Genomic DNA, 108,703 nt, shown 5'->3' on the forward strand with positions numbered 1-108,703 from the left:
CTGGGTTTTTAGGACTTCATCTCTTAGGGCGCTTCCAGACAGCACCAAATCATGGGTTATCTATGAGGGGCAAAAACAACAACAACAACAACAAACAGAACTCAAGAGCAGGTCTGCAGACAGACCTATTGGTCCTGGGATTTCTGCCTGTGACGTTCAGATTTGCTGCTTCGTTACGGGATTTTGAAGCCCGCAAGGAGTGACTTAAAGAGCTGACATATTGAGCCTGCAGAAGAGAAGTCTGAGAGGAGATGATGACCATATATAAATATGTAAAGGGAAGTCATAGGGAGGAGGGAGCAATCTTGTTTTTTGCTGCCCTGGAGACTAGGGCGCAGAATAATGGCTTCAAATTAAAGGAAAGGAGATTCTACCTGAACATTAGGAAGAACTTCCTGACTGTGAGAGCCGTTCAGCAGTGGAACTCTCTACCCCAGACTGTGGTGGAGGCTCCTTCTTTGGAAGCTTTTAAACAGAAGCTGGATGGCTATCTGTCAGGGGTACTCTGAATGCAATTTTCCTGCTTCTTGGCAGGGGGTTGGACTGGATGGCCCACAAGGTCTCTTCCAACTCTATGATTCGATGAGTCTAAGGTGGCTATTGTGGGATGTCTGCCAGAAAGTTCAGCTTTTTTTAAAAAAAAACTTTAAATGTGTAGCTGCGAATATACGCATTGTTTGTACAAGTTTTGTTCCTGGGTCATACATATCTGTTCCTCATTGCTTTTTTCCTGAAAAAATAGCAAAAGTTGTCTAGAGCACAAAAACTTTGTTTTGGCAAGGGAAACTTCGTCCTCCACACATTTAATGAAGTTTGCGGCATACAAACAAAGTTTGTAAAGTAGGACCACTACTTTCAAAGTCAATACTACACTATTAAATAGGAACTGATACTTTCAAACCAGGAACAGAACTTTATCATTATTATTATCATTCAGAAGCTGCATGGCCATCTGTCCAGACAGGTTTGGTCATGTACTTGTGCCCGGGAACAACAGGGTGAGGTTCCTGGGTTTTGTCTGTTCCTCATTGCTTTTATCATAAAACATGGGGAAAGTCGATTACATAGCAAACTTTGTTTGTGTGTCAAGAACTTCATTAAATGTGTGGAGGACGAAGCTTTTCTTGCCAGGACAAAGTTTTTGCCCTCTAGTCAACTGTTGCCATGTTCTTAGGATACAACCAATCAGGAACCAACATGTACAACCCAGGAGCAAACCAACATAAAAATCCCATATTTTCTGAGTGTAGGGACATACAGAGATTTGAATATTCGCACTGTCTGGCCAGAACTGGGATGTTCCTACAACTGAAAATTTCACATCTTTAGCATTTTGTAGCGATTTCTTCCATATTTTCAGGGGATGTTGTTTGGAACTGGGAGTTCCTGAGAGAAAGGTACTGTGTGGATGGGTCCTTAGATGTCCTAGACAGCCTGGTCCACTGTCAGAAATTCTAGGAATGGACATCCAAAACACCTGAATGACCAAAGGTTGGGATCTATTGTTCTACAGTTATGCATGTGGTGAATTTGCACACAACTCCACATAATCATTCTTGTTTGACTGGAACTACAGAATTTGCTTATGTTTTATTTCAAAGAAGAAGGAAAATAATGGTACGGTGCATAGTGAGAGCCATGGGATGGAGAGCAACAAAGTAGATGTGTTACATTTTCAAACTAAGAATAATAGCAGGAGAATAAAGCCATTCATACAAATGAACTTCCTCTTTTTTCTATCCTCTCCCTGCAGACACATACGAGGTATGTTCAAAAAGTAGCCAACCTTTATTCATGAAAAATATTTGTATTACGATACAACCATCTTACACGAATTTCCTTCAAAGTAGTCCCTTGGACTGTCACACAATTCTCCCAACAGTTCTGCCATGGTCAGAAGCAAAGTTGAAGCACCTATTTTGAGATGTGTGATGTCTTCTCTGGACTGAAATCTGATTCCTTTCAGGGGTATTTTCAGCTTGGAGAGAAGTCAGAAATCACACAGATCTATGTTGCGAGAGTAGGGAGCCTGACAAAGCACAGGTGTGTTGTGTTTGGCCAGGAAAGTGTGCATCAAATGTGAAGAATGGGCAGGTGCATTATTGTGATGGAGCTGCCCATCGACTGCTACCCACAGGCCCGGCCATTTGCATCTCACAGCATTACAAAGGTAACACAGAACCTCTTGGTAGTACTCCTTGGAGTTGAAGTTCAACGGTGACAAATGCAAGATACTCCACTTAGGCAGAAAAAATGAAATGCAAAGATACAGAATGAGGGACACCTGGCTCGAGAGCAGTACGTGTGGAAAAAGATCTTAAGAGTCCTCGTGGACAACAAGTCAAACATGAGCCAACAATGTGATGCAGTGGCAAAAAAAAAGCCAATGGGATTTTGGCCTGCATCAATAGGAGCATAGTGTCTAGATCCATGGAAGTCATGCTACCCATGCTCTATTCTGCCTTGGTTAGACCACACCTGGAATATTGTGTCCAATTCTGGGCACCACAATTGAATAGAGATGTTGACAAGCTGGAATGTGTCCCGAGGAGGGCAACTACCGCCATGAGTCGCCTTCAAGCTGAAATGGGCGGGATAGAAATAATGTAAATAAATGTAAATAATAAACTAAAACGATCAAGGGTCTGGAGAACAAGCCCTATGAGGAGCGGCTTAAAGAGCTCGGCATGTTTAGCCTGAAGAAGAGAAGGCTGGGAAGAGATGATAGCCATGAATAAGTATGTGAGACGAAGTCATAGGGAGGAGGGAGCAAGCTTGTTTTCTGCTGCCCTGGAGACTAGGACGCGGAACAATGGCTTCAAACTACAAGAAAGGAGATTCCATCTGAACATTAGGAAGAACTTCCTGACTATGAGAGCTGTTCAGCAGTGGAACTCTCTGCCCTGAGTGTGGTGGAGGCTCCTTCTTTGGAAGCTTTTAAACAGAAGCTGGATGGCTATCTGTCGGGGGTGCTTTGAATGCAATTTTTCTGCTTCTTGGCAGGGGGTTGGGCTGGATGGCCCATGAGGTCCCTTCCAACTCTATGATTCTATGCTTCCATGATTCTTTGAACATATAGAAACTGGAAAGCAACTTTGGTCAAGAAAATGTCAACTTTGGCAACCCCTGGAGCAATTACACATTCAGATACCAAGTTGAGTCACATAGTACAACTTTTGTGGGACTATAGCTTTCTAATTTTAAGATGATTTAATAGGCATTTGAAGCTTCCTTCAGTTAAAAACAAAACACACAGCAAAGCCTGAAATGAGTTCAGAAGCTACTGTGTGGAGGAAAATCGCTATACCACCTTCTACCACTAGGTGTCACTGCATGGTTGATAACATAGGCTCAATGACAGGAGGGAACACAATAACTTGAGTCTTACAGGTGTAAGGTAAAGTTCTGACAGATAGCACTGGCTTTCTTCCTGTTCATGCTAGCCCTCATTCACAGGAAAAGTTACTTTTTTTTCAAGTCTGGTGGACAGTCAGGAACCAGAGTAAATGACCAGGCACATTTTTATCCTAGAAAAAAGATGGGAGCTATTTTGAAATCTGTATTGCAAATACTCACATGGATAAACTGTAGAATCATAGAATCATAGAATCAAAGAGTTGGAAGAGACCTCATGGGCCATCCAGTCCAACCCCCTGCCAAGAAGCAGGAATATTGCATTCAAATCACCCCTGACAAATGGCCATCCAGCCTCTGCTTGAAAGCTTCCAAAGAAGGAGCCTCCACCACACTCCGGGGCAGAGAGTTCCACTGCTGAACGGCTCTCACAGTCAGGAAGTTCTTCCTAATGTTCAGATGGAATCTCCTCTCTTGTAGTTTGAAGCCATTGTTCCGCGTCCTAGTCTCCAAGGAAGCAGAAAACAAGCTTGCTCCCTCCTCCCTGTGGCTTCCTCTCACATATTTATACATGGCTATCATATCTCCTCTCAGCCTTCTCTTCTTCAGGCTAAACATGCCCAGTTCCCTAAGCCGCTCCTCATAGGGCTTGTTCTCCAGACCCTTGATCATTTTAGTCGCCCTCCTCTGGACACATTCCAGCTTGTCAATATCTCTATTCAATTGTGGTGCCCAGAATTGGACACAGTATTCCAGATGTGGTCTAACCAAGGCAGAATAGAGGGGTAGCATTACTTCCTTAGATCTAGACACTATGCTCCTATTGATGCATGCCAAAATCCCATTGGCTTTTTTTGCTGCCACATCACATTGTTGGCTCATGTTTAACTTGTTGTCCACGAGGACTCCAAGATCTTTTTCACACGTACTGCTCTCGAGCCAGGCGTCCCCCATTCTGTATCTTTGCATTTCATTTTTTCTGCCAAAGTGGAGTATCTTGCATTTGTCACTGTTGAACTTCATTTTGTTAGTTTTGGCCCATCTCTCTAATCTGTCAAGATCGTTTTGAATTCTGCTCCTGTCCTCTGGACTATTGGCTATCCCTCCCAATTTGGTGTCATCTGCAAACTTGATGATCATGCCTTCTAGCCCTTCATCTAAGTCATTAATAAAGATGTTGAACAGGACCGGGCCCAGGACGGAACCCTGTGGCACTCCGCTCGTCACTTCTTTCCAAGATGAAGAGGAAGCATTAGTGAGCACTCTCTGTGTTCGTCCACTTAACCAATTACAGATCCACCTCACTGTAGTTTTGCCTAGCCCACATTGGACTAGTTTCCTTGCCAGAAGGTCATGGGGGACCTTGTCGAAGGCCTTACTGAAATCCAGGTACGCTACATCCACGGCATTCCCCGCATCTACCCAGCTTGTAGCTCTATCGAAGAAAGAGATCAGATTAGTCTGGCATGACTTGTTTTTGATAAATCCATGTTGACTATTAGCGATGACTGCATTTGTTTCTAAGTGTTTGCAGACCGCTTCCTTAACAATCTTTTCCAGAATCTTGCCCGGTATCGACGTGAGGCTGACCGGACGGTAGTTGTTTGGGTCATCCTTTTTTCCCTTCTTGAAGATTGGGACCACATTGGCCCTCCTCCAATCTGCTGGAACTTCTCCCGTTCTCCAAGAACTCTCAAAGATGGTTGCCAATGGTTCCGAAATGACTTCCGCTAGTTCCTTCAGTACTCTTGGGTGTAGTTGATCTGGCCCTGGGGACTTGAACTCATTAAGAGCGGCCAGGTATTCCTGGACGACCTCTTTCCCAATTTGGGGTTGGATGTCCTCCAATCCCTCATCCACTCCATCTTGCTGAGGTTGAAGACTCTCTTTTTGTGAGAAGACCGAGGCAAAGAAGGCATTAAGTAGTTCTGCCTTTTCCCTGTCCCCTGTCAGCATTGCCCCATCTTCTCCTCGAAGAGGTCCTATCGCCTCCTTGTTTTTCCACATACACACACATACACTGTGTGTGTATGTGGCTTCAAGTTGACTGTTGACTTATGGCAGTTGTTCTCAGCCTGTGGGTCCACAAGTGTTTGGGCTTACAACTCCCAGAAATGCCAGAAATTTAATACTGGTAGCCAAGTTTTGTTCATTTTCATGGTCACATCCTTCCTGTTGAAATTGTCCACATGCTTGTGGATTTCAATGGCTACGCAGTGTAGCCTGAAATGGTGGTTGTTAGAGTGGCCCGGCATTTCTGTGTTTTTCAATAATATGTTGTGTCCATGTTGGTATGCTTTATGCCATAGGTTGTTACCATGCTTCTTCCATCCTCCAAGCTGCCTAGTCGAACCTGGAAGCAGCCATTAAGATCTTCTCATATGTCCTTTCCAGTTGTGCTTGTGATCATGTTCAAAGACCACCAGCATTGAAGCGATGGTCCTCCCACCATCAGCTCTGCTGGACCGGCCACGTTGTCTGGATGCCCGACCACCGTCTCCCAAAGCAGTTGCTGTACTCCGAACTCAAGAACGGAAAACTGAATATTGGAGAACAGGAAAAGAGATTTAAAGATGGGCTCAAAGCCAACCTTTAAAACTCTGGCATAGACACTGGGAACTGTGAAGCCCTTGAGCGCTCAAGTTGGTGGTCAGATGAGACCAGCAGTGCTGCAGAATTTGAAGAGGCACGAATGGAGGGCGAAAGAGAGAAACATGCCAAGAGGAAGGCGCATCAAGCCAATCGCGATCGAGACCGCCTTCCACCTGGAAACCAATGCCCTCACTGCGGGAGAAGATGTAGATCAAGATTAGGGCTCCACAGTCACCTACGGACCCACCAGAACACTGATCCTGGAAGACTATCCTACTCAGCCAATGAGGGATCACCTAAGTGAAGTAAGTGATCATGTTAGAAGAGAGTCTTAAATCTGTCCGCCAGTATTAAAAAACTCTAAAATCAGGACAGGGGATATATAAACTTCACTTGCCTAGTTTCCAACAGACCTCTCAACCTCTGAGGATGCCTGTCACAGATGTGGGTGAAACGTCAGGAGGGAATGCTTCTGGAACATAGCCATGCAGCCTGGAAAACTCACAGCAACCCAATGATTCCAGCCATGAAATCCTTCGACAACATACCTAATAACACAATCCATAATCTAAACAATAATTTACAACTTAAGACCATGCATAACTTACATATTAATATAATGCATTGCACATTTTCTCATGAGTTATAATTTATACTGAATTAGCATGTGGCCATTTGAAGAAAACTTTACCAAGTTAGGTTTTTTTTTGTCCTAATGCTCCAGGCTCTGGCTGTATGCAAAATAAGCAGCAGGGGGTTCATGGAAAGGGAAGTATCAGAATGAGCCAAGGCAGTTGCCCTGAAAACACAAATTAAACCAACAAGCCTTGTTTAGATTTTAGCTAATTTTTTGGGATCCTCCAGGCTCCCGTATTTCTCTTATTTCTTAGAGATAGCTGCATGCATATGCTCCAAATACCTTTTAGGGGAGGGGAAGTTGTTTTTAAATTGCAGTCCTTAAAAAGCCATTTGTAAACAGACAGCCATTCTGTGTTTAATAGTTTTGTATGACCTTTCCAGAAGTCAGTATATCCATATGGCGCTCCCACCTCCTTCGCAGGCGCGATTGGTGGGGATGAGGGAGAGGTCCTTCTCGGTGGTGGCCCCTCCGACTTTGGAACTCACTTCCCAAGGACATCAAACATACCCCAACGCTGGCAGTCTTTAGGAGGAGCTTGAAAACGTGGTTGTTCCAGTGTGCCTTCCCAGAATAAGGAAAACTCTTAGCAATATGTCCTCAAATGCACTTTAACATTGATTTAGGATTGCCTGCGCGCCCTCATCTTTCTTTGAAAACCCTATCCTAGTTATACCCTACCTTGTTCATGCTCAGGATTATTTTTAAAATGTTAAATTATTACATTTGGCCCGGCCATAGGTTTTAAAATGCTGTATGTTATTGTTATTGTTTATTTTTGTTTATGAGATTTTTTTTACTGTTTTGTATTGATTATTTTGTTATTGCCTTTGTTTATTGATTTACTGCGGGCTTGGCCTCATGTAAGCCGCACCAAGACCCTTAGGGAGATGGTAGCGGGGTATAAATGAATTATTTATTTATTTATTTGCTTTATTTGTATACCGCTCTTCTCAGCCCTTAGGCAACTCAGAGCAGTTTACAACAGTTTAAATATACACAATACAAAATCATTAGGCATTTAAAAACAATAGCATCACAAGTCATTAACATCATTAACATCAGCATCAATACATCAATACATCAATATAACAAATCCATCAGGTCTAGTCAATGAAATCAGAATCCAAACTCGTTATCCATTATTCCGTGTTCCAATAATCAGTCAATCAATCACACTGCTTAGTCAAATGCCTGTTCAAACAGCCAGGTCTTTACTTTCCTCTGGAATGCCAGCAAGGAGGGGGCCGATCTAATATCTGCAGGAAGGGCGTTCCACAGCCAAGGGGCCACCACTGAGAAGGCCCTGTCTCTCGTCCCAGCCAGACGTGCTTGTGAAGCCGGCGGGATCGAGAGCAGGGCCTCCCCAGACAATCTTAATGTATTATTATTATTATTATTATTATTATTATTATTATTATGGTTTTTCTGAAGCAAACTTACCTCAAAGTCCATTTTCTGACACACATTTCAGTATATCCCAAAAAAGAAGTCTCATGGAATCTGAAAGATTATGTTGTTGTTCAGTCATTTCCGACTCTTCGTGACCTCATGGACCAGCCCACGCCAGAGCTCCCTGTCGGCCGTCACCACCCCCAGCTCCTTCAAGGTCAAGCCAGTCACTTCAAGGATCCCATCCATCCATCTTGCTCTTGGTCAGCCCCTCTTCCTTTTTCCTTCCATTTTCCCCAGCATCATTGTCTTCTCTAAGCTTAGACACACATATTATGTCAGGAGCATCCATGGACTCAAGTCATTTCATCAGTTACCTAAAATGTTATTCTCTGATGGCAGGTGGGAAAGAAACCGTGGGTGTATTGATGGGGTGAAGCAAGGGATAAGAACAGATGACGCACATGACAATGAAATGCAAATCAAACACAACTGGTGATAATTCAATCACAAGTAAACTCAATGGAAAATAAGCACTATTGATCCCTATACTGGCTTGGAAATATTTTCCTTCTGTTATTTTAAAGTCAAAAATGATTGTTAACACAATCCAATGTCACTGAAGGGACTGAAAGGGAATGAGGCCATTTGTAGATGGGAATGCCTGGGCTCTCCAGAGACTGGAGAGCTTTTTCTCTTCGCGTAACACATGAGAGAGACAATGAATGCTGCCTGCTGCTTCTACCAAGTTTGCAGTGACGTGACAGGAATGGAAACTGAGCACAAGCAAAAGCCGTGTTCTTTCCTCAAAGAGTAAGCTGCTGAAAACTTTGCTGATCTGAAAGAAGCCAGTGCAAAGTTAGTAGAATCACGAAAAAAGAGAGATAAGAGTGTTGGCTCCACCTTTAATGAAATAAGGGTTAAATATAGATTCACTTAAAAAAATTTAAAACCCGTTTTAGTGAATTCAAAGGCAAAATAAATTGTTTTTATTTTAGAAAGAATGTCTGAAAGCTGGACAAAAGAGAAAGGTATGTTCCATAAGGAGACAAAGTTAAGTTCTTGAGCTCCTCCATGTATTATTACCATTTTCAGAAAATGGGCAGCTACAGAACCTGGAAAAGTTGCTCTTTTGAACTACAACTGCTGGCCAAAGGACTAGGGATGCTGGAGTCCAAAAAAATAACATTTAATGCTCTATTTATTTATTTTATTTACTTTACTTATATACCGAGGGGGCGACTCACAGCGGTGTACAACAAACAAGAACAGCAAGATTCAAAACTACAGAATAAAAACAATTCACAACCTAACACTATACACAGTTAACACCATTACTACGATAACCATTCAGCGTCGTCTCATCATCCAAAACATAATCCAAATTCGTCTTCTGTTGTTCCATTCCTATATTCATTACCAATCACTGCACTAATTATTCGAACACCTGCTTGAACAGCCAGGTCTTCAATTTCTTGCGGAATATCATTAGAGATGGTGCTAGTCTAATGTCCGTGGGAAGGATGTTCCACAGCCGAGGGACCACCACCGAGAAGGCTCTATCTCTTGTCCCCACCAGCCGTGCTTGTGAAGCAGGCAGGATCGAGAGCAGGGCCTCCCTGGAAGATCTCAAAGTCCTGGTGGGTTCATAGGTAGAGATGCGGTCGGATAGGTATTTTGGGCCGGAACCGTTTAAGGCTTTATAGGCCAACGCCAGCACCTTGAATTGAGCCCGATAGCAAATCGGCTGCCAGTGAAGCTGGCACAACAGGGGGGTTGTATGCTCCCTGCGTTCCACTCCTGTTAGTATCATGGCTGCCGCACGTTGGACTAATTGAAGCTTCCGGGCCGTCTTCAAAGGCAACCCCACGCAGAGAGCGTTGCAGTAGTCTAAACGGGATGTAACCAGAGCGTGCATTCTGCATGTCTGTACACAGAGTTGAGGTCCATATAACAGTGGTTCATTACCTGTGAGTCCCCAGATGTTTTGGCCTACAACTCCCATAAATCCCAGCCAGTTTACCAGCTGTTAGGATTTCTGGGAGTTGGAGGCCAAAACATCTGGGGACCCACAGGTTGAGAACCTCTGTTATATACCATGGGCCCTGAACTGTCACGAAAGACAATGTTGCTGGGATTAGAAAGCCAATCATATCTACCTATTCTGAAATAAATATGAGATCCAGCGCATAAAGGAGTGATTTTCCCACCAGCTCTCTCTGTTTCCCCAGTTGTTAATTCATTATCCTGTTTAATATTATAAAGTTTAAAAGAGTTTTAGAGAGTTCTAATTGCTTTCCACTTGTGCTTCCCTTGAGCCACCAGTGTGTCCATTTGACAGCCCCATCAGCTGTTTTGGGCTTTTAAAAAGGGCACATGCATTGGTGCAGTCTACACAGAGGGGAAGGAAAGAAACATGTCTTTTGCGTGTCTGCAGGGATATACAATCATGTGAAAGTGCATATTTTTCCACCGGAATTGGGCTATAAGTGCACCTTGACCATGTGTTTTTTTTCCATTGCTGCGCATCAGTAGGGATTTATTGTTGGCGTCATTTAGCCACCTCACCCCCCTTTTAACCCTGTAACATCTGCATTTCAGATGCTGTGCAGAAGGGCCTTAAAAGGCAGTGATAGGTCAGGAGGAAAAATGCTGACTGTGTTAAATCACTTGTTACCCTTTAGAATATTTTTCCCCTTTGTCAGCAGTCTATTAAGCAATTCCACAAATATCAGCAGAAGATACTTTCCAAAGTTTAGTTAAAGGTTTCTTTCTTTCAACCCCATGTATGATTTATAAGCTTGTCTGGGCCAGCACAAAGACATCTTGCTGCCATGTGAGAAAGATCAAATGTTGTTGTTTTATGCTCTCAAACTAGTTTCAGGTAATGGCGACCCTGTGAATGCGAGATCTCCAAGATCCATGGTTATTAATAACTCTATCCAGGTCTTGCAGATTTCTTCGAATGAAAGCTCTTTATTTGTAATGCTGCCTCCCATTTTGTCGACTGCCTTCCAAGTTTTCAAGCATTATTGTCTTTTCTAATGAGTTATGCCATCTCATGATATATTCAAAGTATGATAGACTTAGTTTAATCATTTTGGCATGGTTTGACCCTGTTTGTTACCATTTTTACCCTTTCACACATGTTTTGTTACCACCAATTTATAACACATTCAGTTTGCAATATGGTGTAATACTCACAAATCCTGGAAGTCAGTACTATTCCAGGACTTTAGCTTTCTCTCCCAAAGAGGGCTGGTTACTCACTAAACTACAAGTCCTAGAATTCTATAGCATTGAGCCATGGTGGTTAAAGTAGTGTGAGACTTCATTAATTCTACAGTGTGGGTGAAGTCGAGGAGGAATTTAAAAGGGTCTCGCCCTGAAGGAGAGACTCTGCGGACCCACCAAAGAGGGCTTGCTATTTTGGTGAGCAAAAGAAAGGAGAAGCTGCAATTGAAAGATTTCCCTAAGTTCCCAAAAGAATCTCACCAAAGCTGAAGGAAGCGCCACCGAGTTGATTTTATTGCGATCTAGCTGGAAAGGATGCAAAGCCGCGATAATTCATCAAGCAAAGCATACAGAGTACACAAAATAAAGCCTTTTTATACATATACAGAGCTGTCTACAGCTGGGAGGAGGCTTGGCCACCTCCTGAGCTCCTTAACCAATGGGTGAGCTCACACCACTTCAGCCTCCTGGCCAATCAGGAGAGAAGTAGGTGGGACAAGAGGGAAACAATGAGAACTTGAGTGGATTATGGAATATGTGGTCGGCGAGTCCTCAGGGGGCCTTCTAGCCGGCCATCCTATTGTCTTTGATTGGTGGCAATAAATGTTGAAATCTGGCAAACCTGACAAAATCTGGATTTTCTTGGTGCTGAGATATGAGAACAAAGAGGCAATCTTGGCTGAAGTTTCGGTGGAGGAAGGTTTGAATGGTAAACAGATCAGGACAAAGTGTGGCTTTCCGAAGGTTCCTTGTCCTGCTGAGATATGATCATTTATGCCAGGGGGCCGCCTTCCATTGGGGGGCCAACTCCAAGCCCCAGGGTCACGGCCCATTGTATTGTTCATGCAAAAATGTCTTTTGATAAGTTTATTTTCAACAGAGAATTTCCTTCTTTCCAGGGTCACAGAGAGTGGCTTCTTATATTTTTTATACATTTTTATAAAAGGGAATAGGACAGAAGGGTCAGGCAAAGGTCATTCATAGGGGGCTTGAAAAGGTAAAGTTTCCAAAAAGTTTCTAAGAGCCCTTCTGACACCCCCTCGTGACTCCCCCCAGAGGTCCCAATCCCCAGATTGAGAAATGCTACCTTCAGGCCATCCAGTCCAATTTCCTTCACCAGGGCAAGAAAATATAATCAAAGCCCTCTTGACAAAGAGCCATCCAATCATAGATTTACACACACACACACACACACACACATCCAGTCATAGATATATATGATTCACACACGCACACGCACACATGTATATGACAGATATTGTTTAGATTTGAAAGGGGCCCCAAAAGAAGGACAATTATATGTTGCATCTAGGCAAACCAGACAATCTCTACATTAACTCTGACAAAGAAGCAACAAGAAATATTGTTTACTCACAAGAATAAAGAAATTACATATATTAGAAATGAACACTTTCTCATTACTTTATTTTCCAGATTACCAGACTGGGCCACAGCAACGCATGGCAGGGGATGGCTAGTTATTCTTAAAGGTGAAATAATTAGATCCCATGAATTTTCCAATATTTCTATAGTTCTATATTCTGGGGAAATGCACGTTAGTGGAGATGAATTGCTTTTATTCACTTTCTTCTAGTTGCAAAATTTCCAGTCACTTTCCAAAACTCGGTGAGAAATTTGAATGACCATTGCTTAGTTACTATTTTGGATTATAACTGCTAAAATCTCACAGTCAGCAGGGCCACTGCACACAACATCATGCTAACATCATGATTACGACAGAGTGGTGCTGCCAAAGCTATGTGGCCACTAATGTGGCAATTCCTTCATTGCTCCTTATTTCAGTAGCTGGTCTTGTTTTGCCCTGAGTGCACAGAGTTGTTGTAACCAACATCTGCCAGAATTAACAGTGGCACAGAATCTGCGGCCATCATATCAGAGCCACGGGGTTGGGTTAGTTGTGTTAAAACTGTTATGTCAGCTTCAGTTCACACAGTTAGCAGAAACTGAGACCTGGATGTTTTTTACCCTGTTTTGTTCCATCTATATATATAAAAATGCTCTGTGCATAATGAGTACCTTAAAAATATAAGAACCAATGAATGAAATCACACCAAATTTGGCAAAACGTCTCACAACACAAGGAGTGACCATCACTCAAACAATTATGATTTTGTCATATGGGAGTTGTAGTTGCTGGGATTTATAGTTCACCTATAATCAAAGAGCATTCTGAACTCCACCAACGATGGAATTGAACCAAACTTGGCACACAGGACTCTCCTGACCAACAGAAAACACTAGAAGGATTTAGTTGGCATTGACCTTGAGTTTTGGAGTCGTAGTTCACCTACATCTAGAGAGCACTGTGGACTCAAACAATGATGGATCTGGACCAAACTTGGCACAAATACGCAATATGCCCAAATATAAACACAGATGGAGTTTGGGGAAAATAGACCTTGACATTTGGGAGTTCTAGTTACTGGGATTTATAGTTCACCTACAATCAAGGAGCATTCCGAACCCCACCAATGATGGAATTGGGACAAACGTCCCACACAGAACCCTCATGACCAACAGAAAATACTGTGTTTTCTGGTGGTCTTTGGTGACCCTTCTGACACCCCCCTGGTGACCCCCCCCCGGGTCTTGACTTCCCAGGTTGAGAAATGCTGCCTTAAGGCTATCCAGTCCAACTCCCTTCACCTGGGCAAGACAACATTATCAAAGCCCTCCTGACAAAGGGCCATCCAGCCATTCACACACACACACATATGTATATGACAGATGCAGTATCAAAGATTTGAAAGAAGGACAATGATATGTTGCATGTTGCAGAGTAGGCAAACCAGACAATCTCCACATCAACACTGACAAAGAAACAGCAAGAAATACTGTTTACCCACAAGCATAAAGAAATTACATATATTAGTAACCAACACTTTCTCATTACTTTATTTTCCAGATCACAAGACTGGGCCACAACAACGCGTGGCAGGGGACAGCTAAGTTAACTTATAATATCAGTTGTGCCTAGCTGGAGTATTAAAAGTGGGGTTCAGTGCTAGATTGGGTTTTCAAAAGTCATTTCTGCTTAACACCACGTTATTGACATCTTCTATTGAATGCAGTAATTGGATGTGTTGTGGAGGATTAGCTAACTTTTTGGGACTATTTCCCCTAGAAGACCCCAGTCAGTGGCAGGCATATAATCTAAAACAGCAAAGTCTCCAAGCTTTGAAAAATAGCCAGGGCCCTGGTTTTCTGCTTTAAACTGGATTATATGAGTCTGCACTGCCATATAATCTGGGATAAACAGAAAACCTGGGATCAGATCCTATGATATAGGGCTGTTTGGAAGGGCCCTCAGTCTGTCAATGACTTACCCAGATGCTGCAAATTGAATATGTCAAGCCTTAAAATTGCTGGTAATAAGGGTAAAAGTGCCCAGACACAGGCTATAACAGGTTTATATTTTGTTTATTTCATCCACTTTGGACAAAGTCCTAGAAGAGTTTTCTAGTTGAGATTAAACATTTAATGGTCAACTATCCAGATTTTATGGTAGAATGATTATTTGGAATGACAAACTCTAGCAATTTATCAGCTCTTTGCCCTTGATCTGAATGCAGTTGGAGTCAGTTTCCCCATGTTACCCTTTGGAAAAATGTTTCCAGATGTATGACGATTTCATTATTTCCTTCTTCTAGTTTCTGATAAGAAAGAAGATGGGGTAATTGTTAAGAAAACATGAGAGACATCCAACAGGAAATCCCTATATGATACCGGGTAATTCGAGGATGAGCTTCCAGAGCTTTAAAAGGTTTTTGTTTTTTGTTTTTTGGACTACACCTCTTAGAGCCCCTATAGTTAATAGCTTTCAGAGCTGAGGAGGTTAGAGGTTATAGACCAAAAATATTTTTATAATGTATGTAAAGGTTTTTTAAGAAAATGATGATAATAATAACAAAACCATTTGACCCTCACCTCCACAACAGAAGGTCTGGAGAAGTCCAAAGGCAAACCTATCACAGGGGTTTCTTGGTAAGATTTATTCAGAGGGTATTTGCCTTTGCCTCCCTCTGAAGCTGAGAGAATGTGACTTTCCATGGGGGATTTGAAACCTCGGTGTCAGAGGTCTAGTCCAGCTGTCAAGCCTCTTTCTTTCCTGCATTCACTTTATAAAATTCCACTTTCTTTTCATAACCTGGATCCATCCCTTTAATTTTAGGAAGTGGGGGGATGTTTGTTTTCTGTACGTTTATTTTAGTTCAATGTAGTTCTTTCATGAGCGGTTCCTCAGTTGTCAGCCCAGTCTCCCTTTGGCTATTTTCCCAAGCCATGAAAGCCTTCTCTGCCTTTGATGTCCTCTTTTGATACCAAATGTATTTTGTCTGGCTTTTGTTTTGTGTTTTCTAGTGAATAATATTGAAGATTATCACATTACATATTGACCGTCAGCCTGGGGAGAGTCACCAAGTTGGCTTTCAGGAATTTCAGAAGGAGGAGGAGAAAGAGAAAAAGGAGAAAAAGGAGAAAAAGGAGAAAAAGGAGAAAAAGGAGAAGGAGAGGAAGAAGAAGAAGAAGAAGAAGAAGAAGAAGAAGAAGAAGAAGAAGAGGAGGAGGAGGAGGAGGAGGAGGAGGAGGAGGAGGAGGAGGAGGAAGAGGAAGAGGAAGAAGAGGAAGAGGAAGAGGAAGAGGAAGAAGAGGAAGAAGAAGAAGAAGAAGAAGAAGAAGAAGAAGGGGAGGAGGAGGAGGAAGAGGAAGAGGAAGAGGAAGAGGAAGAGGAGGTCTATTTTCATCCCACTTCTTCATTCATTGATTTCCAGATCAAGTTTTCCCTTGGAACTAAGGTCTATCAAAGATTTTAATGCCAGCATAAAATGACACAGAGACTCGACCGTTTTCAGATTTGGGCAAGTCATAAAGCAACCCACTGCTGCCTGGTGAGAGTCCAAAGTTCTGAGATTCTACACTTTCAGATACATTCAAACTGCCACCGACTCTGTGTTGTTCTGTCCAGTCTTCATGCATTTACCATTTGGGAGATGCATCTTACGCAGCAGGTTGGAGCAGGCAGAGAACAATGCAAAGTTTTGGAGGACAGTTGCTTGTAGCACAAAACTGGCCCACTATCCTCCCAGTGGTCCTCAACCTGGGGTTCCCAGATGTTTTTGGCCTATAACTCCCAGAAATCCTAACAGCTGGTAAACTAGATGGGTTTTCTGGGAGTTGTAGGCCAAAACCATCTGGGGACCCCAGGATGAGAACCACTGTTAGCCTTAGGTTCAATACAAAGGGTGCTGCTGGTGACCAGAGCTGGAATAAGATTCGGTTCCAGTTCAGTGAACTTCTGCATGTGGATGTTGAGAGTACCATTTTTCTTTTGACCTCATGGTAGAAGTATGTCTTGAGACCACCTTGTTTTTGACATAAAGAATTTTCCAATGATATTTATATATTTAAAAGACTGGGCCAACTGCCTCTAAGGGCAAAGCCCCTTGCAAAGTAGCTTCCAAAATCAAACCCGAACAACAGTAAAAATATTTGTAACGAAATTGAAGTAATAAGAACAGCTAACAACAGGCACCCACTGCTAATAAGATGCAAGTAACCAATATATTAGCAATATCACAATCCAATGATATCTATTTATTTTTTAAAACATGACAAATGAATGAGATTTTAGGCTTTACTGAGTCTTTTAGTTTGTGAAGAATGGATCAGAAGTACTCCCATAGGAAGCAAATTTCACAGAACTTTTATTTAAGTATTATAGGTGTCCAGTTCTGGGCATCGCCATTCAAGAGGGACATTGACAAGCTCGAAGGTGTCCAGAGGGCGGCAACTAAAATGATCAAAAGCCTGGAGACCAAAAATCCCTATGAAGAGCACCTTAAAGAGCTGGGTTTGTTTAGCCTATAGAAGAGAAGGTTGATAGAAGACATGAGAGCCATGTATAAATATGTGAAAAGATGTCATAAGGAAGAAGGGAGCAGGTTTGTTTTCTGCCACCTTGGAGACTAGGACTCGAAGCAGTGGGTTCAAATTACTGGAAATTTCACCTGAACATCAGGAAGAACTTCCTGACTGTAAGAGCTGTTCAGCAGTTGAACTCTCTGCTTTGGAATCTGGTGGAAGCGCCTTTCTTGGAGGCTTTTAAACAGAGGCTGGATGCTGACTTTGATTGTGCTTTTCCTGCATAGCAGAGGGTTGGACTAGGGGCCCTTCCACACAGTCATATACTTCAGGATATCAAGGCAGAAAATCCTACAATTTCTGCTTTGAATTGGATTATCTGAATCCATACTGCCATATATTCCAGTTCAAAGCAGATAATTTGGGATTTTGTTCAGCTGCGTGGAAGGGGCCTATATGGCTCATGTGGACTCTTCCAACTATAATTCTGTGGCACAGTGGGCAAAACCACTGAGCTGCTAATCTTGTTGACCGAACGGTCACAGGTTCGAATCCGGAAAGTGGTGTGAGTTTCCCGGGCAGCCTGAGCTTCCGCCAACCTAGTAGTTCCAAAACATGCAAATGTGAGTAGATCAATAGGTACTGCTTCAGCGGGAAGGTAACGCCGTTCCATGCAGTCATGCTGGCCACATGACCTTGGAGGTGTCTTCGGCTTAGAAATGGAGATGAGCACCAACCCCCGGAGTCAGACACGACTGGACTTAATGTCAGGGGAAAACTTTTACCATTACCTAAGATTATTTATTTCAATTTTATGTTGCTTTTCTCCTGGAGTGGGACCCAAGGTGACTCCCAAAAATAATTTATTAAAAAACTAACCAAAGGTTAACAACAATTAAATGATCAAATCAAAACAATATAAAAGAGTTTAGAGGACATACAAAAGTTTATCAGTCAATAAATACAGCACATGCCCCAAAAAGAGGTCTCTATGCTGACGTATTTTATTTATTATGTATTTATTTACAGCATTTATATACCGCTTTTCTGACCCCGAGGGGGACTCAAAGCGGTTTACACATAGATATTTATTTAGTATTTTAAACCTACTTAAACAAATGTGTTTTTGACTGCTAGTGAAAGGAAATTGGGGTGGGAGGCAGCTTAGCTGCCCCTAAAAGGGCATCCCAGAGGATGGGAGCAGTCACCGAGAAGGCTCTCTCTTGTCTCCACACAAAGAGAGCCTGTTGTGGTGGTGAGACCAAGATAAAACCTTTCCCCTGAGAATCAAAGCTGTGACAGTTTAAAATAAGGAAATATAGTCTTTCCATTCTTTTTCACATCCAAAAATATTGAAATGACTTCTTTCCTTAAAATCTGTTTTCTTTCTTTACCATCTCATTGCTTTATTTTGCCTGTTTAATCTTGAAGCTTTATTCGCCAAACTCCAAGAAATCAGAACGGATCCCAAACGCCTTCTCTCTCCAAAGTTTCCTATTTAACATTCCATCAGGGAAGCTGGACTCGCTATGTGGCCAATATGACTACTGTGCCAAGGCCTTAACAACAGGCTAAAAACTTCTGGGTGCAATGGTTTGCCTTGTCTTAGTCCTTCTCCAAGCATCTTCAATGCAGGGCAGTGAAAGGCTTTTGTATGACTAAGAATGGGTTATTTCTCTTGGAGTTTTGTAGAAGCTCTCAAACTAGCGTGGCCCAGCCTGTTCTCTGCGATCCTCCTCTGTTATGCAACACAACTTTCTCTGGTGTGTAGAAATTTCCTCATACCAGAAAGGAGTCCAAAGTAGAGACAGTCTTTGTAGGAGGAACTCTTCCCTAAACAAACACACTCTCATCTCTTCGCACCTTTCTAACATGGAAACAGTTGTTCAAGGAACACATTTCCTTCTCATTCCACAAATTAATATTATTTTTCAGGTCAGGAATTTAGGCATGCATCACCTTCATGAAGATTTTCTGGAAAACACTCAAGTCCTTAAAAACATCACATGAATTTAATTACAATTAACAAAAAAAGATAACCCTCATTTATCATCTGCAATGCTGAAACAATTTCAAGGTAAAATGAGAGATTTTGACCTTGTATTGCAGCTATTCTCATATCACCAAAACTGGAAAGGTTAAATCCCCCAGATTCTGGGAGACGTAGCCTGAACCCAATGAAGGGGGAATGGTAGAGGTGGTAGTATTTAAAAGTAACTTTTCTGAGTTCTGCACCAACAATACTAAACTGAGGTCCTACGGCAACAACGATACATTGCTCAAACTTATTTGGCACCTGTTGTTATTTGCCCTACTGTAGCATGTCTTGGGCTGACTTCAAATTCAAGCACAAAGTTTTTCCTTTTTAAAGAACATTTTGAATCTTCTAGAAACTACTTAAACATTATATTGTTAAAGGCTTTCATGGCCAGAATCTCTGGGTTGTTGTGAGTTTTCTGGGCTTGTATGGCCATGCTCCAGAAGCATTCTCTCCTGACGTTTCACCTGCATCTATGTCAGGCATCCTCAGAGGCTGTGAGGTCTCTTGGAAACTATCTGTGGAATGTCCAGGGTGGGAGAAAGAACTCTTGTCTGTTTGAGGTAGGTGTGAATGTTTCAATTGGACACCTCGATTATTTATTTAATGGCCTAGCAGTTTCAAGGTCTGGCTTCTTTCTGCCTGGGGGAATCCTTTGTTGGGAGGTGATTAGCTGGCCCAGATTGTTTCTTGTCTGGAATTCCCCTGTTTTTGAATGTTGTTCTTTATTTACTGTTATCATTTTAGAGTTTTCTAATACTGGTAGCCAGATTTTGTTCATTTTCATAGTTTTTTCCTTTCTGTTGAAATTGTCCATGTACTTGTGGATTTCAATGGCTTCTCTGTGTAGTCTGACATGGTAGTTGTTACCGTGGTCCAGCAATTCTGTGTTCTCAAATAATATGCTGTGTCCAGGTTGGTTCATCAGGTGTTCCGCTATGGCTGTCTTCTCTGGTTGAATTAGTCCACAGTGCCTTTCATGTTCCTTGATTCGTGCTTGGCCAATGTTGCATTTGGTGGTCCCGATATAGACTTGTCCACAGCTGCATGGTATATGGTGGACTCCTGCAGAGGTGAGAGGGTCCCTCTTGTCCTTTGCTGAACATAGTATTTGTTGAATTTTCTTTGTGGGTCTGTAGATAGTTTGTAGGTTGTGTACTAAAACATCTCTTGAAAAAAAATTATACTGGGATAATTTTTATCTGTCATCAGCTTCCACTTTTTTTACAATGTCCATTTTTGTGGCTGAGCTTCTAGATCTATGCTTTTTCAAAATGCCAGCGCTGCTGGTGATGCAGGCTATGTCACGCTCTGTATTTGTCCCATGCAGAGTGCAGGGAAGTCTCTAAATTCTCTAAGTGCTCAGGAAGTACCTGAACAAACAGCAAACACAGTAGACAGCCAAGATGTGCTCCAAATCAGGAAGGCTCTGTATATTGAAGTTCGGCAACACAGACACAAACAGCTATATACAAATATACATGCTCTCTCTCTCCTCTCTCCACAGCAAGATTCTTTATGCAGATCTCTTCTCTCCAGCATGCAGCGACAAACACTATCCAGGAGGATTAACAATCAGTACATGATGTCTGTCCTGCTTTTATATCCATCCACTTGATGCAATCATACATTCATGATTGCATCAGTCATTACATGATGCAAGGACACATTTCTGGTTGCATCATTCACTACCTGATGCAAGTGCACATTTCTAGTTGCATCAGACATTTGCTTTGTCATCCTGGCTCAGCAGTTTTTCACTTGGATATGCCTTTATATTTTATCAAATCCTAACAGGCCAAGAGTCGGAAGCGACTGAACGAATAAACATCAAAACAGGCTATTCTGCTTTCCCGTTTTCTCTCTGTTTTGCTCTATCACTAATGCTCAGTAAGGGATTCTGGAGGCAACCGCTGTACGTAAGCCAGACCGCTACAGCGGAATCATTTAAAGCAGAATCTCATTCATTTCCTAGGTCAAGCTTTAATACATCATTTACTGCAGATTTGCTACTACAACGAAAGACTGAAAGGCTCTATTTCTCCAGCTCTCCTTCACTATATTATCAATGCTAATATATGTGTTGGGGGTGGGAGAACTAGATGAGAAAGAGGGGGAGACTCAGCTGGATTCCCATAAAAAGGCTATATATAAGGTATGGTCATACTGAAAAAAAATAACAAGAAAGGAAGTTCTTGTTTAATTTGTTCTACAAGAATTGGAGGAAACACAAGCACTTACAACTTTAGGGCATTGCTCTTTAAGCCAACTCCTATGAAGCTCTTCTCTACATGCCTGTGCACTACAGATAAAGGGCACACACCTCACTCAAAGATTAAGGTTGCAGGCCTTTACAAAACAGATGGTTGGAGAATACTTTTCAGCCCAACAGCAATATTCCCTGGTGCAGGCCCGTAGCCAGGATTTCGTTTCGGGGGGGGGGGGCTGAATTTTTTTCAGGGGGGAGTTTGGGGGGGCTGAGTTTTGGGGGGGAGGTGTGAGTCTGAGTGAAAGAGGGTTTAGCCTAGCAAACCTTTTGTATCATTACCCCAATACCCCCATGCATATGGGATATATTGAATATGGTGATCAGATCATGATATGAATAAACATAACAGTTTAAATAATGCACCAGTAAGGTCTTTTCGTGAACCACCATGAGAATTTGGGGGGGGGGGGGCTGAAGCCCCCCGAGGCCCCCCCCCCCCCCCGGCTACATGCCTACCCTGGTGGGTAACTTTTTAGGGCAGGGTTGGACAACTGTGGAAGTCTAGGGAGCACACAGCTCACTGCATCAATGGCTGCAAAACCAATGACTTCTGTATGAGCCCCAGTTGTTGCACAAAAAAGAAATTCCTGGGCTTAGCATCGGCACAGAGACAATACTTCTCTGCATTTCTCCTCCTTCCTGAGCCTGTTTCTCTCTTGGCTATGGCTGGTATATCTCAAAATTCTAGTAACAAACAAGCAAGGCAGATTCATCCGCATCTGCTGACCCTTGTTCTAAATTATTGGTGACAATTCTAAATATTGTGGCAAGGTGCATGACCCTGGCTTTTGCCATTTGCTTAAAAATGTCACTGAGGTTATTCTGACACCAGCCTGCCTTAATGTTAACTTGTCTGAATATCACTGGACTGTAGATATTTCATCATATATTTCTGTCACATAGCAAAAGAAATGATACTATTATTCGCTTTTTCATATGAAAGCTATTTATATATCAAACATTTATCACTTCCAGGGAAGAAAGAAACTCTAAATGTGCTCTACCCTAGTGCTATGAAAAAGTGGTGGGTCATGGCTTGGTGCTGCCAATCCTTGTTAAGCTTCCAGGAAAGGAAGAAGCAACAGTAGCCAATGAGCACAATTACTGTACTTTTCTCTGGCACACTTGGGATACAATGCTCATCCTGAACATTTGGAGAGCACTGCATTAGAACTGTGCTAGGCTTTCTAAATGTTGTTGCATTCACATTTTCAACAGTCCCCTGTAGACTGCCCAATGGTAAAGGACAATGGGAGTAACAGTCCATCTATATTCAGAGAGCCATGTCTTGCATTTGTGTTCTGGAAGAAACATTGTCAAAGATCTTGCACTGAAATGTCTGAATGTTAAACTACTCCAGGCATAACTCTGTCTCCTCCACTATACCTGAGCCATGATCCTAACTCTTCTGGTGCTGTGGCAACGTGTCCCTGCCATCACAGCAAGGAGACAATGGTAACCAGCAACTAATTGCAGAAAGATGACATGATGACCCTCAGGGTGCCCAGGAGGATCCCTCTGTTGTTCTGGGGCTGGCTGCTAAATCAAGTCTTTCATCATCTCCTTGTCACCAGAAGACCATGGCGGGTGCCCCAATGCCAGGAGATGCAATGTCATGGCTGAAGCAGTCAACACAGAGCTGAGTTCTGCCATCCACACTGACCATTAAAAGCATGTGCATATGAAAGTTGGATGTATCCCTGCATTTTGGCCTGAATGGGTCCTTTCCACAAAACCCACTCAATCTAATATGGGAAGGGTTTTATAGACAGTGCTTAAAGTTGCTTGGACCTGCCTGTTAGTTCAATGTCTGGAAAGAGTGCCTGTGAAATCAATGTGAAAAACTCACAGGTACACAATGTATTTGTCTAGCCATTCCAGTCAAACATAGTGCCAAATGCAGATCTTGGGAGGAGCATCCACAGGGAGGAGGCAGCACAGTCTCCCTGTGCCTTCCCTGTGCTGAAAGCAAGGCCATTCCTGATATTGGTAGAACAAAACAATCAACTGAGACTGCAGGATTTTGGAGGCAGTGTGTGTTCCCGTCTGTTGGAGAAGAGAATGGAGAATGCTATAAGGTGCGAAATTGTTACTCATAGAGGTAGGATGATTGAGGTGTCAGTCCTCGGACCTGGAAGTTTGCCCCAATGAACACAGTGCGTGTGGTTCACCTCTGGACAAATGTGCACATGCTGAACAATGTGACTTATCTGCTGGACAGTACATAGACTTTTCCCATCCCAATACGTTGTATGAGTTCAAGGCTCTATTTTGTCTCCCATGCTTTTTAACATCTACATTAAACCACTGGGAGAGGTCATCCGGAGTTTTGGAGTTAGGTGCCATCTCTATGCAGATGACACACAACTCTACTACTCATTTCCACCTAATTCCAAGGAGGCCCCTCGAGTGCTGGACGAGTGCCTGTCCGCTGTGGCTATCTGGACGAGGACGAACAAGCCGAAGATCAATCCTGACAAGACAGAGGTCCTCCGGGTCAATCGTAAACCGGATCGGGGTATAGGATGGCAATCTGTGCTGGACAGGGTTACACTCCCCCTGAAGTCACAGGTTTGCAGTTTGGGAGTTCTCCTGGATTCGATTCATCACTTACGCTTGAGGCTCAGGCGTCGGCGGTGTCCGGGAGGGCGTTTGCACAACTAAGACTTGTGCGCCAGCTGCGACCGTACCTCGCAAAGGTTGATTTGGCCGGGGTGGTCCATGCCTTGGTCACCTCTAGATTGGATTACTGTAATGCACTCTACGTGGGGCTGCCCTTGGAAACGGCTCGGAAATTCCAACTGGTCCAACGGGCGGCGGCCAGGATGTTAACTGGCGCTCCTTACAGAGAGAGGTCAACCCTCCTGTTTAAGGAGCTCCATTGGCTGCCGTTTACCTTCCAATCCCAATTCAAGGTGTAGGTGCTTACCTACAAAGCCCTAAACGGTTTGGGACCTGCCTACCTGCGTGACCGCATCTCCATTTATGAACCCACGCGCTCCCTTCGTTCATCCGGAGAGACCCTGCTCGCGATCCCACCTGCGTCGCAGGCGCATTTGGTGGGGACGAGGGACAGGGCCTTTTCTGTGGTTGCCGCCGACTTTGGAACACCCTCCCCAAAGACATTAGACTAGCACCCACGTTAGCAGTCTTTAGGAAGAGCTCGAAGACCTGGCTATTCCGATGTGCCTTTCCTGAATAGGAAAACCCCAGCACTATGTCCCAGAAGCACTTTATTAGAGTTTAAGACTCTCTGCACATTGCACTTGCCCAGAAATCCAACATACCATCTGTCACTTTTTAAATCTGTATCCATCACTGGCCCGGCCTTGGTTTTTACTGTGTAATGGTGTAATTTTTGTGATTGCTTTATGTTTTAATTTGCTTTGAATTGTATTGTTGTTGTTATGTTGTTGTTGTGTTGAGGCCTTGGCCTTTGTAAGCCACATCGGGAGATGCTAGCGGGGTACAAATAAAGTTTAATAATAATAATAATAATAATAATAATAATACATGTCTTCCTCTATTTTCAGCATAATGCAAAACATTGCAAACTTATTTTCATAGATGTCACTGATTTGGGAACCATTTCCAAGTGTTGTACGACTCCAAGAGAGATTGTCATTCTTAGCACTGGGCATCTTGGTAAAAAGGAATAGATTCTCCAAAAGAAATTCATACCTTATGACCTTTGCCATTATATAGTTCATCTGATTCCTACAACCACAATCACCTATGTATTTTGGGGACTGTGTGATTATGACATCAAGTGGTTTTGTGAATGAATTTCTCCCCAGAATAGTAAACACACCTTCAAAGCTAGTGAGAGACAGTGCTGGTGAAAGGCATTCTCCCGCACAGCTTACTTAATGTGGGATTTTATTCAGCTGTGTAGAAGGGGCCCCAGAATATCAAGGGAGAAAATCCCACAATATCTGCGTTGAACTGGGTTTTCTGAGTCCACATTGCCATATGTTCCAATTCAATGTGGATTTTATACAGCGGTGTGGAAGGGATCTGAGAAGCAAGGTACAATTTTCCAGGCGTAACTGGTAATGTTACAGTATGGTGGTGTAGTGTGTAGTGATATTGTACTAAGCTAATATATTGTATGTATTTACATACTAGCTGTCCCCTGCCACGTGTTGCTGTGGTCCAGTCTGTGGATCTAGAAAATAAAATAATGAGAAAGTGTTGGTTTCTAATATTTGTAATCTCTTTATGCTTGTGGGTAAACAGTATTTCTTGCTGTTTCTTTGTCAATGTTGATGTGGAGATTGTCTGGTTTGCCTATTCTGGAACATGCAACATAGAATTGCCCTTCTTCAGGGGTCCCTTTCAAATATAGTCCCTATGATACTATATCTCTCTGTGTGTGAATCATATCTATCTATCTATCTATCTATCTATCTATCTATCTATCTATCTATCCATCTATCTATATCTATGGCTGGATGGCTCTTTGTCAGGAGGGCTTTGTTTACGTTTTCTTGCCCTGATGAAGGGAGTTGGATTGGATGGCCTCAAGTATTTTCTGTTGGTCGTGGGGGTTCAGTGTGGGAAGTTTGCCCCGATTCTGTCATTCGTGGGGCTCAGAATGCTCTTTGATTGTAGGTGAACTGTGAATCCCAGTGAGTACAACTCCCAAATGTCAAGGTCTATTTCCCCCAAACTCCATCTGTGTTTATATTTGGGCATATGGAATATTCATGGCAAGTTGGTCCAGATCCATCATTGTTTGAGTCCACAGTGCTCTCTGGATGAAGGTGAACTACAACTCCCAAACTCAAGGTCAATGCCTACCAAACCCTGTTGATCATGGGAGTTCTGTGTGCCAAGTTTGGTTCAATTCCATTGTTGATGGAGCAGAATGCTCTTTGATTGTAGGTGAACTATAAATCCCAGCAACTCCAACATTCCCAAATGACAAAATCATATTTTTTTAATGATGGTCACTCCTTGTGTTGTGAGACGTTTCATTGCCAAATTTGGTGTGATTTCATTCATTGGTTCTTTTGTTTTTAAGGTACTCATTATGCACAGAGCATTTTTAGATAGATAGAAAGAGAGAGAGAAGATAGATAGATAGATAGATAGATGGATGGATAGATAGATATAGATATAGGTACAGATATAGATAGATTGTAAGCCACTCTGAGTCCCCTTCGGGGTGAGAAGAGCAGCATATAAATGTCATGAATAAATAAATTTACGACATTGCGCCACCGGGATTGTGGCGCAGCTGGCTGAGTGTCAGCTGCATTTTTACATACTTTTCTGTGAATTTTAAATACTGTAAAACTTTACTAGACAAATATTCTGTTATTCTCAGCAAATAGGTGTAAGATTGCACCATTAATGTATCTGACCCTTTCTTGGAATTTATTTAGATTTATCAGAGTGTGCTGCGCATGTGCTCAATGATGTATTATACATCAGCTGCATTAAGATCACTCTGACCAAAAGGTCATATTATTATTATTACTACTACTACTACTATTACACCGGGAATGTGGCGCAGTTGGCTGAGTGTCAGCTGCATTAAGATCACTCTGACCAAAAGATCATGAGTTCAAAGCCAGCCTGGGTTGGAGAGGGTTTCCAACCAATTGTGTGTAGCCTGTTGTCGACCTTTGCAACCCGAAAGACAGCTGCATCTGTCAAGTAGGAAAATAAGGTACCACCTTAAAGTGTGGGGAGGCTAAATTAACTGATTTATGAGGCCACAAAGAAGACTCCAGCAAAGCATTCCAGCGGGGAAGCATGCGAGGAATGCGGAAGTGCTTCAGATGGACGATGAAAGCGACAGCTCCCCTGGCGGCCAGAAAAAGTTAAATAGCCTCTGTGTATGTCTGTATATGTTTGTATGTCAAAAACTGGCATTGAATGTTTGCCATATATGTGTACACTGTAATCCGCCCTGAGTCCCCTGCGGGGTGAGAAGGGCGGAATATAAATAAATAAATAAATAAACAAATAAACAAACAAACATTTCTCTTTCCTGCAGGGCCGTAGCCAGAAAAATTTTTTGGGAGGGGTTGAAATTTTCGGGGGGGGGGGTTGAAAATTTCACGGGGGGGGGGGTGTTTGAAACCTGCCTCCTAGCTCACGCTGAAGCAAAGAGCACATCAGGGGGCAGAGCAGCCTTCAATAGCCTGCAGCTCCGCCCTTGTCAACCACCTCCACCAAGTCTGGCCTCCTTAATGAGAGCATTCAACACCCCCCCCCCCAACTTGGTTGCATCACTACTGTTCTGTCGCACGCTGGGCCTGTAAATAATTGTCTTTAGAACAGGATGTGCAACTTTTACCCAGCGGGAAGCCAGGGGGCCCAAAGAGAAGTTCTCAGAGGTTTCCACCACAAACAGTCTTTAGATGGCTTGAGAAGTACAACAAAGTCTTTTATTAATGAAAAATCAAACAGAAACTTCTCTTGTCTTCAGTAAAGTTAAGCAAATGATTCCAAGCTTTTAGGCAACTGGTGAATTCCTAATCTTGCCCACGAAGGACAGGCAACTGTCTTCAATAACTTCTTCTTTAAAGAAAATCCCCATTTTAACTTCTCCCAGGCTGACTGTAATCTAACCCTTACTGATGTGGGCTCCGCTACCGGGTCAAACTGCATCTCGAACGCCGAGTGGACCTACCAGCAAGGCAGTAGATGTTTTCCAGCTGGAGTTCTTTGGTCTTTAGGACTGTTTTCCTGGAAATTCTTTGGAGACTCTTAAGACCTTTCTCCCCCGGAAGGTCTTAAGGGTTGAAGCTTTTGTACAGGGGAAGCTTGCACACATCCTATATTATTTATTTATTTATTTATTTACGACATTTATATGCCGTCCTTCTCACCCCGAAGGGGACTCAGAGCGGCTTACAAGTCATAAGTACATACAACATACAACATACTACATAATACATAACTAGCATAGTACTATTACATCATTCATAACACTAGTACTACATAATATTACATTATTGCTAGGGGAGGGGCGCTGATGTCACAGGGGACAAGATGGCAATGTCTTCCTGGATCCCCTTCTTTATTCTGGCCCCAGAGTGGTTGTTGGTGTTGGGGGAGGGGCGCTGATGTCACAGGGGACAAGATAGCAATATATAAGTTTACCTTGCTGAGACTAACTAAAAATGGCTCCCTTCCCAATTGCCCTGAGCAAGGGGCAGGATCAAACTTAATGATGATGGACAGGTGACTTGCCCTATGACTGCAACCAAAGAAGCCACCTATCTGCAGAGTCCCTGAAACCTAGGACTGCAAGCAAACATTTAATACAAAGCAAATAAAGTTGGAGCTCCTGGTACAGCTGTACCAGAACAACTACATCGGCTATTGCTGCAAGTAAGGACAGTGTGAATAAATTGCCAATATTTGCTTGAAATAGTGCTTGCAGTTCTGGAGGGACTCTTGATTTTTTGCATCTCATAGACTTAGCATGGGAATTTGGTTAACCAGTTAAAATTCATGAGTAAACCAGGTTTTTTTTAAAAAAAAAATCTGAAACATTTCGGGGGGGGGGGGTTGAACCCCTAAACCCCCCCCCCCCCCCTCGCTACAGGCCTGCTTTCCTGAGTGGAAGGGGTCTTCCTCATTTGAGCGCGAGGCAGGCTGTTCCATCTCTCTCTCTCTCGCGCGCGCGCAGCACTCTTGACAGCAGGTGACGCACAGCCCAGCCCCTTCTTTTCCCCCCTTATCATCTGCCGCCCGGTCGCCCATTTATGGGCAATGAGGGAGGAGCCCGCCCAAAATAACCGACCAATGGGAATGGGAGCTCGCGCTTTCTCGCTCTTTCCAAAGCGTTACCAATAGAAAGCGAGAAGCCTCAGTGCAAGGGAATAGCGGCCCGCTCCTTTTCTCATCCCGCTTGACTCCGTCCACTTCGAAGCCGGCGCTTTAAATCCCCGACGGGGAGGGGGCGAAGGCGGGCTCTGATTGGCCGGTGGGAAGAGGAGGCTGAGCCCAGAGAGCCCTCGCCTTGCATCAGCCGGGTGGTCCGGCGCGTGCTGCTGCTTTCTCCTGCTCCTCTTCTCCTCAGCGCGAGCCAGGATGGAGAAGCCCGGCGAGAGCCGCAATGGCTACCTGTCCGGCGCGGAGGAGGAGGAGGCTGAGGCGGCGGGAGTGGGGCCGCCTAGTTTGCGGAGGCGCCTGCGGGGCTTGGGGCGCTTCGTGCGGCGGCACTGCCTGGTGCTGCTGACGGTGTCCGGGGTGGTGGTGGGCGTGGGGCTGGGGGCGCTGGTGCGGCGGCGGGGCGCGCCCCTCTCGGCGGCGCAGGTGGCCTACCTGGCCTTCCCCGGGGAGATGCTGCTGCGCATGCTCAAGATGGTCATCCTCCCGCTGGTGGTCTGCAGCCTGGTCTCCGGCGCCGCCAGCCTGGACACGCGCTCGCTGGGCAAGCTGGGCGGCATCGCGCTGGCCTACTTCCTCCTCACCACGCTCTTCGCCGCTGCCCTCGCCATCGCCCTGGCCTTCATCATCAACCCGGGGCTGGGCGCCACCGCCCTCAGCAGCCAGCAGCTCGGCCTGGACCAGGACCTGGCCGCCGGCAAGGAGACCGTCGACTCTTTCCTCGACCTGGCCAGGTGAGCCTCCAAGGGAACCGGAAGCCTCCCACCTGGAGTCCAGTTTCTGTCTCCTGCAGAATCCTGGGACTTGTCCATTGGAATGCTCAGGCAGAGCTCCTGGATCTCACTGAACTACAAATCCCAGAATTCTCCAGGAGGCAGCCCGCTGAGAAGATCCTAAGCACCCCTTGCGTACAGCCCCCAGAATTTGGAACAATGACATGTGGGTTGCTTTGAGTTTTCGGGCTGCCATGTTCCAGAAGCATTCCCTCCTGACGTTTGAGCCACATCTATGGCACACAAAGTATTGTGTTATTGTTGTTGAAACTTCAAATATGATGTCATATGACAGGCTTATTACTTATGTACAATATATATATATATGTATCTGGCCCAGCTAACTTATCCGAACACGTCTTTGAGGCACAGCTGGCTGAGTGTCAGCTGCATTAAGATCACTCTGACCCAAAAGGTCATGAGTTCGAAGCCAGCCCGGGTTGGAGTGGGTTTCCAACCAATTGTGTGTAGCCTGTTGTCAACCTTTGCAACCCGAAAGACAGTTGCATCTGTCAAGTAGGGAAATAAGGTACCACCTTAAAGTGTAGGGTGGCTAAATTAACTGATTTATGAGGCCATAAAAAAGACTCCAGCAAAAGCATGCGGGGAATGCGGAAGTGCTTCATCAGTGTCGCAGATGGACGATGAAAGCGACAGCTCCCCTGGCGACCAGAAAAAGTTAAATATCCTCTGTATGTGTCTGTATACGTTGTATGTCAAAATTGGCATTGAATGTTTGCCATATATGTGTACACTGTAATCCGCCCTGAGTCCCCTGCGGGATGAGAAGGGCGGAATATAAAAGCTTTAAATAAATAAATAAATAAATCTGCCTCTATGTCCCACCTCGTAACCTAAGATCATCCGGGGAGGCCGTGCTCTCGCTTCAGCCAACATCATAAATGTGTTTGGTGGGGATGAGAAACAGGGCCTTCTCAGCTGTGGCCCCCTGCCTATGGAATGCACTCCCAAATGAGATAAGATTGACTCCATCCCTCCTGGCTTTCAGGAAGAAATTAAAATTGTGGTTTTGGGACCAGGCTTTCGGACAACAGACATTATTAGCACTTTAGTTAGACATTGACTGGAATGGTGTTACGGCTGATGATACTGTGATACTGTTTTACTGTTTTAATTAACGTTGTATGTACTGTTTTTATCATCTTTGTGGGAGGGTTCTCTCATGTCCCCGCATGAGGAGCTGGAGCTGATAGAGGGAGCTCATCCGCCTCTCCCCGGATTCGAACCTGCGACCTGTCGGTCTTCAGTCCTGCCGGCACAGGGGTTTAACCCACTGCGCCACCGGGGGCTCCGATCTGTTTGATGATTTAAAGAGTCACTTGTAGATGTTTCGAAAGGGTGCTATAGCATATCTATTTTATGTATATTGTTGCTATTTTCATATATGTAATTGTAGTACCAGAAAGTTGTCTCCTGTTGAAATATTAAGAAAAATTCATTACCTGAAGAAGGTGTTTTCATCACCAACATTGAAACAAGGAACTACACCCGGGATACCTTGTTGTAACTGTGTAGAACTCTTCTCTGACACAACTTTGGATGCCACAAATAGTCCTTCGAAAACATCTACAAGTGACTCTTTAAATCATCAAACAGATTGGACTATTATGTTTATCTACATGAATATGGACATTTATCCGTGATAAAGAGAAGTTGTTCCTCTATATTGTGTATATAAGTAATAAACCTGTCATATGACATCATATTTGAAGTTTCAACAACAATAACATAATAATTTGCATATCTTAGTAATAGATATCTGTGTTCTATATATTGCTGCCCACATCTATGGCAAGCATCCTAAGAGGTTGTGAGGTCTGTTGGAAACTAGGCAAGTGAGGTTTATATATCTCTGGAATGTCCAGGGTGTGAGAAAGATCTCTTGTCTGCTTGAGGAAAGTGTGAATGTTGTAATTGACCACCTTGATTAGCATTGAATGGCCTTGCAGCTTCAAAGCCTGGTTGCTTCCTGCCAAGGGTATCCTTTGTTGGGAGGTGTTAGCTGGCTCTGATTGTTTCCTGTCTGGAATTTCCCTGTTTTCTGAGTGGACAATTTCAAGAGAAAGGAGAAAACCATGAAAATGAACAAAATCTATTAAAAGCTCTAAAATCAGGACAGTAAATAAAGAACATCACTCAAAAAATTGGAATTCCAGATAAACTCACAGCAGTCTAGTGATTCCGGCCATGAAAGCTTTCAACAACACAATGGTATTTATTTAATAACATATTTACTCAAGTCTAATGCTCACCTTTTTGAGCTAAATTACATTGCCAAAGTTGGGGTGAACATTAGATTCAATGGTGCATTAGAATTATGCACATAAATCCACCTGAGTGAAAAGGTCCAGAGGAACTTGGATTGCAAAGAGTCCAATCTAGTGGCAGCAATGGCAACCCCAGAGCTCAGTGGCACCTGAAGGAGGAGGAGCCAACAATGTGATGCAGCGGCAAAAAAAGCCAATGGGATTTTGGCCTGCATCAATAGGAGCATAGTGTCTAGATCCAGGGAAGTCATGCTACCCCTCTATTCTGCCTTGGTTAGACCACACCTGGAATATTGTGTCCAATTCTGGGCACCACAATTGAAGAGAGATATTGACATGCTGGAAAGTGTCCAGAGGAGGGCGACTAAAATGATCAAGGGTCTGGAGAACAAACCCTACGAGGAGCGGCTTAAGGAGCTGGGCATGTTTAGTCTGAAGAAGAGGAGGCTGAGAGGAGACATGATAGCCATGTATAAAGATGTGAGAGGAAGTCATAATGAGGAGGGAGCAAGCTTGTTTTCTGCTGCCCTGGAGACTAAGACGTGGAACAATGGCTTCAAACTTCAAGAAAGGAGATTCCACCTGAATATTAGGAGGAACTTCCTGACTGTGGGAGCTGTTAAGCAGTGGAACTCTCTGCCCCAGGATGTAGTGGAGGCTCCTTCTTTGGATGCTTTTAAATAGAGGCTGGATGGCCATCTGTCAGGGGTGCTTTGAATGCAATTTTCCTGCTTCTTGGCAGGTGGTTGGACTGGATGGCTCTTCCAACTCTATGATTCTATTAGGTGGATTCAGCCATTCCTGCTGCTTTGCCGCAGATCCTGCCTCCTGGACAGCCCTTAGGACCTCTTGCCCTCCCCTCCCCAGTTCAGTCCCTCATGAATGGGAAATATGCGAGGGTAGCGAGTTCACCAGCCTCGGTTTTACATAGGGACACCACTTCCCAAATTGCCTCATTCATACTGTCTGCCTCCCTGACGTGCTATACATGGGTGCATTACATTAAAGGACAAATCCATTTTGTGTAATTTGCACCTTCAGAATTACATCTGATGGCACATTATTCTTGAGTAAATATACGTAAATTCAGTAAGACCTTCGACAAAGTCTCCCATTATTTTCTTGCAAGCAAACTAGTCAAATGTGGGTGAGTCAATGCTACTATTAGGTGGATCTGTAATTGAATAAGCGACCAAATCCAACAGGTGCTCACCAAAGGTTCCTCTCCATTCGAGAAAGAAGTGACCAGGATGTCCTGCACAAACAAAGTTTTGACAGTTTAATAAACTTTTCCCATGTTTATATGATAGAACCAATTAGGAAATGACATTTATAACCCAGGAACAAACAGCATGTTACATAGTGTTATCAATGGCTTTATTTAGTATGCAATTATAGCAATTTTATTTTTCAAAAGCAGCTTTTCGAGCTTTTCTCTGCTCTAGTTGTGTCCTCCGTATTTCCAGGTCCTGACTTTTGTCATTTAGACTGATGAAAAAGAGCAGACCATACAACCTGTCACCAAACCTTGATACCTGCCCAATTTGTTAAAAGTTCAGAAGTACTGTGGTTTTTAATTCCGAATATGTTTTAATGGATTTTAACTGCGAATTTTTAGTGCTGTTTGTGTTTAATTCTATTTTAATGGTTGCATATTTGTATATTTTGAATTTATAGTAATGCTTTTATGTCGAGCTGCTCTGAGTCCCCTTTGGGGAGATAAAGCAGGGTATAAAGTCAGCATGTGAATTAATGAACAAAATAACTAAACTAAGATTTGTGGTGTTGATTGTGGAAAGATGGTTAAAACACAGTGTAAAGGCTAACGTCAGTGCCATGCTGGACCCTAGACTTCATGCTTTGCAAAAGCAAAAGTGCCTTGGTGAAAATCCATACAGAGTGATAGAAAAAGTGTTGATTTCAGTAAAAACAATTCTAGAAGAGGAACCATGTTACTCCATTGCAGCAGAAAAAAGAAATCCATGTGACACCTTAAGGACTGACAGATGTATAATGGCTTAAATGGTTAACGGTTTGGATTCTAGTGAGTGTAGCAAATCCTCTCTTGGCAGATATTTGTGTCCCCCTATTGTGCCCCCCCCCCCATGCAGACACACACTATACAAGGTAGATATAATAATAAGTCACATGTATATGATTGCAATTTCTACCTTGTAAGCATTTGAGCTTTTTGTAGAACTTCTGTATCTTTATTTTTCTCTCTGTATATAGATTATCTGCCAGCTAAAGGATTGATTGTTACAAAATCTAGTTGGCTTATGGAAGCACGCCTCCACAGATCTGTTAGTCTTTAAAATGCTCTTTGTTTGTTTTACGAAATAGTTTCCTTTTGCATGCTTATTTCACATTTGAATCTCCAGTAGTCACCAAGCTAGGTGCGTTGATCAGATCCCCATGTTGACTTGTGACACTGAAATTATTTCTGAGACTCTAGACTTCTCAGGGAATTGCCTACCAGCAGCAAAACATGTTAGCCACCAAGCCGAATTTGTACTAATAATGTTCATACAGTAGAGTCTCGCTTATCCAACCTTCGCTCATTCAACGCTCTGTATTATCCAACGCAGTCTGCCTCCCGCCCAGATCCACAGCTGTTTCAATACATTGCAATGTTTTGGTGCTAAATTTATAAATTCAGTAATTACTACACAATGTTACCATGTATTGAACTGCTTTTTCTGTCGATTTGTCATAAAACATTTGGTGCTTAATTTGTAAAATCATACTGTAATTTGACGTTTAATAGGCTTTCCTTAATTCCTCCTTATTATCCAACATTTTCGCTTATCCAACGTTCTGCCAGCCCGTTTATGTTGGATAAGTGAGGCTGTAATAATAATTATTTATTTATATCCCACCCCATCTCCCCAGAAGGACTCGGGCTGGATTATAACATACATAAATACAATGGACAATTTGTACTGTCAGTAAAATTGAGAAGAATATGATAAGTTTCTCACAAAGGCGAGAGGAAATCTTATCTAGTTCAACACATTTGAAAAAGGAAGGAAAAAATATTTATGACCTTTCATTTGCAGTAAAATAAGCTGGGATACAGTGGCTAAAACCTCATTTTTGTTGGCTGGTTTTAACCCCATTCTGACGACACAAGTTGCCCTTTATTTGTTTAAAACTGCTAAAAGGAGATCAGAGTACATAGATCAGTTTGGGGTGCAGTGTAGGGGAGACGAGGATAGTTGATGCATATATCTATGGATAAGCTACATTGGTTTTAAGTTGATAAATTCCTATATATTTGTATAATAGGACCAGATGTATGTTGTATGTTGTGTTTGCACTGTCTGTTTTTGATAAGGCCAACTGGCTAATCAATAAAATTGTTGTTGTAGTTCAACACATATTATTCTGATAGCTACATCTGTGTTTTGAGCAGTGCATGATTATTTTAAAAATCAATTAAAATGCCAGGATATCACAATGGCTAGCTTTAACTTATTCAAAGATATGTAGTCCAAGTCAGCAGAAAAGGGAAAGTGTGTTGTCTTAAGAGCAAAATATATTTTTAAAAGCTTCTTGATTTAGAAATAAAAGACACAGAGAGAAGGAGGAGTTAATGAAATTGTGGTAAATTAAGCAGAAGGCTTCATAACCTTTAACTATATAAACACAGATGTCCTGCTCCCATGCAGAAAAAACAAGATGGGTTGGGAGTACCAAAGTATTTGATCATCAGATATGAATGTTGCTGCACTGTTCATTGTTTGAGCCAATAATTATGTAATAATGTACACCACAATCCCAAGACCAGTTAATACCTCATTTTCTCAGGAACAAAACATTGTACTTTGAATTCTGGAAAGATGCAGTATGTCCTCCACAGAAGTGCTGCCATGAGAAAAGGTTCTGCATCCTCAGTGTCAACTTAATTTATTTGTAAAAGTTTTTTTCTTCACAGGACCCCTTAAGTTGTACCTAGTTGTGGAAGGAAACAGAACATTATTTTTCATCTTAGCACCTGAAGTTTAAATAGGGACTTAAAGACATATATTGTTTGCATACATTGAGCCCTTTCATCTCCCCTCAACCCCAAATAGCTTCATAAATGGCCTGGAGGAAGAATTAAAAAACCCAAGTCTAACTTAAAAACATACAAGCTTATAAATTCTTACAGGTTTCTGCATTTCTGATGTCCCAAGATATCTCTCAAGCAAGATTTATGTATATTTTAAAAGGCCTTTATTGATAGTTGTTGGAGGAACAGTATGATATTTTCAGTCATAATTATTTCACACCAGGATCAAGGCCTTGGAACATCACATATTTTTCAGGCCTTACAAATCCCATAGAGAGTTGTGGATAGTTAGCTTTTACAGCAGGGGTGGGTGACAGTGGCTTTCCACGTAGTATTGGACTGCATCCTCCATCATCCGTAGCCAAAATAGTAAGTGGTAGAGGATTGTGAAAGTTGTAGTTCTGTAAACTTTGCTCAGCTTGCTCAGAAATTTAATAGATTTGAGCTATTAATGGTTTAGTATTTTAGTGCCAAAGAACTAATGTATAAATATGTATAAATATGTGTAAAATAATGTATAAATATCAGGGACACTTTTATTTGATGTACAGTATGATTCATGTATTCACAAGGAATATGATTCAATTGGAATGGTGATAGTGAAGTCCCCACTTTATGTGACCTCCTTGGAGTGCTGTTAACTGCAGAGTATGAGAAAGGACAGCTGTACACTCTGCACTTGGCCTTCCTGCTCCCCTGTGGTTTACAGAAGGGCAAGGAAAGAAAATGAAGTCAAAAGAAATGGTAGAAAAAGTCTCAGAAAATGTCTGGATTGGAGCCACACCTAATGCTGTGACTCCAATCGAGACTCCACCAGAAAGAGACACAGCTCAATATGGTCACATATCTTCCAGAAAAATTATAACCAATGGTTGGAAATTAAGTTTTTGCCCCAGTTCTGGAAAGGGTTATAGCTTAGTTTTAAACCACATGCAAATAGTACTATCCCATGATTCATTTCCCAGCATTTCCAAATGGAGCTAGAGGCACTCTAGTCTGAAGTCCTTGAGATATTATGACAGACCTTCTCTAATGAGAAGAAGATTCCTATGAGGTTGGCTTGAAAGAGGCAAGACAAGAACAGGAATCTTGTAGTAGACAGCCTCCTTGGTGATGACTCGAAGCAATATGTATTGGAGGGGTGGAGTGTAGTTACGAGAAGCAGGGAACAAGTAATGAGATGTTGACACATGGACTTGTGTGTGCCAGAAGGACTGCTGAGAGAGTCCCTGCCAGTAAACTGCTTCTCTCAGGTGCAATCTTGGCAGTGTTTGAGTGCCAGTCCTATATAGGCTTCTCCACCCTTCAAGGAGTTAATTACTTGGGACCTCTAGCTTACCTGAAAGATTTACTTCTGGACAGGCCCGTAGCCAGGATTTTGATTTGGGGGGGGGGGGGGGCTGAGTGAAAGAGGGTCTAGCCTAGCAAACCTTTTGTATCATTACCCCAATACCCCCATGCATATGGGATATATTGAGTATGGTGATCAGATCATGATATGTATAAACATAACAGTTTAAATAATGCACCAGTAAGGCCTTCTCGTGGACCACCATGAGAATTTCAGGGGGGGTGAAGCCCCTCGAGCTCCCCCCCCCCCCCCCCCGGCCACATGAAGCTTCTGGACATTCCTGTCTGGATCTGTTTCTTTGTATATGTTTCCAAGGGTTAGGCACTGATGAACAGCGAGATAACAATAGAAACTGTAAGAAAGGATATTTACATTCAGATTGGCCCTGCAAATGGGTCCTTTGGTCTCACTTAATTTGTTTAACTTTTTGCTCTGACTTCTTTGAGAATTAATTGGTTTGAAAAGATGAGCTGGCTGTCATGCTGTCAGGTACTAGAAGGCAAACAACTCAATTGGATTTTAAATACATTATTGCAGATGCGCTTTTGCCTGAGATTTTCAAGTGCACTGAATTTTGTTGGGTTTATAAAGATAATTTGTTACCATTAGTGGTGCTGCATGAGCCACTCTACATTCTTAGGGATTAAGCATGTGGTTTTGAACTGAAAGCCACAAGGTAATCCTTTCTCCAGGATAGACCACATTTGAGAGGACTAATTCTGGCTTAATATGCATGAGTTATGTCATATAATCCAGCCCCTTCACTTCTACTTCCCTTGTTTCTTTACATGAGTGAACTGTACTGAGCCAAAACTTTTTGATACATCTGAGCCATGGGACTACATGAGCATCACAGACCTTTCATTCCTTCCCTGTGCTAAATAAGTTGGCAACACACTCAGACACACTGAATCAAGATAGCTGCTCTCACCGGTACTGTCAAGCAGACTTTTCTCGAGTCTGCAGCCAACTAGTTGGCAGCTATACTGTTGTGCATACATGAAGATATAGGCTGAGAGGGGCCAGCAGGTAGTCAAGCAGGGTATCTGACATGATGACACTGCTGGAGTCATATAGTCCGCAGACTCCCGCCTCCCCAGGATGAGTAGTGACCAGGCTGAACATGAGATTTTGGGAGCTGGTTTACTTTAAACATTTTACTCTTTTCAATGCCTGTATTGGAGAATGCCCTGAAGCCATGGTCACTAATCAGCTTTGTGTTTCAGGCAATATTTGTGCAGAGTTCTCAGCCTTAACAGAGACCAGGGACCTCATCACATTGATGAGATCCCCAAATCGATTTGCCACCTCACCAGCAGTGACACCCATGGGGAAACATCACCATGTGGCTTTCCTCCACACCGGCTCCATAATTCCTAATAGAACACAGGAGGCCAAGTGTCATAACACGCTTGCACCCTAGTTGAACCCTGTTGGAAGTGAGCCTGTCTTGTCTGATGGGCATTATGTCCTCTAAATGCACTTTACACTTAGGATTGCTTGTACGCTTTCACCAACACCCCATCTCTCCTCTCTTGTTTATGACTAGCATTATTTTTAAACTTTAATTGCATTTGGCCCAGCCATAGATTTTAAAATGTGTGTTGTATTACTGTTATTGTTATTGCTTTTTTTGTTTATGAGTTTTATTTTAATTGTTTATTGTTGTTGTTATTGCTTGTATTGATGTATTGTGGGCTCAGCCTCATGTAAGCCGCACCAAGTCCCTTGGGGAGATGATAGTGGGGTACAAATAAAGCTTTATTATTATTTATTAATGTGGGGCTCCATCATTACAATGCTGAAAATTACTCGTGTGATGAGGTCATAGGTCTTTTTTCTGTACTATGAGCAAACACAGATTTGGGGGTTTTAAAAACTCTGAGTAGAACAAAGGTATGTTAGAGAGGAGCCCCCAGTTCCGCAGTGGGTTAAACTCCTGTGCTGGCAGGACTGAAGACCGACAGGTCACAGATTCGAATCTGGGGATAGCGCGGATGAGCTCCCTCTATTAGCTCCAGCTCCTCATGTGGGGACATGAGAGAAGCCTCCCACAAGGATAAAAACATCAAAACATCCGGGCGTCCCCTGGGCAACGTCCTTGCAGACGGCCAATTCTCTCACACCAGAACCGACTTGCAGTTTCTCAGGTTGCTCCTGACATGACAAAAAAGAGAGAGAGAGAGAGAGAGAGGAGATGCATGGCTGTGGGTGAGTTTGCCTTTAATGTCAGTCTGTGAGAATTGCCTTTTTCTGTGTATTAATATTTTCAGCTCAAGGGGGATGCATCTAGCCCAGGCTTGGACAAACTTTAACTCTCCAGGTGTTTTGGACTTCAACTCCCAGAAATCCCAGCCAGCTTATCAGCTTTTAGGAATTGTGGGAGTTGAAGTCCAAAACTCTTGGAGAGCTGAAGGTTGCCTATGCCTGACTACTACAACCCCCTTACAGGCTGGAAGATACTGCTGAAGCACCCTCCAAAAAATGACAGTCAACAATAGCCTTTATACAAAGTGTCTGTGCGCTGCACTCACTGGTTAGCAAATAGCTTTTAATAGTAGTCATGCTTTGAAATGAACAAGGCTCAGATGTTGAAGATCCCTAATTCATTCCCTATAAACCAAGCCATGGACTCTTTCCCAGTGTGGGTTTAGACAGAATCCTTCATAGTGTCTTTATGCACTTTGGTATAACACTGTGAAGTTTGTTTGTGTATTGTTTATAGAAGGCAGAAGGAGCATTTGCCTGTCTTCTCCCATGGAAGAAAATGAGGCACAGAATGAGTAGGTGACATTTAAGCGTTTGTGTGACCTTGGTGTGGGAGTTGACAGATTCTGTGCTTCCAGATGCCCATCCTTAATGTTTTACTCCTCTCCTCTTTCATTGTATTACAAGATTCTTTGTGGCCACTTGTGATACCTGCCAACCATTCGGGCAAAAGAGGAATATAACAACAGTATATAGGCATAGACTTGAAATTACTTTCCCGTATATGTGTGTTGGTTGGGGTATTTTTATAGAGAAAACTGACTGATAAATGCCTTAAATAAAAGTATGGTCAGCCTTGGAGAGCACTTTGTTGAATTAAAAAAGGAAGATATCTTATCAGTTTACTATACTTGTGAACTGCATTCTCTATACAGGTTATATTCATGTATGTATGTATACAGCAGTTCTTGATATCGGTTTGAATTATTTCCTTTTCTAGTGCAATTAAGGTGAAACAGCAAGAGAGAAAGCTGGAACATACTGAATAGAAACAATCCCCTAGACAGTTGTGTACTTTAGCATAGTTCACTGTCTGTGGGAAAGTTCACACTATGTGAATTAAGCAGGGAACTGATGACCCAACGCTTTATCTGTTCTGAGGATAGTGGCTCTTCTTTTTTGTCAGACCAATCTTTCTGGGTCAGTTTCTCTTGAACACAAGAGGCCCAGTAAATTTATATTCTCACTGCCGTTTAAAGACTGTAATCTCAGATTTTATTTTTTCATGGGTTTGGTAACACACTTGAGCTATTTGCTCTACAGGTATAGAGCAAACAGCACGTTATTTCGCTTGTTCCTGTGTGCTGAACTAGATCGTGCAGTGGATGTGTCTGTTTATGCTGCTTATACTATTGGTTACTGTTGAAGTTCAGTTCTAGGGTTGAGAGAAAGACTGAGAAACAGCCTTTTCATTATTTCCTCTTTAACATTCTGTGCATCGCACCCTTCATCTCAAGGCAAACCAATACAGAGGCACATTTAAGATGACTGATGACTATTCAAATCTCTGAGTTGGATTCTGTTTTTCCTCTGCCTTGCTCCAATTCAATGTACTATAATACATTGTGATTCTCTATGAACTTTAAATATAGAGAAACTTCTTGTCATTTTTACAAGATTTAATGCGAGCACACAAATTCTTCACTGAAAAAAATGTGTAGCAGTTGGATGGTTTAGAGCAGTGGTTCCCAACCTTTATTTGACCAAAGGCCACTTTGACCAGGGCCCACTTTGAACAGGGTTCATTTTGACCAGGACCCACTTGACCAAGACCACTTTGACAAGGGCCAACTTTGATCAGTGCACTCTTTCACCAGGGACCACTTAACCAGGCCCACTTGACCAGGGCCCACTGTGACTAGTGCCTACTTCAACAGGGAGCATTTTGACTGGGGACCACTTTAACCAGGGACCACTCTCCAACATTAGTACCAAAAGGTGTGAGGCTTGTCAGCTCTGCAGAAAGGAGCAGAAATAAAATAAAATAAATAAAGAGGAAGAAGGTTTGCAGCCCAGATTTTCGTTCTCATGACCCACAGCTGGGCCCACAGGTTGGGAACCAGTTTTAGAGGGTTCTAGAAAATAGAAATAATGTGTAATTGTTACTGCCTGATGGTCATTTGGTACTAGTATAACATTGTTCCTTGTCTGGAGTAATTATAAAGTAGGCAGGGAAACTGTGAAGGACAAATCTCTCCTCCATCCTTTCCCGAGAGTATATTTGTACGTGTTATGCAGAATTCATTATTTAGTATTGTTTATAATATCCCACTATGTCCCACAATTTTTGTTCCTGGGTTATAAATGTCATTTGCTAATTGGTTCTATCATAGAAACATCGGAAAAGTTTATTAAACTGCAAAAACTTAGTTTTTGTGGGAAAGCCTTCAGCACATTTTGCTTTGGGTTTTCAACCAATATCTCAGAGTCTCAACCAATTTAACATAGTTTGTGGCAGCCACAAAAATGATGTTTCTGGATTATAATAACTACTTTCAAAGTAAGTATCACACAATTAAACAGGAAATAACACTTTCAAACCAGGAACAGAATTTTCTTCAAAATTTGTTACATAGTGTTATGGCTCTGGAGGCCAGGGTTCAAGTTCTCACTAAACCTTTGAAACCCTCTGGGTGACCTTGGGCAGTGTGTCTCACTCTCCCAGCAGCAGAAGGAAGTCATGGCAAAATCCCCCCTGAACAAATTTTGCCAGAAAAACCTGTGGATAGGTTTGCCTCAAAAGTTCCAGAAATCCAAAACGACTTGAAGGCAAACAGCAGTGTTGTATTACAAAATGTAGCAGTCAGAGGATCCGTTAAGATTTACATTGTGGGAAAGCTCTAGGCCAGGGGTCCTCAAACTTTTTAAACAGAGGGCCAGGTGAAAGTCCCTCAAACTATTGGAGGGCCGGATTATAATTTGAAAAAAACATGAATGAATTCCTATGCACACTGCACATACCTTATTTGTAGTGCAAAAAAAAAAACCCTTTAAAATAATACAATAATTAAAATGAAGAACAATTTTAACAATTATAAACTTGTTATTATTTCAATGGGAAGTGTGGCCCTGCTTTTAGCTGATGAGATAGGATTGTTTTTGTTGTTGTGTGCTTTCAAGTAATTTCAGACTTAAGTTGACCCTGAGCAAGGGTAGATTAAATGACCTTGGAGGGCCGTATCCAGGCCCCGGGCCTTAGTTTGAGGACCCGTGCACTAGAGGTGCAAAAATGCCATGCTTAGAGAGTTGAACTTATTTTAAAAAATAGATTTACTGTTTCTGGAAAATGGGGTATAGTAGTTTAAAACAATAACTGTTGATTCAGCTATAATGAATTTGTATGTTTTGCAATAGTATGTTCTCTGATGGAATTCAGGTCCACTCAAGCTTAATAAACTAAATCAAGAATTAATGTATATGGCATTTTGCCCTGTTAATGCAGAACTAATGCTTTAATCCTACTTTAGGCCTAATAGTGTTCTAATGTGAAAACAATTACGTTTTAGGTTGTAGTCAGTTCATAATCTTTGGGTTTTTTTGTTTGTGTTTGATTTTTGCAGGAACTTGTTTCCGTCAAATCTCATCGCTGCAGCCTTTCGATCGGTAATGCCTATTTTATTTTTATATTTTCATTTGGACCAAAATGTCTGGAATGTTTCACAAAAAGATCCTCATTTGTTCTAAAGAGATGTTATCTTATATAAATAAAAATGTAATGTTCATTTGTGGGATTAACAGAACTCAAAAACCATTGGATGAATTGACACCAAATTTGGACACAAGACACCTAAAAACCTAATGTATGTACTTCACTAAAAAAAAGATTTTGTCATTTGGGAGTTGTAGTTGCTGGGATTTATAGTTCACCTACAATCAAAGAACATTCTGAACCCCACCAACGATGGAATTGAACCAGACTTGGCACACAGAACTCCCATGACCAACAGAAAATATTGGAAGGGTTTGGTGGGCATTGACCTTTGGTTTCGGAGTTGTAGTTCACCTACATCCAGAGATCACTGTGGACTCAAACAATGATGGATCTGGACCAAACTTGTCACTGATACTCAATATGCCCAAATATGAACACTGGTGGAGTTTGGGGAAAATAGAATCTTGACATTTGAGAGTTGTAGTTGCTGGGATTTATAGTTCACCTACAATCAAAAAGCATTCTGAACCCCACCAACGATAGAATTGGGCCAAACCTCCCACACAGAACCCACATGTGGGCCACAGCAACTCATGGCAAGGGACAGCTAGTCTTTGCTATAATTTTAGAAAAACACATACACATTCATATGTATAATCAAGGCAACTCATCATGTACTTTCTATATGCCATAGTAAATAACCCTTCAGATTCTGCCCTGGTGACCCATGCTGTGATTGTAAGAAAAAAAGTGGGCAATATGCCCCAACCTGGAAAGTAACTTTTGGGCTACCAGTATCTTGCAACCAGTGTGGACACTCCAAAAAAGAAATATGTTGAATTTGAATGAACCATAGAAAATGCACTTGCAAACTAGTATTTTTTCAAGTGGAAGGTAAAGGTATAAGTGAATTCTGAGTGATTTTTCTGAAAAAGTCCAGTTCATATATATTTTCCATTAAGTTGGTATGCTTTCCATTCTTTGCATTGAAGCCCATACCATTATCAAGTGCTGTTTGATTATTTATCTTTTCCATTGGCACAAGTGTCATTTATTCCCTCCTCAAGCCCCTACAGTTGATTCTTCTGCCTTTTCACCAAATTCATAGTCCTTATGCAACTCTTTTGTGATCATTCACTGTCCCACACAATCTAGTTAGTGACTACAGCCAATTTTCTGGACTGTAGAAACACAAACCCAAAAGTTGACAGGCCATAATCTGACTAGCCAGGCATATTGCTGTGTCCTGAAAACCCTGGTCGGTTAAAAAAAATCCTGTCCTGCATTGGCCTCTTTTCTTTTAATTTTGTTTTTGTTATTCATGTAATAAGATCCAGGATTTCATTCAGAGGCTTCCCACTGTGTTCACACTGTCCTTATTAATTCAACACAGGTGCCTTAACAAAAATGTCAGTAAGTGATACCCTTTTTAAACAAAAGAGCCAGGCAAACGATTTAGTTAGCTGGCAACATCTACTGCACTTAAATAGGACTGAAATAGGAGCAAAATGTGGTACACACATGGGAACCAAGTCCACTGAGTTCAGATGGTTCTACTGCTCTCAAAGCTTTTTAAGGACAGCCTTCATTTTTATGTAGCTATGGCTTTGATCTTGCCCTTAGTCTACAATTTTAACTGGTGGGTAAGTCTTATGAGTACACCTGGTACATTCCCATTTTTTGATAATAGAACAACTTGAATATCTTTGTGATCTCTGATTGGCCATGCATGGCCCTGCTTCTAAAGTGCCAAAGGGTAGCCTTAAAAAGAAGCTAAAATGGGTTTGGGGAGAAATCTTTGTCCCAAAACTCGACCATTTGGACATGGCAATGTTTGACTGCCCCTTTCTCTTTCTGTGTACAATGGTAAAGATTAAATGGCTGGATGCCTTTATTCTCCCTTACGCAGACCAAAATGCCACTCTCCCCCCCCCCCCATAGATGTATTCTTACACACCGAATGTAAGCATCATTACTCATCATGCACAAGCAATTGGACCGCATTCAATAAGATGACACTAGTGTTAAGAGAACTTCATAGAGGTTTCAGGAAATAAGAGCCTTAAGTTGAGAAAGCATCTCTTTTTTCAGGAAAATGTATGCTTGAGCTCTTATTTTAACTGTATCATCTTACTAGAGTGTGTTGTAGTTTTCAAGATTACATCTAAGAAGCTTTGGGTGCCTCTTCCTAGATTGTATAACATTGATCTTGTATACAGCACATCAAATGTTAATTTTTTTTTGTTCTTCACTTCCAGTATGCTACTGACTATAAAGCAATAGTTAGAAATGCAACTACTGGAAATGGTACGATTGAAAAGGTAAGCAGTGCTTCTTTATTTGTCTTATTCATTGCCAACAAGTTTTAGATTAAATTTTTTAATGTATTTACAGTACATATAATAAATAAATAAATAAAATTATTTGTATCCACCTTCTCTCCCCAAAGGGATTCAGGGCAGCTTACAACAAGCAACAAATACAATAAATAATATCACAATAAATAATAAACAACAATAGCATTAAACAGTAGTTATTTGAGCAATCTTACAGCTTGTCCAGAAATTAGTCCCACATTGCTCAGTTCAGTAAGATGTACTCCCCGGAAAATGAGCACAGGAGTCCAGGCTCAGGGAATACTCAGATTTGTCATTGATACAAATGCGCACAGGAGAAAAGCATGTAGGCAATCTCTAGGCTTTAGATTTTAGAAACCATGGTTTCTCCAAACTAATAATACATTTTGGGAATAAAATCGGATTTCTTTATATCAGTGGTTCCCAACCTTTTTTTAGACCAGGGACCACTTTGACCAGGGTCCACTCTCCAACATTAGTACCAAAAGGGTTATGAATCAGTTTTTGGTCAATTTTAGATTCAGTTTGGGGTGCTGATTCAGAAATGTGCATTGGATCGACCATATCAGCTCTAGTTTCTGATACAGAATATATGCCGTGGTCAGTGATTAGGAAAGTGATTAGCATGAAAGGAGCAGAAATAAATAAAATAAAATACTGAAGAGGAAGGAGGCTTGTGGATCAGATTTTTGCCCTCGCAGCCCAGTGGTGCTCCATGGCCTACAGGTTAAGAACCTGTATCATCTATTCCAGCTTTATATCATCTATTCCACTGTCTGTTGGTTCCCATTACATATTGGAATTCTCAAAATGCATAAAATAACTTCTACATCTCTCAAATAGTATATAGAATACTTTATCAAAGTATTTCTTTTTTGTTCACAGTATATCATAGATTATAAAGCAGCAATAAATGCTAATCTTGGGAATGCCACCATTGAAAAGGTAAGCAATGCTTTGTTTCCACTTTAATTTTTTTGCAAATATGATTTACCTTACAATTAATCTTCAAAATGCTTAAAAATTAAAAAAAATATTGTCAGGGAATGTGATGAAGGACTGACAAAAACATGATGCAGGAAAAAAAGCACAAATGCCATCTTTTGCAGTAATCTGAAGCTTTTCTTACAATCAAATGTTTTTGGACAATACTCATTTTATAATTCTCCAGTTTTTGTTGCTCAGTGAAGCATTGACCTGTCAGGGTTTAAGGAAGAGAAAGTCCATTGCATCAGCTGTTGTGAATAAGTACTGCTTAGGCCTTGTTTATATAGCCAAAATGTAGACAAGTGGTAGAACAAAGTGAAAATAGTATTAAAAAATTCAGTTTCACTACCTCTGAGGATGCTTGCCATAGATGCAGGCGAAGCGTCAGGAGAGAATGCCTCTAGAACATGGCCATATAGCCCCAAAAAACCTACAACAACCCAATTTTCAGTTTGATTCTGCCTGTTAAAATATTGAGCTGCAAACCACAAGGACAAAGTGTCCAGAGCTGGACTTGTTTTTGAAATACAAATACTCATGTGTGCACACACTCATATACATTTTGAAACCACTTCCCTCCCTTTTGTTTTCTCTCATAAGATTTCAGTGTGCCTTTTGGACCTGAAACAATGTGGACTCTTCTCTTTCTTCAAATTCCACCCTAGGATTGGTGTGTCATGAGATTCTTTGTGTACCTTAGAAACCCAGCGTGAGATGTGGCTGGCTAACAGTGATGCTTTTGAACTGTTGTCCTTTCTAGTAGTTAAATATTTGGTTTGATTTCTAATTCCAACTAATTTTGGATTTTGGACAGTCTCTAAAAAGTTGAGCAAGATGTCTCTAAGTGTCTCCTCTTGGACATATTAATGTTGTGACTGGCACTATTTAGATCCATTTGGATAATTTTAAGGTTTTAAAAAATAAGAGCATTTACCTGGTCTCTTCTGAGGCATAGACCCATGTCAGTGCTTGAATTCGTGTTTCTTAGCAGAGCAGTCGTCCACCAATAGTCACTCATCTCCACAACATGGTATTTCACAATGTCTTGATTTCAGAACCTGTATGAGCCACTTATTTCACTGGGTGGACAAGATGCAACCTGCCAGATTGTTAAATCGTAATGCGATGAGCTCTAGCTAGCAAAGCAAATGGTAAAGCATGATGGGAGTTGCAGCTCAACATCATCTGGAATGCTGCACTTTCTCCCTTTGCATTAGGGCTTGCTATTACTCCAATTTATTTTAATTAGGCTTGATCAGGTGGGCTACCTCTAGTCAGTGTATAGCAAGGAGAAGTATACAGTCCTGAATTTCTGACTGAATTTCTGAATTTCTGTTTATTTATTTATTTATTTATTTACATTATTTCTATCCTGCCCATATCAGCCTGAAGGCGACTCAGGGCGACATACAAAGTTGGCACAATTCAATGCCATATATAAATACATACATTGATAAAAAGCAAAAAAGAAACATTACAATACATTTAGAAGGATCAAAACAATAATACCATTTTTAAAATTGTATTATTTATTAGTTTTATTGAGCATAAAACAGACAAATACAATTATTAGATAGCATTACACAGAATATGTGATGCTTCAGCCTGATTGTTGCCATTAGTCTTTTAATAGATCCTTCTCATCCAGTCATCTTTCACTGCCTTGAGATGAGATAATTAAAATGAAAAGGATGTGTCATCATTCAGTGGAGGCTGGGAGAAATGGCTTGTTGAAAATGGCTACATGTTTTGTAAAACATGTGAAAAGCCAGTCTCTTTTGCAAAGTTCCAAAAGTGTGGTCACCCAGTTGGTACTGACAACTGCCCTTAGCTGCTCTCCTTTGAGGTGGAGCATGAAGGGGGGGAAGCCTCTGCTACAATTTTCCTAGAATTGTAGAAAATTAGAAGTGCAAAAGGTTCTCTTGCTTTCTGTGAGGCAGTTGAGAGGGACCACTCTTTCAGGTTGTCTGAGGGCCAGACTGGAAGAGGGTAACTTTTCACTTGTAGACACTTCTTTGTGTCAAGCTCGGCTGGAGACATTCAGGGACAGCAGTGGTTCCTTTTAAAGGTTACCTTCAGAGCCCAATACAAAGTTTGTGGACATATAGGTCTTGCTCAACCACCCCTAATTTCCAGGAGAAGAGAGGTCAGCACCATCGGACATTTCATAAGTTCCTCTTTCTTCTGGAAAAATGATTAGAGCAAGAAAAGGTCCTGAAATGTGCCAAGAGATAAGTGAGACATTGATGAATTTGAGGTAATGGGAGTGACTTGGCCACAAATAAAGACGGGGTAGAAAATGTGTAGACCCCAATTATAAATTAATCTTTGGGGACATGTATAGCTCTTTGAGCTAGAGATGTCTTTTATTCTTCAGCTTATTATAGGAAAAAACTACCGCTTCTTTGATCCTTTGTTTTGACACCACTTGGTTTCATGATGCAGTATTTGAAACATGAAGAACTTCTTTGTTTCATATGATTTTATTCGAATGTGTTCATCAAGAATTACAGTGTTAGGGTTTTCTCTTCTCGGGGTACTGTAGGGCTTTTTATTTCCATTACTTTTATTTATTTGGAACCAACCAAAACATTTCCTGCACCTGATTCCACTGGTGCCTATTCAGACATCAGCTATAATAATTTCAGGGGGTGAGGAGGAGGCTTCTTCCTTATGCAGCTATTCAGTGAAGTCCAATAGAAGCAATCTCAAAATTCAGTTTAAGCATTGTGTGTGAAAAGAGCATTCATTAGTCTTGAAAAATGCTGTCTTGGCATTGATTTTTTAAATGGAAGAATCTGAGTACAGTCTTTTATCCTTGTCCTCTATAAAAACAAACTTCATAAATCTGCAAACTGATCGTAATCTGATACGTGGATCATGTATAAACAATTGGAATTATGTTGCATTTTATATGCTCTCACACATGAGAAAAATAACTTCAGCTACTCCACAGAAAGAGAGGAAATGTACAAAGTATACTAATGTGCTGGACACTACTCCAAATTTGGTCTAAATAAGGCTGATCAAGGCAGAATTATTCTTTATGCTGTGTTTACAGACTGAATGGTTAAGTGGACAAGCCTTATACAATGTGCTTGATTTTTTATTTATTATTTCTGTTGTTATATTGTGTTGTCCTGTTGTGTTTTTATGGTTTATATTTTAACTGATTTTAATTTTTTATGGTTTCATCACCTTTTTGTTGTTTTTTTTTAATGTCTGGCCAATTTTTTTAAAAATGTTAGTTATCTCGAGCTCAAAATTGGAAAGGGTTTTGGAAAGTGAGTGAGAGAATACATGTTGAAATGCTATATTTCTTCTCCACCTTGAACAAAATATGCAATGTAGAAGTAATTTTTCACCAGTCACCTCTATATGAAAGCAATTCAAGTTACATTTGTGTAGTTATATCTGCTACTACTTTGCATTAAAACAACCATTACGACTCATCCTTCTCTTTTTTTCAAATAATGTAGGTCATTTATAATGTTTCTGGCATAGCTGCATATGGCATCACAGAAGTTCTGCTTCTTATTTTTAAGATTTTGGCTAATAGAGGATTCACCATTTCATTCTTCTGAAAGTCATTGCTTCTGTTGAAGATTTGCTATTTCTAGTTTTAATAATTTTACAATATTTTGTATGCTATTTTCACCCATTCTGTAGCTTTCCACAATTAACACCATGATTAAAAGAGAAAAAGCAAAAGCATCTTGCGGATCTAGGTTCATTTAAGACACATGACCTTATGACTATTTCTTTATTTCAGTTTCCAGTTGGCACCGAGACTGAAGGGATGAATATCCTGGGACTTGTCCTTTTTGCTCTGGTTTTGGGGGTAGCCTTGAAAAAGCTCGGTCCTGAAGGGGAGGAACTCATTCGTTTCTTTAATTCATTCAATGAAGCCACCATGGTCTTGGTGTCCTGGATTATGTGGTAAGTGTTCTTTCAAACAATACACTCTGAAATACTTCTGCCCTACTCATTACTAACACTATCTGTCAAGTCAGCCTAAGGAGGACTCCAAAATATTTGGCATTTTACTTGAACATAAAATTATCTGCTCACTTTCTTTGTTTCAGCTATACTGACCATTTAAGTCAGTGTAGATTTAGATCAGCCGTGTGGTACTACACAATTGTTTGATTTGCTTTGTTTATTGCTGTGTTATGTTTTCTATTGTATTGTGTTTTGTGGCTTCGGCCCGTGTAAGCCGCATCGAGTCCTTCGGGAGATGCTAGCGGGGTACAAATAAAGTTAATAATAATAATAATAATAATACTACACACCTCACAGGGTCTGTCTGGGATAACGTAAGACAAGGCCATCTTGTCACACATTACCCAAAGTCAGGAGAAATTCCTAATTATGCCCCAGAATTCAGATTTTCCACTGACTTAGGGGCAATGAGGACAGTTAGACTGGTTCTCAACCAGAACCAAGTGCAGTTGTCCCAACTGCCATCACCCATCTCGAGTGGCCAGGGGACGGGGATTTCCATCCCTGTCATCCCTTCTCTTCTGTGTTGTGGTCTCCAACCATGAAAGAGCACCTGCCTTTTCCCCATCGCTTGCTCTGATGCCAGCCAGAGTGATGTGGAATGTTGTCATGAGCAAGGATTCCCATCACTCTGAATGATATCAAAGCTGAGGTTTACGTAAACAAAAGCAAAATAAGCCAAAAAACATATTTCATTCATAAAGAAAACTAAAGTCTCAAGTCTTTCAAAGTCCAGTCAGAGTGGCAGAACTGCAAAACACAAATTGATAACAAGGTGATGCCATGGTCAAGAGTACAATTAATGAAGACAAGCCGAGGAGTGCAAATTCAGGTCAGGAACAACAACAAACAATAGCCAAGGTCACAGACCAAAAGTCAAATGCCAGGAGTTCAATTATCAGGGTGCATCAGTCAAAGGCCTGCTATCCAGGAATACAAACCACAGTTAGATCAGAAGTCAAGGCAGAAATTCAGGAATGCAAACTGAAGTCAAAGTCCATAAAGCAGAGGCAGAAATTCAGGAATACAAACGGTCTGAAGCAAGACTACAAGGAAACCAAGGTCAGAATCCAGAAATCCCATCAATCTATACAATCTTAATGAGATGCTAGAATTTAGAGCCATTCAAGTTCAACTGGGAACAAAAAGGTAATAAATTGCATAGGGAACAAAATCCAGTTTTAGTCTTTAGATCTGAGGCAGGCAGGGACTGATGGGGAAAGAGAATTTTTCAATCAGAGGCTTGATAGTATGATAGTGCCGTAGAGGTAAGCTAATGCCGTATTTCATTGTATAATAGCCCCCCCCCCCCCTTTGTTGGGAAGGTATCAGAATTGTATTTTTGGTTTTCTCACATAATAGTCACACCCGTGACTCAGATATTCTTCTTGGGAAACATCTATACTCTAGCTTGACATACAGAGATAATGTGTTTTATATAAATATATATTATAAGGAGCAGTATATTACATCTTCTTTCCACTTTTTTTTTTTACAAAACAGACAAAAGCTTATCAGTATCTGCTTGAGTGCTCCCTTTCAGGAAAACTGACACCATGGCATGAATGTGTGCTTGAGTGCATTTTCAGTGTTTAGAAATGAAATCTGAGCCAGTGAATACAACCTCTCTCTCTCAATTTAGACTCACTTATATCTTTAGTACTCCTCAGATAAGAATTACTGGAGTGCACAGGGGATCGGTAGTTGCTATTATGTAGGCGCCATGTCAGCTGTTGTATATTTCTTATTTGGAAAAGAGAAGTGTTCCTTCAAAGTCCATCTTACCCAGTAACCAGAATGTGGCCTGACTTCTTCAATATGTATGCCTGTGGATAGGGAGATCACATTATTTCTGATGTAGTGTATATTGTCAGTTTAATGATAAAGCTGTATATGTTGTAGCCAGAAAAGGGTTGCAGCCTTGTGTTTCAAACTGGGGGTGGGAGTGGAAGGAATGCCAGGGACTGTAGGATACTGGAGAACTGGGTAGAGAGGGCTTTTTTTGTGGAGGTCTTACCTTGATCAGCAGTAAAGAGTTCCAAAGGATCTATGGTAGTGTGTTTGGATCTATTGGATCAAAAACTAGGCTCCTGTAGAGACTCTGCACTTGTGCCACTGATGGCTGTCTTTATCTATAATTGACTTGCATGTGGAAATGTCCTTATGTGAGCGGTCCCCTGTATCCATCTACAGTGCTTCTGGTTTTCACTGTCCAGCACCCTCCATCCTATCTGCCATTATGACGAGCAGCATCAACAGAGCCTGCCACTCTATTGGCTCTACAGGTCTCTGGTGAAAGCTCTACCCAAGCTTACCTCTGGAAACCAGCATACCTTATTTCCCATCACTTTGGAATCAATAGGAAAGAAATGATAAAGAGAGGAATGGCAGCAGAAGGCAGCTTAAGGGTCAACTGCTCTCACCACCTTCTAACCAGCATGAGCTTAGAAAATGATTGTTCCTCCCCATGCAGACTCTTCTCCCCATAAGATAGCAATGTAAACTAGCTGAATGTTTCCACTAAAGCCAATGAGCTTTTTTTTAGCCTTGACTTAATTTTTCCTGACTTACCCTGAACCAGATGTGTATGTATTGGGCCTTAATTTTTCTGCTTGGATTAATATATGATAATTATAAATTAACTTAAAATACCTTGGAGAAACTGCCATAGCACTGCTTTGCACAGCCAATGTCCTTCTAAGTGGTTTTGGTTACATCTGAAACCCGACGAATAGATTATATCCTGAATTGTCGAAGGCTTTCATGGCCGGAATCACTGGGTTGTTGTAGGTTTTTTCGGGCTATATGGCCATGTTCTAGAGGCATTTTCTCCTGATGTTTCGCCTGCATCTATGGCAAGCATCCTCACCTCACTACTTCTGAGGATGCTTGCCATAGATGCAGGCGAAACATCAGGAGAAAATGCCTCTAGAACATGGCCATATAGCCCGAAAAAACCAACAACAACCCAGATTATATCCTGCCTAAATGCAGAGAGCTCAAGACACACAAATGTTGTTTATAACATTGAACCCATTTACTTTTCTCCTGTTTGATTCTCCTGTCTGGTTTATTTGCCAAACTCCATCTTCCTTCTTGATAATAGTATTTAGGATTACAGTTAAGGTAACTTGGGGCAATGGTGAACCATCAGGGAATTGCCTTGCTCCTCTGGGCCACCAAGTGAGGATACACATTTCAGGACAAATAGCACTGAAAGGGGATTTTTGTGTGTGGGGAACCTTTAAAGCATCGGCTTACATTATTGCCCATTCTCAGCTAGCTCCAGGGCTTCCTGGTTTGGCATGAAGATTTTTGCACATAGGTTGTTCTTGTGCATTATCAGTGTACCCAAAAGCCAAGAGTGATGGGAGGAGAATAAAAAGAAAGACTGGGGAGGCACGTATTATGGGATTTGTAGCAAGGCAAGAAACCAAGTGCCAATATTGTAAGTCACGAGACTTCTTTCACACAAAGCACCATCTTATAGGACTAAGGAAAAAATCCCCAAGGTGTCATGGAGTCTTCTAGAAGCCTTTGGATATGACAAATTATTATTATTATTATTATTATTATTATTATTATTATTATTATTAACTGCGTTTCTATACCGCTTTTCTCACCCCTGGGGGAACTCAAAGTGGTTTACAACACAATAAATGGCAAATTCAAAGCCTCACATATATACAAAAGTATCACATATCCAAGTCAGTAACATATAACTATAGAAAATAACCATTAAAACTATAAAAACATCAAGCATAGACATAAGCGTGAAACATATTATTGTTGCATTAACAATGTAGACCCGTTCTCTCTCCCCCTCCCCAACTCTCTCTCCATAGAGTTTCAGCCTTTCTTTTTATACCCTCTCTGCTCCCCCCCCCCCCCCCCCCAATACCATCAGACAAAAATTATTTAGGTACAGATTGAATATAAAATGGGGAAGGTAAAAAAAAAAAAACATGTCCTGGGTCTTCTTGCGGGATGGTAAATGTCATATGGGGTCCTTGGGGCAGGTGAAGGGAGAGTCTTATCTAATGATGGTAGTAGGCTACTGATCATAAAAGTCCAGAGGAGCATAGATTTTATCAGTAGTGGTGTCATAAGTCAGGTGTGAGCTATCACTTGCCAGTAAACTGAGGATGGGGAGGGGCACTGAAGTGTAGCTGCTGCCGAGGAGAGTTGGTGTGTAGGCTTCACTTTCCACTCTGGAGGAACCAAAGTCTTCTGCTGTCCTTTTCACGTCCTCTTTGCTGGCAGCTGGTGGGAGGGGGCAGCGAGGTAAAACAAAGCCATGTAAAACTCATTGTGATACTCCATGGGGTGCAAGACCTAATGGTAACTGTAACTAAGGGTGTGTTTTGACAGCTGCCAGGCCATTGTAAAATGTCTTGTCCCCACACCTTGAGTTTGGGTTGCCATATATAATAAAGATCAAAGGATATCTGGGCAGGGTGGACGAACAATCACACCACTGCCACCAATATAGCGAAATTAAAGGCTGATCCTATGTTGAATATACAAGTGACTGAATGTTCTTGGTAGTATTAGCCGCCACCACCTCAGAATTAGTGGCCTGAGGAACCAAAAGTGTGAATGTGTTATAGGTAAGGGGTGTTTGAGTTCTTGATCTTTTATGGCTTTCTCACTAGCTGACTGGACTTTAAAATGGGTTTGACAGAATGAGTTCTGAGGAAATGGATAGATTGAGGCATACACCAGTTAAAAGTTAACTAGAAAGAGTTTATTGAACTTTATATTAACAACAACTCATAGAAATGAGAGGTACAGAAGCGTGATTCAGTTGCAGAAACTTGGTTACTTAAATAAATAGTTCCCCTGACAGAAAAGCTTTTAACAACCGTGAGACTCCTTAAACATACTGTTCTAACTTTAGACACAGTATCCTTGGAGAACAGATCCCTATCTGTCTCCACCACAGGGTAGTAAGCTCTGGAGACAAATCTTTCTTTTACTGGCTCTCACAGCACAGTAAAATCCCAGCCTTTTGTCTCAGCCTACTCCCTAAACTTAAGGCTCACTAAAAGCTCTTCTTTTTCTGTCAGATCCCTGCTGTAACTCCCTATCTTAAAAATCACAACCTTCTCTGTCTCAAGTCAAGACCCTTCTCTCCACTGTGTCAAAACTGGCAGCTTATTTTCCCTCTCTAAACCAACTCCTCCCCCAATTGCTATACCCAATCAGGAGTCAGCTTGACTCCTCCTCCTGCTCTGCCTACCCTCCAAGATGACAGCCACTGTCATATAGGCTTCGGCTTAGCCGTCTAAAAGGTAGTTTTCTTTACACCATATTATCTGGTTAGCTAGATGTTGTCCACTTGTTCTTTTCCATAATAGTTTCTGGGCCCATTTCTCTCACGGCCAGTTCTGATCCGCTTCTAAACCCTCATCTGCTCTTCTGTGACATCAAAAGTTCACAGTCCTGGTCGCATCACAAGGGTTCTGATTATTTCTGATTATTTATTGAAACCAAAACTGGTGACATGGAAATGCCAACTGAATATTTAGCACCATGCCTGCTCCTTCTGAAGAAGTTGTCTTCCACAATTACCCTAAGCAGTGTTTTTTTCAGAAACCTTTTAATCATCTGCTTTTCATCTTTTTGATTAAGATCACATTATTGAAACCAGTTAAAAGCTGTGACATTGGAATGACTTGCTCTGAGTCTGGCAGAGGTTGAAGTATTTGAAAGGGGGAAGAAAAGGAGAGATATTGGTCCCGAAGCATGAAACAAATCATTTGAAAAACATGACGTTTGAAACCAGGATTTTATATTAGCTGTAATTATGGATTTGTAACAGTGCAACTTAAGGCTTTTACTCTCGAATAATTCATGTATTGTGATAGGTGATGGGTTTTTCTCTCAGACCTTATACTAAGCCAACACTCTAAATGAATCAGTCACCACATAATCCTCCCCTTTGTAGATTATGGGCACACAACTTGGCTCCCTAATGAAGAGAAGTGCTTTGTATAAAAACTGCCCTGCACAAAGATTAAAGGATCAAACAATTAAACTCAAAATTTAGGATCAGAAACAACCAGACCGTTAAATTGTATTCTCACTGCCTTAAGTTCTATGTCAGGGAAAAGTTGGGATATAAATACAACACAAACTAATGTTTAATGCTGATGTTTGTACAGGTATGTTCCTTTTGGCATTATGTTTCTTGTTGGAAGCAAGATCGTGGAAATGGATGATATTGTCGTGCTGGTGACGAGTCTTGGAAAATATATTTTTGCTTCAATTCTGGGCCATGTTATCCACGGAGGGATCGTTTTACCACTTATTTACTTCGCAATCACACGCAGAAACCCTTTCAGATTCCTGTTAGGACTTATAACACCACTTACAACTGCCTTTGCTACTTGTTCCAGGTAGGTTGATTTTTGCTTTCATTTATGAAAGAGGAGTAAGTTACTATTCTGAATTATTACATTTTAGACTCATGCCTTCCTGATGTCTCTTCATAGTTTTTATGCATGAGAAAGGACTTTTTAGGGAGAATAGTACCCTGGTTCTCTAAGGATGCATCTGTACTGTAAAATTGATGAAGTTTATTTATTTATTATGTATTTATTTAAAACATTTATATTCCGCCCTTCTCACCCCGAAGGGGACTCAGAGCGGAGCACAACATATACACGGTAAACATTCAATGCCGGGACACAAATTCACATACAATACACAAACATTAAAAACATTTATCAAAATATTAAAATACACCATTTAAAATCATCCTAGTCATCTGCATCAAGTCTAATTGACCTGGTCATCTTTCCTATTGACACTTTATCACCCTGTCCCAAAAGCTTGGTCCCACAGCCAAGTTTTTACCATTCTTCTAAAGGACAGGAGGGAGGGGGCTGACCTGATCTCACCAGGAAGGGAGTTCCATAGCCGGGGAGCAATCACCGAAAAGGCCCTGTCTCTCGTCCCCACCAATCGTGCCTGTGACAATGGCAGGACGGAAAGCAGGGCCTCCTCGGAGAATCTTAATCTCCATGATGGTTCATAGAGGGAAATGCGTTTGGACAGGTAATTTGGGCCGGGGCCGTTTAGGGCTTTATAGGTCAAAGTCAACACTTTGAATTGTGCCCGGTAGCAAACTGGCAGCCAGTGGAGCTGGTGTAACATGGGAGTTGTATGCTCCCTGTATGCCACCCCAGTTATTAACCTGGCTGCCTCTCATTGGACTAGTTGAAGCTTCCGAGCAGTCTTCAAAGGCAATCCCACGTAGAGTGTGTTGCAGTAGTCTATCCTAGATGTAATGAGAGTGTGGACCACCGTGGCCAAGTCTGACTTCCCAAGGTACGGGCGCAGCTGGCACACAAGTTTCAATTGTGTGTACGCTCCCCTGGCCACCGCTGCAACCTGGGATTCCAGGCTCAGTGATGGATCCAGGAGAATTCCCAAGCTGCGAACCTGTGCCTTCAGGGGGAGTGTGACCCCATCCAGCACAGGTTGCGACCCTATATCCTGTTTGGCTTTGCAACTGACTAGGAGGACCTCTGTCTTGTCTGAATTCAACTTCAGTTTGCTTGCCCTCATCCAGACCATCTCTGCGGCCAGGCACCGGTTCAGGACTTGGACAGCATCTTTAGCATTGTGTTCCCTGTCTCAATTGAATCATGGGAGATGTAGTTTTCTAAGGTTTTAGCCTTCTCTGACAGAGTTCTGGTGCTTGACAAAACTCCATATCCCAGTATTGCATGGCATTGAGTCAATGCAGTGAAACTTGTGCCAAACTGCATTCATTCTACAGTATAGTTATAGTAAATCCACATACATATGTGTTTTAATACACTGAGGACAAGGTTTCATGACTAGGAGTTTAAATACCCTGAAAGAATAAGCATGTCTGTTGTCAGAGCAGAGATGTTTAACTATTAGGCAATGATATTATTTGTCTTGTGCCTCCAAAGCAAACATTGGAATTTTGTCCAATATTTTCCTAGAAAATTGTTCTTTAAATTAGTCATAATACCACTGAAGCAGAAATAATAATAAAGAATGTGCTATAGATCTCCCTTTTGTTTTGTTACAAGATTTGATTGTATCCTTTGGACATGAAAAATGTAAAGGTCTTTTCTAGTGACCTAAAACAGCACGTATCTGGAATGCTGCGTAATGTACTCAGACTGACCAAGAGATTTGGCTTCTAGGATAGTTTATGTTTTCAGGTTAGAAGACCCTTTCATGACCTGCTCTTGTGCTTCTCTTGAAACATTTAGCTCTGCAACTCTTCCGTCAATGATCAAATGCATTGAAGATAACAATGGAGTAGACAAACGAATTAGCAGGTTTATTTTGCCCATTGGTGCAACTGTTAACATGGATGGAGCTGCAATATTCCAGTGCATAGCTGCTGTCTTTATTGCTCAACTGAACAACTACAGTCTCAATATTGGACAGATCTTTACCATTCTGTAAGTTGTAGTTCAAGCCAGTGCTCCCCTATAGTCAAATGCTATGTTGTTTTTATTTATTGCATGTCGACAACAGAATTTTCCAGTTAATATGGATTTACTGATTAAATTCCTGTTCCCCTTATTTTGTCTGATTCTTATGCTCTTTGGTTAATCTACAGTTTAGAAAATTCATGGTGGGAAGGTGGCAAATGGAGTGAGGGGCTTGTGCTTTGGCAGGCCATGGAAAAACAGGCAGAGGGGCATCAGCAAGGAGGAGGAGACAGACCTAGATAAGCAGCAGCTACAAACTTGCAAATAATCAAATCCACAAAAGAGAAATCTTCAAATATGTGTAGCCAAATGTAATTCAAATATAAAAGAAAGCAGCAGCTAGATATGCAAATACAGGTATCCATTCTTGCCTGGAAGTAAGTTCCAGTGAACCAAATGGGCCTTTGTGGTGAAGTGTGAATTTTAACCTACAGTCATGTATAATTATAGGTAGGTGTTTAAAGGGGTAAGTATTTAAAATAGCATAACTAGGGGGATGGTAGCCAGCTCAGCTCACTCTGAGATGGGTTGCCATGGAAAAAGGGGATGAGCCAACTGCCACTTGGCAAGAGCAGGCATTTTATATAGGCAGTCTGTGGTCAGAGAACCTCAGGGAAAGCTGGTTCTACTATGTTGAGAGAATCAGGAAAGTTTAGGCTTTTAACCTGTGTGGTTTAGATAGGTCAAGTTGACTTATTTAGATTAGTAGTTAGGGTTTGAGTAAAAAGGGGAAGAGAACCCCAGTAAGAATCTTTACTGTAACAGAGATAACAGAGGGAAAGAATAGGCTAATACCTGGAGTGATCTGTTAAGGAAAGAAACACATTTCGAAGGAAATAAGTTTAAAACTTGTCTAGTGGAGGGAACAGTCCTCTTAAGAGTTGTTTTATGAAAGGTTATAAATGTAACCACTAAAGGAATGTACCTCTAGGAGTTAAGAAACATTGAAACCATTAAGCGTCTATACTTCAATAAACTTACTACAGTTTCTCTTAAATCCAAGCCTCTGTTTCGTATACTTTTGAGTCAAGCCGCACTACACATCAAAGGAAGATAAACAAACTATTACAGGCTAGTGGCTGTGTTACCAATTTTGAAGATTCGTTACAAATTGTAGGAGACCCTGACAAGTCAGTAACGGCTTTACAACTGGTGGCGTCGTTACAGCCTTATACCTTAGACATGTAGGATTGCATTCTAAGCTTACAATCCAACACACAAGTGTTTTGTTTTGTCTTGGTTTTTTTTAACGTTCATTGTACATTGCAGAGAGAGAGCTGTACTTTTGAACTGGGAACATGATAAACGTGTTTAAGCCTACTGCTGGTAATACACTTAGGATGTACAACAAGGATTAGAATTTGCATTACAAAACAGCATCGCTTCTTTAGTGGATAAGCTTCTCAGACCAGTGTGCAGGAAGGAGAAAATATGCATGATGGCAAAAGGACATATTTTGCATATCCCTGATCAATATGTCCAATTTCGGCACAATAGTAACTAATGCTAATTCTCATTGACAGTGTTACTGCAACGGCATCCAGCGTAGGAGCTGCTGGAATCCCGGCTGGAGGAGTCCTAACCATAGCTATTATCTTGGAGGCCATTGGACTTCCCACTAATGATATTTCTCTCATATTGGCAGTGGACTGGATTGTGTAAGTACCAAATAATCAGATGTAGTTAGAGAGCATATCACTTTGGTCATGCTACCAAAGACTGTTGATGTAATCTTCTGATGAAAGGGCCACATGAGAGAAAGATAAACAAGAAAATAATTAAAAGTTTGGGGCCTGAGTTACAAGATGGGACCATACGTATACCTAATGTTAATTTAAACAATTTTATTAAGGACCAAACTAAATGCTAAGGCACAGTTTCAGGTGTGGGATAATTTGGGTTTTCCATCCAATTTGAAGTGTGTTTTATACTGCAAACCTAAGACCCAGCAGTTGAAACCACATATGGAAAAGTGGATGGAGGCAGATGCAAAATGGTGGCTAAGGAGGCAGGGTCATTTGCCTACTGCACTCCATGATACCTCACCCAGCAAGGCAGGGAATCTTCTTCCATACTGGCCACTAAAGTTCATTGACATATGTGTACAAGCAGTATGGAGAAGGAAGTACCCAATTCAGGTTGTAGGGTTTGAGCATAGCTATTTCCCCTTATGAGTAACCCTGCTCCATTTCTCATTATGCCCCTTGTCTGGAGAGTGAACTGTCTCTTAAATATGTTTTTAATTAGAAGATGCAATTGATTTAAGTTTTATTGTTCTTGTTATGGTTTTTATATTATGTATTGATGTTTTTAAACGTTTTATGGTGTTGTTGGACATTGAATTTTTGCCTCTGTAAACCACCCTGAGTCGCCTGAGGGCTGAGAAAGGTGGTATACAAATATAGTAAATAATAACTACCGTATATACTTGAGTATAAGCCGACCCGAATATAAGCCGAGGCACCTAATTTTACCACAAAAAATGGCGAAATGGATTGACTCAAATATAACCCAATGGTGGGAAATGCAGCATTTACAGGTCAATTTCAAAATAAAAATAGATACCAATAAAATTACATTAATTGAGGCATCAGTTGGTTAAATGTTTTTGAATATTTACATAAAACTGTAATTCAACATAAGACTGTCCATCTCTGATTTAACCTTCTTCAATGTAAATATGCTTATATATCCTTCCAATAATAATTAATTGAGTAAAATAATAATAATAGTAATAATAATAATAGTAATAGAGTCAAATAATAAATGTAATAATAACAATAATAGAGTAAAATAAATGTAACAGTAACAGTAATAAATAGAGTAAAATAATAAATGTAATAACAACAATAATAAAGTAAAACAACAAGAACAACAATAATAATGATAACAACAACAACAAAGTAAAATAATAAATAATCTTGACTCAAGTGTAAGCCGGGGGAGACTGAAAAAGACTGAAAAACTAGGCTCATACTCGAGTATATACAGTAAATAAATATGGTGAGTGGTCAGTCTGAGAAGTGCTAATCTATAGCATGATCAAATTAAAACATATCCAGTGATATTTCCTTGACACTGGAGCTCTACTGTACAAAATGCCCATTTTGAGCCTGGTTGTATGTTTTCCCTATCACCAGGGACCGGACCACCACAGTTGTGAACGTAGAAGGGGATGCCTTTGGGGCTGGTATCCTTCACTACCTGAATGAAAAGGAAACCAAGGAGAAGCAGGCAGAACTGAGTGAAGTCCATGTGGAAGCTGTTCCAAACGTCAAGGCTGAGGGGGAAACATCACCTTTGGTCATGCACCAGAACCAGGATGTGTCATCTAGCAGTCTATCGGCAAGCACAAAAGATATTGAATCAAAAGAATCAGTCCTATGAATGTGATGGATGGGGGAAGGGGGACACCCTGCTGACCCTGTATTGTATTTTGTACTCTGAGCAGGTACTGTTTGGCCATTTGGAGTTCAGCAGATACATCCTTTTCCTTCTTGGGTGGTAGGGGACACAAATGGTAGCCAGCTGCAGACTACTGAGTGAGTATGTATAACAGTGTTATGTAAGTATGTGTGTGTGTGTATGGTGTGCCTCCTCCCCACTCAGAGGAAAAATAACCCTTCCTGCAATAGGATACTGATGTGTCACGTGCATGTGTGCTTGTGCAAATTATGGCACACACACACATACCAGTGCGAAAGAAAGCCATTTCAGCAAAGTTTTTTTTCTTTTGTTGACATAGAGAGGTAAGACAGATGGCTGAAGTTAAACCTTACCCAGCGAGGTCACCATGTTAGTCTCAGTTTCTCCTGTTATTGCATCACACTTCTTACGTTGTACTTTAGAAGATTTCTTGGAGAAATCAGAAAAAAACAAATGAATGGATGGATGGAAAACTCCTGAGGTCTCAGGGTGCAAGTGGATTTTCTGCCACTGGACTCACTGGCGGCCACATAGACAACCCCCCTCTAACACAAAAAAAAACCCCAAAGCAAAAGACAATAAAAACAGAAGGGCTGGAAGCTCCCTTCTCTTTTTGTAAAATGGGTTGTTATGGTGTTATGTCTAGGTTTTTAAAACTACCTTGACAGTTCATGGGAGGAGAATGCAACTTATTTAATAAGTGAATCGTCCCTTCTAGAAGTTTTATGGAGAGATTGTTTGCTCTTCGTTTTTTTTGGCCAGAAAAAATAATAGTCCAGGTTGAAAACTGCAAAAACAGTTTGGGGAGGGGGGCAAGCTACCTTCACTCCAAAGCCTGTATTGTGACAATATCTGCCTTTGAGAATCAGAATGGAAGAGATCCAACCTATGTGTCCTATAATTTTTTAATTTTTACGTCTGCTTTCCACATGACACGTCAAACAATCACCTGTATTGAGCAATTGATCATTTTAAAAGACTGTTTAGGTCAGACATGGGCAAACTTGGGCCTTCCAGGGGTTTTGGACTGTGTTTGCCTTGGTGTTGGGCAAACATTGGGCCCTCTGGGTGTTTTGGACTTCAACTCCCACAATTCCTAACAGCCTCAGGGCCCTTTCGCTTAAGCAGCTGAGCAGGTAAAGAAAGGGGCCTGAGGCTGTTAGGAATTGTGGGAGTTGAAGTCCAAAACACCTAGAGGACCCAAAGTTTGCCCATGCCTGGTTTAGATGGTCTGAATAAGAAATGGCAAGTGGCTGAATCTCAATTTGTTACTGTGTAAACATGTTCACAGTGACATTCCCTTGGCAACATTCACGCAAGAGGCTGAGCTTGCCTTTGAGCCTTTCCCAGCTCTTTTTGTTAACATCTGACAGTTTATGCAGGCAAGTTGCATTTGTAATGTGAGTGTGCATTCTGTGTTTGCCTTGGTGTTGTGTATTTAAGCTTCATGTGAGCATGCCTTGATTTTGCTTTTTATTCATTAGAATGGAGATTCGAGCAAGGCCTTGTGTAAATTTTCCACATTTTCACTGTCCTGAAAGGTCTCCTTTTTGTGTGGAATATAGTAAAATGTATTTATTATCTTCTATTACCATGAAAATAATGTTGCTTGAGAGATGCTCTCGAATAGCCAGTCAAGGCAGTCCAGTTTGCTCTGCCAGGTTCTCCTGCAGCAATCATGCAATCTGTAAATATAATCCCATTGCTTTTCTGTTGGCTAATCATTAAGTATAAAATTGCACCTCCCCCTTGCTTAATTTGCTGCTTTATTATACCAGTAGGACTGTATACTTACAGTCTTTGATCTTGTTGCAGTGCCTGACTTGCAATTTTTTCCTCTGTGAATGGCAGGCATATGAACTGAGGCTTCTGTATGGAACAGATAAACTTAGTTTATCCAGAGGATTACATTCCAGAGAAAGGCAATGCCCAGCATTCCTTATCTTGGTACCAGTTTGCATTCTGCACATGAGTTACATAGCCTGCAAACAGCTCCATCATTTAAGGTCCTATCTCCACTGCCATATAATGAAGTTTGAAAGTGCATTACATAATCAGTGTAGGTTCATATAATGTGGTTTAACTGCATTGAACCACATTATATGAATCTACAGTGACCATATAATGCATTATGTAGTGCTTTAAGTACATTGAACTGCGTTATATGAGTCTACAGTGATCATATAATGCATTATATGACAATGTAGATGGGGCCTAATTTAGGAAACTTGATATCCTCAGTTGCAGGTAAAGGTAAAGGTTTTCCCTGACATTAAGTCTAGTCGTGTCTGACTCTGGGGGGTGATGTTCTTCTCCATTTCTAAGCCGAAGTGACGGCGTTGTCTGTAGATACCTCCAAGGTTATGTGGCCAGCATGACTGCATGGAACACTGTTACCTTCCCAAATTTGATCTGCTCACACTTGCACGCCTTCAAACTGCTAGACTGGTAGAAGCTGGGGCTAACACTGGGAACTCACTTCGCTCCCTGGATTCGAACTGCCAACTTTTGGTCAACAGGTTCAGCAGCTCAGCAGTTTCACTCCCTGTGTTACCAGTGGGTTAAATCCTCAGTTGATTTTTCACAATTTCCAACAAGAAATGAAACAGTTGAAATAAACCCTTTCCTGACCACTGAATTAATCTGATCTGTAGAATTTGTAAATTCATTGTTCCTCTGGGAAACATCTGAGTTTTTCGAGTAACAAATTTGCAATAGTAAAATAGCGAGAAGAGATCCGCAGGCAGTAGAGGCCAAATCAGACAGAATGGCTTAATCCAGTTGCTGATCCCAATTAGTGTTAACCAATTAAATAAATGCTTAATGGTTAGTTAACACAATAGACTCGATAGACGTATTATGATTGGAACCCGTACACAGAATATAGACCTATATCCATTTTTGAAATGTAAAACTTTGGTTGGGAAAAGTATCTTTCCATTGTATCTACATTGCACATAATATTTTTGAGTCCCCTTTGTGGTGATAAAAAGTGGGGTATAAATAAACATAATAATAATAATAATAATGCTGCCTTTCCCCCCTAACCTCAAAGGACCCAAATATTACAGCCCACCTTCCTAGGGTAGTTGATACAAATACTAATAACTATGGCTTACCTTTCATGTACTTTATTTAGATCAGGGGTCCTCAAACTAAGGCCCGAGGGCCAGATACGGCCCTCCAAGGTCATTTACCAGCCCTCACTCAGGGTGAACCTAAGTCTGAAACAACTTGAAAGCACACAACAACAACAACAACAACAACAACACTCTCTCATCAGACAAAAGCAGGTCCACATTTCCCGTTGAAATAGTAATTAAGTTTATATTTGTTAAAATTGTTCTTCCTTTTAATTATTGTATTGTTTTTAAGGGTTTTTTTGCACTACAAATAAGATATGTGCAGTGTGCATAGGAATTCATTCATGTTTTTTTCATATTACAATCCGGCCCTCCAACAGTTTGAAGGACTGTGACCTGGCCCTCTGTTTAAAAAGTTTGAGGACCCCTGATTTAGATGTTTGGTAGGTGACCAGGACCATGCACATTATTCCGAGTGCAGTTAATGTCAAGGCACTAAAAATCAGAAAGTGACTAGACAAGTGTGTGTGTAAACAAATAGTGCAAAGAGAATATAGTAGGCATTTGTTTTCTGCAATGTCTTGTCTGGGCTCAACGTCTTGAGACTGCTAGTGAAGGTCAAGTGGAAGGGGAGAAATCCCTCCAGTTAGAAAATGAGTATTCCTGAAAGCTAACCACAGCCTCTTCTCTGGCATATCAGTGTTCTGTGTGGGGAGCTTTAGTGGTGGTAAGCATCCAATTGAGTCCCACGACAACTTAAATTCGCTTAGTCTGAATACCCCTACTTCTGGGTGACCACTACGCTAGTGAGAATTATGCTGTCTGGAAGCCATGGCAGACTGTCCCTCCTCCCCTCTACTTGTGCCATGACTGGCTGAAGCCACAACATGAACACCTACCTTAACCTCAGAGGTCCAGCAACCTCTTGTAGCTCTCATGACTCACGAAGAAGTCTGAGAGAAGGAAGTTATTGGGAAGTGGGGTGTCCCTGCTGCTCAGAGGTGGTTCAGGGAGCCCCTGTCATGTTACAAAGCAGATCCAGTATGGTGTCTCAAGTTGAATTGTGCCTGCTTTATTGATCAGTGTAGAAGAGCCCTAAACTACCCTGGTTTCCCACTTCTTATCTCTACCAAATGGCTGTAAGGGTGTTTCTCTATGTCTCTATCTCTCTTCATAATTCAAAGGAGGAATCAAGATGGCAAGCAGCTGACAACTGCACAGGATAAGTGCTGTTGGCAGCAAGCAATTTCTCTGTTTATGTACCGGGCAGCCCCTGGACCCAATCCAAGGTCATCCTATCCTTGCTCCCCCAGTGAGCTGAGTACATTTTGCAACACATGTCCTTTTGTACCTTGCCAACAAGCAAACGCAGCATTTGAATATGGGCAATGCAAAATTCCTCAGGTGCCTTGTGGAACTTTAAACTAGGAGATGGCTATTATGCATGCAGGAAACCACCTTGTGCTGGGTCATACAACGCTGTCCTCAGTAACCCAGTATTATTTATTTTGATTGGCAGCTGCTGGCAGTTGTTTTCCGGGTTATCTATACCTGTTCTCTATATATTACTTGCAAATGGGTCCCCTGTAACTGATGATGCTAGGAATTAAATGTGCTGTGCCATTGGGTCCTCCCCAGCTCGTTCCAATTTATTAGTACCATTTTCTTTCAGCTTATACTACAGTCTTGCAGGAAACATGACATTCCCCATTCTTCTTTTGCATGCTTTCTATACAGACTGTCCCCTGCTCTCATCTCTTTTTTTCCTTTTAGTTAGCCTTTCACATTCCATCAGAGGTTGAACCTAGAATTGCAATGATTCGTAAAAAAAAACTTGTATTAGGAGTGACTTCAGAAACTTTAAGTCGTTTCTGATGTGAGAGAACTGGCTGTCTGCAAGGACATTGCCCAGGAGACTCTGGATGTTTTACCATCCTGTGGGAGGCTTCTCTCATGTCCCTGCATAGAAACTGCAGCTGACGGACAGGAGCTCACCACACTCCCTGGATTCAAACCTCTCACCTTTTGGTCAGCAGTCCTGTGCCGTTCAGCAGTGGAACTCTCTGCCCCGGAGTGTGGTGGAGGCGCCTTCTTTGGAAGCTTTTAAACAGAGGCTGGATGGCCATCTGTCAGGGGTGATTTGAATGCAATATTCCTGCTTCTTGTCAGGGGGTTGGACTGGATGGCCCATCAGGTCTCTTCCAACTCTTTGATTCTATGATTCTATGCTGGCACAAGGGTTTCTGAACAGGGACGCAGACAGTAAAACAAACTTTATAGTAAGTTTATTCGATGCTTAGACCATAGGTTTTTCACATACAAGGCAAGTCAAATAAATAAATACACAAACACCTGATTATTAAATACAATATAAAATACACAATAAAATCCTACAAACTTTATAAGACTATGCTATCAAAAAAAAAAAAACCACCCAAATTTTGCTCGAGTTGCACTGCAAAAATGTACATTCTCTGACTTACATACAAATTCAACATAAGAACAAGCCTGTCAGAACCTATCTTGTTTGTAACCCAGGGACTGCCTGTACATGGTAGTTTACTACATAGTCTAGAAAGTTATAAAAAGAAATTTGTTCATGAGTAACTTTTCTAAACTTAATTCTTCCTGCAAACCTAATTTACAACTGAGTACATATTTAAATAAATAAGAAATTATTTAAATACATGCTAAATAGTGCTTAATAAATAAGTATAATTTTGTAATTATAGAAGTGCAATATGACACCAAACCAGGGTGTCTGCAACTTCTCCCTTTCTCCTCCCACTCTCAAAATAGCCTGTGTGTGTTTGTGTGTGTGTGGAAGGCAAGAAGTGCTTGAAAAAGAATACAAATTCACTTCGAAATGGTGGCACAGATCAGCAGTTTTGTAGGGGGCTGGACCTTGCCCGTGTTTCGTTTGCAAAATACAAGAAAACACTGTTGCTTTAGGCTGCATTAGGTATATATCTTTTTTTAAAAAAAGTTTTTGCGATTTGCTGGTCTCCTTTGTATGAACCAAGCCTACTGGGAGGTATCGTTTGCTGAAACAAGAAACCTTTTGCAGTGAAAACGAAGTGTCAACAAAAGAAAGAAAACTAGATTTGTGGATGCAGACATGTTTGTCAATGTAGCTATGACGTTTAAAAATAATGCAAGTGAGGGCATTTTATAAAAATAATGCAAGTGAGGGCATTTTATAAAAAATAATGCAATTGAGGGCATTTTAAGAGGATTGAAGTCCAAAAACATTTTCCTTTTCAGTGTGTGTTTTTGTCTGTCCCAAAAGGGGTTGCTCTGTTGCCAGACTCTGTGCTATGTGGCACTAACATTCCACTTATGACAAGACTGTCTCATACATCAAAACAACGATTTTAAGAGCCATACAAAGATGAAGGTTAACTACAAACAATAGCTACAATTGCTGGGATACCAGTTCATATTTTAAACATTTAGTTAATGTCAAGCAAGTTAGGTGTGGATACTATTATTGAAAAGTAAAAGGAACTAAACAATGATGCACAGTTACAGAGTGGGGGAAGAATCAAGGCATGTAAATTGGTAGAAACGCTGAGCTTCAAGACAGCTGAAGTGTTTCATTGTTTCCAACCTAATTTGAATGTCTGGATCTTATCCTACATTCCATTTTAAGACTGATCAGACTATACACTCGCTGAGCTTAACACTATCTAGCTTTTCTCTTCCCTGCTGCACTCTTTTGTTTACTATATAGCACGAGGTGCATTTCCCCCTTCCTGATGTTGCACTGCAGGTCCCATCAGACCGGGCCAAACTAGTGAGTTATGAGGAATGCTGGAAATGGCAACCTAACAACACATGGAGAAAGTCACTGTCCCAATCCTGATCTAGTCTGATGAAGAGTTCTGGATGGTTTGAAAACCTGCACACTGGGTTGTTGTAGGTTTTTTCGGGCTATATGGCCATGGCCTAGAGGCATTCTCTCCTGACGTTTCGCCTGCATCTATGGCAAGCATCCTCAGAGGTAGTGAGGTCTGTTTGGAACTAGGCAAAAGGGTTTATATATCTGTGGCATGACCAGGGTGGGACAAAGGACTATTGTCTGCTGGAGCTAGGTGTGAATGTTTCAACTGACCACCTTGATTAGCATACAATGGCCTGACTGTGCCTGGGGCAAACCTGCACACTATTTTGTGACCTTTGGAGTGGTCTAATGAATGTCCATACTTGGACGAGGATTTTGTGTGCTGAATGCAGCCTCTTCCATGACTCATCTTCATGCCACATGCCGTACAACTCAGATCAGGTGTCATGGGTTGCTACTTCAGCAAAGAAGAGCTGACAAGGATGAGCCTTTCCTCTGCATTCATTCATATAGATTTCAGTCTCTATAGCAAACTAAGGCCCGGGGGCCGGATGTGGCCCTCCAAGGTCATTTACCCGGCCCTCGCTCAGAGTCAGCCTAAGTCTTAAACGACTTGAAAGCCCACAACAACAACAGCAATCCTATCTCATCAACCAAAAGTAGGACCACACTTCCCATTGAAATACTAATAAGTTTATACTTGCTAAAATTGTTCTTCATTTTAATTATTGTATTGTTTTAAGGTTTTTTTGCAGTACAAATAAGATATGTGCAGTGCGCATAGGAATTCATTCATGGTTTTTTCAAATTATAATCTGGCCCTCCAACAGTTTGAGGGACTGTGACCTGGCCCTCTGTTTAAAAAGTTTGAGGACCCCTGCTCTAAAGATCCTGCTACTCCCTCCTTTTGTCTGATCTAGTAGAGATCACTATCGGGATTACTCCCTATCCAATATTTTTCTCACTGGTTGCTATTTTGTGAATCTGAATGGTCACAATCAAGACATAAGTAAAGTTTCAGAGGTCAGTTTATTTATTTTATTATTTATTTAGAACTTTTATATACCAGTCTTCTCGACCTCTAGAGAGGGAGTCAGGCTGGTTTACAACACGATTCAAAAACAGTAGTTTAAAACACCGCACCATATAACACATTAATACATAAAATACATTAAAAGCAATCATATAATTACATAAAGCCAAGTCATCCAAAAGATATCACAATTCATTACCATCCGTCTGTGTGTCCAGAAGTTCTTGGCTCACTCATCAAATGCTAAATTCCAGAGCCAAGTTTTCACCAATTTTCTAAAAGTCAGGAGAGAAGGGGCAATTCTAATCTCCAGTGGGAGATTGACAATCACCATCCTGCTCAGTATCACTCTTGCTAAACTATCAGAAGTTGACTTCATTTAATGCGACCTCCAAGTGGCCAAATTGTTTCCAATGGGTAGAAATATGAATCTAATTTGTGTTTATTTTAAAATCTCCCCACTCTTCTCCTGTGTGAATGAAACTACCTTAATATCCTTCTGTGGCACTTCTTTGTTTTAGCGGGAAATTAAATGTCACGCTTACAGTACTGTTACAACACCTTCTGGGATTTTCTGTACTAATCCATCATGAAATGCAGGTGGAACCTGGTTTGCTGCTGCTGCACTGAAAGTGAACCATTGCTCCATGTAGAGATGAATATTTCACCCAGCATGGAAGGTCAAAGAAGTCCAGGATTATAAACAAGAGCTATGACACCACCTGCCTTATTGTAACCCACCTAAGGTGCTTTTGACCTGCTCAATTGTGATCCGTTCAGCTGTTGACCAATGCTTGTTTTTCCTGCATGTACAGGGTGAGGCAGCATAACTTCCTTTTCTCAAAACTTAATACAACCCATTGTATGAATCAGATTTTTTTTTATAATGTAGGCGCATACCTAAAGTTTTGTTTTATGTAGTTTTGAAGATCACATTCGGTAGGTGACGTCCCCCATTCTCCATTCACTGAGTATACTGATTTCTGGAGTTTGTCATTACTCCTGCCAGCATAGCAAGCATTATGTTGGCAATTTCTTCCTGGATGTTGGTCTTCAAATCTTGTTGTGTCCTTGGACGGTTCACATAAACCCGGGATTTTTAAAAACCACATAGAAAAAAATCACAAGGGGCCAAATCTGGAGAGCGGACCAGCCACTCCAAATCCGCTCGAAAAGTAGGCCTCAACGGCAAAAGCCCGCTCCTCACTGTTCCAATGCATGATGGCGACTGAACTGTGCCAGGACAAAACTTTATACTCCCGCCTCTCGAACGAGACCACTACCGCTCCGCTACGTCTTCAACCAACTGAATGGCGCGCATTTTAAAAAAGGAAGTTATGCTGCCTCACCCTGTATTATCTGTGCATCATCAGAGGCAGAAACTCCTGTTGCTAACACCAAATTGGGTTAACATCCCAGAAGAATGAGGACCAAAATACACTTAACTTTCATCATTAAATCAGCAATTGTATGATAAATTGGTTTCTTTTTAATAGCAAACAGTAGTCTAATTCAGATGATGGACACGAGTTTAGCCACCTCCGGTGTCCCAATTGAGATTGCTCTCTCAGCTGCCATTTGCAAAGGAAAAACATTTATTAAGCTGTTGCCTGTCCCTCTTTGATGATGAACTTGTCACTTCTCTGATCTCTCTGCTGCCTTTTCTTTATTTATACTTGCTGGTTGTTGAGTGGGAGCAGGGCAGAAACCTCTATTTCTGTACAATTAGTGCAGTTTAATGAAGACGGTTATTTTGTACATTTCTTCTGTTCTAGTATCTTTCACAAGAACATAAAGTGTGTCCCTAAAGTGAATGATGTTCGAATGTGGCATTTCTTTGTTGGCTGCATAAATAAACCACTCCATTGTCTAAAAATTTCTGCTGTATGAAAGAAATGTTTTTACTAGATGTTTCGTCCATATGGCTCCATAAAGTCCTGGTCACTGAATGACCAAGTGTGAGTGTGTGTGTAAAAACAGACTATGTAGATATGTGCCTGTAGAGTTGATGTTCTGATGGTATTTGTCACATTTATGTGTAAGGAGATCTGCAGCTCCTCAGCTTGCCATTGGCAAGGAAGGAAAGGCTAATGAACTGTGTCAACTTATATTATAACTCAACAGACAAGAACTCTCACTCCCAAATGGTCACATGTGTGTTATCGGTTTTTTCTGAACCGGAAATAAAGAATCCTTTACACTAAATGCAACATCTTTTTTTTTTTTTTACTTTTTTCTGGTAATGTGAAAAAGTAAGCTGCACTGTATCACATTAACATATACAGTACTTTGATCACAGTACCTATAATCAAGGTAACAATAATTGGAATCTATGAGATATATATAATTATTTATTTGATCAGTCATATATGGGATTGTGGCGCAGCTGGCTGAGTGTCAGCTGCATTAAGATCACTCTGACCAAGAAGGTCATGAGTTCAAAGCCAGCCCAGGCTGGAGTGGGTTTCCAACCAATTGTGTGTAGCCTGTTGTCGACCTTTGCAACCCGAAAGACAGTTGCATTTGTCAAGTAGGAAAATAAGGTACTACCTTAAAGTGTGGGAAGGCTAAATTAACTGATTTATGAGGCCATAAAGAAGACTCCAGCAAAGCATTCCAGCGGGGAAGCATGCGGGGAATGCGGAAGTGCTTCATCAGCGTCGCAGATGGACGATGAAAGCGACAGCTCCCCTGGCGGCCAGAAAAAGTTAAATAACCTCTGTGTATGTCTGTATATGTTTGTATGTCAAAAATTGGCATTGAATTTTTGCCATATATGTGTGCACTGTAATCCGCCCTGAGTCCCCTGCGGGGTGAGAAGGGCGGAATATAAAAGCTGTAAATAAATAAATAATAAATATGACCATTTCAAACGATATTATATATATATATATATATAGAGAGAGAGAGAGAGAGAGATTCCAAATACACTAAAAGTCTTCAAACACAAGTATATATAAGAAGAAAAAGGAAAAAAACGAGAAAACAAGCAGAATAAGAATAAAAGTTTGAGAAGTAACTAAATAATTGCTTCCATTCTTTCTTTCAGTGGTTATGCAACATAATTATTTCACATTTTTCAAAACTGCAAATATGATAGCTTTCTTCTTACCATTCCCTGTTTCTTAATACAAGGGGATTATTTTGAAACTGTCTGCACAATTAACCAAAGCAGTGTTTTAATTTTTAGGCCGAAGTATTTAGAAAGTACTTTGAAAACATATTTGAAGAATAGGCTGCTTGGCATAATCATAGAAGAAGCCATTTCTATAAGGACTGCATTTTTTACCATGTATTGCAACTACTGGTTGCAATACACACGTGTATCATTACACAAGACCAAGACCAATTGGTGATACTTTTGTAGAAAGAGACATTTTCTTCTTCTGTGGAACAACATAAAATGCCTTATGCAGGCTCCTTAATGTTTTAGTCCCACCAGACACACATACATTGAGTTGTTTATTTGTTATGAAGCTGAACCAGCTGAATTAATTTCAGAGGTGTGTGTATACTAGCCATCCCCTGCTATGTGTTGCTGTGGCCCACATGGGGGTTCTGTGTGGGTGGTTTGGTTCAATTCCATTGTTGGTGGGATTCGGAATGCTCTTTGACTGTAGGTGAATTGTAAATCCCAGCAACTACAACTCCCAAATGTCAAGAGTCTATTTTCCCCAAACTCCACCAGTATTCACATTTGGGCTGACTGAATATTCATGTAGAGTTTGGTCCAGATCCATCATTGTTTGAGTTCACAGTGATCTCTGGATGTAGGTGAACGACAACTCCAAAACCAAAGGACACTGCCCACCAAACCTTTGTAGTATTTTCTGTTAGTCAAGGGAGAACTGTGTGCCAGGTTTGGTTCAATTCCATCATTGGTGGGGTTCAGAATGCTCTGTGATTGTAGGTGAACTATAAATCCCAACAACTACAACTCCCAAATGACAAAATCATTTTTTTTTCAGTGAAGGACATACATTGGGTTGTTAGGTGTCTTGTGTCCAAATTTGGTGTCAATTTGTCCAGTGGTTTTTGAGTTCTGTTAATCCCACAAACAAACATTACAGGTAGAGGTAAAAAAGGAAAGGAGAGGAAATGCAACCCAGCAGGTGGATTTCTTTGGATTATCTGGGATACTGGCAAACTTGGAATAACTTGCTTTATGATCATGTAGGATCATACATTGTAAAGGGTTGAAAAAGTCTTCAACCATCTGCCATGCTGGCCTTTATAACAAAGCATTCCTGAAAGATTCTCGTCCAACCTCCAATGAAGAATTGTCCACTAAGACCATCTATTCAAAAAAAGGAGGAAGCCATTGCCACTTTATTCTCAGGTGGTTTCTGTGAGCACTTCACCAGGGACGGCTCAACCCATTACGCAAAGTAAGCATTTGCAGTATAGTTGATTTTGCCCAGGGGCACTCTTGAGGCGCTCTTGGGGGAAAATAGAGCTTGACATATGCGAGTTGTAGTTACTGGGATGTATAGTTCTCCTGCAATCAAAGAGCATTCTGAACTCCACCAATGATGGAATTGAACCAAATATGGCACACAGAACTCCCACGACGAACAGAAAATATATATCAGTGATTGGTTGGGGGGGGGGGGGCACCAAAATACTGTTTGCTTACTATTGAAAATTGCACTTCACCTGAAAAAGAACCCGTAGCAGTGAAGCAGTTGAGATCTACAGTGGAGAGGGAAGAACAAGAAAGACTGGTCAAAGATAAAGCAGATGATAAAGAAGAAGTGGGTTGAGAGAGAGTTGGACAATTCGGCCCTTGTGGTACCTGCCAGATCTGGTTCTATGGCACATATGATCCAGCCACAGTTGGTGGGATACTATGTCATTGTTCTGTCGCCTCTGGGCTTGAAACGAAGTGCTTTTATAAGAGGACGTGCAACTTTAACCCAACGGGAAGCCAGGGGGCCCGAAGAGAAGCCCTTAGAGAATTTTCCCCCATTAAACAGTCTTTAGAAGGCTTGAGCTTAAATACAACAAAGTCTTTTATTGATGAACAATTAAACGGAAACTTCTTTTGTCTTCAAAGATTAAACAAATGCTTCCAGCTTTCAAATAACTGGTGGCTTGTAACTGTTTCTTTGCTTTACTTCCAAGGAAAATCCCTTTCTAGTTCCTTCCAGGCTGACTGTGAACCTAGACCTAACTGATGTAGATCCACTACCGGGCTGAACTGTGTCTCAAAACCGAGTGGACGTACCAGTAGGCCTGTAGTCACTTAGCTGGAGTTCTTGGTGTTTAAAGTTGTTATTCCCTCCGAAATTCCTCAGGGCTGTAAGGCTGTTTCCCTGGAACCTTTGGGAATCTTTAGATGTTCTTAAGACTGTTCTCTCCCAGGAAGTCTTAAGGGTTGAAGCCTTTGTACAGGAGAAAGTCTGTACACGTCCTGTACATTGACTTCCTAGCTGAGACTAACTGAAAAAATGGCCCCCTTCCCTTCCCAATTGCCCTGAGCAAGGGGTGGGACCAAACTCAACGATGATGGACAGGTGGCTTGCCCTATAACTGCAACCAAAAGAAGCCACTTATCTGCAGAGTCTCTGAAACTTAAGACTGCAAACAAACATTCAATGCAAAGCAAACAAAATTGGAGCTCCTGGTACAGCTGTACCAGAACAGTCATGCCTTGACTTAGCCTTCATGGGTGAAAGTGCTTCCTTCCCATCTTTGCCTATGTTTCCTAAGGGCATCTTCGCTTAATGTACAAGGGATCTGCCACTAATATACTTTACATATGACATCTGTTTAACTGTGTCGTTCTAGCTAAGACCATACCTTCTGTTACGTATTTTTAGACGAGATGTATAAATATTTGCCAAGACATATGGAATCACCATTATTTCCTCTTTAATCTACTTTATCTAGTAGGGAAATGTGACTCTTCTTGCAAAACTTTACAACGTGAATTCACCTTTACACCAATGATCATTAGTTGTAATTTCAAATGTTAAAAGCAATGTTTTTGGATTTGGAAAGATTAGCCGTTTATGAGAAACGTTGCCTGGGGGACGCCCGACTGTGTTTACTCAGCCTTCGAGGAGGCTCTTTCCGTGTCTCATAAAGGAAAAGCTTTATGAGAACTACCACTCCTCTTGGCGTCCCCCCAGCAACAGCAAGGGTATCCCTCTGGGCAGCTAAACCAGGAAATCCCAACTAGTTGGCCCCCCGCGAGGGTCTTCCTCCAGGATCAAACCAAGAATGGGCAACTTGGAAGTCCCTGAACAGACTCAGAAGTGGAGTGGGCAGATCAAAAGACAACCTGGCAAAATAGGACCACCTAAAAGAATCCCACACCTTGTGTGACTGTGGAGCAGAACAGACAACTCCGCATCTGTATGCTTGTCCACTGTGCCCTGCCTCATGTACAGAGGAAGAATTGTTGGAGGCTACAGACAATGCTGTTGCTGTTGCCTGTTTTTGGACAAAAGATATTTAGCTGCCTGCGCGCCTTCTATTTTTATCAGTTTTATACTAATTTATACAATGTTTTTGATACAAAATTAAAAAAATAGTTGTAATTTTGGCTTGGCCCGTGAAGGCAGGCAAAGGAATGCAAGATAATTGAAGTGAGACGGAAATGGACATAGCAACCAATGAACCTAATCCATGTAATTTCTAATGAGTCAATACTCAATAACTACCAGCCATCCAAGTGAGTTCTCCAGAGGTGTTGTGTTATTATTTAAAAAAATAAAGACAGCTAAAAATATTAGGGTTAGAGTTCCACCTTGTGGCTTGACAAACAAAGTGCAGCTTCCCTCCTATTGCTTTAGGTAAAGGTAAAGGTAAAGGTTTTCCCCTGACATTAAGTCCAGTCCTGTTGGACTCTGGGAGTTGGTGCTCATCTCCATTTCTAAGCTGAAGAGCCGGCGTTGTCCGTAGACACCTCCAAGGTCATGTGGCCGGCATGACTGCGTGGAGCACCATTATTATATGACTGCATGCTATTGCTTTAGCAAAGGGAAAAAAATAAACCTTACCTTTTTAGAGACTAATCCCAGGGATTGGTAAGGGATCCGTCACACCTGAAGTATGTAGGAGGTGTTGCTTGATCCATTCAGCAATCAGACTCTCTACCTTTCACTTCAATACAAAAGCTAGAAAATATGAAAGCATCGTGGAGAAAACTGGCACGTAAAAGGTGGAGCACTCCTACTTTCTGATTCTCTTCTCAGCATCCACCAGCACGTACCTGCTTGTGAATTTTGTATTTGCCACATTAGTGTGCCATCTACCAGTGATTTGAGATAAGAGCATCTATGAAATATTGTTCAACAGAGAGGAGTGGTGCATTGTATGGCAAGTAGATGGTTCCCAAATTTGTGGAATTATCCGTACTTGAAGAAATGGGCCACAAGATAGATTTGGAAGTCAAAAGAGGGAGTGTCAGCCCTTAATTCCACCTCTGATAGCTGGATATAACATTAATCCAAAGAGAGTTTTTCTAAACCCCATTTCCCTCCCTCCACATACTGACAGGTTGGCTACATATAAATAATAAATAAATAATATTTTTAATTGATTAGTGCTTAGACCATATCACAAGGCTACACATAAATATACAAAGGAAGGATTCAGGAAACAACACACTTTCTAACCTGGCAACCAGGCCCACTCTACCTTCCATAAAAATATTCCAGAACAATTATAAGAGTATATTTTCAAAAAGCATATACATTAAATAAACGTTCCCTTTGATCATCTGGAAAGGCCCTGCTCACAATCCCACCTGCGTCGCATTTCTCCCGTTTTCGCTGGTCATTCCCTCCCCGACCCACAACCTTCCCATATCATAAATAAGGGCTGTTTCCATGACGAGGACATGGGTGGTGGTGGTGAAATGGTTTTTCTCCTTCAACTCACCCTCCACCCCCATAAAATGGACTATCCTCTCTCTAGCACCCCCTAGTGGCCTCCACCCAGATCATGGAACTGAATGCTCTTTGCCATCATTGGATGACATTAACAAAGTAAATTGATATTTGGAATAAATACTTCAATGAAATCCTACTACCTGCAAACAGCTTCATTATACTTGGCGTATTGGAGAAGTGTACACATCATCTTCTAACCCCAATTGCTTTCTTTGAGGTACTGTAGGCTGTTTAAGGTTCAGTTAGAACTATTTCCTTGGATTCTGACTTCTTGTTTTTATTTTAAATTCCTGTTTTGTTTTTCCCCACAACTGAACTCTCAGCATTGCATGCTTTTGGTTGGAAGCGTGTTGTCATTTTCTACATTAATTTTAGAGTCTTTCTCGTTGTCATCATTGGATGATGTTACCTGTCCGAACGTATCTCCTGCTACGAAGCTTAAGATCATCAGGAGAGGCCCTGCTCTCGATCCCACCACACAGTTAGTGAGGACGAGAGACAGGGCCTTCTCGGCAGTGGCCCCCCATCTGTGGAACTCTTTCCCTAAGGATATCAGGTTGGCCACCTCCCTCCTGTCCTTTAGAAGACAACTGAAGACCTGGCTATGGGCCAGGCATTCGATTAAAGCCCAGCGGCAATAAGAAAAGGAAATTTGGATTTTGCGACATGGATTCTCCCAGCTCGGCTTGGTTTTACTGGCACGTTAATCTATTAATTTGTTGTTAAATTTTACTGATGATGTTGTACAATGTTTTAAAATGATTTTATTGTGACTGCATTTCTGTGTATGAACCCACACGACCCCTTTGATCATCTGGAGAGGCCCTAGTCATGCTCCCACCTCCATCGCAGGCGCAATTGGTGGGGACGAGGGAAAGGGCTTTCTCGGTGGTGGCCCCTCGACTCTGGAACTCACTCCCCAAGGACATCAGACATGCCCCAACTTTGGCAGTCTTTAGGAGGAACATGAAAACATGGTTGTTCCAGTGTGCCTTCCCAGAATAAGGAAACTCCCAGCAATATGTCCTCTAAATGCACTTTTACTATGGATCTAGGAATGTCTGCAAGCCCCATCACTCTCTGAAAACTCTATCCTAGTTCATATTTCATCTGTTCATGCTCAGTATTATCTTTAAATTTTAATTATTACATTTGGCCCAGCCATAGGTTTCTAAATATCGTTGTGTTACTGTTAATGTTTATTGCTTATTTTTGTTATGAGTTTTACTTTATTGTTTTGTATTATTTGTTGTTATTGCTTTTATTATTGATGTATTGTGGACTCGGCCTCATGTAAACCGCACTGAGTCCCTTGGGGAGATGGTAGTGGGGTACACATAAAGTTTATTATTATTTGTAATTTTTATGGTATTTATGCTGTTAGCCTCCTCTGATGCTCATGTGAGGCTGCGCTGAGTTCCCCTTGTTGGGAGAAGGGCGGGATATAAATATATGAAATAAATAAATAAATATTATATGGAAGAAATACTTCATTAAATCCTGCTCCCCGCAAAGTTTAATGACACTTGGGTGCATGGGGGAAGCAAAGTCATTGAGCCTCACCCACCATACTGTATAAAATGCACCCAAACCTCCCTGTTTGGGAAAAGGGTAGTTCTTTTTTTTTTTCAAAACCTAATTTTATTTATTTTTTTCAAAACCTGATTTTATTTAATTCTTGGGTCTCAGGATCAACAACAAAGGGCAAGTAGATGGAGCTTTCAGAGCAGAGCTGTGTGTCGTAGCTTAAAAGAACCAGGATTAGGATTCGTGAAACCTTCGAGAGTGTTTCCCAGACATTAATTCTCCTCCTTAATCCAGGGCACTTTCTACAGTTCAGAGGCAGTTCCCCTGTTCCCAGATTAAGGATCCCAGGGGTTGGAGATCTTTAACTATGAGGGGAAGAAGCACTTCCGCACTGATCCTAATTAATCCCCCGCCTAGGCCTGGGTACTTTCATCTTTGCAGGGCTTAAAAACCAAGTGCATGTGTGAGACTTGCAGGGCAGTGTTGCGGAGATGTGCACCTCGTCTTCTAAACCCAATTGCTTTCTAACCCCAATTCCTGCCTGGCATATCTCTTTCCCATTAGATCTTAGAGTGGAAATGGTCACGCTTAATGGTCATGACTGCTTGCATTTTAAAAACAACATGGGCCAAGAAATACAAGCAGTGTTATTGAACCTTGTGGTTTTTTGCTTACCCCAGTTTCCTAAGATACAACAAATGAAAGCAAGTCTTTGGAATTTCATGTTAATTCTTTTTAATAGGCTCCATGTTGAATGAGGGACATTCTGAGAGCTCCCAGGGTAGTTGCAAAGCTAAGAAGAGGTATGTTGGGCTATTAAGAGAGGAACACTTTGCATTATGTGATGTCTTTGTTCTTTGAGCCCTTCCACACAGCCATATAACCCAGAATATCAAAGCAGAAAATTTATTTAGTTATTTATTTCAAATATTTGTACTCTACCCTTCTCTACCCCGAAGGGGGACTCAGGGCGGCTTACAGCCGGCAACAATTCGATGCCCCATATATACAACAGAGAAAACAACAGTTACATAATAAGTAAACAATAGATTAGATTAAAAACCATTTAAAATAGTACAAATAATCCAAGTTCAACAATCAACAACTTAATCCAAAGCCAGTCCACAGTCCGTTTTCCATGATATCTGCTTTGAACTGGGTTATCTGAGTCCACACTGGCATATATTTAAAGATGGTCTCAAAGCCAAACTTAAAAACTCTGGCATATTTATTTGTCGTGTCAGAACAACCAGTCAAATTATATTACATTTCTAACAGAACAAAGAAAACAAGCAGATTACAAAGTTTGTGAGTATGAGAGTTGATTAAATGTCCTTTGACTAGTATCTGGCCACTTGGAGTGCTTCTGGTGTTGCTGCAAGGTCCTCCCTTGTGCATGTGGTAGGGCTCAGGGTGCATTGCAGCAGGTGGTCAGTGGTTTGCTCCTCTCCACAATCACATGTCGAGGATTCCACTTTGTAGCCCCATTTCTGAAGGTTGGCTCTGCATCTCGTGGTGCCAGAGCGCAGTCTGTTCAGGGCCTTCCAGGTCGCCCAGTCCTCTGTGTGCCCAGGAGGGAGTCTCTCATTTGGTATCAGCCATTGGTTGAGGTTCTGGGTTTGAGCCTGCCACTTTTGGACTCTCGCTTGCTGAGGTGTTCCAGTGAGTGTCTCTGTAGATCTTAGAAAACTATTTCTAGATTTAAGTCGTTGACGTGCTGGCTGATACCCAAACAGGGGATGAGCTGGAGATGTCTGGCATAGACACTGAGAACTGGGAAGCCCTGCTCTTGCATTTATGCACACAGATGCACATAGTGTGTGCATACACACACAGATGTCCATACACATGCAAGTTTGGTGGCACATTGAGTTGCTCAGTAAACAGCAAGAGGCTGTTGAAGGTTCAGCTGGAGCTATTTTCTTGGATCTGCAATCTTTGGTTTTTTTGTCCTTCTCTGCAGGGAAGAGGGAAGAACCCTAAACAGAGAAAGGACGCCCTCGCCCCCTCCCCCGCCCCATTTCCTCCCTCCCGCGCGCCAACCCCAGGCCCACATTCCAGGCAAGCCCCCGCCGGCTTCTGATTGGCTTAGGGCTGCCGAGCCCGGGTTAGCTCTCCAAGCGTCCATTTCTGCCCCGCGGCTCATAATTGGTGGAAGCCCCGCGGTAGGGGCGGGGCTATGCGCGAGGAAGGGGGCGGGCGCGCGCATTGTGGCCCGGGGAGAGCGCGAGCCGTGGCGCGAGCGGCGAGGCGGGGTTCTCAGGCGGCTGCTCCATCTTCGGCCCAGAGACGGACAGCTCAGGAGGCGCTTCTCCACTTTGTGGGGCAGGCCTTTGCTTTGCCTCCTGACAGACTTTCCACCAGGGAGAACGGTGGCACCATGGTAACTGCACGTAAGGAGGGTGGCTGGGAGGAAGCGGGCCGTTTTGTGCAAAGTGTGTCCAGGAGACTGCATGCCTTCGCGTGGGCTTGCCCCTAAGGCAGCGTTGTTCAACCTGAGGGTTGGGACCCCTGTGGGGGGGTCGTGAGGGGGTGCCAGAGGGGTCACCAAAGACCATCAGAAAACAGTCTTTTCTATTGGTCGTGAGGGTTCTATGTGGCAAGTTTGGCCCCATTCTATCGTTGGTAGGGTTCGGAATGTTTTTTGATTGTAGGTGAACTATAAATCCCAGCAACTACAACTCCCAAATATCAGGTCTATTTCCCCCAAACTCCACCAGTGTTCACATGTGGTCATAATGAGTATCCATGCCAAGTTTGGTCCAGATCCATCATTGTTTGAGTCCACAGTGCTCTCTGGATGGAGGTGAACTACAACTCCCAAGAGTCAAAGTCAATACCCATCAAACCCTTCCAGTATTTTCTGTTAGGAATGGGAGTTCTGTGTGCCAAGTTTAGTTCAATTCCATCGTTGGTGGAGTTCAGAATGCTCTTTGATTGAAGATGAACTATAAATCCCAGCAACTGGAACTCTCAAATGACAAAATCAATCCCCCTAACCCAGGGGTCCTCAAACTAAGGCTCGAGGGCCGGATATCGGGAGTGCGGGATTGATGCCATGTCCCCAGATGAGGCAGAAAGTATGCTACGAACTCCATGCTCTCAGTTGGGCTCCTTCTACACTACTATATAAAATCCAGATTATCTGCTTTGCACTGGATTATAAGGCAGTGTGCACTCACAATTCAGTTCAAAGCAGATAGTATGGATCAAGGGTCCTCAAACTAAGGCCCGGGGGCCAGATATGGCCCACCAAGGCCATTTACCCGGCCCTCGCTCAGGGTCAACCTAAATCTGAAACAACTTGAAAGCACACAACAACAACAATCCTATCTCATCTGCCAAAAGCAGGCCCACACTTCCCACTGAAATACTAATAAGTTTATATTTGTTAAAATTGTTCTTCATTATTAATTGTATTGTTTTAAAGTGTTTTTTGCACTACAAATAAGATATCTACAGTGTGCATAGGAATTCATTCATATATTTTTTTCAAATTATAATCTGGCCCTCCAACAGTTTCAGGGACTGTGACCTGGTCCTCTGTTTAAAAAGTTTGAGGACCCCTGCCCTAACCCCACCAGTATTCAAATTTGGGCTTTTGGAGTATTTGTGCCAATTTTGATCTAGTGAATGAAAACAAAAAACCCTGCATATCAGATATTTACATTACAATTCATAACAATAGCATAATTACAGTTATGAAGTAGCAATGAAAATAACATCATGGTTGGGGGACACCACAACATGAGAAACTGTATTAAGGGGTCGCAGTATTAGAAAGGTTGAGAAACACTGCCTTAAGGAGAGACACATCCCCTATTTAAGGGAAGGTCCCTTCTCTGGAGGCTTTCCACCTTGAAGGCCATCTGTTGGGAGTGCTTTGATGGTGTCCTTCCTGCCTTGGGATCCCATCCAACTCCACAATGCTATGAAATAGTTGAGAGGGTGTAACCTTGAGGGAAGGAGCAATCTTGTCTTTTTGGGGGAGAGGGGTTGCTGCCCTGGAGACTAGGCCCTTTTCTACATAGCTGACTAAAATCCCACATTTTTTGCTCTGAAGTGGGATAGAACACCCAGTTAAAAACAAATATTGTGGGATTTTCTGCCTTGATATCCTGGGTTATAGGGCTGTGTGGAGGCGCCCTAGGGCAGATGGAGCAATGGATTTAAACGGTTCTGGCCCAACTTACCTGTCTGAACCCATCTTCCCTTATGAACCTGTTAGGACTTTAAGATCATCTGGGGAGGCCGTGCTCTCGATCCCGCCTGCGTCACAAACACGTTTGGTGGGGATGAGAGACAGGGCCTTCTCAGTGGTGGCCCCTCGGCTATGGAGCACCCTTCCTGGGGACATTAGATTGGCCCCCTCCCTCTTAACATTTCGGAAGAGAGTCAAGGTTGTTTGAGCTTTGTTTGAAAATGCAAGATAAAAGATATAGGAATTGGAACGACTGGACAACGAGATGGGACAATGTTTTTTATTAAGAGATGCAAATGATATATGTTTTAATATTGTTATGGTTTTATATTATGTGTCAATGTTTTTAAATGTTTTGTGGTGTTTGGGGGCATCGAATTATTGCCATTGTAAACCGCCCTGAGTCAACTGTATTTATGTATTTGTATTTATTTACAAACACAGTAAATAAATAAATAAATAAATAAATTTAAATGGCAGGGAAAAGTTATGGAGAACATTAGGGAGAACTTCTTGACTGTAAGAGCTGTTTGACAGTGAAACACACTGCCTTGTATTGTGGTGGAGGCTTCTTCTCTGGAGGTGTTTAAGTCTGGTTGGGTTGCTGCAAGTTTTCTGAGCTGTATGGCCATGTTCTAGTAGCATTCTCTCCTGACATTTCACCTGCATCTATGGCGGGCATCCTCGGGGGTTTGTTCAGAGGTCTGTTGATAGAGAACTCCAACCATCACCCGGGTCAAAAAAGAAGCGCATTTAAAGCCCTGACAGACTATTGAAACAGGATCTGCGAACCCACCTCCTCCAAGGTGAACTGAAGAACAAGCCACTAAAGACAAGACAAAGGGCCCTTCCACATAGCCATAATAATCCAGAATGTCAAGGCAGATAACCCACACTATTTGTTTTGAACTGGGTTTTCTGAGTCCACACTGCCATATAACCCAGTTTGTTTATTTATTTACTTCATTTGTGTACCACTTTTCTCACCCCAGTGGTGGACTCAAAGCGGTTTCCAACATAATTATGGCAAAATTTAATGCCTCACATACAGAAACCTAACATAATGATAATAATATACAGTTATCAATGAAATAATAATACACAGCACCATTTAAAAGAAGATAATGTGGGATTTTATTCAGCTGTGTGGAAGTGGCCAAAGATCTACCTAGAGGAAAAGAAACCACTGACCGCATAGGGAAGCTGATAAAGAAGTGCAACTTACAAACAATCCATAGACCCACCAAGAAAATCCAACAAATGCTATGTTCAGCAAAGGACAAGAGGGATCCTCTCACCACTGTAGGAATCTACTGTATACCATGCAGCTGTGGACAAGTCTACATAGGGACCACCAAACGCAGCATTGCCCAAACACGAATCAAGGAACATGAAAGGCACTGCAGACTACGTCAACCAGAGAAGTCAGCCATAGCAGAGCACCTGATGAACCAACCTGGACACAGCATATTATTTGAGAACACAGAAATGCTGGACCACTCTCACAACCACCATGTCAGACTACACAGAGAAGCCATTGAAATCCACAAGCATGTGGACAATTTCAACAGAAAGGAGGAAACCATGAAAATGAACAAAATCTGGCCACCAGTATTAAAAAAAACTCTAAAATCAGGACAGTAAATAAAGAACAAGACTCAGAAGGCAGGGAATTCCAGACAAGAAACAATTAGGACCAGCTAACATCTCAACAAAAGGATTCCTCCATGCACGAAACAGCCAAGCTTTGAAGCTGCAAGGCCATTGCTAATCAAGGTGGTCAATTGCAACATCCACACTTGCTTCAAACAGACAAAAGTTCTTTCTCCCACCCTGGACAGTCCACAGATAAGTATTCCCTCCACTTGCCTCATTTCCAAGAGACCTCTGCACAAACCTCGTGAGATTTTTTTTTTTTGTCGTGTCAGGAGTGACTTGAGAAACTGCAAGTCGCTTCAGGTGTAAGAGAATTGGCCGTCTGCAAGGACATTGCCAGGGGACACCTGGATGACTTGATGTTTTTATCATCCTTGTGGGAGGCTTCTCTCATGTCCCCGCATGAAGAGCTGGAGTCAATAGAAGGAGCTCATCCGCCTCTCCCTGGATTCGAACCTGCGACCTGTACCGACAGTCCTGCTGGCACAAGGGTTTAACCCACTGCGCCACCGGGGGCTCTGAGAATGCCAGCCACAGATTCATGCGAAACACCGAAGAGAATACTACTGAACATAGCCATATAGCCCAAAAAACTCACAGTAACCCAGTGATGCTGGCCATGAAAGCCTTCAACAATACAGAGTCTGGATGGCCATCTGTCAGGAGTGCTTTGATTGCATGGGTGAAGGGAGTTGGACCCGACGGCCCCTGGGGTCTGTCAGTGAGTGATATAGCTTTCCAAACACTTGCAAGGAAGACCACTTTTGCATTTCCAGATCGGGCATCTCCTTGCAGTGAACATTGTGGAACACAGCCTGTGTGTCTGGGGTACCATCTGTGGGATTTGTGGCATTCACTTACTGGAGCTGACAAAACAAAAGCTGGATTGTCTTCAGATCCCCAGCACAAGCTTTTCTCTGTCTACCCCCCCCCCCCCCGGTCCCCATGCCTCCCCCAACAGCCATCCTGAAAGGCAGACAAAGGAGTGTGGATTACTCCCAAACTGTGGGGTTCCTCTCTGTGCATCAGGCTGAGGCTCCTTCTTTGGTCTTTCAGAATTGGACAACTTGAAGGGAAAAGCAGGCCCCATCTACACTGACCATTTAATGCAGTTCAAAGCTGCAGTGGCCAGACAACAAACTCCTACAAAAGTACACAAAAGAAAGCCCTTCATGCACTTTGCTGCTCAGTTGCTTTGCACCATCACCATCCGGGCCTCAAACTGTTTCCATGATTTCTTCTGTGATCATCTGAAAAACCATTTTCTTCCATACTGGTTTGAAACTGCATTAAATGGACAGTGTAGATGGGGCCATAAATGTCTCAGGTCTGCCATAGAGATAGCAGTTGGTGCTGAGTGTATGATGACATTATGCCATGTTGACAAAAAACAAATTGGACAGGTTTTTTAAAATGTTGAGATGCAGTAACGTTTTGACTTATTGTGCCACGTTGTTCTATATCGTGGATGCCATTTTGGTCATGCAACATGTTTACATGAATAGGCCAGGTTCTGAATAAAGGTGAAGTTGAACTACAGAAATTCAGGTTGAACATTCTTTATCTGGAATCCTAAAATCAGAAACTGTCCCTGTCAGGTGGCTGAGATAAGGGACACTTTTGCTTTCTGGATTCAGCGTATGAAAACATTGTTTCATGTGCAAAACTATTAAAAATACGCATAAGATTACCTTCAGGCTATGAATTTCATGTTTAGACATGGGTCCTCTATGCAAATATAGAAGTTCTAAAATCCCAAACATTTGTGGACCCAAACATTTTGCAGAAGGGATGCTATGATTCTCCATTTAGGGTCCCAGCTGCTCCCCTTAAGAAAGCAGTAGTAGCGACTGTGGCTTTGATATCAGGGGAGTGAGGGATTGATGCCACATCCCCAGATGTGGAGGAAAATATGCTACCAACTCCGTGTTTATTTGCTTTGAACTGGATTATAAAGCAGTGTAGATTCATAATTCAGTTCAAAGCAGATAGTATGGATTATCTGCTTTGATTATCTGGATTATATGGCAGTGAGGAAGGGGCTGTAGGTCCCTTCCACATTGCCAATATATCCTAGTATCTGATCCCAGATTATCTTCTTAGCCCAGATTATGTGGCAGTGGAGACTCATATAATCCAGTTTAAATCAGATAATCCATGATCAGATCATGGGATATAGGGTAGTGTAGAAGAGGCCCTAGTCATAAGATATTGCTTCTTAAACTGTAGGTCCTGACCCCAAATGGGGTCCCCTTAGCTCAGTGTTGGAGTCCTTAAAAATGTAGCAACAGTAAAGATTTTCTGAACATAATCCAGTGGTTGTTTTAGCCACTTACGTGAATCTGTTGAGCAGTGTTTATAGTAGACTCTGCGAAAGATACTTCCCTATCTTAAAAAAAGAAAATCAGCCTGTTTCAGTAAATGTTTGATTTTTATACCTTTTTTATATACCCGGGGTCATGTCAAAATTTCTCCAATGAAAAGGGATCCCAACCGGAAAAGTTTTAAGAAACTCAGCTCTAAGGCCCCTTTCTACACTACCATATAAAATCCAGATTGTCTGTTTTGAACTGGATTATAAGGCAGTATAGACTCATATAATCCAGTTCAAAGCAGATAATGTGCATTATCTGCTTTCATCTCCTGGATTTTATGGCGGTGTAGAAGAGGTGTAATGTGCTACAAGAGCCCCTTGTAATAGGGCTAAAGTAGTACATCACTTACCATCAGTGATATCCTGGGTACTAGTCAGCAGACTTGTTATATATGAACTTACTCCGACATCTTTGTTCTTTCTTGTTGCATGAATAGTGAACAGGAAACCCATTAGTCAAATATTGGGAAGTATTGATAACATTAGGGCCTCTTTCCTCCCAGCAAAAGGAAATATCTTGAGTCTCCTGCATTGATGGAGACAGATACCCACCCAGTTGTTGTGCCATAAGATAACCATCTGGAAAGAGACTGTGTGCAGCCTGGACCAGTTTTCAGGTTCCTTCAATGTGAATTGTGTGATGTGACTGTTTATACAGTAGACTCAGGCCCCTTCCACACTGCTGTATAAAATCCACTTTGAATTGGATTATATGGCAGTGTAGACTTAGATGACCCAGTTCAAAACAGATATTGTGGATTATCTGTCTTGATATTGTGGGTTATCTTGCTGTGTGGAAGGGCCTTCAGTTAACCGGCACCCATAGGGGATAGGTAGATGCCAGAAAATTGTAGTTTCTGGGTGCTTGAGAATTATTATTAAAAATAGTAATAATACTATACCATACCATAAATTCTGTATTGATATTAATATTGAAATACTATTTTTAAATAATATTATTGAAATATTATTAATAATAATATTGAAATATTAATATTGATATTAATATTGAAATTAAATGCAAATTCTGACAAACAAAGGACACTTAATATAATGTAACACTGTTTTAAAATCGAAAGTATTATTTATTCAATTTTTGTTGGCTGCTTGCGAGTTCTGATTGCTTGACTTCTGGTTAACTGAGAATCTATTGTATATTTACTTTTTTGCATTATCAGCAATTAGCAGGGATTGCTGTTTACTGAGCCCTGGTGGCCCTTTCAATCTTTGGGGACTGGAGAATGTGCTTATTGTGCAAGCACTATAAAATTTATGAAGCATTTAATTTTCTTCTATGCTTTGTGAGACTGGGAGTGCAGTGCGCTTACATAACTACTGTGCTTGCCTGTTGCTTAGCAAAATCATATATAAGCACCAGGGTAGAACATTGTGGTATCTCAAAACCACCTTCCCTTGCAGCATCCATGCAGACATAGTTATACAACGTAAGCATTCGGTGACACTGACTCTTCAACATTTGTAAACAACTCACTTTATTTGAGTTTTTTAAAAATTATATATTTGTAAACAAGCAAAAACTATACAGGGAAGATCCCAACAGATCTGTTGATTTCTGCCATTGTTTCCACCATCCTTTTTGTTCCAGATTATATAACCTAAGTAAAGGTGAAGATTTCCCCCTGACATTAAGTCTAGTTGTGTCCAACTCTGGAGATTGGTGCTCATCTCAATTTCTAAGCCGAAGAGCCAGCATTGTCCATAGACTCCTCCAAGGTTATGGGGCCGGCATGACTGCATGGAGTGCCGTTGCCTTCCCACTGGAGCAGTATCTAGTGATCTACTCACACTTGCATGTTTTCGAACTGCTATGTTGGCATAAGCAGGGCCTGACAATGGGAGCTCATGCTGCTTCCCAGATTCGAACCTGCGACCTTTTGGTCAACAAGTTCAGCAGCTCAGTGGTTTAACCCACTGCTCCACTGGGGGCTTCATATTATATAACCTATTGGAACAGAAATATCTCATTTTATTTTTCAGTAAACTATGATGCAACATAGCAGCAGAGATGTACTGTGATTGCCAGTTGAAATTTCCTCTATTTAGGGGATGGGAATTCTCACTGATGTCAGGAAACAACTCACAATTAATTATGCATGTGTGTATTGATCCCATGAGTTTTGAAAAGGTGGTGCTTCACTTTGGACTTCCCTCTTGTCTCGCCTGTATCCCCTTTCCTTTTTTTGGGAGCTTTGGTGGGAGTAATTGTTTGGAAGAAAGGCTTTCCTGTCTTGGGAGAATACAATAGGGAACTGCAGAAGGGAGGAAGGAAAGGATATTTGCAGATGTTCCAGCCCTAACTGGGAGGAAATGGAAAGAAAATCTGAGGGACACCTTGAGTGTGAGGGTTGGATATTAGCTCAATGACCTCATGAATTGTTGAAGGCTTTCATGGCTGGAATCACTGGGTTGTTGTAGGTTTTCTAGGTGTTCTAGAGGCATTCTCTCCTGACGTTTCACCTACATCTGTGGCAAGCATCCTCAGAGGTTGTGACCTCATGAAGCCTTTCTCCAACACTATTTAGTTATACAAGTTAGGCTTGAGTTGTTCGTACAGATTTTGTGATCAGGTAGCTGTGACCAGGATCTGGATTTGCCTATCTCTGTGGCCCCTTCTCACTGCCATATAACCCAGATTATCAAATCAGATAATCCACATTACCTGTTATATGAGTCTACACTGCCATATAATCCAGTTCATAGCAGATAATCTCAATTTTATATGGTAGTGTAGATGGGACCAGAGTTACTTGCTCTTCAATGCAGTGTAACCTTTACTTCTGATTGTCCATGCAGTAGTTTCTTATGAAGTAGTTGGTGTTTTGGGCACAATCATATTTTGGGTACGATTGTGTTGGTGTGGGTTTTTGGGGCCACAGTCAGCATACTGGGATGAACCGCCAGCTACAGAAAATATTGCTAACCAAAGAGATTGGCAGTTCAAGGCACCGGGGGGGGGGGGGGGTGTCCGCTCCCACCATCTTCCCTAGCTTCCTGCTTACTTAGCAGTTCGAAAACAGCAATGTGAGTAGATAAATAGGTACCGCTTTGGGGGGGGGGCAATAAAAGGCACCTCTGAAGACATGCCGGCAGTTCAATCAGTAAAGTTCCTTGGCAAAGTACTAAATATTCAGACATAGGAGAGACGAGAAATATACAATAGGCTGCAATTAAAACTAAACACTAAACTGCACTGAAATCAATATATCATACTAAGACATAAAACTAAACTATTAAGTACTGACTGTGGTTCATAAATTTTGAGTTAAAGTTTGAATGTATTCTGTATATACATTTTATGTATGTTTTATATGCTCTTTCTTAATATGAGTTGGTCACGGTGGCGCAGTGGGTTAAACCGCTAAGCTGCAGAACTAGCTGACCAGAAGGTCGGCAGTTCAAATCTGTGGGATGATGTGAGCTCCCATTGCTAGCCCCAGCTTCTGCCAACCTAGCAGTTTGAAAACATGCAAATGTGAGTAGATCAGTAGGTACTGCTTCTGCAGGAAGGCATGCAGTCATGCTGGCCACATGATGTTGGAGGTGTGGGCGGACAACGCTGGCTCTTCGGATTAGAAATGGAGGTGAGCACCACCCCCCAGAGGTGGACATGACTAGACCTAATGCCAAGTGTAAACCTTTACCTTTACCTCCTAATCTGAGTGATTTTTGCCAACAGATTTTCCTTATGTGTTGTCATTTATCTACCTTGCACTAAAGTATACACTTTTATTCAAATTCTCTTCCAATAAGTACATTTTGTATACATTTTTGTTTGCAGAAGTGTTTCATTAAATTCTGTGAATCATGTGAATTTGCATAGTGATTCAGAAAATGTGACTTGGTAAGTTTCTAACAAAGACCAACTTGAACAATAGAAAGTCTACAATGATAAAGACCTTGTGTCATTTCATAATGTACAATGTCAGAATTCAAATACCTTCTTGATGAGTCTGGCTTTTTTTTTAAAGTCTCATTTCCTGCATCCTGCAGTCTATTAGTGATCATTGTTCAATTCCAAATGATGTACAAACATATTAAAAAAACTTTTAAAAACTTTAAAAAAAACCTTTTTTAAAAAAATATATATTTTAAAATCATTTTAATAGTATTTTAACCTGGATCCTCATGTTTGGCTGTTTGAAACTGCTTTTGTTCCAATTCAGAATTTAAATTACTTTTATTTTTAAAAATAATTTGTACTTGCTACCTATCAAAATCATATGGTTGCAGTTCAAAATGAACCTCCATGGGATCCTAGATATATAAGTTCCTCCTATACATGTTTATTCCCAGAGTATATATGATAACAGCCTCAGTTTTAGAATGCAAAGAATGCTCAAACTGACTGTGTTTTTGGTTGTTTTTATTTCAGATTCCACATTTGGTCCACTAAGTGAAAAGAAATCTGCTTTGCAGATGGCTTTGGAAGTAGAAAAATCTTATTTTGATGTTTTTCTGAGGACAACACTGAAGTGCTACGGTAGGTGGATCTAGAGATTAAGAACTCGGATTGCTTAACAGGATTCACTGGCACTTAAGTGAGAAAGATGGAGGGTGGAGAATGCAGAGCTGCAGAGCAAACTAGTCACGTACTTTCTGGCTTTTTGGAAAACAGTCAGAACATCTTAACATATCTTTCATGCCATCTAACAGGTTTTACAAGTGAAATATGTGAAACGGTTACCAATTATTTGCTACAGTGCTAGGAGCAGCGATATTCCTTAGGGTCACTGTAAGTTCAGAAATGGCTTGATGGCACACAACAACAGCATTACCTTTGTAAAAAAATAACATTCACAAAGTTGGGGAGAAAATTATAGATGGTTTTCACATAATTTGAGTAAATGTGGTCTGAGGTGGTCCAGTAGTGTTATTGACGTATTTAACATGCATGAGCCATACACTAGAGCCAAGCTTCTCAAACTTTTTCAGCTGCGGAGCCTTTTTTGAAGCAAAAGTTTCTTGTGGAGTCCCAAGAAATGTTTATATATTATATTATATTATATATTTACATTATATTATATATAATGTATATATAGCAGGCATGGGCAAACTTTTTGACTAATATAAACTTAAGATTCCAGGGGCCATCCAGTCCAACCTTCTATTGCCATGCAGGAAAAACACAATCCTGAGCGGTGGGAGGGAAGTAGGGTTTTGGAAGCAAGCAAGGTGAGGTGGAAAGGATCTGGGTAGTGAGGAAGGTGAGGAAAAAACATATTTTGTCGGCAAGGGAGGAGTCGTGAGGGTGAGGAGCAGGAAAGAGAAGGGAACGCTTAGAGGAGAAGGAGGAAACTGCAGAGCACCTCAATGTGCTTCAGAGAGCCCCAAGGGCTCTGCAAAGCACACTTTGAGAGCTACTGCACTGTTGTTTATATATTATTTATTACATGTATTTCCACCCCGCCCTTCTCCCCCCAAAGGAGGACTCAGGGTGGCCTCACATAAGCATCATGTGATGCTGTCAACATATAAACAACAAAGGTTACAATTTAACCAGTTAAAAAAATTAATACACATTATACAGATCATTTAACAATAGATTAAGATGCCAGTTAAAACCAAGACCAAGTCGGGTAAATCCAATGTCGCGTATGTCCTCACTTTGCTTCCAATTGTCGCTATCTTTTAGATGAACATTGGGTCCCACAGCCAAGTCTTCAGTTGTCTTCTAAAGGACAGGAGGGAGGTAGCCATCCAGATGTCTTTAGGGAGGGAATTCCACAGACGCGGGGCCACTGCCGAGAAGGCCCTGTCCCTCATCCCCACCAACCGCGTTTGTGGGAGTGGTGGGACTGAAAGCAGGGCCTCCTCTGATGATCTTAAGCTTCGTGATGGTTCGTAATAGGAGATATGTTCGGACAGGTAATCTGGGCCAGAACCCTTTAGGGCTTTAAAGGTTAGAACCAGCACTTTGAATTGTGCTCGGAAGCTGATTGGCAGCCAGTGGAGCTGGCGTAACAAAGGAGTAGTACTCTCCCTGTATGCCGCTTCGGTGAGCAGCCTGGCTGCCGACCGTTGGACTAATTGAAGCTTCCAAGAAGTCTTCAAAGGCAGCCCCACGTAGAGAATGTTGCAGTAGTCTAAATCTACAGAATAATCTATAACCTTACATACTTAAATTGAAGTAAAGTATGTCCTGTAACACAAGCAAATGGAACAGGATTAGTGTAAATAACCTGTGAGAACAATTCAGCTATTCTGAATTTAATACATTGTCTTGAAAATAAACAAAAGCTGGTCTTTTAATCTGTTTCTCCTTTTCTAAATGGCTTTCACAGATGACTACAGTCAAGCACTCAGAGGCTAGTTTGCTGGATTTGCCAGGAATTCTCCCACCCAGATCTGTGGCTTCTGCTCGCTACAACTCTGCCACCAGAGCCTTTCACAGCTTTGATGGGAACCAGATGTGGTTTACCACTAATTCATCCACTCCAAAACATTTGCTAGGTAAAGAAAACCCAAATTTTAATGATGCCACACCCTTGCTATCAGGAACCAACATTTCCTCACAACCGCCAGAAGTATCTGATTTTGGACTGGAGAAAATGATAAGATCAAAAAGGTTTTCAGCAGCAGGGGCTCTTTTGTTGCCCGAGATGCCCACTTCTTCAAATCTGCACCCTCTGTCTGATCATGAAGGAAGCCCCAGGCTGAGCACATGCAGGCAATCACCTATGGTTACTTGCTCATTGATGGGCCAAGTAAGAAAGATGTCCTCTTTCCAGGCTGATTACTGGGCATGTGCAATACCAGATTCCTTACCACCATCACCGGACCGTCAATCCCCTCACTGGAACCCCAACAAAGAATACGAGGACTTGCTCGATTATACCTACCCTTTACGGCCAAAATACAAGCTTGCACAGAACATCCAAGACTCCGCTGTCCATGATTCTGGAGTTGATCTTGACAGCTTCTCCATTTCCCCTGAAAGCACCCTGAAATCTGTGAGCATGCATGACCAGAAACCTCCGGTTCTGGGGACTCAGAGTACACAGAGACTTTTTACCCCGTTTTTGAAAAAACTTGAAGGTTCAGATCCAGTTTCTCATTACAATATTTCACCCATTGGGAAAGTGTCCTTTGGAGATGCAGAAAGGAGCATTTCTTATGAGAATGTGGATGGTTTGTCTCCATCGTGCTATGAACATGCTCCATCCAGTTCAGCCAACCGAGATGAAAATGTGTGGAACGCAAGGGGAGATGACAATCTCAACAGGATGACTACCATTCATAGCAGCTTCATACGCTCGACAAGGGTGCTGCCCTTAAGAAAAGAGTGCTCCGGTGATGATGAATATCTCTCCTTACCCCCCAGACTCAAGGAGTTAGAGACCTTGGCTCTGCAGTTGACTGATCTGTCACTGACTATAAGGAGACCTGAATATGACTCTGCGCATGATGGTTTCCCAGGCATCAGTGGAAATGGAAAGCAACTTCTATCGGAGGTTCAGGCCGATGGTGGCAGTAATGACAGCCAATGTGAATTTTATTGTGATTCTCCTGGTAGCCTTCACAAACATGGTGAAGAAGACTTTCTGAGCCATCAACCTGAAAATGTGCCAAGAAAGGCTGCAAGCAGTGATCCCATTGAAATAGGAAGACTAGAGTTCCAAAATAGTGGAAGTAATCAGGGCAAGGAGGTAAAGAATGGAAGCTCTCTTACAGACCACATCAAGGTAAATAAATCCCAATGCAAATCTAAATGACTTCTTGTTTGTGTCTGATGTTTCATATGGTGCTTCAGCTGTCAGCCCTCAAGGAAAGGGTGCATATTGATTTGGAAATAAGTCCTATTGTGCTCCATAGGATTTGCTCATGGGAAAAGGAGAATGGTAGCTTTTGAAGGGCTTTTTTGGAATGAACCCATGTTAAAATATATGGAGAATATAAGTGATCCCTAGTCCCCTTTCCTTGGCATACCCGTTCAACAAAGGCTATATATCAGTGGTTCTCAATCTGTAGGTCCCCAGGTGTTTTGGCCTACAACTCCCAGAAATCCCAGCCAGTTTACCAGCTGTTAGGATTTCTGGGAGTTGAAAGCCACAGGTTGAGAACCACTGCTATATATCCTTAGCAGATACTTCTGTCTACTTTTATTAATTATATCTATATCCCATCTTCTCCGTGAGGCAGCATACATTCCTCCCAGAGCTTGGAAAACTTACTTTGATTGGGACAGTGACAGCTGGGAGTCTTTATTTTTGGGATGGAAACATTTCCTTCTTGGATTACGCTACGGGCCTTTCCAGACAGGCTGTTATCCCAGGACCATCTGTGTTTAAAAAATGCGGATGTTCCTGGGGGCCTATCTACACCCACCCCAGAAAAACATGTGCTTTCTGAGGTGGGTGTCCAGATGTTTTTCCAGGACTGGCCCGGCAGAACATCTGCAGTCCCCCTCCCCCAAAGAGCCCAAATCCCTTTTAATAGTAAAATAAACTTACCCGGCCTCCATTACAGTGTTGCCAGAGCTCTCCCAATGCGTAGAAGTGATGCGAGGGGAGGGAGCGATTTTTCTCCTTCCCTCCCTCCCCTCTTCTGGTGCATCATTTCTACGCGCCGGGAGAGCTCCGGCAACAGTGTAATGGAGGCCAAGTAAGTTTGTTTTGCCTTTAAAAGGGTTTTAGGGGTTTGGGGTGGGATCCCCACAGTTTTCTGGACTAATTTAGTCCAGAAAACTGTGGGAATAGTGTCTGGAATGTAGTCCAGACATCAGAAGTAGTGGGTTTATCTCGCGTGTTCTAAGAAGGTGTGGAATAAACACATTATCTAATTAATTCACTACAAACCAGGGTTTTCCTGGTTTGTGTCAAATTAATTCGGGATTGTCCAAAATGTTGTCTGGACGGCCCCCTTTTTATTGCGGAAGTTTCCACAATAAAGGGGCTGTCTAGATCCACCCTATGTAATACAATTTTTGTTCCTGAATTTATAGGTGTCATTTCCTAATTGGCTCTATCATAAAAACATGGGAAAAGTTTATTAAATTGCAAAAACTGTGTTTTTGCGGGACATCCCTCCGCACTTTTTGCTAAAGTTTTTCAATGAATATCTCAATGAGTCTCAACTAATTCAATATGGTTTGTGGCAGCCACAAAATGAAGTTTCTGGAGTATAACAACTACTTTCAAAGTAAGGGCCATACAAATAATAATAATAATAATAATAATAATAATAATAATAAAATAACTAAATAGGAAATCACACTTTCAAACCAGGAATAGAAAAATGTTCAAGTTTTGTTACATAGTGTTATGAGTGGGGTTCTATGCGGGTATATGGGCGTCAGTTCGATTAGCACTTGGATTAATTATTTGAACCTTTTATACAATGTGATCTGAGGTGATATTTCTGTGTATGTGCCTTCAAGTTGCATGTTGGCAGGTAATACCTAGCAGAAAATATTTTCTGTGTACCATTTATTTGGGGGAAATTTAGTGTTCCTGTATTTCCATGAAGTGAAAAAATAACACAGAAGGCAGCAGTAATATTGGTGTAGGAAGTAAACTATCACTGTGAGGTATAATGCAGTGTTTACCTTGTGCAATGGTTATTTGGCCACAGAATGAGTGAAGGGCTGTTAAAAACATACTTTTACAATTTGTTACCATTCTCCAGCTTCTTGCAAACATTCTAACGTTTTACTATATCTCGCTTTATGGCTAGATAATTACGGGCAATCTTGGGAGTTATATCAAATCGTTTAAAGTTCTTCTTTCTGTTTTACAAAAAGTCTGAAATATCATTTCAAGTTGGCTTTTTGTATTGTGTATAATTATACAATTTTTACTAACAATAAATATATAAATGTTTTTATGACTTTGTCAGCTGCACTTACTTGCTTTAACAGGAGGATAAAAATGTGATAATAAAATAATGTTACAATTTCTTCGGGCTCTAATGGAGAACTTTCTTTTGATTCACCCAAGTAGATGTTCTGTGGCCAGCTAGAAGAGCTCATTTGTTGGCTGCACAAAGTAGCAGATGTTACAGACAATTGGATTCCTCCCAAGCCAGATGTTAAAAGTGTTAAGGCAGCACTCCAGAACTACCTGGTAATTATCTCCTCCCTCCTCCCATTTTCAATGCATTGGTGCTGAAAGATTATTTCTTTGTGCTTGTAGATAAACAGTATTTTTTATTGTTTCTTTGTCAGTGTTGAAGTGGAGATTTTCTGGATTGCCTACTTTAAGATATGTAACATATAATTGTCCTTCTTTAGGGGTCCCTTTCAAATCTATGATACTATATCTGTGTGTGTGTGTGAGAATCATATATATCTATGTCTGGATGGCTCTTTGTCAGGAGGGCTTTGATTACGTTTTCTTTCTAGTGAAAGGAGTTGGACAGGATGGCCTTAAGTATTTTCTGTTGGTCAGGGGAGTTCTGTGTGGGAAATTTGCCCCAATTCTGTCGTTGGTGGGGTTCAGAATGCTATTTGATTGTAGGTGAACTATAAATCCCAGCAACTATAACTCCCAAATGTCAGGGTTTATCCCTCCCCCCCAAGCTCCATCTGTGTTCATATTTGGGCATATGGAATATTTGTGCCAAGTTTGGTCCTGATCCATCATTGTTTGAGTCCACAGTGCTCTCTGGATGTAGGTGAACTACAACTCCCAAACTCAAGGTCAATGCCCACCAAACGCTTCCAGTATTTTCTGTTGGTTATGGGAGTCCTGTGTGCCACGTTTGGTTCAATTCCATCATTGGTGGAGTTCAGAATGCTCTTTGATTGTAGGTGAACTATAAATCCCAATAGCTACAACTCCCAAATGACAAAATCAGTTTTTGGAGTGATGATCACTCCTTGGGTTGTTAGGTGTATGCTGTCCAAATTTGGTGTCAATTCATTCAATGGTTTTTGAGTTATGTTAATCCCACAAACATTACATTTTTATTTATATAGATTGACTCTTGATTAGGAGATTCCACCTGAACATTAGGATGAACTTCCAGATTGTAACAGCTGTTCAGTAGTGGAACTCTCTACCTTGGAGTGTGGTGGAAGCTCCTTCCTTGGAAGCTTTTAAACAGGCTGGATTGCCATCTGTCAGGGGTACTTCAGTTGGGTTTTTCCTGCATGAGAGCGGTTTGGACTACATAACCCATGTGGTCTCTTCCAACTATATGATTCTAGGTCTTCACAGCTATTGGGGGAATGGCATTAGTTGTGGTCTGCTTTGAGGCTGCTTGGGTCAAATCCAGCCCTTTCAATCTCCATTATTTTGGAGGAAAGAGGCCTGTTTGCTCAAAGGCACGAAGGAGAACTAGGATGTATAGAAAAAGCCCCCATTCTTCATGGGATGTCCCTAACCTATCAGCTCTGTGTTTCTGTCACTGGTCATCTACACAGATAGCAGCTTTCAAAGCTGTTCCTTTTTGGACTTCAGCTGGAAAAATAAAAAAAGGCTTAACTGGAGCAATAAACAAATTGATGGTGAAGGACAATGACTATATGATAAGAACAATACAAAATAAATGGCAAATAGAAGGGCCACTTATGAATCAACTAATACAAGATATAATGAAGAGGATGAAGGAAATCAAAATGGAGAAATACAAGGAATTAGAAAGGAAATGTATAATAACATATGGAGCCCCCGGTGGCGCAGTGGGTTAAACTTCTGCGCTGCTGAGCTTGCTGATCGAAAGGTCGCAGGTTCGAATCTGGGGAGTGGCATGAGCTCCCACTGTTAGCCCCAGTTTCTGCCAACCTAGCAGTTCGAAAACATGCAAATGTGAGTAGATCAATAGGTACTACTCTGGTGGTAAGGTAATGGCTCTCCATGCAGTCATGCTGGCCATGTGACCTTGGAGGTGTCTACGGATAACTCCTGCTATTTGGCTTAGAAATTGAGATGAGCACCTTCTCTCAGAGTTGGACACGAGTGGACTAAATGTCAGGGGAAAACCTTTACCTATACTAAAATGGTATAGGACTCCAGCCCAATTATCCTATATGATAAAAGGAGTAAGCCCAATGTGCTGGCACTGTGGAAAGAATAAGGGATGGTACTCTCTCAAACACATGTAATGGGAATGTTCAAAAGTAACCACATTCTGGGAAATGATAACAAAAACGATGGAAATAATATTTAAAATACCTATACAAGTAAATTTAGACATGATACTAATGAGAATATTAGGAAACAAGAGAATTAATGGAAAGGAACAAGAACTGTTTAAAATAAAAGAAAATAAGTGTAAATACTAATAATAGTAAATACTATTTAATAGTATCTACAGATGTTTGACTCTTGATAAAATAGTGAAGAGTATAGACATCACACTGGCATTGAAGGTCTGCATGGTCAAAGCAACGGTATTCCCTGTAGTAACCTATGAATGCAAGAGCTGGACCACAGGGAAGGCTGAGCAAAGGAAGATAGATGCTTTTGAACTGTCGTGCTGGAGGAAAATCCCGAGAGTGCCTTGGACCGCCAGAAGATCCAACCAGTCCATACTTCAGGAAATAAAGCCCAACTGCTCACTGGAGGGAAGAATAGTAGAGGCCAAGATGAAGTACTTTGACCACATCATAAGGAGACAGGAAAGCTTAGAGAAGACAATTATGCTGGGGAACGTGGAAGGAAAAAGGAAGAGGGGCTGACCAAGGGCAAGATGGATGGATGGGATCCTTGAAGGGACTGGCTTGACTCTGAAGGAGCTGGAGGTGGTGACGATCGACAGGGAACTCTGGCGTGGACTGGTCCATGAGGTCACGAAGAGTTGGAAGCGACTGAACGAATACACAACAAAACAAATCTCACAACCTTTGAGGATACCTGCCATAGATGCAGGAGAGAATGCTTCTGGAAAATGGCCATACTGCTCAAAAAACTTACAACAACCCAACAAAAACAAATGTTTATACAAAAGGTTTATGAATATCCACACCTAACTGAAATAAGTGTAAATAATGTGATGAAAATATATTAAGGAACAATAACGAAAGAAAAAACTAAAAAAAAAATTATGTACAGGCAGTCCCCGAGTTACAATCATCCGATTTCCAAATGATTCATAGTTAAGAACAGGTGTGGGACAACAGGAAGTGAGAGAAATTTACCCCTCGGAAGGGAAATTCACTCCTGGAAGAGTTGTTACCACAAGGAAGAGGTGTCTTCATTGAAGTTTTCTCACCAATCCTTGTTTCCACAGCAAGCCACATTTTTCAAAATCCAATTATCACAGGGGCAGAAAGTGAGGTGAAATCTTCTGAACAGGGACACAGACAGCAAAACAAACACTACAAGGGTGTTAACCTTTCCCTATGCTATTAGAGTCTTATATATGCATATACACACACATAACTCAGGACCTCTGACCTCCACATGTCCTTATGATGCTTCCCCATTGATTCTCCTGGCTAGGACTAGTGGACCTTGTAGTCCATAAAGATCTGGATGGCGTTTGTATATTCTCTCCACATTTTGAATAGTGTATATATTGGACATCAAAAGCACCATTTATTTATTTATTTATTATTATTATTATTATTATTATTATTTTGCAGGAGTTCAAAAAGGATTTAGCAGAACACCAAGCACTGACAGAAGGTGTCTTGCAGGATGGGGAAAGGCTTCTCCAATGCATGGCATCAAGCTCACCAGGTAAGGAGAGATAAGGGTGTGGGACAACTGGAGGCAAACTATGATGCTGAAAGAGCTAATGCACTTAAGGACCTGTGCACTATTACTAGAAACATTGGGGTTTCTACTTGGTGGAGCTTTACAAATATGAATCGTGTTCCAACCCAAGGCAACTGCTTTAATTGTGTGTTAGTTTACAGTTCTGTTTTGTGTAAGTCTACTTAGAATTCAGACTGTTGACTTCAGAAGAACTTACTCTAAGGTGAGAAAGTAGGATTGCCCCTCAGACACAAAATTTTAAATTCAGAAAGACTTGAAAATGTTTTACTTTGGAAGAAACGTGCCTAGTTTTCATTTTTGGCTTTGAAAAAGGGCAGCCAAGATTGGTTGTTTTCTGAAAACTTACTCTTTTCAAAATCTAACTTGGGATGGATTCAAACGTTTATCTGTGTTGAATGGAGCAGTGCAGAATAGTACAAATAAGGTGTTTGTCCCCTATAGTGTACTACAGCAGGGAAACTTCAGGCTCCTGGGATTGGTGTACTGTGTTCTTGAAATAATATGTAGACCTGTAGCAGTTAGCTAATAATTCCCAAGAGCTGAAGCTTTTCTTCTTCTCCCCCTTCCTCTGTTTTGTCTTTAAGAAAATTATTGTGAGTGGGGGCAACCACTGAGGGAGGCCTATTCTCACCTCTCCAATCTACATGTAGCTGCATCTTACTCTTGCTCTGAAGGTAATGCCTTGATCACCCTCCCCCCAAATATATTTCTTTAAAATTTGGTGTGAAGCATGTGCAACTTGTTTTTAAGCAGAATCGGACTTGTGGGAGATCACCTGCCACTGCGGTGGAGGGGCAGGCAGAGCCCTCAAAAATAGGCAAAGGCCAGATCACTTCTGCAGGCCTTGTGTACCGCAACCTTGCTCTAATCCAGCGTTTCTTAGCCTGGGGGTTGCGACCCCCATGGGGGTCGTTCAGCCATTTCTGAGGGGTCGCTGTCCCCTCCTTGCCCCCCCCCCCCCCCCAATGGCTGACTGGCTTATCTGGAGCCCCAGGTCAAAAGAGTCACACAAAAACAGCGATTCCTCCAATTCATCTTCTGCTTCCTCCTCCTCTCGGCCCCTCAGCACATGAAAGGCTTATCCGTGGAGCCCCCCCCCCCCCCCCCCGGATTTGCCTGCCTCTTCCTTCTCTTCACTCCCTTCACCTTCCTCACTCACTCACTCCCTCCCTCTCTCCCTTCCTTCCTTCCTTCCTTCCTTCCTTCCTTCCTTCCTTCCTTCCTTCCTTCCTTCCTTCCATGGGGCCTCTGTGCCTGGCCGCCCCCTCCCTCCATTCAGACTTCCTCTTCCTCGCTGACCCTCTTCACCATGGGGAAGAGAGCAGCAGCAGCATGGCTCTCTTCCCTCTACCTCCAAGCGCCTCCTGACCCCAACAGTATTCAAATTTCGGGGTATCAAGTACTTATATCAAATTTGGTCCAGATCCCTCATTGTTTGAGTCCACAGGTCTCTCTAGATGTAAGTGGACTACAACTCATGGTCAATGCCCACCAACCCCTTCCAGTAAATCCAGAAGACTACTATTATTAGTAGTAGTTTTAGTATTATTATATGGGGCAGAAAGGATGGGAGAACCTGCCATAAGCTTGACTTACTGTTATTATTTGCTAAAACATCATCATAAGTTGAAAGTCCATTTAAAAGAGACAGTAGCAAAATTATAGTTATGAATTAGCAACAATAATAATTTTATGGTTGGGGTCACTACAACCCTAAACTGTATTTAGGGGTTGTGGCATTAGAAAGGTTGAGAACCACTGCTCTAATCCCAGTACCATCCTCTGTGCCAGTGGTTCTCAACCTGTGGGTCCCCAGACGTTTTGGCCTTCAACTCCCAGAAATCCTAACAGCTGGTAAATTGGCTGGGATTTCTGGGAGTTGTAGGCCAAAACATCTGGGGACCCACTGCTCTACGCAGTGCATTCCAGTTGTTAGGCATTAGATGCTTCACCTAAGGATTTTAACTAGTGCAAATCAGTTTCTGTTCTTTATCTCATCATAGCAGTCTAATGTCTAAAGGGCTTTGTCTTAACTGTTATTAAAACAACCCTGCTGTTCTAGCTGATACTGACATTTCTACAGGTTTAGCAAAGGAGATAGATTACTTGCCAAAGGTTAATCTTTGTGTAGGAGCCCTCGGTGGAGCAATGGATTAAACTTTTGTGCCAGCAGGACTAAAAACCGAACACAGAGGTTCAAATCCGGGAAGAGTACAGATGAGCACCCTCTGTCAGCTCCAGCTCCCCACGCGGGGACATAAGAGAAGCCTCCCACAAGGATGGTAAAACATCCAAACGTCTCCTGGGCAACGTCCTTGCAGACAGCCAATTCTCTCACACCAGAAGCGACTTACATTTTCTCAAGTCACTCCTGACACGAAAACAAAATCATCTAGCAGAAATCTGAGCCATGTTCTCTTCTGACGGGGCTTTGAATACTATTTTTGAGCAGATTGTTTTGTCATTTCCATCCCTTTACCAAAGCTGGCTGTTTTCTTATACAGTACAGTTTCCATTCTTGGCCAAAACAGTAGTGTAACCTGTGCCTCCATGTACTTGAAGGAAAGGTGTGGTGGTGTTGTGTGCCTTCATGCCATTTCTGAGTTAGATTGACCTTAAGGTGAACTTTTTGGGGGGGTTTCTTAGCTAGCTTTGTTTAGAAGGAGTTCGCTTTTGCCTCCCTCTTGCGGCTGTGACTTGCCAAAGGTCATCCAAGGCTGAACAGAGATTCAAACCATTTGGCAGTGGTAATCCAACACTCAAGCCACTACATCATGCTGTCTCTCTTAGGGAAAGCTACCTTGTCCATTTGTTGTCTCAAGAGACAAACACTGCTATTCTTGTATTTCTGTGCTCTCTGCCTTTGCAGCCTAGTTACAGCCTTTAGACCAGTGGGTCTCAACCTGTGGGTTCCCTTGTGTTTTGGCCTCCAACTCCCAGAAATCCCAGCCAGTTTACCAGCTGTTAGGATTTCTGGTAGTTGAAGGCCAAAACAGGTTGAGAACCACTGCTTTAGAAGTCTACTTGTCTAGAATAGTTTTGATATACCGTATATATACGAGTATAAGCCGACCCAAATATAAGCCGAGGCACCTAATTTTACGACAAGAAACTTGGAAAATGTATTGACTCGAGTATAAGCCGGGGGTGAAAAATGCAGCTTCTACTGAAAATCATCAGTAGGTTAAACATTTTTGTGTATTTACGTAAAACTGCAATTTAAGATAAGACTATCCAACTCTGATGAAACCATTAATCTTCTTCAATGTCAATGTGCTTACGTATCCTTCTAATAATAATAGAGTAAAATCATAAATGTAATAATAATAATAATAGAGTAAATAATGGAAATTTAATAACAGTAATAGAGTAAAATAATAAATATAATAATACATAGAGTAAAATAATAAACGTAATAAAATAATAGTACAGTAAAATAATGTAAAGGTAATAATAATAAATAAAAATAATAAATGTAAAAAATAATACTAATAACAGAGTAAAATAATAAATAACGTTGACTTGAGTATAAGCATAGGAGAACATTTTTAGCCTAAAAAAGGGGCTGAAAAACTAGGCTTATACTCGAATATATACAGTAATCTTGCTGTTTTCCTTGGCTGTTGTAAACAGTCTTTTTGACATTTGTGCTTGCTGGCTAGTTCTACAGGACACTCTGCGTTTGATTGGAAAACAAACTGATGAGCTTGAAAGCCATGCTGAACGCCTGTATGAGTCTGTTCTCTCTGTTGTGGATACCCTTGGTGCTGGCGTGATGGAGAATTGTGATACACAACCAATAGGGGCCCAGTCATAGTCATCCAAGTAGGTAAGCAAAAAACCATATTGTGTTCTACCAAAGTCTCATCCATTAATGAAGTGTCCGCTTCAGGTCCACTTAATCAACTGAATTGGAGAAAAGGCAGAGGTAGTTGGACAGATACTTCTTCAGCTTACCTGTTTTAGGGTTTTTAGGAACTTTCTTCCAGATGACAGCTGTAGCTTCCATTTTGGCTCATTGGGTGAGAAATTTAAAACATTTCAGAAGAAAAAATTGGGTGGAAGAATAATAGGTAAGCAGTTCTGTGTTTGCAAACTGTTATAGGGTTATAACTGTTATAGACGTCACAACCTCTGAGGATGCTTGACATAGATGCAGGCAAAATGTCAGGAGAGAATGCCTCTAGAACATGGCCGTATAGCCTGAAAAACACTACAACAACCCTGTTATAGGGTTAGTTGTAATGTAGGGATTTTTTTGGCACAGATATTGGTATATACAGGACGGTCGTCCATTATACATAAAAGTTTTGATGTATACTGCAGCAGAAGGACCCCTCCACAGGACTGTCACTTGTATAATAATAATAATAATAATAATAATAATAATAATAATAATATAATATATTCTTTCTTTGCCTCTTTTTGTGCACAGAGTAGACTTTGTAGTCTATGCAACATAAGCTAGAAATAACGCAAGATAAACTTAGGTCTCTTTATGAGTAAATGTAAGTGTCTGGGCACAGAGCGCCAGTTGAAACAACAAAGTGCTGTGCCTGCAATTGAATGGATAGTCAAGTGGAAACACTATTTTATTTATTCTGTTGTGTAAGTACACATGAAAGGAGGGGACAGCAGGGCATGGATAAAGAAGGAAGAAAATAGCAGGAAGAGCCTCCACAGGCGGGTAATAGTGTTGATTCAACCGGTAACCGCTGATTGCTTGATTATATTTATACTGTTTTATATTGTTTTGTACTGTTTTGTACTATTATTATACTACTGTTAAATTGTGTATTTATGTTTTTTCTGATGTGGGCGCCATGAGGTGCCGATTTGTTAGCCGTCCTGAGTCCCTATTCGGAGGTTGAGATAGGACGGGATATAAAAGCCCTAAATAAATAAATAAAAGATAGATAGTAGGATATAAATTTGATATTTGTAAGTATTGTGAACATTCTCACATGTGGACTTAGCACAGACTGAAGGGCAGATTTCAGGTTTCTGGGATATCTTTGTGTGTGTTTCACTGGAATCTCAATGTTCACCAGCTGAAGTTAGATGTACACTATAAGAGACATAGGCCTAGTAGCATTGAGGAAGACTGTGTTTATGTGTATAAAACTTGGATCAAAGATTTAAGTGTGCAAACCCCACTCTAGTCCACATACTTCCCTCCACATTGGAATTCTTCATTTTAGCAGTCTAATCTGGGAGTAAGGTGATTTTGTGCTTCTTGTTAAACTGTATCAAGTTGGAAGCTATTGCAAACACGTTTTAAGATATCCAGAGATCTTCCAGTGAATCCTGAGCTTCATCGAAAAGCTTCGCTGAAAACTGAGCATGTTCTGTGTGGGTTGAAATTTGCCAGGAAGTCTCCTGTATATAGCTTTTGGTTGCATAATGTGAGGAAGATGACAAAGGAATGCAGACTTTATTGCTGTTTTGTTTCAGAGAACACCCTGGTTGATGTGGACATTTGTAGACCACCTTTATCTGAACAAAAGAACTACATCTCTAAGGAGTCTTACAGCACTGTGGCCTAAAAAAGAGTTGAACTATTTGGGAACTTCACCTTCAAAACTCTGATCTACTGGAGTGGCTTCAAGATTGACTTCCAAGTTTAACAATTTCCAGTTACCAGCACGAGTGTTGGAAAGCACCAAGAAGATACCTTTTCCTGATTTTGGAGTGATTAGTGGTTTTGTGACAAACCTTCTCTAACAGTTGAGTTAGATTCATTTTTTCTGCTTCATTTATTTATCATGTCAGGAGCAAGTTGAGAATACAATTATAATGTATAAAAAACCACAAAGTTAAAAACTTGACATTATGCTAAATCTCCTTTGACCAGAAGCTGGCCACTTTAAGTGCCTTTTGTGTCGCTGTAAGAAGGTCCTCCATTGTGCATGTGGCAGGGCTCAGGCTGCATTGTAGTAGGTGGTCTGTGGTTTGCTTTATTCCACACTCGCATGTCGTGGACTCCACTTTATAGCCTCATTTCTTAAGATTGGCTCTGTATCTCATGGTCGCAGAGTGCAGTCTTCTGTGTGTCCAGGAGGGAGTTTCTCATCTGAAATCAGCCACTGATTGAAGTTCTGGGATTTAACCTGCCACTTTTGGACTCTCGCTTGCTGAAGTGTTCCTGCGAGTATCTCTGTACATCTTAGGAAGCTGTTTCATGATTCTGCTTCATGTAGTGCATAATTTCAGTGCCTTTGTGTACAATCTCTTTCAAAACTGTCTTCTAAGGATTTAACATTTCTCTGAAATACTACTTTTTAAATAAAGGTTATTTTGTCACTGTATGATCTTGGGTTTATTTACCTGACTAAAAAACGTTTCCTATTCTTCTCATTGTAGTGAAGACCAGCTTTTGACAGTGAGTTTATAAGGCTGCACAAACTTATATGTCCCCTTGTTGAGAGGTGATTAGATGAAAGGTGATCAGGAGAGAATGCCTCTAGAACATGGCCATATAGCCCGAAAAATCCTACAACGACCTAGT

General features: G+C 41.5%; 2 protein-coding genes across 3 annotated transcripts; both read left to right on the forward strand.

The window, feature by feature from the left end:
• Positions 1–29,199: 29,199 nt before the first annotated feature.
• SLC1A4 (solute carrier family 1 member 4) lies at positions 29,200–73,059 on the forward strand. Its single transcript, XM_060784410.2, has 9 exons — positions 29,200–29,984; positions 43,545–43,587; positions 45,895–45,957; positions 46,879–46,938; positions 50,753–50,919; positions 57,150–57,383; positions 59,241–59,435; positions 60,992–61,126; positions 62,609–73,059. Exons 1-9 carry the CDS (start codon positions 29,452–29,454, stop codon positions 62,853–62,855), a joined length of 1,677 nt encoding a protein of 558 aa, XP_060640393.2. The 5' UTR covers positions 29,200–29,451; the 3' UTR covers positions 62,856–73,059.
• A 9,417-nt stretch (positions 73,060–82,476) lies between these two features.
• On the forward strand, positions 82,477–108,503 carry CEP68 (centrosomal protein 68). 2 transcript variants are annotated; one of them, XM_060784393.2, is made up of 8 exons: positions 82,477–82,675; positions 92,907–93,014; positions 94,816–96,216; positions 98,473–98,595; positions 102,060–102,156; positions 102,780–102,869; positions 105,858–106,024; positions 107,650–108,503. In XM_060784393.2, the coding sequence occupies exons 3-7, from the start codon at positions 94,816–94,818 to the stop codon at positions 106,010–106,012; spliced, it is 1,866 nt and encodes a 621-aa protein (XP_060640376.2). In that variant the 5' UTR covers positions 82,477–82,675; positions 92,907–93,014; the 3' UTR covers positions 106,013–106,024; positions 107,650–108,503. The 2 variants fall into 2 exon arrangements, with proteins under 2 accessions (XP_060640376.2, XP_067325697.1); XM_067469596.1 differs by having other exon boundaries at positions 82,477–82,665.
• Positions 108,504–108,703: the final 200 nt, after the last annotated feature.

This window comes from Anolis sagrei, chromosome 1, assembly GCF_037176765.1.
Source record: "Anolis sagrei isolate rAnoSag1 chromosome 1, rAnoSag1.mat, whole genome shotgun sequence".
NCBI classification, from domain to species: Eukaryota; Metazoa; Chordata; class Lepidosauria; order Squamata; family Dactyloidae; genus Anolis; species Anolis sagrei.

Bases quoted from the DNA above. Each gene is read 5' to 3' on its own strand.
- SLC1A4 (XM_060784410.2), top strand. From the start codon at position 29,452: ATGGAGAAGCCCGGCGAGAGCCGCAATGGCTACCTGTCCGGCGCGGAG. The intron at 45,958-46,878 runs GTAAGCAGTGCT...TTTTGTTCACAG, and splicing joins GAAATGGTACGATTGAAAAG to TATATCATAGATTATAAAGC. The intron at 61,127-62,608 runs GTAAGTACCAAA...CCCTATCACCAG, and splicing joins TTGGCAGTGGACTGGATTGT to GGACCGGACCACCACAGTTG.
- CEP68 (XM_060784393.2), top strand. From the start codon at position 94,816: ATGACTACAGTCAAGCACTCAGAGGCTAGTTTGCTGGATTTGCCAGGA. The intron at 96,217-98,472 runs GTAAATAAATCC...TCACCCAAGTAG, and splicing joins CTCTTACAGACCACATCAAG to ATGTTCTGTGGCCAGCTAGA. The intron at 98,596-102,059 runs GTAATTATCTCC...ATTATTTTGCAG, and splicing joins CAGCACTCCAGAACTACCTG to GAGTTCAAAAAGGATTTAGC.